The 141180-nt window shown below is 45.9% G+C and overlaps 5 protein-coding genes, 2 long non-coding RNA genes and 1 pseudogene across 15 annotated transcripts in view; 3 read left to right on the top strand and 5 right to left on the bottom strand.

Moving 5' to 3' along the window:
• The window catches only part of TDRD12 (tudor domain containing 12), a 71544-nt gene extending 24707 nt beyond the window's left edge, over positions 1-46837 (bottom strand). The window contains exons 1-21 of one of the 4 annotated variants that reach the window (XM_027044583.2): positions 46448-46836; positions 38633-38791; positions 36321-36457; positions 34557-34676; positions 31826-31881; positions 30532-30617; positions 25144-25333; positions 24270-24362; positions 15702-15799; positions 14822-14898; positions 12323-12403; positions 10505-10565; positions 10067-10174; positions 8209-8394; positions 6490-6646; positions 5901-6028; positions 4307-4498; positions 3929-4057; positions 2941-3058; positions 2158-2297; positions 1804-2024 (exon numbers count right to left, since the gene is read on the bottom strand). In XM_027044583.2, coding sequence (XP_026900384.1) covers positions 1804-2024; positions 2158-2297; positions 2941-3058; positions 3929-4057; positions 4307-4498; positions 5901-6028; positions 6490-6646; positions 8209-8394; positions 10067-10174; positions 10505-10565; positions 12323-12403; positions 14822-14898; positions 15702-15799; positions 24270-24362; positions 25144-25333; positions 30532-30617; positions 31826-31881; positions 34557-34676; positions 36321-36457; positions 38633-38791; positions 46448-46471 — 2561 coding nt within the window. In that variant the 5' untranslated portion in view covers positions 46472-46836. Of the gene's footprint in view, positions 1-1803; positions 2025-2157; positions 2298-2940; positions 3059-3928; positions 4058-4306; positions 4499-5900; positions 6029-6489; positions 6647-8208; positions 8395-10066; positions 10175-10504; positions 10566-12322; positions 12404-14821; positions 14899-15701; positions 15800-24269; positions 24363-25143; positions 25334-30531; positions 30618-31825; positions 31882-34556; positions 34677-36320; positions 36458-38632; positions 38792-46447 lie in introns of those variants that run through there. The other 3 variants (XM_027044581.2, XM_027044584.2, XM_053211394.1) reach the window with 3 other exon arrangements.
• On the top strand, positions 11317-32465 carry LOC128313333 (uncharacterized). The gene is made up of 3 exons (XR_008293914.1): positions 11317-11515; positions 25258-25377; positions 31880-32465. It is a non-coding gene; the product is annotated as an uncharacterized LOC128313333 (long non-coding RNA).
• Positions 46797-57696, top strand: LOC128313334 (uncharacterized). Its single transcript, XR_008293915.1, has 3 exons — positions 46797-47005; positions 47411-47529; positions 56306-57696. It is a non-coding gene; the product is annotated as an uncharacterized LOC128313334 (long non-coding RNA).
• LOC113595380 (uncharacterized) lies at positions 53822-53920 on the bottom strand (annotated as a pseudogene).
• A 950-nt stretch (positions 57697-58646) lies between the features above and the next one.
• Positions 58647-67517, bottom strand: NUDT19 (nudix hydrolase 19). 2 transcript variants are annotated; one of them, XM_027044599.2, is made up of 3 exons: positions 66603-67502; positions 60699-60906; positions 58647-59941 (listed from the first exon to the last, which is right to left on the bottom strand). In XM_027044599.2, exons 1-3 carry the CDS (start codon positions 67419-67421, stop codon positions 59736-59738), a joined length of 1233 nt encoding a protein of 410 aa, XP_026900400.2. In that variant the 5' UTR covers positions 67422-67502; the 3' UTR covers positions 58647-59735. The 2 variants fall into 2 exon arrangements, with proteins under 2 accessions (XP_026900400.2, XP_026900401.1); XM_027044600.2 differs by lacking the exon at positions 58647-59941 and adding an exon at positions 66176-66230 and having other exon boundaries at positions 60736-60906; positions 66603-67517.
• Positions 67518-75605: 8088 nt separating this feature from the next.
• RGS9BP (regulator of G protein signaling 9 binding protein) lies at positions 75606-79604 on the bottom strand. Its single transcript, XM_027044914.2, has one exon. It carries the CDS (start codon positions 78803-78805, stop codon positions 78098-78100), a length of 708 nt encoding a protein of 235 aa, XP_026900715.1. The 5' UTR covers positions 78806-79604; the 3' UTR covers positions 75606-78097.
• A 234-nt stretch (positions 79605-79838) lies between these two features.
• Positions 79839-131060, top strand: ANKRD27 (ankyrin repeat domain 27). 5 transcript variants are annotated; one of them, XM_027044910.2, is made up of 29 exons: positions 79839-79991; positions 91040-91171; positions 97264-97374; positions 99243-99399; positions 100360-100514; positions 100944-101003; positions 101093-101146; positions 101250-101315; positions 101404-101480; positions 102150-102271; positions 103894-103972; positions 104469-104601; positions 108878-108970; positions 110070-110197; positions 110756-110838; positions 111202-111317; positions 111721-111813; positions 113396-113593; positions 115249-115308; positions 115405-115521; positions 116727-116771; positions 118451-118573; positions 123254-123448; positions 124952-125071; positions 125171-125332; positions 126579-126690; positions 128096-128174; positions 128362-128434; positions 129706-131060. In XM_027044910.2, exons 2-29 carry the CDS (start codon positions 91070-91072, stop codon positions 129940-129942), a joined length of 3150 nt encoding a protein of 1049 aa, XP_026900711.1. In that variant the 5' UTR covers positions 79839-79991; positions 91040-91069; the 3' UTR covers positions 129943-131060. The 5 variants fall into 5 exon arrangements, with proteins under 5 accessions (XP_026900711.1, XP_026900712.1, XP_026900714.1 ...); XM_027044911.2 differs by having other exon boundaries at positions 123251-123448; XM_027044913.2 differs by having other exon boundaries at positions 123251-123448; positions 129670-129913.
• Positions 131061-132193: 1133 nt separating this feature from the next.
• Positions 132194-139343, bottom strand: PDCD5 (programmed cell death 5). The gene is made up of 6 exons (XM_027044915.2): positions 139176-139343; positions 138269-138306; positions 135610-135671; positions 134703-134794; positions 133702-133773; positions 132194-133379 (listed from the first exon to the last, which is right to left on the bottom strand). The coding sequence occupies exons 1-6, from the start codon at positions 139239-139241 to the stop codon at positions 133332-133334; spliced, it is 378 nt and encodes a 125-aa protein (XP_026900716.1). The 5' UTR covers positions 139242-139343; the 3' UTR covers positions 132194-133331.
• Between the last annotated feature and the right edge of the window lie 1837 nt (positions 139344-141180).

Genomic DNA, 141180 nt, shown 5'->3' with positions numbered 1-141180 from the left:
CAGACAATGTTTCTGAAGAACTGACAAGCCTATTCCAAAATGTATGTGGAGATGGAGTGGACTTAAAAGTCAAGACAACCTTGATGAAGAGCAAAGTTGGAGAATTTGCATCCCAGCTTCCAAGGCTTGCTAAAGTATAAGCTACAGTACTTAAGAAAGTGTGGTACCGGTGTAAGAACAAAGAGACCAATGTAACACAGTCCACAAACGGACCACGTATGCTATCATCTGGTTTATGTCAAAGGCACCAACTGAGTGACAACACATTGATGTTTTAAATAAAGGCCACTGGAGCAAATGATTACCCACATGGAAAAAAGTAACCCTTGCCCCATACCTCACACTTGAAACAAAAATTCTCACTCTAGATTATATACCTAAGTGTGAAACCATCCATAAAGCTTCTAGAAGAAAATACAGAAGAATGTCTTCATGACCTAGAGACAGGCAAATATTTCTTACATAAGGACACTAAACAATAGTAACCATGAAATAGTTCATCAAAATTAAAAAGGTCTGCTCACCAAAAGACTTACAATGAAAAGGCGGGCACCTGAGTGGCTCAGTCGGTTAAATATCTGACTCTTGATTTTGGCTGAGGTCATCATCTCATGGTTAGGGAGTTCAAGCCCCACCTCTGGCTCTTGGGATTCTCTCTGTCCCTTGCTCTCTCTGCCCCTCCCTTGCTCTCATAATTAATTAATCAGTTAATTAATTAAAAGTAGTAAGTAAAAATTTAAAAGCACAGTGAAAAGGCAAGCCATGAACTGGGAGAAGATCTCAAGGCATATATCTGGCAAAGTAGTTATATGTCGAATAAATAAACTACTCCTACAAAGCAGTAAGAAAAAGAATAACACCCAATTTAAAAAATTGGCAAAAGAGGGGCGCTTGGGTGGCTCTAGCTGGCTAAGCCTCGGACTCTTGATTTCGGCTCAGGTCATGATCTCGTGATTTGAGGGATCAAGCCATGGGCTGGGCTCTGCACTGAGTGTGGAGCCTGCTTGGGATTCTCTCTTTCTCCCTCTCTCTCTCTGCCCATCTCACCCACCAAATAAATAAACACTTTTTTTTAATGGGCAAAAGAACTGAACAGACACTTCACAAGAAAAGGACGGTCAAATGTCCCAGAAGCATACGAAAAGACACTCCACATCATAAATTACTAGGGAAATACAAATGGAAACCACCACCCCCGCCAACACCGTGTTGTCGGTGAGGATATGGAGAAACTCTGCTCTCCCACACACTGCTGACGGGGTCATGAACCCGTCACACACCTTGGGAAGGTTAGACAGGCGCTCACCCCATGACCCAGCAATCCCAAAGTCTACACCCAAGAGAAATGGGTGCGTGTTTCCACAAAGGGACATGTGCAAGAGTGTTCAGGGGAGTTTCATACATAATAGCCAAAAGCTGGAAACAACTGCTCTCCCATCAACAGGAAAATGGATGTATACATTGTGATATATTCATACAATAGAGTATCGAGCCATTAAATCCACAGATAAATAAATCCACCCAATACACACAGGAACAGAGATGAATGTTGCAGACAGTAAGCTGAATGTACAATTCCATTTATATAAAGTTGGGAAACGAGCAAAATTAATCAATGTTGACAGATATTTAGGGGCAGTTACCTCCAGGGGAGGGCAGATTGGGAAGGAGCATGGGGAGAACCTCTAGGACTGGGTGGCGGTGTATACTGTGCGTACATATGTAAAGGTCTTCCAGCAGTAAAAGTATATCACTGTGCACTTTACTGTACATTTCAAGGTTTTAAACAAATGACTGGCTTACTTGCAAAAACCAAAAGACTTAAGATACGGACAAAGAGGCCTTCGGGCTTTCTTATCTTCTTTGGCTTCCAGAACCCCCGCAGTAAACTCATACAGCTCCACGGGAATCTTGGCATCAGCTCGCTCCAGGTAGCGCAGGACCCCCACCGCGTGGCACGCATTTCTCTCCGTCAGCAGCAAGACAGATTTGGTTTTCTTATCTCCCTGTTCTGCAGGAGAACCCTTAAAATCGGGGGCGAATAAAGGAAGCAGGTCGTCCATCCCAGTCTAACTGATAAAACCCCGCAGACTCTGCATTTCTCATTGCACAGAAAATGCCAGAGGAATATTTAGAGATAACGAAAATGAATCAAACCTGCTCGGTTGGACTCTGAAAATGGTCAGACATGCAATACAGACGCCCACCAAAAATCTTTGGTGAGGAAGGGAAGCTGAAGTGAATCACGCACGTGGCATCGGTGATGGTCAAGAGTGGTATGCAGTCGTCAGTTAAGGCTGGAGACAAGGATCCGACAACCACAGATGAGGCGTAGCTCCCTGCACTGACGCTACACAGCAATTCTGTAACCGTACCTCAACACGTGTCTCTACCGCACTTCACTGTGTAGGTGCCAACAAACTCCTTCCCCGACTGCCCCCCCCCCCAAAATGTCACAGCCCCGCGATCACACTCCAGAGAAAAGTCGTCTCCCTAACTTTAGCTTGGAAAATGCCCCTTTCTATACAAATCTAGGCTGCCCATCTATTTTTCACTTATCTTACAGTTTGACTTTCAGATCTCTAACGTCATTGTTCACAACCATCTGTGACAGATTTCGTCAGAGGCGTGCGTGCGCAGACACACACACACACACACACAAACGAGATGGTGGCCCTCAACCTGCAGCCCCAGGGACAACGTCTGCGCTAAGGGCTGCTGTCTTCTGCCACGAGTGCTCCGGGGGCCCCCGCATTTGCCTCAACACCAAAATCTTAGTGGAGTTTAACTTTCATTTTGAGATTGACGTTACTAATAAATTCTCAGGAGATCTGCGAAGTGATGAGAAATTTGGAGACGAGATATTCAAATAAGCTGAAGACATGATTCCCATTGGCTCAGCAGCCTTCTCTAAACATAAGTAGAAATTAAAACACTTACCTAATACAACGTGAGAGCCAGAACTTAACTTCTTCTTCCACTGTTCTAAAACACTTTTTAAATTAAAAACCGTTTCTTTATGCATTTTCAAGCAAAATATTGAACTGCTTTCTACTACCTAAAGATAAAACCAAATAAGCCAGTTCACAGTCAGGAACATAAGCTTAAAGTTAACTGTTCCATCAATAATTACCAGTATAAAACATTTAAAATTATCTGTGAGGGTATTATCTCATCGATCCACTAATTGTAAGAACAAGATGATTGTAAGTTTAAATAAATGTATTTCTAAAATTCTACAGTTTGTATCTAAAAGCTTGCTCAACTGAAACAAACATTATTTTGCTAAAACCATTTTCCTTCCTTTTAAGTAATGCGCGCATATATAGATGTATTTATACACGTGGATATACATGTATACACACACACAGACACCAAATTTATGTGCCAACACACATCACATCTTTTCACAAGACCTCCAGTTCATCATTGCTGAAAGGTGGATATACTGATTCTTGTATTTTAATTTGTATTTGGCTTCATTTACACATTTTAGTATTAACTTATGTAGAATTAGATTAATTACATAAATCTGTAGACAATTTATTTGGTTTTTCTAGCCATATGATGCTATCTCTTGGTGTTATTGTCTCTGGTTTTTTAAACAGAGGCTACAGAAGACGCTGGCATTTCTTCGTGAATGGGATCCTTTTAAGGACAAAGCACAAAGCACCCTCCTTGGGGAATGTCTGCTTCCATGGAAAGGATGGTCCCACCTACTTAGCTCCTCCCTCCAGGCCCCCCCAGCACCCCCCAACCCCCACTGTCCTTTCTCACTGCTGCCTATTCTCTGCAGCACCAGCCACCTCCTCCTCTGACTGATAAACTTGTACAGTTTTATTCCCCTGGCAAATATTTAACTACCTGGTAATTCTCTGATGATTTTGAGATTCAATCATGGTTTAAACAAAAAATATAGAAGGCTCACCTTACACACGATTTCTGTTTCAGCTACAGAACCGGTGAAGATCAAGGTCTTTTGTGCTTGACTTGGAATGAAATCTAGAGTCTGGAGTAAAGTAGAGGTTTTTTCACATTCCAGGCAAAGGTGCACTACCTGGTAACGAAAGACAGAAACAGTGTGGTTTTAAACACATTCCAGGTGCCCCAGCTTCACTTTTCATCGCTAAGTTAGGATTTTAACAGAAAACAACGTATAGAACGACAGTATAAATCTAAATACACGATTATAGACTCGTGTAGATGAAAGCTGCAAAATTTTACTTTATTAAGCCATGAAATGGAGGCTACCTGCTTGTGTTCCTCAGCCCTTGACCGCCCTCACCCCACGCCCACGAGCCCGCACCTGCTGGACGCTGCCATAGAGAGCAGCCTCTTCCATGGCCGTGACCACAACGTAGGGGTCATTCATGAACTCTTTCATCAACTGTTCTATATGTCTGCTCCAATGAACTCCAACGGCAACAATCTGATGTGGTGCAGATTCCCTTTCTTCAACGTCAATGTTTTTTTTAAAGTTATCTAATATAGCGAACATCTAAAAAAGTGAGTATAATTGATTTCATTTTTATTTCAAAAGGGAATAATAGTTGGTTGACAGGAACATAAGTGGTAAAGAACTGCACACTTTCTGTTCTTGGAGTGGAGAAGGCCTTTCCAAAGAAAAGAAGAAAACTACAAAGGAGAGAATGCTAAGTATAAACAAAATCAAAACACAAACGGTATCTGGGTAAAATGCGTGTGACATATGCAACCAAGAATTAATATCCTTACATAAAAAGTTCTACAAATGGACTAGAAAAAGGTGATCCTGCCAACAGGAAATAAGCAGAGAAAATGAACAAGCAGTTCACACAAGAACAGTAGGAGTGGCCGGTATACAAGTCAGCCAGGAAGTACAGATTACACTCACGAGACACCATATGTAACGAGGAGACTGGAAATGAAAGCTGGACCAAGCCGGACCAGTGCCGGGGGCCCCAGGGCATGTGGTGTGGTGGCGCATTGTCCATGGGAGCGTAAATCGGTCTCTGCTTTCAGAAAGGCAACTATATGATGCAGTATTCTGGATATTAGTTTTGCAAATAAGAACTGAGGCTTTAGAGGCATTCAGAAACCCTGCACAGGCCATACAGTCAGCAAGTAACAAAGCCCAGACTTGAACCTGGGGGTGTCCTTGCTCCCAAATGAAATGCCTGTGGTCATCGTGTTATGCTGTGCCCAAGAAATGCCTTCTTATAAGAATTCAGAGTCTTTGATCCATTAATCCCCTTCCTAGGAATTTATCCTAAGGGAAACATGCAAGAAAGATGTATGTTCTTTAGACACACACACACACACACACACACACACACACACACACACACACACTGCTAAGTGTCCAAAAATAAGACCATTTAAAAAATTATGTTACACCCACAGGACTCCCTATGTCCAGTGAACAATCGTGCGGTAGAATAATTACTAATAATACTCATGATGCGGCTTACTGGAAAATGCAAGTTATAAACTAGCCATAAAATAAGGCCTGATGTTGTTAGTTGTAGGTACTGACACAGGAATTACCCCAAAACAGTAAGAGTGATTGCTCTGAGTGTCCGACTACGGACGCTGGGGTTTTTCAAGTACTCTTCTCTGTATCCCCAATTTTCTAAAATAACACCTATTGCTTCCATAATCGCAAAAATATCGGTATTGTAGAAAACCTCTCTGGAAAAGAATTTTTGCTCTTCAAAGAGAACTTTAAAATTTGGGAAGACAATTTCAGACAAATTTTCTTTCTTCACAATGATCAAAGTTCTAAAGGGAAAACTTTTTTAGATGAACTGGCTTCCTCCCCAACTAGACGCTTTTCCAGATTCCTAAAAGCAGGTGAGACTTTCATCATATATATATCTATTTCCAAGTGATAATGACATCTCAATGGACACCATACTTACTTCTTCGTTAGCTTCAAAGAATAATACTTCCACCTCATCCAAAATGAGGTGACAGAGTCTGAGAAATAACAAGCTCTGATACTGGAGAAGTCTCAGGAGGCTGTGCGGTGTCGTCACAATTATGTCACCTACGTTTAAGAAAAATTAACACTTCAGATTTTTCACAGGTTTTTCCAACATTTCCTTTGCTAAGATGCCACACACTTTGTAGAACTGCCGTCTAAGGACACAAAACCTTGGGTTTTCTTGCTCACGTGGGTGCGGCCCGCCCGTCCAGGCTAACACCTGTCTGTATCTGGTTAAATACCTGGGCACCCACCAGGTTTCGTGCTCCTCGAGGGCAGGGGGTGGGAGTTTAGTCAACATCTGACAGGAGATAGTCGATAAACAGTTGATAAGTGAATGAAATCATGTCGTTTTTCAGTGAAACGGCTGTAAGCCAAGAGCGCCTTCACCCACCAGCCCCACCCGTAACCCACAGTGCCGTCTGGACCGGTGATGACTGTGGCTGCATCATCACACATGCCTGCCTGGCAGGGCTCCACTGTGCTCTGCAGGGAAAACCAAACAGCTTGAGGAGGATGCTTACAAGCCCTTGGAAGCTTCATGTTTTTGGCTTCATCTTTGTGGAGTCCGATTGTTAACAGCACTGGGTGAAGAGGCCTGGGGGACATGCCATAGTCCCCCAGTAATTCAAAAATAAACTGGGCCTTTTTCCACCCAGGGCACACGATGACTGCCAGAGGCTGCGAAGACAAACAAATTCACATAATCTTGGACAAAAGTTAGGAATTGAACAGAGTATATGCACAGCATGCAGAACATCTCTTTCTACAGAGTAAGCAATACATAAATTTTTTTTCTGTCTCCATTGTCATGTAGGTCAGAAAAGATATGATTAAAACAGATTTAGACACATTGACCCAGGTTTTCCTAGGGCTTATACTAAGCATGTCACAAGTATTTCGTTTTTTCTTTAAAACACTCTTTCAGGGTAGGACCTACTATTACCTCATTTCTCAGGAGTCTGAGGCACAGAGAGGTAAAGTTAGTTGTCCAAGGCTGCACAGCTAATACGTGGTAGCAATGGGATCTGAACCCAGGCGGTCTGGCCCCAGAGCTCCTGCTCCTAAGTACCAGGGGAAATAACTGCCCCCTGAATGGGGCCTTGAAAAGATTAACATCTCTTCCTTAGGAGATTAAGTTTGCTACAGCAGCATGTGACCCCTGACCTCCACCATCCCATAGTTCTCTCCTGAAGGTGCACCGCCTGCCCAACACCCTCCTGGACATACGGCGTCAATTTGCCGAAGACAAGAACGATTCTCCCCTTTCCTTTACGTAGATCCAGTGGGGGCCAGCTTCCGGGCGGCAGGTGTGAAAGCAGGCTGGCCATGGAGACGTGGAGAAAGCAGAAGGAATGAGAGGCAAGACCCGGACATAATTTCTGACCAGCCAGGGTTCTATTTGAGAACAATCAACATCTCGTCCATAGGGGTCAACCACTAACTGAGGGGTGTAGATGTTTAAACCAACACATAATAACTTAGTACAGAAAAGGAAATCATTAAAATGACACGACGTGGCAGAATCAGAAAAATGAGCATCTCTTCTAAGCACGACTGGTCCTTTCTTACTGCCAGTTTTCACCATTCTGCTGAGTAACGGAACCATCCATAGCACAGCCTCTGAGACAGGTCTGAGACAGAGGTGCTCCGTGCCAGAGTCCCCCTGACCACCCAGACCCCGAGAGCAGGTGTCACTACCCCACCATCCCCTATGCCCACACCCCATTTCTCTCCTTTCCACCACCCGCAGATTCCTGCATACAGGAAAACAAAAGATTACACAACAGTGGGGGGTGTTCGGAAATAATTAAAAGAATATGGGACGAGATGACAGGAAAACCTAAACTCTAATCCCATTTCTTGTCAACTTCTCAGCTGTTCAGCATCTGTACCAGTAACTTTTCATGAGGCTAATTTTCTCATCCATGAAGTGGTGAAAACCATACATGGCCCATCTCACACAGTTACCATGACAGCTAGAGGAATTTAATCAGTGAAGTAAGTTTATAAGCTATACATCCATCCCTAAAAGCCAGAAATCTCTTGGCAGCCAATGGCCATCATGGGACTTCAAGGTGAGACTCACTGTCGGAGTCAATGACTCTGATAAGTTCCTGTCCTCTCATGGAAATCAAATGAGTAATGTAATGCAAACTTCACCAAAGGTTAGGTTAAACTTAAAACCTTAAAAATAAATTTTTAAGCCATTTTACCGTGAAACAAAATCGTCTCCAACTTACTCCGTTTCTGCTCGGCAAAGACTTGTAGCAGCCCCCCGTTTGCAGAATCGTAAGGAGTGGCGGAAGGTACAGCAGAGGGTCATTTCCGCAGTGAGAAATGACCACCACGTCACAGCCCCTCGCTATGGGAGGCCAAGAGTAGGATTCAGTGTGGCTAGGTCCCGGAAACTTGTTTCTTTGGAGAGCCTACAAAACACCAACAACCGAAACCCCACAAATAAAGCACAGACCACAAAAACTCCCATCTCTTTGCTCACTTCATCCCCAACAGCCACTATACGTTTGCTCAATCTGGTATTTTCTAACGCCTAACTTGACAAGTCCCCCTGAATCTTTTCTCAGCACCAAACTCCTGCCATGAGGCACTTGCTTTCCTGGGCTCCAAATCAAAAGGTTCGAACAGGCATTCCATGGACTAATCAGGTGCCTGGAGCTTGTCAGAGCAAGGACATGGCTTCTCCTCCTCCTCCTAATAATCTTGAGTATACCACCTTCACTTACAAAGTTTGTTTTAAATTTTTTAATGTTTCTGTATTTTTTAGAGAGAGACAGAGCGCAAGCGAGGGAGGGGCAGAGAGAGATAGGGAGACACAGAATCGGAAACAGGCTCCAAGCTCTGAGCTGTCAGCACAGAGCCCAACGCGGGGCTCGAACTCACGGACCACGAGATCATGACCTTAGCCGAAGTCAGACACTTAACAGACTGAACCACCCAGGCACCCCGTAACATTTTCTTGACTGCCTACAGTTTGTTTCCTTCAGAATTCCTTTTGGTCTTTTCAAAAAAAGCATTTTGTTTTTAGGCGGGAGCTTTCTTCAAATGCCCACGGATCCCGGATGTGTGTTTGCACGGAGTAGGAGCACTAAAAGCTGACTGAAGACACATGGGCTGGGCAGAGCTCGCTCCCAGGAGCATCACAGCCCTGCAGGAAGCCAGGGCAGTAAGAAGGCAGTTTTACTGGAAGAATTCCAAACAGCATCATCTGAAGGGCACTTCTAGATCGTCCAAGTTCCCTGCTGAGAGGCTGGCTGGGGATTCTCAGGAAGCAGAAGAGGGAAGTTCAGTACCCCCCACTTTGCTCCTTCCTCTGTTAGTCAGCCACACTCCGCTTCCCGTTCTCCATCTTCTGGAAGCCTGTGGAAATCCCTAGGCCACTAAAGGCTTCACTCCTATTTTAATTCCTCCTCCTGGTTTTAGTTTTTCCTTCTTCTTTTTTTTTTTTTTTTGAATCCAGAAGAAAATAGATAAACACATACAATTGATGGCAGGTCTCTACAACAGTTCTGAAAAGAACACTTGGAAGTAATCTTGTAACTGCCCTGGCAACTTGCCCTTCTAAGCACCTTTGCAGAGACACATTTAAAAACTTATTTCAGAAAAGCAGTAAGAGTTATACAGTGGTTTCTCCACAAAAGAATTCTTCACTTATAAGACGATAACCTGAACTTCAGGATAACTGAGGGGTGCCTGGGTGGCTCAGTCGGTTGAGCATCCGACTTCGGCTCAGGTCATGATCTCACAGTTCGTGAGTTTGAGCCCCGTGTCGGGCTCTGTGCTGACAGCTCAGAGCCTGGAGGCTGCTTCAGATTCTGTGTCTCCTTCTCTCTCTGCCCTGCCCCTGCTCGCGCTCTGGCTCTGTCTCTCAAAAATAAATACACGTAAAAAAAAAAAAAAAAAAAAAAAAAAAAAAAAAAAAAGAATAAATGAGACATCAGTAATAAAAAAGAAAAGCTGAAGAGAGAATTTCAAAAGCAAAGGAATTATTCAAGTGCAGCCTTGGAACTGTTTATTAAAAATCATCCTGTGTTAGAACAGGTCAGTATTCCTTTGTGAGTGCAGATTCGGGAGCATTTTTACCTTTTTCATGTCAGCCGAAAGTGGCGACGTGTCAACCGACAAGCAAGGCTCGATCTTGTTCCGGAGCACAGCAAACAGCTGCGGGGACCCGGACTGAAGCTTCTGCAGCTAAGACAGCAGCCCATTAGATGCCCCACCCCCGGCACACAAGGTCAACCACTTTACGGGAAGGAGGGAGATGCCAGGGTCTGACTGCAATGTCAAAGTCTAGGTACATGTGCTTATCAAAACCCAAAATTAAAATTAAATTAAAATGAAAAAAGGAACAATTCTTCTAAAACAGTAACTCACTGGAGAATTTCTAAAGGGATGTTTTCAGGTAGAGTCCCCCACCTAAAGAGGTTTCTCTTCTAGTCTCAAATCCAGATGAGGAAGGAGAGGGATTTAAAGAGTAAACAGTTGGTTTTGATTTTTAATTTTTTTTTAGGGTTGTAATACCTTCTGAAGATCAGAGATTCCATCAGTTCTCAAAGGATCAGGATTTAAAAACTGCAGTAATCTATAAAATAGTTAAAAGGACAATTTGAAGAAAAAAAGTTTTATTTATATTTCCTCAACTGACTTATTTATATTTACTTATATTTATTATTTCCTCGACTGACTTATAATTTTAAATCTTCCTTGACAGAAGTAAAATGAAATATATAGTTGGCCCCCAAGCAACCTGGGTTTGAACTGTGCACATCCTCTTCTACGTGGACTATTTACAGTACATTAATGAGAATGCATTTTCTCTGATGATTTTAACATTTTTTCTCTAGCTTTATGTTACTGTAAGAATACAGTATATAACACAGATAACCTACAAATAAATACGTGTTAACTGGCTGTGTTATTAGTAAGGCTTCTGGTCAACAGGAGGCTATGTGGAGTTGAGTTCGGGGGAGTCAAAAGTTATACACAGACTTTGAACTGTGTGGCTGGTTGACACTCCTAACCCCATGTCTGTTCAAGGGTCACTTGTATATCCCAAGGCATAGCTGTGAAATTACTGCTTTATCCTGTTTTTCCCTGTTTATTGTGATACGAAGGCCACAGAGGTCATGCCGGTACCGTGCTTGCCCCCGAACTCCGACCCCCAGACTACGGACAGTGTCGCCAATCCCAGGGGCACTTATTCTGAACAAGGAGAAAGACTGCATGATCACTAGGTCACCTCCTGTTGCTGCTGCCTCCTCCCTTCTTTGCTGTGATCTTAAACCACTTTAAGTTTCCCTGGAACACGGAGGAACTGTTGGAATAACTGACAGGTCTAATCAATGAGTTCTAAGTAAAGGGCATTTAGCCCAAGAGAAGATACAACCCTCCAATACAAAAATAAAAGGCAACAGAGTATCTCAGGGTTAATTTATTAACTATAATTTAATGTAATCAAAGGAATGAGCAGCACGGATAATTCAAGGTCTCCTGTTCCAGGGAAAACCACCACGTGCGACCCACGGCTTGCAGGTATCAGGGTGGAGGGATGCCCATGGCTTTCGGGACATCAACACAGGGGCACTAACAGCCACCCCCACATCTGTGGGCCCCAGGGCAGCCTTTGGAGCCCCCGGGCCCAGAGCTGTGTGGGGCGCTCCTGCTGGGTGAGAGGGTGTTACGGGGCCCAAGGGTGGGCTCTGGGAGGCGGGCACAGTCAACACCCTCTCCCCAGGCATCCCAGGCCAATCAGTGGATACAGTGCGCCTGACCCACTTCTGAACGGTCGTAAATTCCTTGTCACTCTGGTGGCTTCAGAGCAGCCAGTTACTTGGAGTATAAGGGTGTTTTCAGGCTGGGGTGGTGAGAAATCGTAAAAATGGGTAGGAAAACGTTTTGTGGAGTAAATAAGTATAAAATGAAGTCACAACTCTATTATTAACTTGTTGGTGAATACTCTGTGAATCTGGCAAGACAAAAAACCCCACAAAAGCTCAGTTCCATGCTGCAAAAGAGTAGCTTCTCCGGCAGGTGGAAGGCCTCTTTACCACAGAGAAGTGGGAAGAAAGCAAACATTAATCCATATAAAATCGACGGCCCCAAAGATCAACCGTATCTGATTTGTTTCTTAAAACAGTTTACTTCATCAAGAGGACGAGGAAGGGGAGGCAAAAAAAAAACAAAAAACCTTCAAAGTTAGTTACACATGCAAACAGTGCGTGTATATTTTCTAAGTGGGATCACAGGTTTGAATAATAAAATTATACGTAAATTCCTCCTGCTTATAATTGCATTACAATTACTTCGATAAAAAGTGCAGACCAAGGAAAAAACTCATACTTCACACAGCCATTCTTCTCATTGTGTTCTTTCTTCTCGGCCAACCTGAGTGGCTTCTTACTTGGCTTCTGACATAAAGTGCTAGAAACCAAAAAACATTCATTAGAATCTCTGAGCCCATTAACTCCAATCCTGAAAATGCCTTTCTTTTCGGGGAGAAAACTCACCAAGGAGCACTGAGGAGTTGCTCCACATACATAGATTTATTTCTGTGCAAACTGCTGCTTAGCCCTAAGCATCGTCTAAGGATGAAGGCCCCACTGGCGCACAGCCTGTGTCTCCACAGGCCAGGAACTCCGCAGGAAGTACAGAATCATAGGGGAGAGAAGTCAAAACGTGCAAACCACCAAAATCATGGAGAGCTCCCTGGGCTTTTACCTTCCCATCTCCTGGCGCTGGCCCGAGGCTGGCCTGAGATGCGGAATTGCACAGTGGATGCCAACACCAAACACTGAGAGAAACCTTCTATTTCAAGCCAGAGAAGGAGCCATTCGCCAGACAGGGTAATCACGACTGATTTTCTCTTGTCCCTTTTTCTCTCCCAACCCTGTCCCAAGGCCGGTTCCAATCAGGCAGCTGCAGTGGCAGAGGCAGCACCAGTACCCCAAACCCCGGGGGGAAACCCCCTCCCACTTCCTCTAGAGGATCTGGGAAACGGGACCTGTAGTCCAAAGATGCAGGGGAAACCTTCATCTTTTTCCTCTCCTGTTTCTGCTGCTGTTTTGCCCCATGAGTGGCCTTAAACACACAGAACTGCATGGCCATTTCTCCACGAAAAGCAATCTACCTGGACAGAGGCCCGGGGACAGGGCCTCTAGAGCATCTAGAAAATGGTGAATGTGAGGAAAATCCCGGAAAAAAGAGAGAGTGTACCAGAGGGAGGGCATTCCCCATTTCTACTTATGACCCAACACGAGCTGGGCTTGCCCCAAGTTGAGCATATTCAGAACAGATGGAAAACAGAGTAGCAGTCACCACCCACAGAAACGGAGACAGAATCTGTGGCCTGAACAAAGGAAGTTGCTGACTTCCTGCTAAAATAAACAACAAAAACAACAAGGTCAACATTCTCCAGAGGATTTAAAAGAAATCAGTCTCACACTATAATATTCAAAATATCCAGAACAGAGTACACAACACACAAAGAATCAGGAAAACCAAATCAATTGTCAAGGGAAAAGATTATCAGTAGGTATGACCCCCAAGATGACTCAGAAATGGGAATTGTCATATACTATTATAACCATGGTCCATAAGAGAAGGAGGGGTGAGCACTCCTAAGTGGAATGATAAAAGTTATCAGCAAAGACTTTTAAAAATATGTTTTAAAAAGGCAGGTGGGGGGGGTGCCTGGGTGGCTCAGTCAGTTAAGCATCTGACTTTGGCTCAGGTCATGATCTCACTGTCTATGAGTTCAAATCCCACGTAGGGGTCTGTGCTGACAGCTCTGAGCCTGGAGCCTGCTTCGAATTCTGTGTCTCCCTCTCTCTCTGCCCCTCCCCTGCTCGCATTCTGTCTCTGTCTCTCTCAAAAATAAATAAGCATTATTAAAATCTTTTTAAGTTCTCAGCAAAGAAATATAAACTATAAAAAAATTTCAAGTGAAAATTTTAGAACTGAAAAATACATCAAATTTAAAAGTTCACCAGATGGTGAAATTCAGCAGGATGGAGATAAAACAAGACTGAATTAAGTTAAAGATAGATCAGAAGAATTATTAATCTGAAGAACAGCAAGAAAAAAAGGTTGAAAAAAAATGAGCACAGTCTCAGGGACCTTTTGGACAGTATCAAAAAGTGTGACATTTGTCTCATCAGGGTCTCAAAAGGAGAGGAGAAAGAGACGGGTGGGTGCAGAAAAACTATCTGTGCAATAGCAGCCGCACACGCTCCAAATCTGATGAAAGACAGAAACTTACAAATGAAAAACCATAATGAGCCCCGAACATGAGAAACAGGAGGGAAACTACACCCATACACATCATAATTAAATTGCTCAAACCAGAAACAGAGAAAATCTCAAAAGCAGTCAAAGGAAAAAGACGTGTTGCAAACAGAGGAACAACGAAAAAGGTGACAGGAGGATTTGCAATGGGAACGATGCGGCAAGCAGAGAGTACAGCAGTATCTTTAAAACACAGGTGGGGGGAATTCATCAGCCTAGAATCTATACCTAGCAAAAATACTTTTTTTCAAAACCAAAGCTGAAATAATTTTTCCAGACATACAAACGCTGAGAAGAATTCATTATCAGCAGACTCACAATGCAAGATAATAGTGAAGGAAGTCCTTCAGGGAAAAGGCAAATGATGCCAGATGGAAATCTGGATCCACACAAAGAGTGAAAAGCACTGATAGTAACTACGAAGGTAAATCAAAACTTCCAGGGCCAGTCTTTATTGAAATTGGCTCCTTTCCTATCATCAATCTTACAGAACACTGTGTAAGACAGTATTACATTTATGTATCTATCCAATTACACTGAATTTTCAAATCATACCTTGCTGCCGGTGTATCTGGCTCAGCGTATATGGTTATTCCCTTCTTCGTTGGCCAGTACGCTGAAGATTCAGCACACTGTAAAAAAAAGAATATGTATGCAAGCAAGATATATATTCTTTTTTTTTAAACAATTTTTAAATTATTTTTTAACGTTTATTTATTTTCGAGACAGAGAGAGACAGAGCATGAACAGGGGAGGGTCAGAGAGAGAGGGACACACAGCATCCGAAACAGGCTCCAGGCTCTGAGCTGTCAGCACGGAGCCCGATGCAGGGCTCGAACTCACAGACTGTGAGCCGAAGTCGGACGCTCAACCGACTGAGCCACCCAGGCGCCCCAAGATATATATTCTTAAGGAACCAAAATTCCATGGGAACTACTCTCACAACAACCATCCCAGATAATTTTCAGGCAACACAGACACAGAGAGACAAAGAACTGGAAAACTGGGGGGATTATGCCATTGCTATAACCACTAAAGTGTCCAAGTAGCAAGCAGCTGGCACTTCAGATACTCAGTATTTCAAATGTCCTGTAATTATTTCACTTGTCTTCTCAAAGGAACTGGAAGGACGGGTTAGACTTACTTAACTATTAGAATGTCCCGTAATCTCAGGTTTTCACACCCTTGCTAAATGAGCATAAACACCCAATTCTGTACAGAAGCCACGAGGCCAGGAACAAGAAGGAAGCTGCAGTTATCTTGTTCTTTAGAAACAGAGCAAATTCACAAACCGTATTTTTTCCTGAAAAAATCACTATCATAGCCAAGGATTTCTTACTAGAAAATATATTTTTGGTTCCTAGATTTCAAAGGAGACTATTCTAAAATTAACATTATATGAACTTTGTATCTAATGAGTATTTAAAAACACAACCTTATTTATATCTTTCAAAGAGATGCGCTGTTGTTTCATTTCAGATTTTTTTTTAGGTGAACCTCTCAATGAATCCATATTACATTTTACACTTTTATCTGCAAAATAAAAAGTGATAAAAGAGCTTAGAAAGTACTATTAATAGAAAATAGGACACAAAGGAGTAGAATTTTTACCATACTATTTTAAAATCTTAATACATGAAATTATTATAGAATAGGGTTTTACACTGAACCTTGAGGGTATTAAATTTTTAAAATCTTGTTTCAACCCTTATCACATAAAAAAAAAGTTTAAATAATTCTTCTACTGGCTTACTAACAATTGAATATAATTTACTTTCCCCACTTGGTGGACTATATTTTTCAAAGAGGGCCACAACATGTCCCCCAACACATTTGCTCTTCTTAGAGTGTGACGCTAACACCTGTCCCATTGACAGATGGGCTCTGAAGTATTCCCTTCTCATGAGCCTGGGGGGTGGGGAGCTGTAAACGACACAGAAGTGGTGTTATGAGACTTCTAAAGCTAGACGGCGAAAACGCCACATACTAATGACCACTTCTCCTAGATGCTTTTTTTTTTTTAATATGAAATTTATTGTCAAATTGGTTTCCATACAACACCCAGTGCTCATCCCAACAGGTGCCCTCCTCAAAACCATCACCCACCCTCCCTTCCCTCCCACCCCCATCAACCCTCAGTTTGTTCTCAGTTTTTAAGTCTCTTATATTTCGGCTCCGTCCTTCTCTAGCCTTTTTTTTTTTCCTTCCCCTCCCCCACAGTCTTCTGTTAAGTTTCTCAGGATCCACATAATAATGAAAACATATGCTATCTGTCTTTCTCTGTATGACTTATTTCACTTAGCGTTAACACTCTCCAGTTCTATCCACGTTGCTACAAAGGGGCATATTTCATTCTTTCTCATTGCCACGTAGTACTCCATTGTGTATATAAACCACAATTTCTTTATCCATTCATCAGTTGATGGACATTTAGGCTCTTTCCATAATTTGGCTACTGCTGAAAGTGCTGCTATAAACATTGGGGTACAAGTGCCCCTATGCATCAGCACTCTTGTATCCCTTGGGTAAATTCCTAGCAGTGCTATTGCTGGGTCATAGGGTAGGTCTATTTTTAATTTTTTGAGGAAGCTCCACACTGTTTTCCAGAGCAGCTGTACCAGTTTGCATTCCCACCAACAGTGCAAGAGGGTTCCCGTTTCTCCACATCCTCGCCAGCATCTATAGTCTCCTGATTTGTTCATTTTAGCCACTCTGGCGTGAGGTGGTATCTGAGTGTGGTTTTGATTTGTATTTCCCTGATGAGGAGCGACACTGAGCATCTTTTCACGTGCTTGTTGGCCATCTGGATGTCTTCTTTAGAGAAGTGTCTATTCACATTTCCTGCCCATTTCTTCACTGGATTGTTTTTTGGGTGTGGAGTTTGGTGAGCTCTCTATAGATTTTGGATACTAGCCTTTTGTCTGATATGTCATTTCCAAATATCTTTTCCCATTCCATTGGTTGCCTTTTAGTTTTGTTGATTGTTTCCTTTGCAGTGCAGAAGCTTTTTATCTTCATGAGGTCCCAGTAGTTCATTTTTGCTTTTAATTCCCTTGCCTTTGGGGATATGTCAAGTAAAAAATTGCTGCGGCTGAGGTCAGAGAAGTTTTTTCCTGCTTTCTCCTCTAGGGCTTTGATGGTTTCCTGTCTCACATTCAGGTCCTTTATCCATTTTGAGTTTGTTTTTGTGAATGGTGTGAGAAAGTGGTCTAGTTTCAACCTTCTGCATGTTGCTGTCCAGTTCTCCCAGCACCATTTGTTAAAGAGACTGTCTTTTTTCCGTTGGATATTCTTTCCTGCTTTGTCAAAGATTAGTTGGCCATACTTTTGTGGTCTAGTTCTGGGGTTTCTATTCTATTCCATTGGTCTATGTGTCTGTTCTTGTGCCAATACCATGCTGTCCTGATGATTACAGCTTTGTAGTAGAGGCTAAAGTCTGGGATTGTGGTGCCTCCCACTTTGGTCTTCTTCAAAATTACTTTGGCTATTCAGGGTCTTTTGTGGTTCCATACAAATTTTAGGATTGCTTGTTCTAGCTTCGAGAAGAATGCTGGTTCAATTTTTATTGGGATTGTACTGAATGTGTAGATAGCTTTGGGTAGTATTGACATTTTAACATTTATTCTTCCAATCCATGAGCACGGCATGTTTTTCCATTTCTTTATATCTTCTTCAATTTCCTTCATAAGCTTTCTATAGTTTTCAGCATACAGATATTTTACATCTTTGGTGAGGTTTATTCCTAGGTATTTTATGCTTCTTGGTGCAACTGTGAATGGGATCAGTTTCTTGATTTGTCTTTCTCTCGCTTCATTATTAGTGTATAAGAATGCAATTGATTTCTGTACATTGATTTTGTATGCTGAGATTTTGCTGAATTCATGTATGAGTTCTAGCAGACTTTTGGTGGAGTCTATCGCATTTTCCATGTATATCATGTCATCTGCAAAAAGTGAAAGCTTAACTTCATCTTTGCCAATTTTGATGCCTTTGATTTCCTTTTGTTGTCTGATTGTTGATGCTAGAACTTCCAACACTATGTTAAACAACAGCAGTGAGTGTGGACATCCCTGTTGTGTTCCTGATCTCAGGGAGAAAGCTCTCAGTTTTTCCCCATTGAGGATGCTATTAGCTGTGGGCTTTTCATAAATGGCTTTTATGATGTTTAAGTACGTTCCTTCTATCCCGACTTTCTCGAGGGTTTTTATTAAGAAAGGATGTGAGTTTTGTCAAATGCTTTTTCTGCACCAATTGACAGGATCATATGGTTCTTATCTTTTCTTTTATTAATGTGATGTATCACGTTGATTGATTTGCAAATATTGAACCAGCCCTGCAGCCCAGGAATGAATCCCACTTGATCATGGTGAATAATTCTTTTTAGATGCTGTTGGATTCGATTTGCTAGTATCTTATTGAGAATTTTTGCATCCATATTCATCAGGGATATATATTGGCCTGTAGTTCTCTTTTTTTGCTGGGTCTCTGTCTGGTTTAGGAATCAAAGTAATGCTGGCTTCACAGAATGAGTCTGGAAGTTTTCCTTCCCTTTCTATTTTTTGGAACAGCTTGAGAAGGATAGGTATTATCTCTGCTTTAAATGTCTGGTAGAATTCCCCTTGGAAGCCATCTGGTCCTGGACTCTTACTTGTAGGAGATTTTTGGTAACTGATTCAATTTCTTCGCTGGTTCTGGGTCTGTTCAAGTTTTCTATTTCTTCCTGTTTGAGTTTTGGAAGTGTGTGGGTGCTCAGGAATTTGTCCATTTCTTCCAGGTTGTCCAGTTTGTTGGCATATAGTTTTTCATAGTCTTCCCTGATAATTGCTTGTTATTTCTGAGGGATTGATTGTAATAATTCCATTTTCATTCATGATTTTATCTATTTGGGTCATCTCCCTTTTCTTTTTGAGAAGCCTGGCTAGAGGTTTAACCATTTTGTTTATTTTTTCAAAAAACCAACTCTTGGTTTCGTTGATCTGCTCTACAGTTTTTTTTAGATTCTATATTGTTTATTTCTGCTCTAATCTTTATTATTTCTCTTCTTCTGCTGGGTTTGGGGTGTCTTTGGTATTCTGCTTCTATTTCTTTTAGGTGTGCTGTTAGATTTTGTATTTGGGATTTTTCTTGTTTCTTGAGATAGGCCTGGATTTCAATGTAATTTCCTCTCAGGACTGCCTTCGCTGCATCCCAAAGCGTTTGGATTCTTGTATTCTCATTTTCATTTGTTTCCATATATTTTTTCATTTCTTCTCTAATTGCCTGGTTGCCCCGTTCATTCTTTAGTAGGGCGTTCTTTAACCTCCATGCTTTTGGAGGTTTTCCAGACTTTTTCCTGTGGTTCATTTCAAGCTTCATAGCATTGTGGTTTGAAAGTGTGCATGGTATGATCTCAATTCTTTTATACTTACAAAGGGCTGTTTTGTGACCCAGTATGTGATCTATCTGGGAGAATGTTCCATGTGCACTTGAGAAAAAAGTATATTCTGTTGCTTAAATATATCTGTCAAGTCCATCTGATCCAATGTATCATTCAGGGCCCTTGTTTCTTTATTGATCCTAAGTCTAGATGATCTATTACTCTAAGTGGAGTATTAAAATCCCCTGCAATTACCACATTCTTATCAGTAAGATTGCTTATGTTTGTGATTGTTTTATATATTTGGGGGCTCCTGTATTCGGCACATAGACATTTATAATTGTTAGCTCTTCCTGATGGATAGACCCTGTGATTATTATATAATGCCCTTCTTCCTCTCTTGTTACAGCCTTTAATTTAAAATCTAGTTTGTCTGATATAAATATGGCTACTCCAGCTTTCTTCTGACTTCCAGTAGCATGATAATAGTTCTCCATCCCCTCACTTTCAATCTGAAGGTGTCCTCAGGTCTAAAATGAGTCTCTTGTAGACAGCAAATAAATAGGTCTTTTTTTTTTATCCATTCTGATACCCTAGGTCTTTTGGTTGGAGCATTTAGTCCATTTACATTCAGTGTTAGTACAGAAAGATACGGGTTTAGAGTCCTTGTGATGTCTGTAGGTTTCATGCTTGTAGCGATGTCTCTGGTACTTTGTGGTCTTTGCAACATTTCACTCACAGAATCCCCCTTAGGATCTCTTGTAGGGCTGGTTTAGTGGTGATGTATTCCTTCAGTTTTTGTTTGTTTGGGAAGACCTTTATCTCTCCTTCTATTCTGAATGACAGACTTGCTGGATAAAGGATTCTCGGTTGCATAATTTTTCTGCTCATCACATTGAAGATTTCCTGCCATTCCTTTCTGGCCTACCAAGTTTCAGTAGATAGGTCTGTCACTAGTCTTACCATTCTCCCTTTATATGTTTATCCTTAGCTGCTTTCAGAATTTTCTCTTTATCTTTGTATTTTGCCAGTTTCACTATGGTATGTCGTGCAGAAGATCGATTCAAGTTACGTCTGAAGGGAGTTCTCTGTGCCTCTTGGATTTCAATGCCTTTTTCCTTCCCCAGATCAGGGAAGTTCTCAGCTATGATTTGTTCAAGTATACCTTCAGCCCCATTCTCTCTCTCTCTTCCTCTTCTGGAATTCCTATTATACGGATATTGTTGCATTTGATTGCATCACTTAGTTCTCTAATTTTCCCCTCATCCTCCTGGATTTTTTTATCTTTTTCTCAGTTTCCTCTTTTTCCATAATTTTATATTCTAATTCACCTATTCTCTCCTGTGCCTCTTCAATCCGAGCTGTGGTCACCTCCATTTTACCTTGCACCTCATTTATAGCATTTTTTAGCTCCTCATGACTATTTCTTAGTCCCTTGATCTCTGTAGCAATAGATTCTCTGCTGTCCTGTATACTTTTTTCAAGCCCAGCGATTAATTTTATCACTGTTATTCTAAATTATGGTTCTGTTATATTGCTTAAATCGTTTTTGATCAATTCGTTAGCTGTCGCTACTTCCTGGAGTTCCTTTTGAGGAGAATTCTTCCGTTTCATCACTTTTGATAGTCCCTGGGGTGGCACGGAACTGCAGGGCACATATATAAAATACACATATAAAATACACATATAAAATACAGATGTAAACATACATAGGCACATGTACACATACTCCTCAGCTCCGTCCATGGAAGGGCCTGGGCGCAGTAACACCCCAACAGAAATGAACACCCCTAGCTCCCAGATCTTGGTTTCACAATGCCACTCTCCATGAAAAAAAGCCAGGGCAACTTGGAGAAATGGTGGATTCCAGGGTTTAGAATAGGAATCGACACTAACATGAATTAATGAATAAAAAGGAATGATATACTTATGCTTCATGATAGCTGCCTACAAAGTATTTACATGGTGAAGAGTAGCTTTCAGTGGAGAAGCTTGGCAGACGCTACCTTAATTAAGCAATCAAAGGATACAATTCATCAGTCATGGGACAAATCAAAGTTTTTGTCACCTGGTAAGATGGGATAAGCTGAACACAGCATCCTCTTTTGAGGTATCCGTGACACAGGTGCATCAGCTGAATCTTATGACAAAAACACCCACTACAATTGAGAGACAGTCTACAAAACGACTGGTCTATAGTCTTCAAAGGTGTCAAGGTCATGAGAGTCAAGGGAAGACTTGAGAAACTTCCAGGCTGAAGGAGAAGGAGACGTAATCGCCCAAGCACAATAAAGAATGGCGAGCCACACCCTCTGCCATAAAGAAATGGCAGGACGAGTGGCCAAACCTGAATGGTGCCTGAGGCTTACATGATCATGATATGTCAATGTTAATTTTCTGATTTTTCTGGCTGTATTGTGAATATCTTTGAGAATACCTTTGTTTCTAGGAAAAACACACTCAAGTACTGGGGAGCGATCCAGTCAGCAACTTAATTCTCACGTGCTTTTGAAAGAGACTTCTCTGTCAAGCTCTCTAACTTTTCTGTAAGTCTTTGATTATCCTAAAATAAAAATCTCACTGAGAAAATGGATGTAAGCCCCATGAAAACAGAGACCGGTTTCCTTCCCTGAGTCCCTAGAATAGTCCTGACACCTAAGTGGTAATGACCATCTGATGAATAAATACACATGGATCAGGGGTGTGAGCTAGTCTGTCACCGAAGTCAAGACAGTCTGTCTAGAACTGATAAGCCTAGAAATAGTAAATTAATCATAACTCTTTCAAAATTTGGAGATAAGTGCCAAAATAAATAGCTAAGGGGTAAGATAAAGGCTTGCCTCTAATGAATAGCCTAGGGTGAGGAGAGGTTGGAAAGAGAAAATTACTTTCCATTACTCCTGTACTATTTGACTGTTTAAGCAAGTATTAACAAAGTATTGTACTTTCATTTAAAAAATGTAAGGCAACTTCAAGGAGAAGTACCTAAAATTAATTAAAATACAATTGAGGGACGTCTGGGTGGTTCAGTTGGTTAAACTTCTGACTTTGGCTCAGGTCACGATCTCATGGTTCATGAGTTCGAGCCCTGTGTTATGCTCTGCGCTGACAGCTCAGAGCCTCAAGCCTGCTTCAGATTCTGTCTCCCTCTCTCTCTGCCTCTCCCCTGCTCATACTCTCTCTCAAATAAACAAACAAACAAACTTAAAAAAAAAATACAGTTGAAATACCACCTCACTATGATCACAGGGAAAAGGAAATCTTTGCTTGGACAAGTAATATCTAATAATTTTGTTTTTCACATGACAACCAGTGACATCTCACATTAGCATTTCTTTAGTTTACCATCAATCTTTTCCTTTTCAAAGACATGCATAGTCCATTACAACACTGACTACAATAAGGAAAAAATGGGAAACTGTTATTGTCCGGCAATCCAGGGCTACTTAAAACAACAATGATCTATCCATATGACGGAAAGCTGTGCAGTGATTAAGCATAACGTCAAATGTCTGGTATTTTCCTACTCTGGTAGAAATGGGCACATATTTTTACTTCCATTTGTATTTCTTCCATCAGTAAAAGGGGCTCCTTTCAGCAGGAATTCTCATCTGGGACCCCAGCAGGAAGCACATCACAACACGGGGTGGGGGCCACGTGTGCCCGAGTCTGCCACAGGCCAGGCGCTGGGCCACATACGCTCTGTATGGGAGTAATGGATGGGAACCGTGCCTCTCCATGACACATAGGAGGGAGGGCCACTGATAACCCTCTCAGGTCACAGCTCATACCTTTAACCCACATGATCCTGGACACATCTGACCTAGAAAGAAGTTCACCCATATGTTAACCAAAACAGTACACGGAAGTTATGTGTAGTAGAATCCCATTTCTGTAAGATAAAAATGGTATACACAATCTCACAACTGGACACTCTGGAAAGAAAGACTCTGGAAACTCCTTAGTAAGTGGCTATTAAAGATGGCAGGTTTTTAAAACTCTGCATATCTGGATTTCTCTATGATAAACAACATTACTGAAGTAATTAAAAATAACGCTAAATGTAGGGAATCACTTCATTGGCCACAGCTTTAACTTAGTTGAGGTTTACAATGTACGTGCATGAAACAACACTCCCATAGGTGTACATGTGCCTGACGTAAGAGGGAGTAAGTGGTGGAGGCATTGCCACAGGGGGTGAGCCAAGAATCAAAGAAGCTGGCAGATTCCGCTCTTGTCCAACATTTCCAACCCATTATGTACCTTGGAGACAGGGAATTAAAGACCGGGTATTTTCACCCTCACAAATGCCACTCATTTTTAGGTGAGCTGCTGCTTAAAAATTGCTCATAAACCCATATGTATACTCAGAGAACAAATAATAATCACTGGTGTGGGGCTGGGCTTGAAAAAATCAGTTTTACGCATAACGCCTCTTATACATGCTCTTTACATTACAATAAAATCCTCTAAGTAGGGACTGCACGGCAAATGATCTCTGCCAGCTTCTACATCATACACGGGTTCCATGAAATTAAGAGAAAGAGAGAAAATTACCATAGCCCTTCTATACAACCCTTAATACTCTTTAGATAGTTGAGTGTTCTTTTACGCTGCCTATGAAATGCCACAAGCAAGTAAACTTACCCAGGATCACAGCAGTTGGCCCAAGGTCACCAACAACACCCTTGGGCCATGGATGCTGAAGAGACTGAGCCAGAAAAGTTAAACCATGTGAATCTGATGGAAAGAACACAATTCAGGATTAAAGCATGAAATAAACCCAAACTGCAAATGCAAATTCACTGGCCTACTATTTCAGCTCTCGCTTTTGCTGGAAGGTTAGGGGGGACCTAACTTGGGGCAGGAAAGCAGAGTGAAGGAGCTAAGGAAAACGGAATTGAGAGAGAAACATTTAAAATTATTTCCACTGTCCATCACAGACTCTTCTCAGATTTCCCTGCTAATAAATAGCTCTTTTAAAATGTGTCTAAAATGGGGCGCCTGGGTGGCTCAGCACGTTGAGCATCCGACTTCAGCTCATGTCATGATCTCACAGTTCGTGGGTTTGAGCCCTGCATCAGGCTCTGTGCTGACAGCTCAGAGCCTGGAACCTGTTTCAGATTCTGTGTCTCCTTCTCTCTCTGCCCCTCCCCTGCTCACGCTTTGTCTAAGATAAACATAAAAAAAAAATTAAAAGTGTCTAAAATGGTAGGCATATGACCTTGTTTTAATAATATCTTTAAATTATGAATTTATGGACTTCTGAAAATGTACTTCCATGTTAATAAGAAATGGAGAACAGTTTTTCCTGGTCTCATAAAAACAAACATCCTGTTGATAGGACCTCAAAACGTGCCACAAAATCACTAGGATTAAAGTTAAAATATTAAATTCAGAGTCCGAGTCTCTGCCTCCGTATAGGGAAAGTATGCACAGCTTACATCAGTTCAGTAAGATTCATACAAATAAGACAATTAAAAAAAAAAAAAAAAACCCGTATCGATGAGGATGCACTCACTTTCCATTCCCTGAGAATCTTTTCCTTGCAAAAACATTGGCCAAAGAGTAAGCGCTGGATTGAGTTTACTGGAAAAGGATGCAGACTTTCTATTCAATCGTGGTTTCTCTACAGAATGAAGGTTTTTATTCTCCTTGGGTGATATGTAACGAGCAAAGTTCTTCGCAACCAGATCATCATTAACACAGACCTGCACAATTTTGGACGTTTCATGAATGAGACAAATAGAGTCAAGTAAGTGACTGTTCAGAAAATATCCCCAACTTGACCCCAAATTTCAACCTTCAGAAAAAATTATTTTATAGGACATAATTTGATAGAAACCAATTTCTTGAGTTTTGCCCTGATGATGGTGAACTAGGTATTTCTGACCAGCCCACCTGATAAGGAAAACAGTAAGAATCTGCACAAAATATAAGAAGTATCTTCTTGAAAGCACTGGAGAGCTAACATGACTTTGCCAAGCAGAGATCTGGGGGGTTGGCAAGACAAAGCACAAATCATCAAAGGAAAAACTGACAGAAGCGCCTGTGTGGGTCAGTTAGTCATGATCTCACGGTCCGTGGGAGTCCGGCTCTGTGCTGACAGTGTGGAGCCTGCTTGGGATTCTGTCTCTGCCCATCCCCTGCTTGTGCACACAGACACGCACACATTCTCTCTCTCTAAAAATAAAGAAACTTTAAAATAAACTTTAAGAAGGAGAAACTGATAAGTAAGACTTCATCAAAATTTAAATTTTATGCTTCTCAAAAGATACTGTTAACAGATAAAGAGCAGGGGCGCCTGGGCGGCTCAGTTGGTTAAGTGTCCGACTCTTAATTGCGGCTCAGGTCATGATCTCATGGTTCCTGGGATCAGGCCCCCTGCATCGGGCTCTGTGCTGACAGCCTGGAGCCTGCTTGAGATTCTCTCTCTCCCTCTTTCTCTGCCTCTTCCCCACTCGTGCTCTCATAAATAAATAAACAAACAAACAAACAAAATTTTTAAAAAAGAGAGATGAGCAATCTACAGATAGGGAGAAAAAAAATTTTTTTTAATGTTTACTTACTATTGAGAGAAAAAGAGCACAAGCAAGGGAGGGACAGAGAGAGGGAGACACCGAGTCTAAAGCAGGTTCCAGGCTCTAAGCTGTCAGCCCAGAGCCCAATGTGGGGCTTGAACTCATGAACTGTGAGATCATGACCTGAGCCGAAGTTGGAAGCAAAAGTGACCAAGCCACCCAGGCACCCCAAGGAAATATTTTTAAAATTTTCTATCTGGATGGACATGTATCCAGAATATATAAAGAACTCTCAAAACTTAGTAAAAAGATGACAAATAACCCATTTTAAAAATGGGTAAAACACAATGGAATATTACTCAGCCATAAAAAAGGATGAGATTTTTGCTATTCGCAACACCACAGATGGACCTAGAGGATATTATGCTAAGTGAAATAAGCCAGAAGACAAACACTGTATGATTTCACTTATGTGTCGAATGTAAAAAGCAACAATAAACAAACAGCAGAAACAGAACCATAAATACAGAGACCTGACGGTTGCCAGAGGAGATGGGGGAAGGGGAAGGTACAACATGGGTGAAGGGGAGTAGGAGATACAGGCTTCCAGTTATGGAATGAAACAGTCACAAGGAAAAAAGGTTCACAGGGAATATAGTCAATGGTATTGTAATAGTGTTGCATGTGACCAATGGGAGCCACACTTGTGGTGAGCATAGCATGGTACAGGCTCATTAAATCACTATGTTGTACATCTCAAACTGACGTAATGTTATGTATCAAATATATTTCCATTTAAAAAGTCATCAAAAATGGGCAAAATACCCAAATGCTTCATCAAAGAAGATACATGGATTGCAACAGCATATGAAAAGATATGTAACATCATGAGTCGTTAGGGAAAATGCACAGTTAAACCACAATGAGATACCACCACACACCCGTCAAAGTGACCAGACAAGTGTTGGAGAGGAAGTGGAGGAACCAGCATCACATGTTGTTCATGGAATTGTAAAATAGTTGATCCCTTTGGAAAACAACAGGCCATCTCTTAATACCTACACTACCACCCAGAAATTTGACTCCCACGTATTTATTTTCCCAAGAGAAATGAATGCATGGGTTCACAGGAAGAACTGTACGTGAATAGTCATAGCAGTTTTTTTAACAGTCCCCAACGGTTCCCAAATTCAAATGTCCACCAAGAAGTGAACAGATAAACACACTATAATATATCCAGACAACGGCAGAGTATTTGACAATTAAAGGGATAAGGTGGACATACACTAAAATCATTCTGCTGAGTAAAAGAAGCCAGGTAAAAAAGAAAACACCCTTCCTTAGAGAGCCAGAAAAGGGATGGTGGGTCCTGTTTTTCTTTTCCCAACAATTACGACCTCATGCACCCACTGTGAGTTCTCTCTGCTAGTAAGCGTGCCTTCTGCACTCCCCGACCTTGAAGTAACAACAACTTATCGTCTGCACACAACCACACAGAAGAAAAGAGACCTACTGGAAAAGCAAAAAGAAAGAAGTCAGTAAAGAACTTGTTCAAAGATGTTTTACAAGACTCGTCCAAGAGCCAACATTTTGTTACTTTTACCAAAGTGAAAAGTAAGCAGTGAAATGTAAAAATAAGCAATGTGAAATTGACAAGGATGTGGGGGAACCCCAAAATGCACCACCAAGAGTAACAAGGGAACCTTACTGCAAATGAATAACATCATCACCAGGAAGAGGGCTGGGCAAGAAAACAGCCCACCTAAGTAACTTTGGAATACAGTGTTTCGGCTGCACCTGTAAGGCTAAAAACAAACTTCTTTTTCATAGGAATGTGGGTGAGCAATTCCAGAATTACTCCATGCGAATACTAGCATTAATCAAACAAGTATGTGGTAGCTAACAAAAGGTTTCCCCGCTGATGGGAACAGGTGTCACGATAAGGAACGGGGAGGGCCAGAAAGAAACCTGCGATGCCGGACTAGAATGAGAGATGTGGAGTTGTGTGTGCATGGACGAGCGAGCACACGTGCACATACTTCCTAACTATCTGCAGAGACGGCCTACAATCACCAGCCCCCGGGAGCCACAGAGCACACCTTGTGCCCTCGTCTTGCTATCTGAATACCATTCTTGTGCAAGAAGCAGCTGATTCCAGAGCTGGGCTGGAAGATGACAAAATTGGCCTAGAGCACCTCATGGTACCAAAATGTAGAAAGTTTTCAACAATGATGGGGTACACTGAAAGGACACGTAGGCCACTTTGAAGAAGCTGCTAATGGCCAAATCGGTGACGATTAGAGCAAGAAAATAAGGACAGCAATGGATTATATCCCTTAGAGTAAAACAAACAGCCAAGAGTCCATACTAAGATAAATTACTGAATCAATTTAATAAGTGGGGGGAGAAGGGCCAGTTCTTCTTTACACAATTCCAATTAAAGAATGTAGAAGGCTTGGGGTGCCCGTGTGGCTCAGTTGGTTAAGTGTCCAGCTTCAGCTCAGGCCACGATCTTGAGGTCCGTGAGTTTGAGCCCCGCATCGGGCTCCGTGCTGAAAGCTCAGAGCCTGGAGCCTGCTTCGGATTCTGTGCTGCCCTCTCTCTCTCTGCCCCTGCCCCAATCGTGCTCTGTCTCTGTCTCTCAAAAATGAATAAATGTTAAAACAAATTTTTTTCAAAATGTAGAAGGCCTGACGCAAAAGGGGCAAGCACCACGGGAATAAGCACTGCAGGCAAGAATCACTGAGGCGTATCTGCACAGCCCCAGGATATCTCCCTGTAAGATACTTCACAATTTGAAAAGGAAAAAGCAGTAACTGCACAGGGCACACCCGGCAGACACCACCTTAACCAGGTGATGGAGGTGAGCCCGACGTCAACATCAGAAACCCCCTGCGAGGATGCAGACAAGGGCACAAAGGTCACTTCTGTAACATTCTTGCCCCAAATGTACCACCTCAGTCTAATCACATCAGGCAAACCCAAGTTGAGCAACATTCTACAAAATAACTGGACAATACTCCAGAAGTGTCAAGGTCTTGGAAGATGAGGAAAGACCGAGGAACTACCACCGACAGGAGGAGACTAAGGAGACAGCATGAGATCCCGGATCAGGTCCTAGAGCAGAGAAAGCAATTTAGTGGGAAAATGGGAAAAACTCAAACTAGGTCCATGGACTTGCCGAAACAGCATTTTAGGGGCATCTGGGTGGTTCCAGTCAGTTAAGCATTTGACTCTCGATTTGAGCTTAGGTCACGATCTCACGGTTCGTGGGTTTCAAGCCCTGTGTCAGCCTCTGGGCTTCTAGCGCCAAGCATCCTTACAATTCTCTCTCCCTCTCTCTCTGCCCCTCGCCCCCACTCGGCATGTGCATTTGCACTCTGTCTAAAAATAAAAATGTTTTAAATGTTTATTTATTTTTGAGAAAGACCGAACACGAGCAGGAGAGGGGCAGAGAGAAAGGAAGACACAGAATCCAAAGCAGGTTCCAGGCTCTGAGTTGTCAGCACAGAGCCCAACACGAGGCTTGAACTCACCAAATGTGAGATCATGACCTGAGCTGAAGGTGGGACACCTAACCGAGACAACCAGGCGCCCCAAAAATAAAATAAATCCACAGTTAAGATGCCTCCTGTTGCTCCATCTTTTTGCCCTGTGCCACCCTCCATAAGGGGGGGCAGCCACCCTAATGGTAATGGCTGATAACGGGGGGTAGGGAGTTCACGTTATGCCCACCTCCTCCCTACTTAGGTTATCTCAATTTTCTATGATGAGCACATATTACACATAGCGAGAAAATTATGGGTGGAAAAAAAGCAACAAACTCAAAGCCATACAAATATGTGTATTTATAAAAACTACGTCCTGGAGGGCACGTGGGTGGCTCAGTCAGTTAAGCATCCGATTCTTGATTTTGGCTCAGATCTCACGGTTCATGAAATGGAGCCCCAAGCTGGTCTCTGTGCTGACAGCAGGGAGCCTGATGCGGGGCTTGCGCTCATGAACCACGTGATCATAACCTGAGCCGAAGTCAGACGCTCAACAGACTGAGCCACCCAGGCACCCCAACTTTTTTATTTTCTTGAAGTTTATTTATTTATTTTGAGAGAGAGCAAGAGCGTGCATGCGTGTGGGGGGGAGGGGCAGAGGCAGAAGAAGAGAGAGAATTCCAAGCAGGCTCCACGCTGGGCACGGTGCCTGATGTGGGGCCCCATCCCATGATCTGAGATCATGACCTGAGCCGAGATCAAGTTGGACACTTAACCGACTGGACCACCCCCGGGGCCCCTAGGTGTGAATGACACTCTTTTCCTTAGTGTTTACTCTTTATTAAAATAAAACATTTAAGTAATGACAAAACATTCTTCAAATGCAATTCTTTCACTTACTTTCTCATTTTTTATGGTTACGTAAAGGTAGACCTCAAAAGTATCTTCTTCCACGGCGCACAATTTGGCTTCCACCTGGGTAGTTGCTAAATAGCATGAATGAACAAACATAAAAGAGCTGATATTAAAAGTGTACTTGGAACAATCGTATTCCACCCATCAATCTGTACTCACCACTTAGCATCACCCAGAGCCACCAGGGCTGCTGGCTTCCCCCCCAGGGGCGGTGGGTGAGCGGAGACCAAGGTTCTCCCCGCATGGAATCAGCCACGCTGCCCCTGCCTGCGAACACCCTGAGCAGCTCTTGGCCCTCTTTCCTTCCGGTGCCTCCCAAATCCACTTCCTGCTCAGTCTCCCGCCTGAGTCACTCCCCACTGCCGACGCCCCGTCAAACAGAGCTCCCGGCGCCTCTCTGAGACCCAAGAAGCCACGCTGCAGTTCCAGGCTTGGGCACCTTCAGGCCCCACGCGAGTCTGTCACAAACGCGTTTCATTTCACAACTGTCACCGTCATTTCCAGGTGAGGAGACTGGGCTCAGAGAAGTCTGCAGGGCAGGATTCAATCCCAGGAGCTCTGCTCCCTCCACACCTGTATCTCCTAGTGTTCCCCCCCCCCCCGACCCCCCGTGGGCTCGCAAGGGCCCAAACTCCACAGCCGGAGACCTTCCCAACCTCTCCTGTCTCCCAGGCCCCAGCACCTGGCTCTCCCTTCGCCCAGACAGTGGGGCGGCACAGGGGAGGGGCCGGGACCCCAGCAGGCACCAGGCAGCAGCCCAGGCATTTCACCCCCACTTTTCCTCAGAACAGCTCTGGGAGGCAGGCATAGGCATTTGGCTCTTGACTGCCAGGGGTCAGGACAGACATCACACGAGACTGTACTTTACGGTCGACAATACAAAGAGAGCACACTGTATAGCTTCTCTGAGACTGCCTATGCATCTTAAATAGGCAACAATGATCATTACACATCACTGAAAAAAGAGAGGCTTTCCATCAATTGCAGGTTTAGTGAAATGCACGGACATTTATTTTGTAGTGCACAGCTTCCATGCAAACCAAGGGGCAGGACTATTGTTGGGGAAGGGTCCCTCACTCGAACAGCCCCTTTCTCATTCTCCATGACTGACATCCACACCCACTCCCAAAATTTCAGGGGTGCAGAGTCACTGTGACACAGGGTGGACGGGGTTCCAGGTAACAGATGAACACGCACATCTCAAACCCCCTCACCAACGGCAAGATAAACCCCGAGTGTCAGTTCAAAGCAGGCTGCGGTGATGATGCACCTGCCTTACCTTTCAGGATGTTCTGAAAGTACTGAATAGCTGCACTGTCCCACTTCTTGGCAGGTCTGGAACAGGAAACAGATGCCACCTTATCAAACACAAATCTGAGGCTAGGACACCAACATCATTTTGTAAGCCACAAGCTGGACGTTTCTGACACTGCGTGGTGAACATATGACACGGATGCTGGGGAGCTCGGCCCTGGCTCTGGCTTTGGGGGTGACCATCCCAGCCACGCCCTGCAGGGGGCCCTCTTGCCACTGCCGCCTGCACCCAGTGCAGAACCTCACAGAGAACAGGCCCATCTTGGGGCTTCCAGAGTGGCCGGTGCATCGCCTTCCCAACACCAGTGTCCCCAGTGACCTGGGACATATCTGTCTCCCCAGCCAGAACACAAGCTCCCTGGGGCAGGGACGCTGCGTGTGCAGCACTCCACATGTGACTGGTTAGACCAATATGGTAAGAGCGGCTGGGGGAAAGCTGGCCATCGGTGCCTCAGAGCCTCTGTCTCCCGCTTTCTACCTATCACCTTGCCCTTTCCTGTGCTTGCTTTGGAAAGAAAATCTAAGAAGAGCTGTAGGCGGTGGAAGACAAGGAGAAACCAGTATTTGGAAGCAAGGAACAAAAATAATGGAAGTAAAGGTAGAGTGACCAGTTTTCTGTCTCCGCTGGTTTGATTCCCCAGAGATGCCACCACCACGCTCCAGGGGCTGTTTTAAGGATCAAACGAGGTAACATACACAAAGCACCCAGCCCCATGCCTGGGCTAAGATGTCGTTTTTACTAAAATAGATATTAAGCACATTACTTCAAGAAAATCACAAAGGGTTTCTAAAAGGAGGCAAAAAAAAAAAATTTAAGACAGTGGTTCTAAAACCTTGCTACACACAAAAAATTACCTAGTAAGTTTTTAAGAATGAAAGAAAATGGCCCAAAAGAAAAATCAATCTAAGCTTTCACAGGTAAACCAATCATACAGTCTGTCTCTTTCTCTCACGCAAAAAATAACCACATGAAGAGATATCCAACTTTATAAGTTGGAAAAATACAAATTAAAAACAAAATACCATTTTCACCCAGGAAACAAGCAAAAATTTAAAAAGCCTGGTGATAATTAACGTTGTACAGGAAAAGAGCACTCTATACCCCAGTGACGCGAGTATAAATTGCTAGGCCTCCTGGAGGACCATGTGACAAAATCTACAGAAACCGTAAAACACATACTGTCACAGACGCTCTAGGTGAAGTGCAAACACAAAGGTACCATGTGTGCCTGCACGGAGGGTGCGTCCAAGGCTGGGAAAGCTCCCTGAGGAGCACCACAGTGCTGGGAAGGTGGTGACCAGACGGGGAAGAACGAGATACAGTCTGCCTCTGAGGGACAGCTGGGAGTGGACAGACCCGCACCAAAGTCAGCCCTGGAGGGGAAGGAGCTCGCTGCTCTGGAAGTGGGACCGGGAGGAGGCAGGGGCTGCTGCTGCCTGTGGGACCCACTCTTCCATGGTCTCTGAGGCCAGAGCGGCGTGGGCTGGCCGCAGGGAGCCTGGCGGGGCATCGGCAGGGACAAGATGGCTCAGCATCTATAGTGCAGCTTCTGAGGCCAGCCACAGGGCGATGCACTCACCCTCTCAAGGAAACTGTAGGTGCTGGGGGTGCAGGGAGTGGGAATGGAGGGTCTCCACAGATCCCATGAAAGCATCCACAAGAAGAGTGGCTTCCAAGTTCAGAGAACACTATGCAACATCACCAGGACGTGTAAGTTAAGCCGGAACTGTGCTGGGTGTTACACTTTTTCTTCCCACAATGCCACAGTCCAGGGTGGGGGGAGTACCAGGTGGAAGGGCAGGGCTGCCTCAGGACCTCAGGTAGCACTTGGTCAAGACAGCAGAGACCGCAGCCATACCCCTGCCACAGTACTGCCCAGTGCAGGGACCCATCCTGCACAAATATTGGCAATGCGGCCCAACACTAGGAAAATGAGGCAGAGACGGGGGGTGGGGTGGGGTGGGTGATATGTGCACACGTACTGCCTGCGTGTACACATCTCCATACCCCTATGTTGCATACGCACATATCCGCATTCTCACAGCAATGTTCAGCGCACAGTGCTCCGGGAACACTCTAGCTGGCTCTCAAGACGGGAGTGGTTACATACAGCAAACAGCCAGTTATGTTCACCACAGAAAGGCCAACAGTAGAAGGTAGTACGTTGTATTAGCAAAGAGCTTCAGCACACATTCTTAGGTTAAATTTGCAAATAAGGCAGTATGTTCTATTTTCATGAAAGGCTCCGTGCAAATGAACACATAGGAAGTGCTGAATGAGCTCTGCAAATTCAGAGCCTAGACAGGTCGCAGAGGCCTGGGTGGAGAGAGGGGCTGGAGAAAAATACAATGGGCAGTTTTTTTTTTTAAATACTCCATGAGCCTATACTTGGCAATGTTTCTCTTCACACTTAATTTCCTACTTTTTGTAACTTAAAAAAAAAAAATCACAGAGCCTGGAGCTCAGGCTCACCTATAAGCCCCTCAACTGCAGCCTCTGGAGACGCCCAGGGAATTCGGCCGCACGGCCATGTGCCAGGTTCCACACATACCAACTCAGAAGATGCCTCCTGAGGAACAAAGAAGCCTCTAGAATCACTGAGCGCTACTCAAGGGGAAGAGACGCACTGTAACATCATCCACTTGATTTCGTGACTTTTACCCACGATTCAGCATCTGTTACAGGCGGTACTTACACAATTTCAGCGCTATCTTCGCAGAAGTCAATGTGTAACGTAACAGGTTTCGTGCAGTACAGTCTGAATTTTTTCGCACGGTAGGGAAGCTGCATAAAAGTTTCTACTGCAACTCGGATGCTTAAGAGCAAAACAGAAACAGTTCCATTACAAAGAAAACTTACATATAAAGTATTTCTTTAAAGTACACCAATGCAATTAACATACCTAAAATACACAAAAACCAATTCTTTGTTTCTAATAGAGCCCCCAACAGCAGGAAGTGACTGGCAGACATCTGCTCAAGTCAGGGGGAGGGAACTGGTTCTCAAGGTGGGGGTAAAGCACAGATCCGTGACTAGCGTGTAGGTGGATATTCAGTGTATCTGTCGTTAAAACTTCATGGTGTGGGGGCGGGAGGTACCAGAAAAATTATGTCTAACATGCCTCCTCACACTAGGAAATAATGCACAATCCTGTGAAATCAATTCAACTTAAGATTTTTAAACATTAATTTCAACAGACAACCAGGATTATCTTAAAGTTTCTGTAAATGAGCAGAAACTCATTGGGTTTTTTGAGGTGTTTTTATAATTAATGTTCATCAACGCTGCACAAAAGAGGGACTCAGATTTGATGAACACGTTGTTCAGCAGTTTCATTTCCATTCTTCAGGCAAACGACAGTCCACATGCATCACCATTTCGACAGAAGCCGGTTCTCGATGCCCTGTATGGGCAGCCTCACCACGTCTTGTCTCAACCGTTCACAAAAAGGTGGCCGTCCTAACTGCCCCTCCAGGTCTCCCTGTGCTCTGTTTAATCACAGGGCTCTCTTGCCCGAAACAAGCAAAACTGAAAACTCCAAACACTAAAAATCTTTCCAAAGAATTCAACACAACATTTGATTTTGTAACAATTCTGATTACTTATAAAGGTGCGGAATCACAAGCTAGAAAGGCATCTTTTTCTTAAATGCCTGCCAATTCCCAATGTCCGATAAGTCCTTTAGCCATGAAATTCTTCCGCTCAAGATAAACCTCTCACTGCAACTAAAGTCTTTTGGAAGAAGGGTCCTCAAGTTAATTATCAAACCAATATCCTCTCACTCGGAGGCAGGAAACTATAAAAAAAAAAATTGCCACAAAGCCTCCTTGTTGATAGTGTTTTCTAACGAACTCTTAGTGGGTGGTCCTAGAGTCAATGAGGGCTCCTTCTCAACTGTTTCCCCACCTAATGTGACTGATGGTCACGCCCCCGCTCTGCTAAGTAAAATGACCAGGAATACTCAGACAGGTGCTCTAATCCCCCACAACCGGAGGCCGCACCACCACAGGCCCCCTCTGTGGGGACAAGATGACTCTCCGCCTCCCTGAGGACCCACCCCATCACCTGACCACACTGAGAGGGGAGGCCAGGAAGGAAGGTGGAAGAAGGGCCCAGCTACCTGATGAATCCTCACTCTGCCCACTTGCGCTTACAGTGACTGCACGTAGAACTGGAACCTGCAAGCCTTCCCTAGGGAAGCTAAAAAAAACCCCAGTTTTGTGACCGGTATCCCCTTACTTTATTGACACTCTCCTTTAAAACTAATAATGGTCTCCTTAAAAAGCGTAAGGCAAAATAAATACGTAGGTACTTTTTTGAGAGAGAGAGGGCGCAAGTGAGCAAGGAGCAGAGAGAGACAGAGAGAGAGAAGCGGGACTCGAACTCACGAACCATGAGATCATGACTCGAGCTGAAGCCAGATGCTTAAAGACTGAACCACCCAGGGGCCCATACGTACTTTTTAGATTTCACTGGGATGTACTTGGCAAAGTCCACCAGGAAGCACTCCGCCAGGTGATGGTCCGCCAAAGACACCAGCGACTTAATGACAGCCCTGCACCAGCACTTCAGTTCCTGGCAGTAAACCACACACACCTGCGAAGTAACCACTGCAGTGTGAAGACCTCGAGCGACGGAAAGGTACTCCCGCACCATCGCCACCTACACCTTCCCTCACAGGAGGAAGGCATGTGTGGAGGCGGGGGCTGCCCACGCTAACCGCTGCTGGGCGGGGAAACAAGAACACAGGACACCCGAGTCCCTTTTCCTTGCTTCTCTTAACTACGTTTTGACGCCTTAACCGAGGACAATTTTTTGAAAGGAAAGTGCATCGCTTTGCCTCCTCAAATCAGAAACAAAGCTTACAAATAATTGTCAATGACACGGCTACGCCCCTGTGACACCGCGCCCCAGGCTCATCTTCCCCATCCTGCTTCCTGGGGCTTTTCCTGCTCTCCAACATTGGTTCACTCTGTCACAACTGAACGTTGGCTCCAGGACGATGCGGACGTCTGTTTTCTGTACTGTCAGGTTTCCAGCACCTAGAACGGTGCCTGCCATGCGTTAAGTCTTCAAAAACCACCTAAACGCCTGCAGCCTGTTTTTAGGGAAACCGCCCTGCAGGAGTGATAGCCCCCTGGCACCCCGAAGGTCCCACAGGACTGCCGGGCCAGAGCAGACTCGACTGCAACCCAGACAGGCAAACCAGATGCTGAGCACAGGCTCACAAAGGGCCCAACAGGGAAGACGTGATTGCTGCCCTCGGGAACTGAAGCTGGACACTAGGTGCAGCCATGTTGCAAGGGCTGGGTTCCTGGGAGCCTCACAGAATTCCAAAGTCAAAAGACTGCAGAGAAATCTTGCAAAAGGACGGAGAATATTTCTGTTTAACGCTGAGTTCAAAGCAACTTGTAGGAATGGTGGGAACACTTAACAGTTCACACAGCCGGTCGGCTTTGAACTGGTGACTTACAGGGCTTCTGCTAGCCCAAAGTGGGGTAACTTAAGCATCAAGAACAGAGATTACTACTGATGAATACGTTAAAAGCCAAGAGTTCAATACAGTACTTAAAAAATGAAAAAAAAGAAGGGAAAAACAACATAAACCTCCGGACACCGCTGTAAACAACTGGGCACATCACGAGGTGGAACACTGGTAAGGGAAAGAAACAAGCAACTTTTCTACCTATCCAGTGTGATCGGTACTATTTCCGGGTAGCCAAACCCTGTTAATAGGGGAGGGAAAGTTCTCTGCAGATGAATTCAGACTCATGAATACAGAAGGAATGTGAAAACGACCTTTTTGCAAGCTTAACCAGAAGGATGGATTCGGGCCGTGCTGGTCACTGCACGGTGCTGCCACTCAAGGAAGAGCTGAGGGCAGCCCCCCACCCCGAGGGGGGGGCTCAGGCTGTCACCATCTGAATCTGCTGGTCTTCACCCAAAGTGATATTCGTTCCAAATTTAACACAGGATGAAGCTCTCAGCCCCAATCATTCTGAGGGGGGTCATAGGGAGTGACCCTAAATCCAATCAAAGCTTTATCTTTAACTAACAGTCCACATAAAACAGAGGGGATAGAGGGAAAGTTCACCACCACCACAAACAAGGAGGCACTTGGGCAATCCAAAATGTGGAATATTTTAAAAGGGCAATTGACTGGGTTTTGTTCCTTCAACAAGTCGATGGTATGGAGAAAAACAATAAATGTTATTACTGATGATTTCTTTGGAAGTGGGAAGGAATTCAAATTATTTCTAATAATCTTCTCTTGTCATACTATTAGAAAAATTCAAACTCTCCTGAAACATGACTGACGTGTAAAGAGAATCAGACAATAGGCCTGGGAGCCAAAGTGGCAAGAAAGGAAGGAGGGGCCATGACACTAAGTAAGGAAAATAAACAGGCGTGAGTTGGTCAAAGTCATGAGCAACAAAAGGGAGTCATAGGCCCTAGACTGAAAACCCCATGCCCTCTCGCCTGAGGCCCCCACACCTGTGACGGAACTGGAATAACCCTCCAGTTCCCCGCCCCAGGAGGACCACCCAAAGCCTCAATTTTCGATGACATTTCATCTCCTGATGCCTCACATGAACCTTCTACAACGTCTGCTTTCCAGGACCAGCCTGAATCCTGTGCAGCCAGAAGAACCTAACACAAGGCAACGATAATAAGCAATTAAAATACTCTAAAAGCTTTTTATCGCCAAAACAGCAGACATTTCAAGTAGTATTTCAAGACTCAGTGCTTAAAGCAAATTGAGATACATACCTGCCCCTCTTCCAACATTAACGGCTTTGTTTCTATATCTTGACACATGCTATTATAGAAGTCATTCATGGCACTATTTAGTTTTTGATAATCAACTTCATGATCTAAAAAGGGACTACATCCTTTTATAATAACCCAGAAGCATCCCGGATCTTCAATCTGTAAAAATTTTAAAAAACAAAACAATGCATGATTTAAAAGTAGAACCATAAAATAATAAACCTTAGAGGCAGGATAACTGTTATGAACTTAAGTGATCTACCAAATTCTTGATGAGTACCTCTGTCTTAAATAGTCACACGAAAGGTAAAAGATAAAAGACAAAAAAGATATAGATCAACTCATCACACTGTATACCTCAAACTTACACAATGTTATACGTCAATTATATTTCAATAAAGCTGGAAAAAAAGGTAGAAGATGCAAAGATATAATTCTAAAACACATAAAAAAGAAAAATAAAAAAACACATAACCAATAATATGTAATTTTGAATTATGTGAGTCGAGTCAAAAAGTAAACTGAGATCAAAGCCCTCGAACTCCTATATTTAAGTATTTGTAATAAAATACAAAAGCAAGGTCCCAAATAATGTTCTCGATATTGTCTTTTGTAAGAAAGAGAAGGAAATATGAATACACGTATATTCTGCTCATATTAAAAGGAAGACAACAGATAAACCAGAACGAACACAAGTTATTACCTACAGGAAGCCAGCTTGTTATGTATCAGTGTTCTTGAAAACTAGGATTTTCATTGTTAGAAGACACAAATGTAAAATGAAAAGTTAACTTTGAATTGAAAGTATCAATAGGAACCCATGACTTTTTTTTTTTTTTCAACGTTTTATTCATTTTTGGGACAGAGAAAGACAGAGCATGAACGGGGGAGGGGCAGAGAGAGAGGGAGACACAGAATCGGAAACAGGCTCCAGGCTCTGAGCCATCAGCCCAGAGCCTGACGCGGGGCTCGAACTCACGGACCGCGAGATCGTGACCTGGCTGACGTCGGACACTTAACCGACTGCGCCACCCAGGCGCCCCAACCCATGACTTTTTAAATGCACTTATTTCCTAAGTCTGCCTACTGAAAGGGCCTAAAAGCAATGCCATCCCAAGACTCTGGCTCCTAGGTAGCAGGTGGCAGAAGTACCGGTGTTCACTTTAAGTATTCTCTTTTTCTAAATGTTTGACTATTTTAATAGGAAATAGTTGGGAAAAAGAAAAGCGGGCCATTCTGGCTCCCGTTCATGGCAGACTAATTTCCATGGACTAACCCCCCTGTAAGCAACAATGATAAACCCTGGGAAAAGAAACACAAAATAACAATTTAAAGGCCCTGAACAGACTAGAAACAGAGGGACGGGATGCTTGCAAAGCAGGGAGCCTTGGGTGGGTCTGGGTACAGCTTTCCAGCCCAGGCTGAGGGGCTGCAACACGGGCAGAAAGACAGTGTGGCTTGAGGAACCAGAGAAGGGAGTTTGCGGCTATGGGAGTAGCTGTTAAGTTTAGGGAGAAATTCTGAAAGAGCCACGCTGGGCAGAGCCAAGTCCTTGGCAAGCCTGCATCGCCCAGCTAAGACCCCTGCAGTCCAGAGAATAGCAATCATTACAGGGTGGACAGAAGCTACACCGTTTTAGCTGCTGCCCGTGAGAACTGCAAACTCTCGCATGCGCATGCGACAGCCCCGGACCTCTGCACCTGGAGGCCGTGTCCTGAGGATGACCCCAGCCCCTCTACGACGCCTGGCCTGGGGAAGGAAGCTCAAGGCTGCCAGGAGAACTCACTGTCTGTTCCGGCCAGCTTCTCAGAGCCCCTCGGCCTCCCTTCCTGTGAGCATTCCCTGAAGAGGGCTTTCAGGTGCCAGCGCTTCCTGTCCCCATGAGATGTGCGTGCGTCTCCCGCTACTCAGGAGTCTCTCTCGAGGACACGAAAGCCATTCCTGCGACACGGTATATCACCCGGGAGGCAGGGACAGAAGCCGCCTTTCTCGGCTAGCAGCCACGCTGGCCTACTCACAGGACGCTGACCAGCCCTGCTGGTTTTCACCAGAGCCCCTCCCCTCCTCTTCCTCTGCCTTCCTTTACCATGCTCGGCCACCTCTGCCCTTCTGAGCTCCTTCGCTGCCAGCAGCCAAGGCTTTAACTACTGTCGGCCTTTGTTTGTCCCTGGCACCCATCACAGGAAAACAGTCTGCGGCACCAGTCCTGCCAAATTAAGGAGGCTTAGGATGCACCGCAGGCCCTCCACAGAAACTCCCAGGTGCCAGGCCTGAGAATACAAGACCACACTACCGGGCAAAGGAAATGTGCCCTACCGGCTTGCCCCAGGCCCACAGGTGCTTGAAAAGCGTAAACCAAGCCTCCCAGAGGCCAGATGTAGCAAGTGACTAAGGCACAGGTCAGCACTCTTTGCCATAACCACAATATCCAGGGTAGCAATTACTAGACATGTGAAGACATGAACAGGTGGTTATGTGGCTAAGGAAAATAACAGTAAGAAGAAAGTGAACCCAAGGCTGCCCAGGTGTTGACATGACCTGGCAAGGACTTAAAAGCAGCTGTTACAAATATGCAGAACAACTTAAGGATAAGCGGTTATACTCAGTTTGTTTTCCCAAGAGGAGAATCTCGTGTAAAAAAATGGAAACTTTAAAGAAAAACCCTTTGGAAAAGGTGAATTCCAGAACTAAAAAGTAAAACCTACAAAAAAAAAAAAGTACTAGCGGTATATGGTCTCAACAACTATTCAACATCGTATAATAAGATAAGAAAAAGGTTGTCAGGAAGATTGGAAATGAAGAAAGAAAACGGTCTCTATTCACAGACGAGAACATCTACATAGAAAATCCTAAGTAATCTACCAAAAATAATGTCAGAACTAGTTAAGTGGCTATACCAAGGCTCCAGGGTACAAGGTCAAATATTGAATTCAACTGTATGTACATCATACTCCAGCAATGAAAACTGGAAATTTAACTTAAAGAAAAATAGTGCTATTTTCAACAGCACCAAAAGACAGGAATTACTCAGAAATGAATCTAACAAAATAACTACAAATGTGTGTGGTGAAAGGTATACAAACTAATGAACTAGATCAAGGAAGACCTCTAATGCAGATATGTGGTGTTCACGGATTGTTAAAATGTCGATTTTCCCCTCGATGATCTATAAATACAACTCCATTCCATCAGGAATTGAGAAATCGATGAACTCACTATGAAATTCTTATTGGAAAGGCAAAGGAACTAGAATGGCCCAAATAATTCTGGAAAATACCAACAGTGTTGGAAAACTCATAACATCTGATTTCCAGACTTACCATAAAGCTACAGTCATCAGAAAAGTGTGACACTGGAGAAAGCACAGACACAGCAACAGAACAGAAATACACTCACACATATATGATCAAATAATTTCCAACAATGGCACAAAAGCAATTTGCTGGAGAAAGGACAGTTTTCTAACAAATGATACTAGAACAATTAGTTATCCATATGCACAAAAACGAACTTTGATCCATTCTTCATATCAGATACAAAAATGAGCTCAGATGGATCATATATCTACATGTAAAATATAAAACTATAAAGTTTCTCAAAGAACACATGGGGGAAGGGCACCTGGGTGGTTCAATCGGTTAAGCGTCCAACTCTTGGTTTCAGCTCAGGTCATGATCTTGAGTTTCGTAGGCTTGAGCCCTGCATTGGGCTCCGTGCTGACAATATGGAGCCTGCTTGGGATTCTCTGTCTCCCTCCCTCTCTGCCCCTCCCATGCCCTCTGTCTCTCTCAAAATGAATAAACTTTAAAAAAATTGGGGGGGGGGGTGCATGGGTGGCTCAGTCGGTTAAGCATCCAACTTCGGCCTAGGTCACGATCTCATGGTCTTGAGTTTGAGCCCCACATTGGGCTCTGGGCTGACAGCTCAGAGCCTGGAGCCTGCTTCAGATTCTGTGTCTCCCTCTCTCTGCTCCTCCCCGGCTCACGTTCTGCCTCTCTCTCTTCCAAAAATAAACATGAAAAAAAAATTTTTTTTTTTTTATTTAAAAGAATACATGGGGGAAATTGTGTGAAATACATGGGGGCTGCCTAAAATCTTAGGCAAAGATTTCTTAGATATAACACCAAAAGTATAATTTGTATGAACCAAAATTGATAAAGTGGACTTAATCCAAATTAAAAACTAATGTTTTAAAAAAAAAATTTTTTTAACGTTTATTCATTTTTTGACAGACAGAGAGAGACTGAGCATGAGCAAGGAGGGGCAGAGAGAGACACACAGAATCTGAAGCAGGCTCCAAGCTCTGAGCTGTCAGCACAGAGCCTGACGTGGGGCTCAAACTCATGAGCGGTGAGATCACGATCTGAGCTGAAGTCGGACACTCAACCGACTAAGCCACCCAGGCGCCCCACTAATGCTTTTTTTAACTTTTTATTTATTTATTTTGAGAGAAAGAGAGTGTACACAAGCAAGGAAGGGGCAGAGACAGACAGACAGGGACCCAAGCCAGCTCCTCCCTGTCACCACAGAGCCCAACACAAGGCTCAATCTCACAAACTGTGAGATATGTCCTGAGCCAAAATCAAGAGTTGGAAACTGAACCAAGCCCCCCAGGGACCCCTATAACTTCTGTTCTTTGAAAGATATTGTTTAAGACAAAGAAAAGCCATAAAATGGGAGAAAATATTTGCAAATCACATCCAAAAAAGAACTTCATCCACCATATATAAACTCTAAAACTCAATAAGAAAACAACCAGTTAGAAAAATGGACAGATATGAACAGACACTTGACCCAAATAGATGGAAGGATGGCAAACAAGCACCTGAAAAGACGATTAACATACCATTTGTCATTAGAAAATGCACGTTAAAACCACAAAAAGATATCACTACACACTAAACATTACCAGGATGGCTGAAATTTATAAATAAAACTGATCATCTCACGTGCTGGTGAGGATGCAGAGCAACTAGAACTCTTTTTTTTTTCCCAAGATTTTATTTTTAAGTAATTTCTACATCCAACGTGGGGCTCAAACTCACAAACCCAAGATCAAGAGTCCCACGATCCACCAACTGAGCCAGCCAGACGCCACACAACTAGAAATCTTGTACGTTGTTCATGGGAATGTAAGATGATCCAGTTACTGTAGAAAATTTTCTCATGAAGTTAAACAGACAAGTAATCCCAGCCTATTTGCCCATGAAATGAAACCCGTGTTCACACAAAAAGTTACATGTAAAGGTTACACCAGCTTTATTTATAATCTCCCCAAACTGGAAACAACTCAAGCAACGCCTTCAACTGGTGATGATACAAACTGTTGCATATCCATACAATGGACAACTACTCAGCAGTAAAAAGGTTAGACATTATGATTCATGCAACAACCCAGGGCAGGTCTCAAAGGCATTAGACTAAGTCAGAGAAGCCAGACTCAGAGGCTACATCCTACTGCATGATTCCATGTGCACGTTTCCATTTTTACAACATTTTGGAAAAGGTGAAACAGGGAAGAAAAAGATCGGTGGCTGCAAAGGATTAGGAGTTCGGCAAAGAAATGACTACAAAGGAACATAAGGTAATGGGGGGGTCGGGGGACTGCTGTCTATTGTGATTGTAGCAATTACAGGACTGTCTGCATTTTTCAAAATGTCACGGAATTCTAACCAGACTTCAAAATAAAACTTGAAAAAAAATGTCACGACTTCTACAGGAAAAATAATGTATTTTACTACATCTAAAATCATACCTCAATTTAAAATAGTTTATGGGGGGGGCACCTGGGTGGCTCAGTCGGTTGAGTGTCCTACTTCAGCTCAGGACATAATCTCGAGGTCTGTGGGTTCAAGCCCTGCGTCGGGCTTGTGCCAGGCTCACGTCGGGCTCTTTGCTGACAGCTCAAAGCTTGGAGCCTGCTTCCCATTCTGTCTCCCTCTCTCTCTGCCCCTCCCCCGCTCATGCTCTCTGTGTCAAAAATGAATAAACGTTTAAAAAAATTTTTTTAAAATAGTTTATGGGTTAAAAAAAAAGATGTGAAGCAAGTATGGCAAAATGTTAAAAGATCTGAGAAAGCTCAGTGGTGGATGTCCAGGTGTTTGTGACTTTTTTTAATACTTCTTTGTATGTCCAGAATATTCCCTAATAAAAAGTTAGACTTTTAAACTACTTTTCACCACAAGTAATGATTTTAAGTTTCTTGTCCTCTGATGTAAGATCAGCTCTACAGTATTTTTTACTAAAAATGCCCAAACAGAATCCTGAGGAAACAGACAAATCCGAATTGAAAGATATTTTACAAAGAAACTGCCCTTATTCTTCCTAAGTTTCAAGGACATCAAAGACACAAAAAAGCCAGGGAACTGACCTCAATGAGGCTAAGTTAAGACCATGACAATTAAATGCAATGAACAATTTTTGATTGGATCCTAAAGCAGAGAAAACAAATGCTAGAAGACATTATTGGGACAACTGGAGAAATCCGAACATTGACTGTATTTTATAGTATTATATCAATATTACACTTCTCCAGTGAAATAATAAAATGATTACGTAAGAGAAACTCTTTTGTTCGTAGAAAACATGTGTAAGTATTCAGAGTTCTCAACTAATTCTCAAATGGTTCAGCAAAAAAGTTTCATACATACATATTTATTTTTTTAGTATTTATTTTTGAGAAAGAGAGAGAGAGTGGGAGAGGGGCAGAGTGAGGAGGAGACACAGAATCGGAAGCAGGCTCTAGGCTCTGAACTGTCAGCACAGAGCCCAACTCGGGGCTTGAACCCACGAACTGCGAGATCATGACCTGAGCCGAAGCCAGACACTTAACCGACTGAGCCACCCAGGCGCCCCTATACATACATATTTATAAAGAAATATACAAATGCAATAAAATGTTATTAGTTATTGAGTCCAGGTGTAGGGCATATGGTTATTCTCAACATAGTTTTTGTAACTTATTTTTATATTTGAACATCTTCAAAAGATCACCTTCAGGAAATGTGCTTGGAAAAAAATTAAGGCAGGGCACCTAGATGGCTCAATCTGTTAAGCGTCCAACTTCGGCTCAGGTCATCATCTCACGGTTCATGGGTTCGAGCCCATGTCCGGCTCTGGGCTGACAGCTCAGAGCCCGGAGCCCGTTTCAGATTCTGTGTCTCCCTCTGTCTGCCCCTCCGCTGCTTGCACTCTGTCTCTCGCATTGTCTCAAAAATAAACAAACATTTAAAAAAAAATTATAAACTCCTCCCTCCAAGTAACCTTGTGAACACGCCATGCCTTCACAGTCTCCTGCATCCCCAGCCAGCACTCACCTGAAATAGGAAATTGCAGCTGTCTGCAGGCCCGACCTCCCTTCAGCCCCCGCTCGGAGAACTGAGGATCGGAGCCCCGGGACGCACGCGTGGGGAAGGGGCCGCCAGAGTCCCGTGGCGCGAGCGGAACGGGTTTCTGCGTGGAGGGTGGTTGCCACGAGGGGGCCCCAAGGTGGGGATCCGGCGGAAAGGACCCGTGTGGGAGGAGGGAACAGGCTGAGGGTCCACGTGGGAGAAGGGGTTACGGTCCGTCCCTCCCCCTAAGGTTCCAGATTTGGCAAATACAGGACGCCCAGTAAAATCCGAATTCCGGACAACTTTTTGCTCTGTGTCCCTAACAATGCAAGGGCACACTTGAACCGAAATCCCGTGCTATGTATCCGCAATCAGGGGTCCGGGATGCCATCCGGCAAGCCCACCCGAGGGTCCGAAGCCCCGGGCGGCCCCTCCGCGTGGAGAGGAAGGAAGGCCGGCCGGCAGGGGCTGGGCGCTCGCTCACCTTCAGCACCAGCACCTCGAGCATCTTCCCCGCGCCGCGGGCTGCCGGGGGACCGGCCCTGGGGAGACAAGCACCGTCGCGGCCGCGCCCTTTCCCGGATCTTCCCGTCACCACTCACAAGGAGGGCACGTTGGGGGCAAAACCCGAGGTAGGGGCAGCCTCCGCCCTCCGTGGGGAACACGGACCGGCAGGCCCGTGCGCAGCGCACCACCTGAGACGCTCCGCGCCCTCCCAGCCCACGCCGCCACGGGCGCGCTCCGTCCTCCGACACCGCGCCCCGAATCCCCGGCCGCGCAAGCCTCGAGGCTTCCAGAAAGCCGCGCTGCGCCAACGGCCGGGACAACGGACGGCCGCCAGGCGCACGGCGCCCAGAGCGGCGGGGCGGGGCGGGGCGGGGCTGGGCCGCAGGGAAGAGTCGCGCAGGGGGCGCTCCGCGGGCCGGGCCCCTGGTCACGTGGTTCACCCCTCCCCACCCCGGCGTCCCACCCATCCCGAAACAGTTCGTGATTGTCTACCTGAAGGTGCCCCTGGACCCGCCTCCACCTCTAGGCCTTGAGGGTGAGGAAGAGGCTTGGCCCATCACTGATTAGGGGAGGGGAGGGAGGGCGCTCCTGGCAACATCCCCTCCCCAGATCCCCTTCCCCCACTTCACCTCCTGCTTCGGGTTCCAGCTTTTCTCCCACCTGGCCCTTAACTGGCAGGGCTCCCCCAGACAGTCTCGCTGGCCATTCTAGTCACCACCAAAGACTGCAAACTGCAGCCTCCTCTGGCCGGGTTCTCTTCCCCGCCCCCCACGTGTATTCGTTGTTAAGGCACCAAAGGGTTCTGTAAATTTTGAACACCTGGAGGCCTTGGTTTTCTCACCTGAAAATTGAGACTCAAAAGTAGATGAGGTCACACTATGTGAAATAAAGGGACACCCAAGAAGCACTCAGGGAGGATTGGGTTTTATTACTATCTCAGGAATCCCTCTCTAACACTTGAATAAGCCAATAAACAAGAAGCAAAAAGAAGACCTTGAAAATCAAAGGAGCCACAGCTAAAACAAAAATTTTAAATGCCAGGCCTATGTGGTTTTCCAGGTAAATTCTTTAATATCTTGATTGTGAAGAAACAAATTTTAAGCGGTGTCAAAAAGCATTAATTTGGTAGTAAGGGGAACCAACAAGATGGCAAAAAGATTGCACCAGTTTAGAGAGAGCGTGGCAGTTGTGGGGCTGTGTTTTGGGGAAACAGAATGCTCACAAAAGCGTCCGGTTTTAAAAGTTTGTTAAATTTCACAAGGTCAAACAAGTTCATCTGCTGAAAGTGGGGCAGGTGGAGAGTCAGGAGAAAGACACAGCTGCAAAGTGCACGAAGTTCAGCTGTTGCTGAACTGGGCTAACCAGGCCTCACCCGGAGTGGAGGTAACGGGCAGGACCAGTTCCCCTGAAAGCTCCAGGCTTTGTCGAAAAGAGGTGTGAAGGCACAGTTCCCAGCCCCCAAAGATACGGAGTACAGCTTTTTCCCAGTTCTTAGTGGGGAGTCAACATTTTTTTTTTTTTTTTGGACTAGAAGCCATGCTACCACACAGTGTTTCCCAAACTTTTTCGCAACACAGCTTACAAAAAATGGAAGTATTTGTCCATCACACTGGGACCAAGAGTCAAGATTGGTCTCACTGCCAATGAGAGCTCACTGCCCTGGGGCTGAGCCACCTGGTTCCCTTGAGGCTAAAAGGAATCAGTATCTGTACCTGTAGCCTATCTCCCCCCTCATCCCCACCAGCTAGTGAGAAGTACTGTTTCAGAAATTACTCCAAGGGGCGCCTGGGTGGCTCAGTCGGTTGGGCGGCCGACTTCGGCTCAGGTCATGATCTCGCGGTCCGTGAGTTCGAGCCCCGCGTCAGGCTCTGTGCTGACAGCTCGGAGCCTGGAGCCTGTTTCAGATTCTGTGTCTCCCTCTCTCTGACCCTCCCCCATTCATGCTCTGTCTCTCACTCTATCTCAAAAATAAACGTTAAAAAAAAATAAAAAAAAAAAAAAGAAATTACTCCAAAATAGGGGCACCTGGGTGGCTCAGTTGGTTGCGCGGCCGACTTTGGCTCAGGTCATGATCTCGAGGTCCATGAGTTCAAGCCCCGCGTCAGGCTCTGTGCTGACAGCTCGGAGCCTGGAGCCTGTTTCGGATTCTGTGTCTCCCTCTCTCTAACCCTCCCCTGTTCATGCTCTGTCTCTCCTTGTCTCAAAAATAAATAAAACGTTAAAAAAAATTAAAAAAAGAAGAAACTACTCCAAAATAAATAAGTCATGGGTATGTAATGTACTGTATGGTGATTAGAGTTAATAATACTGTATTTCATATTTGAAAGTCGAGAGGCACCTGGGTGGCTCAGTCGATAAAGCATCTGTTAAGCTCAGGTTATGTTCTCACAGTTTGAGTTCAAGCCTCATCACGTTGGGCTCTCTGCTGTTAGCACAGAGCCTGCTTCAGATCTTTTGTACTCCTCTCTCTCTGACCCTCTCTCTCTGTCTCTCAAAAATAAATATTAAAAAAAAATTGTCTTTTAACCTGACAAAGATAACACAAAGAACTACAGACTAATTTCACTTATCAACATAAATACTGAAATCCCAAATAAAATGCTGCTAAGTCTGCACTTCCTTAGTTTTAAAATATTCTTGGGGCACCTGGATGGCTCAGTCGGTCAAGCATCTGACTCTTGATCTTGGCACCGGTCATGATCTCATGGTTTGTGTGTTCAAGTCCCACGTTGGGGTCTGCCCTGACAGAGCAGAGCCTGCTTGGGATTCTCTCTCTTTCCCTCTCTCTGTCCCTCTCCACCCTCGAAATAAATAAATAAACTCTAAAAATAAAAGATTCCCATCTTTTTTACAAAAAGCAATGAAAAACAAGTTCAGCCCAAAAGCTGCCTTAATCATTTGTCAGTTGATTTTTTTTTTAGAAAAGTACTTTTTTGGTTTTATTTCTTAGACATCTTGAATCAATTGAGAGAGAGTGGACATTATGATTATGGCATTCAACCCAAAGGTAGAAGCCTGATGCTTGCCCAGCATTTTCCCCAGACACCTGTTACCTCTCACGGACTTGGTCAGAGAATGTCTTGTTCGTGGTTCCCACTAGTGTTATGTATTTATAAGATTATCCTTATTTCTTATGTATTTTTTTAATTTTTAAAAAAAATTTTTAATGTTCATTTTTGACAGAGAGAGAGAGAGAGAGAGACAGAGCATGAGCAGGGGAGGGGCAGAGAGAGAGGGAGACACAGAATCCGAAGCAGGCTCCAGGCTCTGTCAGCACAGAGCCTGACATGGGGCTCGAACCCACAAACTGCGAGATCATGAGCTGAGCCGAAGTCGGACACTTAACCAACTGAGCCACCCAGGAGCCCCTCATGTATTTTTTAATAGCTCAGTGTTGTTATTCACTGCAAGGGCATTCTCATATCTCCACTTTGAACTGTACACTATCAAACTAAATTAACCTTTGTCCCACTTAGCTTTGTATGTTGAATTCTACTTCATCTGATTAATACGCTGTAAGCTTTTCTTGTTTTCTCTTTTCACCTTTAGCCCTCCTGCAGAATTGTTTTAAACAACTCATAATCAGGTTTCATTTTTTTAGTTTTGTTAAGATCCAGTTGACGTATAATATTGTATAAGTCTAAAGTGTGTAACATAGTGATTTGACATATATGTATATATACATATATGTATATATATGTATATACACATATATATACATGTACATATATATATGTATACACATATGTATATATTACAAAATAATCACCACACTAAGTTTAGTTAATATACATCATCTCACATAGTTACAATTTTTTTTCCTGGTGATGAGAACTTTTAAGATCTACTCTTTTAGCAACTTTCAAATACACAATATAGTTCACTGTACTCATCACATTGTATATTACATCCCTAGAACTTATTTATCTTATAACTGGAAGTTTGTACCACCTTCACTAATTCTTCCATCACCCACCACTCACCTTTGGCAACCAAAAATGGGATCTCTGTGTCTATGAGGGTTTTGTTGTTGTTGTTGTTGTTGTTGTTTATATTCTAAAAGTGAGATCATACAATATTTGTCTTTCTCTGTCTGATTTATTTCATTTAGCATAATGCCCTCAAGGTCCATCCATGTTTCACAAGTGGTAGGATTTCCTTCTTTTTTTTATGGCTGAATAATATTCCACTATATATTTAACACTTAATGTAATTAAATATTTAACATGACATGTCAATATATATTAGAACATAGACATTTACATATGAATATATGTGACTATAATCGTGCTCCACGTTTTCTTTGTTTTTTTTTTTTTTTCACGTTTTCTTTGTTCTATGGACACTTAGGTTGTTTCCGTCTTAGCTGTCTTAAGTAATGCTGCAATAAACATTCTGGTACAGATATCTTTTTGCGATAGTGATTTCATTTCCTTTTTTTAAATTAATTCCTTAATGACCTGAGCTGACATCGAGAGTCAGACGCTTAACCAACTGAGCCACCCTGGCAACCCTCATTTCCCTTGTATATATACCTGGAAGTGGGATTTCTGTACCATACAGTTCTATTTTTAAGTTTTCAGGGATCTCCATACTGTTTTCCTTAATGACTGTGCCAATTTACATTCCCACCAGTAGTGCACAGGGATTCTCTTTTCCCCACATCTTCACCGACACTTGTTATCTCTTGGGTTTTTTTATTTTTGTTTTTGCTTTTATAATGACCATTTCAACAGGTGTGAGGTGGTGTCTCATTGTGGTTTTGATTTGTGCTTTCCTAATAATTACTGACATTGAGCATTTTTTCATATGTGTATTGACCATCTGAATACAGTGTATCTTATTTGGAAAAATGTCTATCCAGATCCTTTGTCCATGTTTCAACTGTATTTTTTATTGGCTGAGTTATAAGAGTTCCTTATGTATTTGGGATATTAACATTACCAGATATGTGGTTTGCCTTTTCATTCTGTTTCTTTTGCTGTGCAGAAGATTTTTAGTTTGATGTAGTCCCTCTCGTCATTTATGTTGTTGCTTGTGCTCTGGGTGTCATACCCAAAAAATCATTGCCAAGACCCACGTCCGTAAGCTTTTTCTTTATGTTTTCTTTTAGGAATTTTACGGTTTCAGGTCTCACGCTAAAGTTTTTAATCCATTTTTAGTTAATTTTTGTGAGTGATGTAAGACAGAGGTCCAGTTTCATGCATTTCATGCATTTGAGTATCCAATTTTCCCAACACCATTTATTGAAGCAATTATGTTTTCTCCATTGACCATTCTTGACTCTCTTGTCAAATATTAGTTGACTATATATTCATGGGTTTGTTTCTGAGCTCTTGATTTTATTCCGTTGGTCTGATACATCTGTTTACATGCCAGTAAAATACCGTGTTGATAGCTTTGCAACATAGTTTGAAGTCGGGAAGTGTAATGCCTCCCCTTTTTTCTTTCTCAGGACTGCTTTTGCTATTTTGAGGTCTTTTGTATTTCCGCATGAATTTTAAGATTGTTTTTTTCTATTTCTCTAAAAAAATGTTATTGAAATTTTTATAGGGAGTGATTGAAGCTACAGATGGTTTGGAGTTATATGGACATTTTAACAATATTAATCCTTCCAATCCATGAACACAGGCTCTCTTTCCATTTCCATCTTCTTCAGTTTTCTTCATCAATGTCTTACAGTTTCCAGCGTAGAGATCTGTCTCCTCAGTGGTTAAATTTTTTCCTAAGTACTTCATTGTTTTTGATGCTATTGTAAATGAAACTGTTGTATTTCTTTTTCAAATAATTTGCTTTAGTGTACAGAAATGCTACTGATTTTTGTATGTTCACTTTTAAATACTACAACTTTAGTGAATTCATCTATTATATCCAAGTTTTTCAGTGGAATATTTAGGATTTTTTACATATACCTATATTTTCTATGTATATAAAATTACGTCCCCTGCAAATTAGAGATAATTTTACTTTGTCCTTTCCAATTCTAATGCCTTTTACTTCTTTTTCTTGCCTGATTGCTCTGGTTAGGACTTCAAGTACTATGTTGAATGGAAGTGGTGAAAGTGGGCACCCTTGTTTTGTCCTGATCTTAGAGGAAGATGTTTCAACCTTTCACCACTGAGTACGATGTTGGCTGTGGGCTTGTCATCTGTGGCTTTTATTATGTTGAGGTACATTCATTCTGTACCTAATTTATTGAGTTTTTATCATGAATGGATACTGAATTTTGTCAAGTGCTTTTCTCCATCTATTGTAATAATCATGTGGTTTTTTACTTTTTATTCTATTAGTATGATGCATTATATTTATTGATTTGCATATATGTTGAACCATTCTTGCCTCCCAGGGTTGAATCCCACTTGATCATGGTGTATGATCCTTTTAATGTGCTGCTGAAGTCCATTTGCTAGAATTTTATTTAGAATTTTTGTATCTACTGTATATCTATCAGGGATATTATCCTGTAGTCTTTTCTTGTAGTGTCCTTATATGGCTTTGATATCAGGGCAGTGCTAGCCTTATGACCTTGGGAGTATCCCCCCCTTCTTCAATTTTTGTAAGTATTTGAGAATTAGTGTTAATTCTTTAAATGTTTTGTAAAACTCACTAGTGAGGCCATCTGGTCCTGGGCTTTTCTTTTTGGGGAGGTTTTTGATTACTGATTCAATTTATCCCTTATTGGTCTGTTCAGATTGTCTATTTCTTCCTGATTCAGTTTTTGTAGAGTGTATGTTTCTAGAAATGTTATCCAGTTCGTTATTTCCCTTGTTCTGCTAACTTTGGGCTTAGTTGGTTCTTTTCCTAATTAGGTTTTAATACACTTAATCTCAGTTTTTCCCTCTGAATAAAATTAACCCATTTTTGTGTATTGCCATGGTTGACCTTCATTCCTATTTGAATTGTTTTACTCTAAGCCTTTGGGTTTTGTTTCATTGCCACTCACACTGATTTCTGTCTTTTGTATTAGGGGTTATGCTTTGTTTTTGACTGATCTGAAAAGTGACTATTCTATTTTTAACTCTACTAGCTGCTTTTGCATTTAAAAACACACAAGTATTTTTTTCAGTTTTTATTATTATTATTATTATTATTATTATTATTATTATTTTTCGAGAGAGAGCACGAGTGCACAAGCAGGGAAGGGGGCAGAGGGAGAGAGAGAAAGAGAAAGAATCCCAAGCAAGCTCTACACTCAGTGCAGAGCCCCATGCGGGGCTTGATCCCATGACACTGGAATCACCACCTGAGCCAAAATCAAGAGTTGGACACTCAACTGAGAGCAACCCAGCCACCCCTGTAAGTTTTTATTTTAATCACCTTGTGCTCATCACAAGCGCACTCCTTAATCCACAAAAATATGGAACCCTTCATGAATTTGTGTGTAATCTTGCACAGGGGCCACTTGTCTGTATCGTTCCAAGTTGAGTACCAATGCTGCTGAAGCGAGCACCTACGCAGGTGTTTGTCACAAAGCTGCGGCTGTTGATTTCATCCTCTCCTGTTTTTTTCTCATTCCTCCCATAGCCACTTCCTGTTTCAGATAACATAATCTGGGATTATTTAACCAAATTATTTTTATGAAAAAGACATGTTTTTTGTTTCTTTTTTTTTTTTTTAAACTTTTTTTTCAATGTTTATTTATTTTTGGGACAGAGAGAGACAAAGCATGAACGGGGGAGGGGCAGAGAGAGAGGGAGACACAGAATCTGAAGCAGGCTCCAGGCTCTGAGCCATCAGCCCAGAGCCTGACGCGGGGCTCGAACTCACGGACCGCGAGATCGTGACCTGGCTGAAGTCGGATGCTTAACCGACTGTGCCACCCAGGCGCCCCTTTTGTTTCTAAAATAGGTTAAAATATGAATTATTTTTAACGCAGTATTTTACAGACATATTATTCACACTTATCTCCTATATTTAATTGATTTTCACACTCACCATTTAGACTTCTACCACATCCTTCTACTTTAAAAGTTTTTATTTTGATTAATCTCTCACTCAGCCATAGTGTTTCTATCAAGTGAGTTTCTTCAGAACAGATGGAATTTTCAGAGCCCAGATGTAAATGAAAATTTATCTGTGGCTTTCATGCAATAGAATTATTGAGACATACATCCTTGTCCCCTACTCAGTATATCCTGTTATTCTGTGACACACACTCAGAAGCCTGATTCTCTGCCTTTGTGAGCAACCTTCTGTTTTTCTTCCTGAAAATCTGTGCATTATCTTTGAAATTCAATACTCATCCAGATACTGGACAATTTCTGTTAATTTTCCTTTGGCTGCAGCAGGACCTTTTTATCTGAAGATCAACATTTTTCTTCAGCTCAAGGAAACTTTATTCTCTTCTCTAAATAAGGCTCTCCTAGGGGCACCTGGGTGGCTCAGTCGGTTGAGTGTCTGACTTCGGCTCAGGTCATGATCTCATGGTTTGAGTTCCGGCCCCGCATTGGGCTCTGTGCTGACAGCTCAGAGCCTGGACCCTGCTTCGGTCCTGTGTCTCCCTCTCTCTCTGCTCCTCCCCCACTCAGGCTCTCTCTCTCTCTCTCAAATATAAATAAAAACATTAAATAAATAAAAAAATAAGGCTTTTCTTCCCTTTGTCCTGGAATTTTCTTTTATTCATGCCAGTAATCCACATGTTGGGCGCCCATCTTCATCTGTTTTCCTGAGGTGGTAGTAACAGAGATACCCAAGAACAAACATAGTTCAGAGATCCAGGTTTGCTTCAAGGCAACATGTGCAAAGATCCTGAGGTGGGGAAGAACTTTGAGTAAGTAAAGAAGACCTTCTGACGGGAGTGTAGAAGGAGACGGGTGTATGAGATCAGAGAGAAAGGTGGGATCTTGCAGGCCACAGTGAATTTAGGTTTTAAGTGTGAAGAAAAGCCACTGAAGGGTTTTGATGAAGGCGGTGACAGGACATGACTTAAATTTCTATGCAAGAGCACTTTTCCAGTTCAATAGGAGAGAATGCATCATGAGGTTAAGAATGAAAATGGAGGGGGGGCATCCGAGTGGCTCGGTCGGTTAAGTGTCTGACTCTCGATTTTGGCTCAGGTCATGGTCTCACAGTTTATAAGTTCGAGCCCCGCATCAGACTCCATGCTGAGTGTGGAGCCTGCTTAGGATTCTCTCTCTTCCTCTCTCTTTCTGCCCTTTCCCTGCTTGCACACACTCTCTCTGAAAATAAATAAAAAAGAACACAATAAATCTCTAAAAAAAAAAAATGAAAATGGAGAGACTGGCCCTTACATTCGTTGCAGGGCTACTGTGGCTCAACTAAGGTGATGACAGTGCAGAGCACAGACGATGGGAATTCCAAGACAATTGGGGGCAATCGAATCAACAGGACTTGCTACTCACCTGGATATAGGAATAAAGGAGAAGGAGGACTTTTAGGAATATAGGATATAAGAGTAAAGGAAAAAAACGACTAATATTTTTGGCCTAAATAACTGGTAGGTTTCTGGTATAGGGAAGACTGCTGAGGGAACCTCCTTAAAAGGGAAAATTATAGGGGCGCCTGGGTGGCTCAGTCGGTTAAGCGTCCGACTTCGGCTCAGGTCATGATCTCGAGGTCCGTGAGTTCAAGCCCCGCGTCGGGCTCTGGGCTGACCGCTCAGAGCCTGGAGCCTGTTTCCGATTCTGTGTTTCCCTCTCTCTCTGACCCTCCCCCATTCATGTTCTGTCTCTCTCTGTCTCAAAAATAAATAAATGTTAAAAACAAAATTTAAATTAAAAAAAAAAGGAAAATTATATAGGTTAGGAAACAAGCTTAATGGTTTTCACAGAGGGACCCCCAGATTAATGACTTATATTTTCTTTCATGTAACAAGCAAGAGGTGAGCAGTCCAAGCCTGGCAGGCAGTTATGCCCTACCGTCTGGCTTCTGTTTCTGGGTCCCAGGGAACTGCTTCAGTGGCCACAATGTCCAGCCAATGAGAAGGAACAAGAGAAAGTACAGGGCAAGCAATTTCCTTTTCAAAGGACAGCACCTGGAGGTTGTGACCTTGGGTGCTTAACCTCACCCAAGGACAGTAGAGAGTTTGAGAACAAGTCCTGAGAGGCTTTAACAGCTAAAGGTCAGTTAGAGGAGAAGAAGTTAAAGAGAAAAGACGAGTGGCTAAAGAGCGAGGAGGAAGTGGAAAACGCCAAAGTTGCAGACAAGTTAAAAACAAAATAGGGGTTTGAGAAGAAACAATAAAATAGCTACGTATGCCCAAATATGAGGGCCCTTCCCCCACAATTATCCCTCAGAAGCCCCCTTATATCTGGTATGTCTCCCACAGTACAGCACACTCTTACAAACAAAGAACCATGAGGACAAGCCATGTTAACCTGAAATACTGACGCCAGCCCAGTTTGGGATTCCCATGGAAGTTGTTCAAAGGAATCAGAAAAAAGATGTAGGTAGTGAAAATGAATACTGATTTAGTATTAATTCCTGAGTTTGTCCCTTCAGTTTCAAGAAACTGTATAGTATCGTAGAAAATGGGTTTTCCTGGCTGTGTCCCAAACAAGATGGCAGGCAGTAGGGATACGAGCATGGGCAGGAAGGGGACTTGAAGGAGGAGCCGTGGGGACAAGTGGTCAGCTTTCTGTTTCTGCATCTGAGGCCCAGGTAGCTTGAATACAGGAAGTAAGAGAGAGCATATGGTAAATGCCACAAGCACTCACGAGCTAGGCTCTAAAACAACACTTTTTTTCAGTTCAGGAGGGTGGCCCTATTTTGTGCCGGGGCACTAGGGTATTGTGACAGCTGGAAGTCATGTGACAGTCTCCCAAAAGGCATTCTTGGAAAGGAGACAAAGGTTTCATTCAGATGAAAACGACAACAAAAATACATCCTTATGCAGAAAAGTTAAGTCACGTTACTTGTCACATCTCCCCCAAATCACCCACTGAACCATGTAACTCCAGCAAAAAGGGTGCAGGACTAGAAAGGTTGGGAAAGGCAGTATCATGCAGTCTTTTGACCCTCCCCCTGCTGCCTAAGTATGGGCCTTGAACCTGGAAGGCTTCCCTACTGAGGAAAGAGTCCTCACAGCCCGTGCTGGCCTCATCACCTTTGTGTGGGAATGTCTTTCCCTGTTTCAGACTCAACGTGTACTCCTTTGCTCTGCACAAGCGTGTGTATAAGATGACACCTGGCCAACCCCATATTATATGTGTCCACTGCAGCGAGATGGGGTCCTTCTGTAGCACAAGAGGCGTGCGTGCAGGTCACTTGCCCTGTGTTGGCTACAGGGAGAACACCTGTGGGCCATGGGGGACTGACGCACAGTACTGGAGCTGATTTTACTCTGCTTCTTCTCTATGTAAATAGGGCATTATTCCATCCAATGCTTGGCTGTGTTGTGGTGTCCTCGGCGACTGGAATCCCCAGACGCAGTGGGCAGAACTGTTAGCTCTTCTGCTTTTGGCGATAGGTAATAGATGTCACTTGCTTAACAGAGAATCAGGTGCCACTCAGCTGCGGCGCTAATCAGCTGTGTGGATCTGTCCTCAGTTTTCTAACTGGCAAAATAATGGTGTTCACGGAGTTCTCTTCCAGCTACATTCTGGTTCCTGTGAGAGTGAAAGAATATGATGCCCAAAGCCAAAGTCAGTAAGGAGGACTTTTGTAGGTGCAGGAGCCGGGGGAATGCTAACAGTATATGGTTCTCACAGTTTACATGTTGGAACCATTCACTGAAGAAAGACTTTCCTTTAGATCAGAGATTCTCAACCTTGGCCAGATGATTGCTGTGGACAGCTGTCCTATTTATGGTAGGATATTTAGCCGCATCCCTGGCCTCTTCCCACTAGATGGTAGTAGCATCTCACTCTCAGTTGTGACCACCAAAAATGTTTCCAGATATGGCCAAATGTCTCCTGAAGGGCAAAAGTGGCCTCCCTGGATGGAGAACCACTTATCTAGATGGTTTCCTCTAGTCAAGGTTAAGTAATACAGGGGCACCTGGGTGGCTCAGTTGGTTAAGTGTCTGGGTTTGACTCAGGTCATGATCTCTAAGTCTGTGAGTTTGAGCCCCGCATCGGGCTCTGTGCTGACAGCTCAGAGCCTGGAGCCTGCTTCCGATTCTGTGTCTCCCTCTTTCTCTCTCTCTGCCCCTCCCCAGCATCATGCTCTGTTTCTCTCTCTCTCAAAAATAAATAAAATGTTAAAAAAAAAAAAGATTAAGTAATGTACATATACCTTATTGATCAATACCACTATTTTATAGGTAGGAAAAATAAGACATTTCATGACAAATAAAGTCCATCATATGATACATAATATAGTCAAAGATCTGAAACAGAATTAGTGTCTTAACTATTTCACATCTTTAATCAATAAACATTATTCCTCTTAAGAGGAGGTGAAAAAATGACCCATATTAAAAACCATTGAAAATAAGCATCATTAATAAAACACCATTAAATGATGACTAGTTCTACATCTCTTTAATCTCTTTGTATTTATTAGCTACTGCTCCCCAGAGTAAAAATAAATATGGTTTTTGTTGTGGCTTCATACTTCTTTAAAATGGGAACTAAATGGTTTCCAATTTGGTAGGCCTAATCACTAATGCCTTTTGTATCAAACAGATTTGTGTGTTAATCATCAAGCTAAAGACATAACAAGAAAATAACGTCATCTGAGTGTCATCTCAGTGTGCTATTCACATGTAATCACACACCCTTCAACTAATCTCACGGGCAAGTCTAAGGAATTCATGGCTGCATCTCCTCAGCACGTCAAGGAAAGCGCTAATGCAGCGGACAGTTAAAAGACAACGGCAGTAGAACATCTTATTTAAACTTTTGATAATAAAATAATACAGAAGTGGATGGGTGCCTGGGTGGTTCAGTTGGTTAAGTAGCTTGATTTCGGTTTGTGAGTTCAAGCCCCATGTCAGGCTCTGCGATGACAGCACGGAGCCTGCTTGGGATTCTCTCTCTCCGCTCCTCCCCTGTTGACTCTCTCTCAAAAGTAAGTAAATAAAATAATAATTCAGAAGTGGAAGCCCTTGTGAGGTTTTCTTCCCCCCTCATTCCGGGAACAGGATCATTAATAATTAATTACATTTGTGTGATACCATGAGGTTTAAAGGATGAAATAAGCAAGAGAGCACTATATTACGCTTGAAATGTGTATTATACTATATCAGATTAGACTATTGGTACTAGATTGTACAAAGGTCCTTATGCTCCAAGCAAGTCCAGTCGACCTCCGGTATTCAGCAGAACAACTTCAAGCAAGCCAGCTTACAAACAAGCAGTCCTCTATAGATGGCTCTGACTTACTATGTAGGTCTTAGGATAAACATGTTTATGCTTTGACTGGACAGTCACGTGGACACTGTACACATGGCGGCTGTGTAACACCATTCGGTGAAATGTCTTGCCTTCCTTCATGATTTCTCCAGTCTTTTTTTCCGTGGACATAACATTCTCTACAAAGTCTGAATCTTCTAAGTACAGTTCATCTCCTGAAAAATAACATTTTGAGTCCACAAAGTGTTATTTTATAAAACATTCCAATATATTAGTGACATGCACATCGATATCGATCTATGTCATGTGTTTGGAACGGAGATAGGTGTTAAGTAACTCCAATTTTATGAGCCTACCTCAATGTCTTTCTTGTGTTTTTAATACCCACACCCCCCAACTCCCCATTCCCCAGCCAAAAAGTTTCTTTGGGCACATAAGTATTTATGACTTGGTATTTTTTATCACGAATTATAACTTTTAGGCTAACCCATGACTCTTTATCCTAGTTGGTATTAATATTGGCCTTGATATCCATACATTTTTGGGTTTCAATGTGAGCTGTTCTAATAATTTTAAGGTTAAATTACACAAATTATCATTTACACATCAAAACTGCTAAACCGTACTACTGTAGGATGAGTAACAAGTATTGTCGCTATTGTGAGAACTGAGCCAAGCAGCCATGAGCAGGTCACAAAGCCCCACCCATAAAACCATGGCGCCTGGGTGGCTCAGTCAGTTAAGTGTCCGACTTTGGCTCGGGTCATGATCTCACCATTCATGGGTTCAAGTCCTGTGTTGGGCTCTGTGCTGACAGTGCAGGGCCTGGAGCCTGCTTCGGATTCTGTGTCTCCCTTTCTCTCTACCCTCCCCTGCTCATGCTCTGCCTCTCTCTCTCTCTCTCAAAAATAAACAAACTTAAAAAAAAAAAAGAATTAGAAGAAGAAGGAGCACTGTGCTTCACTGACTTACCTGGTAAAAGCTGGAGCATTGCATCAGCAGTTAAAAATGTGATCGGCAGCCATCTTTCCATCTCTTCCAATGCACCATCCAAACAAAATTTGTGCAAGTCAGAGAGAGAGGCAAAGTTTCCAAGCCTTCTTATTTCGTAGAACTGTGGGGGTGCTAACCACATTTTTTTCGATATGAAACTCTCAGTTGTCTCTGATGGAGATGACCACTGTGGAAGACAATGGCCAGGGTTTTAAGGTTTATTCCAGAGGCAATGGAAGATTTGAAATCATTAGATCAGTACCCAAATCTAACTGACGTCGTACAATTAATGTATTAATGTGCCTTGCTAGAATCCTCTAAGACAACATGAAAAGATTTGGTTAATGAAAGGTGGGCTGACCCTCCACCCTCACAAGAGGTTGGTTAATGGGACGCTGATCCTAAGGACCAATAAATCAACTAGGATAGATCACCAAGCGTTGACCTGGGGGGGGGAGTTGCTCAGCAGAGAAGGCAGAAGATGCAAGAAGGCAAGCTGGCTCTGGTCACTCCCAGGGGAAAAAGAAGCCTGTCCGGTGTTAACTCATGAAAGCAGATTGAGAATTCAGTGCCCATTCATTCCACCCACAAACGGGTACCTTGGGTAGGCCCTGGGGAGGTGGTGAACAAGACAAATCTCTCTCAAGCTCTATGGGGCCTTCAGCAATCAGAAAGTAGCATGACAAGTTCACATGTTACAATGGGGTAAAGAGGAGCAAAAGGAGCTTTCAGGAAGGTCAGGAGGCATGACTCAGCCTATCGTTCCAGGAATGTAATAACAGCAGAGTATCAGGGCACCTGGGTGGCTCAGTCAGTTGAGCATCTGACTCTTGATTTCTGCTCAGGTCTTGATTTCATAGTCAGTGGGACTGCGCCCCATGTTGGGCTCTGTGCTGAGAGCGCGGAGCCTGCTTGAGATTCTCGCTCTCCCTCTCAAAATAAATAAACTTAAAAACTAATAATAACAGCACAGTACCAACCAGACAGCATTTGCCCATTTAACTTAAGTGACCTGACTGCTGTGACCTTTCCTCCTTCCCAAGCCTTACTTCCATACACATTTAGATAAAAGGAGTTGATTCAGCGAATATGAAATAACCCCAAAGGGGTCTTTCTTTAACGGACTGACTAAATATCCATTTACACTGATGGAAACTGATTCTCATGCCCAATCTAGGAAGTTGAAATTGATTTCTGCCATGGATAACTATAGGCCAAAGGTGTAAAAGCTTGTACGTACCTAAACTTCCCCCTGAGAATGCATATGGTTAATCTATGGGACCAAACAATCTATTTATAAGATCACCTCGGGTTATTCTCAACTTGCCAAGGCTGCATTTTGGAAAACAATGCTCGGGCCTCAAAGGACCACCCACTCTGTAAGTTATTTACATAGAACTCTCTTTTATCAATTCCACATGAGTTCAGTGATAACAATCAAGATGAAGGGCTAAACAATAGGTACAACCCATTTAATTCAACCTATTCAGGTTAGTCCAGACCATAGGTTAAGAGAGCTTATCATTTATTGGTTACTTGTTACTTGTAATGCACTGCTCACAAAACCTTTGACACTTTAGGCCAGATAATTACTTGTTGTGGGTGACTGTCTTGTACCCTAAAGGATGGTCAGAAGCATCCTTGAGCTCTACCCAGTAGAAGCCAGTAGAACTACCCAAATTAGGAAAATCAAACACATCTCCAGAAATTGCCAAATGTATCTAGGGGTGGGTGGGTGAATCATCCCCTGTTGAGAATCACCAGCCTTGACTAGGTTAAGAACTGCTGCTTATTGAAATCTTTCCAGGGGCACCTGGGTGGTTCAGTCGATTGAGCATCTGACTCTTGATTTTAGTTCAGGTCATGATCGCAGCAGGGTCATGCGATCGAGCTCTGCATCAGGTTCTGCACTGAGCATAGAGACAGCTTAAGATTCTCTCTTTCCCTCTACCCTTCTCCCCAACTCATGTACTCACTCTTTCTTTCTGTCCCTCTAAAATAAAAAAAAATAAAAAATCTCCTCTTCCAGCCATCAGTGCTAGAATTACCTTTCTCCAACATGATATAAACAATAGAGAAGTGGACAAAATCTATGAATCGATCATTTTCAGACATTGAAAAAGGCAGAATTGTAATTTGTGAGAAAAGAAAAACAAATGAGGTGAACTCTACCATTGCCAAGATTTTCTGCCTAAAGGTAATCGTCAGACCACAGCAAAAGGAAAGAGAACCTAACCTATACCATTCTCACTGACTTACTGAGGAGACAGAGAACAGAGTTTGGAAAGGCCCATACAGGCTAGAATATGGAAGACATGGTACCTGAGAGGAGGGATCTATATAGAGTAGAGCTCCTAAAATCTGTACAGGATGCCCTTAGTCTTTGCAAAACACTAATCTATGCCAGCATAAGATGAAACCACATGACATTGGAAAACATGCTTTCTAAGAAAAGAACAGTTACTTGGGAGCTTTAAGACTAATACTTTCTAGGACTCACCTAGGGCCAGGAAAAATTTCCTCCAACCACAGTGGAGAGACCTTGTTGAATATAAGGGGCATTCAGCAGAAGGGTCTCATTAGAAGTGCAGCTGATAGAATAAAGGCTATCCTAGAACTACTCTAAAACCACTTTTAAAAAATAAGAGGTGCCTGGGTGGCTTAGTTGGTTAAGCGTCCAACTCTTGATTTCGGCTCAGGTCATGATCTCATGGTTCATGAGTTCGAGCCCCACATGGAGCTCTGCCCACTGACAGCACAGAGCCTGTCTGGGATTCTCTCTCTGTCCGCCTCTCTCTCCAAACAGAAACTTAAAAAAAAAAAAATCTCAAGAAGATCAAGTTAATTTGCAATAACTTAACTTCCTGCCAGGAAAAGTTCAACAATCTTTAAAGGAACATAACAAAATCCAGTACTCATAAAAATCACAATATCCAACATCCAATAAAAAATTGCAAGACCCATGACAGGAAAGCAGGAAAATGTGACCCCTAACTAGAAGACAAATTTGTCCATGAACACTACAGAGATGATGGAATTAGTAGAAAGGGGCATTAAAACCACTGTTGTAAGTATGTTCCATTGACTCAAAGACATAAAGGAAAATATGAACAGGATAAGAGAAATAGAAAATATTTTTAAACTAAATGGAACTTCTAAAAATGAAAAGTATCTGAAATGTAAAACACACAGGATGCTATTTACAGCAAGTTTGATGCTACATAAGAAAAGAGAAAAAGAACTTGAAAACGTAGCAGTAGAATCTATTCAAGATAAAGCACAGAGATAAAATACTTGAAACAAAATGAACAAGTTATCAGTTACATTCTCAAGTAGTCCAACATAAATGTAATTGGAGTCCCAGAAAAGAGTGGGAGGTGAAAAATATCTGAAGAAACAAATAACAAAAAGAAAACCATGCACATTGTAATCAAATTGATGAACACCAGTGACTAAGAGGAAATATTTAAAGTAGCCACAAACACAAAACAAACACATTAGGCACAGAGGACCAAAGAGTTAAAAGCAGATTTCTCATCATATATACAAACCAGAAAATACCAAAGCAACATCTTTAAGCACTGAAACAAACAAACAAATATGTTAACTTGGAATTCTATACCCAGCCAAAATATCTTTCAAACAAATGGAGGCAAAATAAAGTATTTTTCAGGTAAACAAAATTTTCAAGATTCATTGTCAGAAGACCTGGAATACAACACATATTAGAGGATGTTCTTTGGGCCAAAAGAAACCAGTTGTAGATTTTAATCTGCACAAAGGTATGAAGAGCAGTAATAATGGTAAATATGCAGGTAAACATAAAAGACATTTTCTACTCATTGTTGCAGTCTTTCAAAGATTGACTGTTTAGGGCAAATTAATCAATGCACTATAGAGTTCATAATAACAATAAAAGTCAAATGTATGACAACAATAGCTATTGGACATGAGGGGAGAAATACAGGTATACTGTTGTCAGGTTCCAACATGATACATGATGAAAGCTATGTATTGCAAACCCTAGAGTAACCACAAAGAAGATTAATTAATAAGTCAATAATGGAGGTAAAACAGAGTCCTTAAAATACTCAAATAATAGAAAAGGAGTCAGGAAACGAAAAACACGCAAAGAATAGATAGGACAGATAACAAACTAAAAGATGGTAGATTTGAATTAAATATAAATATTTAAATATATAAACATATATAAATATAAATGATCTAAACACTCCAGCTAAAAGGCAGAAATTATACTACTGATAAGAAAAGGAAGACTATGTGCTGTCTACAAGAAACATACTTTATTTTTATTCAAAAAAATTTTTTAATGTTTACTTATTTTTGAGAGAGAGAGAGAGTGTGTGAGCAGGGGAGGGGCAGACACACACACACGCACACACACACGCACACACACACACACAGAATCTGAAGCAGGCTCCAGGCTCTGAGCTGTCAGCACAGAGCCCAATGCAGGGCTCGAACTCACGAACCATGAGGTCAAGACCTGAGCCTAAGTCAGATGCCTAACTGCCAGATGCCCCAAAGGGTATTTCATAATAACCAAAGGGTCAATCCACCAAGCTTTAACAGTCCTATATGTTTCGGCAGCACCTTACAAGGAAGCTTCAAAATACCTGAAGCAAAACCTGATAGAGAAAAAGACAGATTCACAATTACTCATTAAAAATGTCAGCATTCCTGGGATGCACCTGGCTGGCTCAGTCTGTAGGGCATGCGACTCTTGGTCTCAAGGTTGTGAGTACAAGCACCCTGTTGGGTATGAAGATTACTTAAAAGAAAACAAATCTGAAAAAAAATGTCAGCATTGCTGTCAGTATCTGATGCAACAAGAAAACACTATGGAAAAGCTGAGAGACACTACCAACAAATTTAACTTAATTGCCATTTTTCCAAACTCTCCAGCAAGCACAGAACATATTATTCTTTTTAGGTGCAAAAGGAACAATCACCAAGATAGACCATATTTGTGGCCATAGAAAAAGTCTCAATAAATTTAAGACTGAAATCATATAAAGTATGTTCTCTGAGGACATAATTATACTGCATGGAATGGAGTGGGCATGAAATGAGTTAATGCAGGGAACATGCTCAGGAAGGAGCCTGGCACCTAGACAGCACTGCACAACTCCTGGGATCTCCCCAAGGGCTCTCTTGGGGGGAAGCACCTGAGAGGCAGAGTCAAGGCCTCTTGAAGAAGCAGAGGAGTGCTTCACCAAGGTCCTGGCTTTGGCCTGCAGGGTTGAGAGTGGGGCTACCTGGTTGCCTTGCTCGCTCAGTCACTTATCGGCTGTATGGCTCTGAGGAAGCTACAGACAGTCCCGACTCTGGTTCTACTTACAATTTTGCAATTCTAGGATGCTGCAAAAACCATACACATTCAAGCAGCAAAGTTACTTTTGAATTTTGATGTCTTCCCGCAGCTAGGTACTCACCACCGGTAGTGCCGGGCAGCAGCAATGAGCAAGCTCCCAAGTGAGTCGTGTGATCCTGAAGGTAAACAATTGATGATACCCTTGCGCTCATTCTGTACCATTACCACCTTTGTTGCCCACTTTCAGCATTCAATAAATTACATGAGATATTCAACACTTTGTTATGAAATAGGCTTTATGTTAGTTGATTCTGCCCAATTGTAGGCTAATGTTAGTGTTCTGAGCACGTTTAAGGTAGGTCAGGCTAAGAGGTTAGGTAGGTTAGGTCCCCGGGCTGTAACCCCATCACAGATGAGGGGGAAGACCTGTAATTAGCCTCCGTGCTGGGCTTATAGGGAGGTTCCAGATAGGCCTGGGCTGCTGGCGGGAGGGGGGAGCCTGATTCTCAAGTTCCGGTGGGTCCCCACGCCGGCGCCGCAGGCCCTACCTGGCAGCTCACCACCTCGGTCAAGTCCGGGTAGACGGGCGGCGGCTCCCGCAGGCAGCACAGGAAAAAGGCGGTGTTGAAGCGGCGGCCGCCCGAGCGCGTGAACGGCGTGAGCCAGCCGCCCCAGTCGTGCAGCGCCCAGATGTCGGGCGTGCAGTCGAGGTGCGCACACAGGCTCAGGAAGTGGCGCGGGTCGCGGCGGACGCGGTCGCGCCAGGCGTCCAGGCCCGGCGGCGGCGCGAGGGCGCGTGCCGGCTCGGCCGCGGTGGGCAGGGCGTCCCGCGGCCGCAGCAGCAGCACGCCCGCCTCCTCGAAGGCCTCGCGGATGGCACAGATGCGGGAGGCTACGTCATTCGGCAGCGCCGCGCCGTCCTCGTCGGCGGGGTCGGGCAGCCCCGGGAAGGAGGCTGGCCGCGACAGTGGGGGGCCCAGGCCGAAACGCGGCGGCCCGTGGTGCGGCGCGAAGAGGCGCAGCCAGTCGGCCGAGTGGTCGGCCTTGTCCAGCACGCCCCCCGGGAAGACGTGCGCCCCGGGCAAGAAGCCTTGGCTCTCGGAGCGCTGCAGCAGCAGCAGCCGAAAGCCCTCGGCGGGCGGCGGGGGCGGCGACGGGGCGGCGGGGCCCGGGCGCGCCCAGCCAGCGGCCAGCACCATGGTGGCTGCCCGTCGCCAGCTGCTGGCGCCCGGCCGCAGGGAGCCGTTCATGGCGGGCGGCGGCGTGAGGCTTCCGGGCTCCGGGTTCTGGCGCGGCGGCAGCTCCTGGGCGCCGGTCCTACCGCCCCCAGCGGTCTTCCTGGGCTTGGGGACCCAGGCCCGTGTCATATAGGACGACCTCGAGGCGGGGCGCGCGCAGTGGGCGCCGGGTGAACTCTGGCTGTTAGGCCTACACCCGCGCCGGCCTGGGGGAGGAGCGTTGGCGCCGGGGAGGGCTTGCACACGCCTGGAGTGCCTTAGTTCCCAGCCGGGTCACTGGCAGGACTAGGACTGTCACTGTCCCCGGCGAGGGATTGTTCACAGCCGCCTGACAGGAGGGCCTGCCTGCCTCATCGTCCCCACCCAGGACACTCGGACCGAGAGCAGAAATGCCTAGGGGCATACATGACCTGCCACGTTAAAATGTGATGCAGTATTTTCACCAGGCCAGGTGACACCTAGCCCACCAAACCCGGAGAACTAGGACTTATCCTTAAACCACCGGTCGACACGGAAGTATGTTGTCTTTGACAGCGAAGGGGACCTAAAGGGTAGATCTCTGAGCTTTGCAGGCTCACATGACTCCACCAATGAGAAACTGATGGATGAACCAGATGCCAAATTATGGGTTCCCCACCGCACATCCTGGACGTGAAAGGCACTCTTGCCTCCGGGTACTTTGTCTTGTGTTCTGGACGCCTTTTATTGTCAGGGCACCTGGGACCACCTTAAGCCCTTTAGGTCATTGGATGATTTCCACTTTCATGAGAGATGCTTAATCCAGGCCTAGGGATAGGAATTTCTCTCCACTTCATTTTCTTAGTGGCTGTAATACTCCCATGTCCAAGAGAAACATTCCTGTTTCTTAGAGCCTGTTTAAATCTGAATCTTCTCTTTTCGATTCCTTGTCACGTGCCAACAGCTTCTCCCACGATTGCTATTACACCTGATCACACATTTGTTACATTTGGGGATGAAACAGAGACTGTTCTTTTGGTGGGCCTCATTTAAGAACTGTCATTTTAATGTGGGTTATTTTGTGGGGGAGGATCCAGACATGGCACTGTCGGTTTTTAGGTTTTTTTTTTTTTTAATTAAAAAATATAGGTTTTTTTTTTTTGTTTTTTGTGTGTTTTTGTTTTTTATTGGAAGTATGCTCCACGCCCAACATGGGGCTTGAACTCATGACCCTGAGATCAAGAGTAGCATGCTCTACTGATGGAGCCAGCCAAACACTCCTAGGATGGTTTTTCTTAGCATCGTTTTCTAAAGGTATGACTCCCTGTGTACTGACTGCATCCTAGAAACAAACAAAACAAAAATGGGACCACACACGGAGAAAAGTACAGGTGGAAGCCAAAGAAGGACACATGTGCTACTTGGAGGGCCAACCAACTTTCATCTACCTTGAGTCTGCAGAATCCACAATTGGGGAACCCTTTCCTGAACTGCTTCGCAAATGCATGTGGCTCTCTGCACTGGGACAATCACTTCAGAACCTGTTGTAGAGTCTGGAGTGGTACCTGGGAGCCTGTATTTTAACAGTCCCTGACGCTGCAGGTGGTTCTAGTGCTGTGAGCCATAGGAAGCTCTGAAAGGTGGTGACATGATCAAGTTCATATCTTCAAGTTTGTGACACCAGCATGGTGACTCAATTGGATGGAGCTGAACTGGAGACCCATGGGGTGTGCTAGGCAAGAAATTATGAAGGCCTAAACTAGGAGAGTGGCTGTGGAGAGAGGGTAAGGATGGAGAAGGGAATGATTTACAGAGTGTTGAGGGGGTAGACTTGATGTAATATGGTAATTGGTTGAATGCAGAGCAGGGGACAGGAAGGAGTTAAGGTCTAGCTTGGGAGATTGAAGTAATAGTTATTCAACCCCAGAGGCAGTAATTAATAGTGATATTATTAAGCACCTACTGTGTGTGAGGCTCTGGGAATTTTGTAAGTATTCGCTGCGTAATCCTCACAAAACCTTCTAAGGTGGAAATAGCCATTGCCATTTCACAGAAGAGAAACTATTCATGGAGGGGTTAAGTCTCTTAAGAAAGGACATGCTATTCTCTTCGCGGTAAAATAACACCATTGTTTTGTAGATAAAAATGTTAATTTGGGGGGCACCTGGGTGACTCAATCGGTTGAGCGTCTGACTCTTGATTTTGGCTCAGGTCATGGTCTCACGGTTTGTGGGATCGAGCCCCACATCAGGCTCTGTGCTGACAGTGCAGAGCCTGCTTGGGATTTGGGATTCTCTCTCTCTCTCTCTCTCTCTCTCTTTGCCCCTCCCCAGCTTGCTCATGCTTGCTTGAGCTCTTTCTCTCTCAAAATAAATAAGTAAACTTTTAAAAAATGTTTATTTTAAGATCAGCTTGTTTTCCCAAAGGCTGCTTACTCCTAAGTGAGATGATCAAGTTCTACAGTACATAGCAAAGTGGCATCCTTGGGTTGGATCTTAACCAATGCAGAGCAGTCTCCAGAACTGCATGCTGCCATTTTGGTCTTATTCAGGAGGCTCTGTGACAATGCAATACCAGTTTATGTGTGTATCCACAGATCACATCCTATAACCTATTATCTGCACTGTTCTAATGTTCTCTGCTCAGAGGAAAAATTACAGATCTATTAATCTACTGCTATTAACAAACTCCTCTGAAACTTTGTGGCTTAAAACGATAAACATTACCTCACAGTTTCTGTGGATCAGGAGTTTGAGAACATTTTAGCTGGGTGGTTCTGACTCAGTATCTCCCATGAGATTGTGGTCAGCCTATCAGCCAGGGCTTGACTGGGCCTGAGCGATCCATTTCCACAATGGCCCACTCATATCGCTATTGGCAGGAAGCTTCAGTTCCTCACCACACTGGTTTCTCCATTGAGCCACTTGAATGTCTTTGAAACTGGGCAGTTAACTTTCCCCAGAGAGAGTGACTGACCCAAGAGAGAAGAAGGAGGAAGCCATGAATGCCTTTTATGATTTAGCCTCAGAAGTCACACTCCATTTCCAAGGTATCCTATTTTTACACTGGTCTGCTCTATTCAATGTGGGAGGGGACTACACAAAAATACCAGGAGGTTGGAGATCATTGTGGGTCATCCTGGAGGCTGTAGTAACAGTGGACAAAAAATGAAACCATCTAAGCGTTGGAAGAAAACAGGTAAATTCCTCTATAATCTTTGGGTCAAAATCTAGAAGCAGTAAGGGAAAAGATTGGTAACTTGACATATGCTTCTCTCCATATTTATAACTTTATTATGACCAAAAACACTGTAAGAAAGTCTAAGATGGGGTGCCTGGGTAGCACAGTTGGTTAAGCATCTGAGTTCAGCTCAGGTCATGATCTCACAGTAAGTTCGAGCCCCACGTAGGGCTCTGTGCTGACAGCTCAGAGCCTGGTGCCTGCTTCGGATTCTGTGTCTCCCTCTCTCTCTGCCCCTCCCCTGCTCACACTCTATTTCTCTCTCTCTCTCTCTCTCTCAAAAATAAACAAACATTAAAAAAATTAAAAATGTCATTAAAAAAAGAAAGTCTAAGACATAATAAAATGGAAAAATTACCTGTAATGCCTGTCACAAAGGATTAAGAGTTAGGAAAAAATGGAGAAGAAAAAACCTCTAATTATATAGAAAAATGGGCAAGAAAAAACAGTTTGGAGTAATTTAAGGTCACACATCCAGCAAGTGTTGGAAACCGTCTCCAAACCTATTGGCATGTTCTCAGAGTGTCCTGCCCAGCCCTGTCCTGCCAGGGGCATAATGCCAGCTGCTCCAGGCCTAACAGTAAGTGCACACGGTCATTCCCTAGTAGCACCAGCAGTTACAATGGGCCACTTGGTCACGAGAGAGCGAGTCACTTTGTTTATGAGTCAGTTGCTTACTTCACAGTTCAGGACAGTTGACTCTTCATTCTGATGTTCTTCCGGTCCTCCCCAGCTTTACTTACAATGAAAAAATCCCTCATTGGATTTATTAGAACATGTGAAACCTTGAAGATAAATAAAAACTTTCCAGACATGTCCTGCCTCTTACCTATAGCTCCGTGTAGTCTTTTAGTTCACTATCAAGTCCAGCAAGCCCCAATTCGCTTGAGTCATCCACTATTTATCAGGTTTTTCCGTTAAAAAGGGAAGCAAGGAAGAGAACTTTGGGGCTAGCCACGGAGAGAGAATTTCAACTTGGATGGTCAACGGTAGCAGGAAAGCACATTCAGCCTTCCTAGAAGTCAAGGCACGTCACCAAGTTTAAACAAAACCCACCTGTGATTGACCGGTAACATCCTGTGCGCCACGAATCGCCAGATAAAAATTATTTCTCAAACTTTTTTTTTTTTTTTTGAGAAGGATTTTAAAAAGGTTCACAGCATTGTTTTCTCAAACATGAATGGATTCCGGGGCACCTGGGTGGCTCAGTGGGTTACGCGCTTGACTTCATCTCAGGTCATGATCTCACAGTCTGTGAGTTTGAGCCCCGCGTCGGACTCTATGCTGTCAATTCAGAGCCTGGAGCCTGCTTCGGATTCCATCTCTCTCTCTCTCTGCCCCTCCCCCACTCACACTCTGTCTCTCAAAATATGAACAAACGTTAAAAAAATGAATGGATTCCATTTATGTGACATTCTGGAAAAGGCAAAACTGAAGGGACAGAAGTGAGATCAGTGGTTGCCAGAGCCTGGGCTGAAGGAAAGGACTGACTAGTAAGGCACAGTGGGGGGGGGGGGGGCGGGGCATGAAGACTGCCATCTTGCTGCTTGTGGTGGTGGTTACATGATTGCACAGCTTTGTCAAAACCCAAAACTCATCTGTGAAGGGTGAATGTGACCATATTTAACTTGTACCTCAAAAAGTTTGGCTTTAAAAATTCATAGATTCCAACTTCCAGAGAAACCATCTGTACTTGACCTTTTTGTTACATACCTTTTCTCATTTTGACAAGTAGATCTAAATTTGACCTTCAGATGGGTTTTTAGATTTTACCTGAGTTACAGAAAGTTAAATGTTTTCATATAGTTTGTTTTCATATAGTTTCTTTCCCCCAATTATCCAATTTCAGGACTTCTAAAGTAGTTTGATAAATAATAACAGCAGTGGCAGCCAACATTTATTGAGTCTTGTGCCCAGAAAAAGTCTTATCTTCATATCCTTATGAAGTATATATGCCTTATTATTACTCCCATTGCAAAGATTAAGTAAATTGAGGTCAGAGAGATTTAAGAACTTCAATGAGATCTGATCTGGACTCAGGTGTACTTTTTTCCATTGTTGGTACTCTTTTTTTTTTTTTAACATTTATTTTTGAGAGACAGAGACAGACAGGGCATGAGTGGGGGAGAGACAGAAAGAGGGGGAGACACAGAATCGGAAGCAGGCTCCATGCTCTGAGCTGTCCGCACAGAGCCCAACGCGGGACTCGAACTCACAAACCGTGAGATCATCACCTGAGCCAAAGTTGGACGCTCGATGAACTGAGCCACCCAGGCGGCCCCCATTGTTGGTACTCTTAACCTCAACGCTATAGTGTCTTGACACAGCATTTCAAAACATGCTTCTGATTCCCTGGGGTAGGATTCCAAAAGAGTTTTGCTTTGTTTTTAGGGGGGGAGGTTCTGAAATTGTTTCTCATTGTAGTTTGAGACCCTAACTGTTAAGATTTATATTTTAATAACAACAATATGTTCCAGAAGATAAGAGCATTCAAAATTTTATTGTAAAAACAATATAACATTATTGAAAAAAACACCATTCATAATCCCAACACCTTCACGAATAGTTTCATTTTTATTTCCTTGCAGATTTTCTCTGTATGCCTCACACATATGCCTAACACATCCATACGGGCAGGGGACACTCACTTTGCTTTCTGGCAAGAGCAAATGGACTCTTCAAAATCATTTCGACCAACGGGGGCTTTCATTTGGCTTCTTTACCTTTGTCACATAAGCCTAGGTTATAAACCTAAACGCCAACCAACAAGGATGGTCAAGAGCTCAGAGGAGTGTCGTGAAAACACCCAGAATCGTCTATGGAATGAGATGAAAATAAGTAAAAGAAGGGGAGAGAGCCATCTTGTCCTCACAGACAGAGGGCAGCAGCATGCGGCCACTTCCTGCACCTTTGGTCAGTTCTTAAGAGCCAAAGAACTAGTATTTGAATGACTTTATCTGTGTTGGCCGCAGCAAAGGTCATTCAGGCAGAGATCTTATTCTTCCCAGATTCCCTTCTGCATTATAGGATGAGTATAATCATACTGTACAGAAGCAGTTGGAAATTTATAATTGTGGAGTATTTCCGCACATCTCTTTATATGTAATGAAATCTGTGAAGGGTAAGAATGTTGATCAGGACATTCACTTCAAATGTGCATAAAAAAGATTAAGAATATATATATATATTTAAAATCATGAAAGTTGATAGCTGAATCATTTGAGGGTGCCTATTTTTTTAAATACTCTTCTTGACGTTTATTCACCTTTTGAGAGGTGGAGACAGTGTGAGCAGGGCAGGGGCAGAGAGAGAGGGAGACACAGGATCGGAAGCAGGCTCCAGGCTCTGAGCTGTCAGCACGGAGCCCGATGTGGGGCTTGAACTCACGAACCGTGAGATCGTGACCTGAGCCGAAGTCAGACGCTTAACTGACTGAGCCACCCAAGCACCCCTTGAAGGTTCCTTTAATGACTAAGTTATAAATGCTTCACATTACCTATTTTACTTAATTAACAATTTTCATTAGATCATCATTCAAACAGTTGACATGAAGCCTTTAATTCCACATGGATCTGATGCCTCGTACAAAGCAACCCGTGCTGTGCTCACATTTCACATCAGGTGGCCAATGCAGTTACAGTGCTGAGGGCACCAGGTTACTTACAGAACAGGATTTTCCCAGCCTCCCTGATAAGTGACAGGGTTTCACATCTGTCATGTCGCAGAATCAGGTTAGGTGGCCTGACCACTGGGTAAAACAAAGTGTTTAATACATAAATAACTAGGCTTTCTTGGACTCAGGCTTATAGTCGGAATTTAAATTCCGAATCTAATTTAAATAGTATACATAAGTAGCATTTACACCAATTTACTTTTAAGTCCATCCACTAATCCTGATATGTAGGAAAACAACAGTAAGCTCAGTTCATTCTGATTTTTAAAATGTCTAGGGAATTTTACCAACAGACTAATTTTAGAAAATAACCACCACACTGTGATATTTTGTTTCAATGTGTACTGAAACCAACAACAACCCCGAATCCCCAAACAAAGTAACGCTTTCTTGTTGAACTTCATTCTGTTAAATGTTTTAAACTCTGGGAGAGACCTTTGCGACAATCGGTCAGGACTCCCCCAATTTCTCCATTGAGGGAACTGAGGCACAGGGAGGTCAGCGACTTATCTGAGGTACTTGGAGAGAGAGGCAGAGCCCCTGCCCATCACAGCTGGTCTGGCCTTGAGGGAGGAGGCAGTCCCCAAAGGAAGACAGAGGCCAGTCCTTCAGTTCTTTACTTAGGCTGACATAGGGGCTCACACTTTGGGGCTCGCACCTTGAACAAGCATTCATTCCAGAAAGGACAGGTGCATCTGAAAAGCTAACAGCACAGCTAAAAATGTATCCATGTGCAGGTTGCAAAGGAAAATGCAGCATTACCAGGATCCTCACACAAACCCAAACTCTCTAACCAAAACTACTTGTCATTTGACATCATACATGTCTTACGTAGCTTACTGTAAACCTTGTAGGTAAACCTACTGTAAATTGTGCAGGTTATATTCTGAAATTTACTTGCCAAAAATATTTCCCTTGCAACATTTAAAAGCCTAAGTTCTTAGAATACATAAGAATTTTCCAGGCATGTTTTTTCTTTCCTACAAACATTCCTGTTTTTTTAAACTACTAACAATAGTTCAAAGTTTCTGTAAGGGCCATGACATTCCAATTGTCTTCTCAGTCAGATAAAACTGTACTGTTTTCCCAAAAGAGAAGTCAGTGATATTTTCTCTTTACAGGTATTTATCATAAACATTTAACTCTGGAAATAAAGATCTATCCTTTAAGTTGTACCTGTAATTTGGGAAATTAGCTGTTTTTTGCCATAGTTTCTAGCACTGACCTCATCATGCATACCCTATATTAAACATTTTGAATTTGGGGTTTTTTTTTTTCCCTACGCTTGTATCATGGTATGAAATACCAAATGTTTTTAGAAAATTAATGACTTTGATATCATACATCTAAATTGAATCAGGCTTCTATCAGAAAGCGATGTCTTGAATTATATACATAGAAACGAGAGCAGAGAGCTATAGTGAGAGCAGCCTATAAGTAGGCAATGTTTTAACTCCAAATAATACCAAATATTCCTAATGCTTAAAACTTCCAATCTCAGAATTGTTTAGGCTAACAGGTCCATTCAGCTTTTTTGTGTGTGCAGATGCAACATTTAATCACTGATTTCAGTGAGCAGAGGACTCTCAGAATTAGGTACACATCTGATTGCACATATAAATACCTAAGGATCTGCCAAGTGAAAGGCCCACAGACCATGGCAAGAACAAAGAAATGTGTCCTAGTTGCTTTCTATGGATTACACAACGTCTGATGGATTTTGTTCTCCAATAGGTTCTGCTGAACAATTTTTTTGTTGTTGTCATGAAGCAAAACAGTTTGGTAAGAACAGAAGAGTTACTGTATTAGAAACAGAAGAATATACTTAGGGCGTGGTTTTAAAGGATATTTTCCAACATTGGGTCACAGAATGCCCCAGCCTCCTCTTGTCTGGGAGAACTGAGAGTTTGGGGAAGGTAATAGAGATTCCATGCTGTCGTTGTGTATGGGAGGAGCGGGAGGGTACTTAGGAAACTTTTTGTGTTGTCTCTGAAGGTACCCTGAACCTTCAGATGCAAAAGAATTTGAGCTGGCCCCTATTCAGATGAGGCAGAAGGTGTTCCTTTTATTAGTTAAGGTCATAAAACTTTTAATCGGCTTAAGACCTTGTGGGTGTCTTAAAACCATTATCACAGACACGCGCACAAACAGATCCCATACTTTCACTGTGAGGTACTGGAATCTGTGTGCTCAGGAAGGGTGGGAGGAAGTTGGGCTGGGAGGGTGGCCCTTAGGACCGCCAAGGCTGTAATACTTATATCTGCCCCTACTCCTTGGGCCTCCAAGCTGTCCTTGTGAGACTGTCAATTCCCTTCTCTGGTCCCCTTTCCCACCTTTAGGGTACAAAAGAAAAAAAAAATCCTTGTCAGTTTTCAGCCAAACCAAAGTCTTGGGTTTTATTCCAAATTACCCTTGGAGAGTTAAATGCGTGCATTTTCTCAGCCTTATTTCCCCAACGATGTTCTCTCTGCACCACAGGCAGAGGTGGTGGCACTGCTCAGGTAAATTCCAGCCTGGGTCCCAGGGTTTTCCACATTCTTTATTGAGCGAAAGAAGCAGGGACCACTCAGCTTCTGTTACCCACACCGTGGTTCCGGTAGTTTATGCTATAACCTGCCTTCGAGAAGGTCTATTTTAGTAATAGATGTAGATTTACTAACTTAAGCATGTAAGTAAAGACCACGATGTTTTGACTCATTGGCACGTATGGATTCGTGGCCAATGTCCTTTACCAAAAAACCCAGCTTTGATAAGACAGAACAAATGTTATATGGTTTTTCTTTCAAATGGTTATTGTTTTTAAAAAGCTGCTGAAATTCTGAGCCGAAGCTTTTGCATTCTAACCCAGTCTCAGGGCTAACTGGCTCAAACTGACATGAGACAGTGAGGTTTCCCCTCTCAGGGTCAGTGTGAGGGTCAGGGAGCTATGCAGCTTCCTCCAGAGCCAGCTCTCCTACTGGCTAGCAGGCAAATTCCAAGGGATAGATAGGATTAAGGGCTCCAAAGAGGATTCTGCAGCCCTCCCCCAAAGGAGGATCAAACGCTGGTCTAGTTTTGGAACAAAAAATAAACCCCAGCAAAGGAGAAAGTGCCTCTTTAAACAGCATGTGTCCCTTACCAAAGCTCGTGCCCCTTCCAGGCTGGCTGGGGAGAGCCCTTTTTAATAGGCAAGTGTGTGCAATAGATCCAAGCATGTGAGGGCAGGCTCCACATGCCTTCTCTGGTTTCCTAAGTAGGGTCATAACTTGGGGGGAGGTCAGCATCCCAAACTTCTTCCCGCTGCTTTTGGTAACTAATGGATAAACTCTGCCAAGAAGCTATATCGTGCACCACAGAGATAGCACTTTGCATGAATGTCTCTGCACACTCTCCTAAGCTTAGGCCCCAAAGGATTAAGGTAATAAAACCTGCTTACATCTTCTTACAGTTTTGTCCAGGAAACAAAGTCACCACCCACACAGAGCAAAACAACCCCACCCCCACTCATTTCACCTCACCCCCCCCTTTCAAACTGCCCCCCTGTGCGCGGACAGTGGGAATCGCTGGTAGAGGTGGGGTAATCCGACTCAGACTCCGTTGTAAACGCGCCCCAGCTGCACAAGCGGTAACCCATTAATTTGGAATCTAGGGTCACTGTGGACGGTTTTCTATTAATAGGGGATAAAGCTGCTGCATACATTAGCGGTAATGCCCTGGCCGCCCGCGCAAAATTAACTCCTCACAGGCCAGTACCAGGCAACCATGTTCTGCCCAGGCAGATGTGTGTACACACACACACACACACACACACACACACACACACAGCTTTAGAACCCCTTCCCTTAAACATGCCAGATCCCACTCCCATCCAGAGTGCAGGCAGTGGCAGTCGTTCCTGAAGGCTGTCTTCGGGGAGGGAGCAGCGGCGGCGGCGGCGGGTAGAGTCTTCTGTCGGTCAGCTCAGCTTCGCCACGCAGATGGCCAGGGCCACGGCCGCCAGCAGCACGGCGCTGAAAACGGTGGCGGCCAGGGCCTTGCTCACGTCGCAAGGCCCGGTGCGCTCCTGTACAGACACGACGCCCACCGAAGAGGCGCCGACGCTGGACAGGAGCTCAGCGCCTGCCGTTTGGCGGGCCTGCACGGTCCAGCGGGGCACGTTGACCTTCATCTCCATGTCGTTGACCATCTCGCTCACCTGAAGGATCTCCCGCTCCAGCTCGCGCAGGTCATCCACGTCGAAGTCGCGCTCCGCCTCGTGCCGCAGGCTGCGGGCGCTCAGGGCGCGCGCCGCTACGCCCGCGGAGCCGCCCGCTACGCCGGTGCGCACCAGCGGCCGCCGCGGCGCGTGCAGCGGGAACGCGGTGCCCAGGGCCAGCGCACGCCGCATGTCGGCTTCCAGCAGGTCCAGGCAGCCAGAGAAAGCCACCCAGAGGCGCTCGAACTCCGCGCGCTCCTCGGCGCCCAGGCCCCGGTCGCGTAGCGCGGCCGTCAGCTGGGCGCGGATGGCCACCGCCAGCTCCTGCGCCTTCTGGCGCGTCTTCTGCAACTCCTCACGCAGGTTCTGCGAGTCTGCCGAGCCGCCGACGGTCAGCACCAGGTGGTGGTAGCATGCGGTCGTCTTGTTGAGAGCGTCCAGCAGAGCCTTGCACTCCTCCCTTGCCATGGCGGTGCGCTCGGGCGCACCCCGGCCGCCCACACCCCTCTTCGCCCCCAAGCTTTCAGCGCGGCAGGACGCGGCCGACCACGAGGGCAGCCTGGGGCCGGGCGGTCCGCGCGCTTCTCATGGCCCGAGACAAGCTCGGCGCTGCCGCTGTAGACAGAACCTCTCCAGCCCCACGACGTGCGCCTCCGCGGACCGGACGCAGAGACAGAGCCCCGTTAGCTATCTCTCATCCCCTCGTCCATCATTTCCTGATGCACTCCAAGTCACACGTCGAGTCTCTGCACCGTCCTCGCCTCCACGATGGTCCTCTGCGAAGCCCGGGTTGCGGTCCCCATCCTTCTCCCGTGCTGTCGCCAGCGCTAGCGGCCGCCGAGCCGCGCGCGGCGCCTTAGCCACAGCCAAGGGCTGCGGGGTCGGGTTTCTTAGGATCCGCCCACCCCCGCCCGTCCTCGCGGAGCGCTTGCAACTCTTGGATCTGGGATAGGCGGGGCCCCGCGCGGGGAGGTCACGTGTAGGTCCCCCATCTCCCCCTCCTCTGCACCCCATTACAGATTTGGGAGACTAGCCCTCGGCAGTTCCAACCCTCCAGTATCGTAAAGATGGGGAAACCGAGGCACAGGTAAAAGGGAGCCTAGATCACGCGACGTCCGTACAAGTGGGGGAACCAGAACCCAAGGACCCTAACTCCTAGATCCCTTCATTGACATAGTGGTGTCCCTTGTAGGACAGGAGGACTTCGTCCTCCGAAGCTAGCAGTAAAGGGCGATCCACAGGGCGGGACGACTCCCTGATGCTCCCTATCCAGATCCCTCCCGCTTTCTAGGGACCAAGCTTGGACCCCACCTCTAGTGTCAGATCAGCTTTCGGCCCCGCCCCCTCCCGTTCCGGGCACGCGCAGTCCGCGGCTCCAGGCTGGTCCCGCCTGAGTAGGAAGCGCTGCGCGCCGCCTGAGCCCCACCCCGGCTGGGCGGGCTCAGTGATTGCTCTGTGCACACGTCACTCTGAGTAAGGGCTGTCGCTCATTGGCCTGACCAGGTGCGGCTCCGCCCAACGGCGGAGTAAAGGGGTGGGCGGTGGAGCTGAACTGCTGCGCTGGGGTGGTGGGCACCGAGGTCCGAGTCGAGGGCCCGGGAGGTGTCGCCGCCGCTCCTGGAAGGGCAGGGAGTGAAACTATGTAGCCTTTTAAGTAAGTGTCCTCCCTCCTGTCTCCTTCCGCGCCTCCCTTCCTCCGGGACGGCTGCGCCTCGGGGCCTAGTGGCCGGGCGGGGCCCCAGAGCTGGAAGGGGGAGGGGCTCTTTTCTCACCGCCGCGGGAGCCCCGCGGCGCCCCAAGCTGGGCTGGCTGCCCCTGGACGGCCACCCCAAGACCCCAGTCCCTCGCTAGCTGGGCCGCTCGCCCGCGCTCTCCGGGTCCGATCGGCAGCCGGGCTCTCTCTGCCCTTCGTGTGCGGAGTGGGGGATGGCGAAGAATGCGCCCTCTGATCCCCATGACTACGGGACGGGTCAGCGGGTGCGGGGGCGGTGAGCTCGGACTTGGGGGCAGTGGGCGGGGCCGTCGCCCCAGCGCTGAGTGGCCTCGGTGGTTTGCTGACTGCCTGACCCGGCGGCTGGAGGGGGAGGATGTGGGTGGGGGTCCGGAGCCTCTGGCCTTGTGGTCCCGGGGGAGTGTGGGGGGGGGGGGTGGTGAAGGGGCAGGGAAGGAGGAGGGAATCCCTGTCAGTCAGTCGTCTTTCGTCCTGCTGGGTAAAATTTACTCCAGGAAAACTTAAGCACCAAGAGATGTTCCAGATTCTGGGTCTGTTCAGTTCTTTTCGTTGAACATAGACTACTGTGGGCTCTTGAGCCAGGCATGGCCCCTGGAGATGTTGGGGACTTGGGCACTGGAAACCGAAGCCTGTGCTGGGCCATCACGGAGCAAGTGACCCGTCTTCCTTGAGAATTTAGGACATACAGGGAGGGAGGAGCTGGCGAGACTGGAGGGACTACTAGTTTGCATGCGAACTGGCGTTTTCCAAGTTTATGGGTTTCGTGGGGGAGAGTACCCTATTTTGATTAGCGCAAGCCTCCCGCCAGCCCCAGAGAAGAGCAGGGAATCTTGGTGAGATATTAGCGTTTGAGTCTGCCTCCCCCAGCATGGTATTGAGGCAGTCCAGAGGATCCAGAGCGCTTCACCCCAGGGTTCCCTCTCACTGAGCTCTCTGTCCTTTTATCTATTGATTTGGGGCCATTTGGGGCCAGGGCTTGGATGATCCAGGCCATGGCCATTCTCTGCTGTGTGGCTCTTAGCCGCCCACTGGCCACATGGGGCCATGGCAAGGGAAGAGTAGTTTTCAAGACAAAATGGACAGGAGGGAGAACCCATCACTTTGGGGAGCTTTGGGGACAGTGGAGGGAGGTGAGGCTACTGAGATCGGTGGAAGGCCAGAATGAGAGGTCCTTAATGCCAGGTGGAGAAATTGAGAGTTCGTCTAGTAGGGAGTTCAAGTACGTAAGTCCTTGAAGAATATAGTAGCCCTCTTTAATCTGTGGGGGATGTTTTCCAAGACCCTTACTGGATGCCAGAAACTTTGGATAGTACCAAATCCTATACCTACATACCTATGATGGGTTTAATATATAAATTAGGCACAGTAAGAGATTAACAAAAATAACTAATAAAAAAGAACACTTATTCATGAGGCACTGTGATAAAAGTTATGTAAATGTGGTCTGTCTCAAAATATCTTACGGTACCGTACTCATTCTTCCTGTGATGATGTGAGATGATAAAATGCCCACGTGATGAAATGAAGTGAGGGGACCCGATACGGGTTATTATGATACTGTGTTAGCTACTGTTGACTTTCTGACCGTATGTCAGAAGGAGGATCTTCTGTTTCCGGACTCCAGTTGACCATGGGGAACCAAAACTGGAAGATGAAACTGAGGGTAAGGGGGACTACTATACCATACAGACCTCAGTGTTGCAAAGCTCACTTTGTTCTCTTTTCATGTGGACCAGTATGAGCAAGATCAGGAGGCAAAAGCCCCTGAGGGAGAAGTGCAGGATGGGAGCAGGGACAGACACTTGTGACTAGCCCCAGCGACAGGAAAGCAGTCGGGGCTCTGAAGTGGAGAAGCTACTGGGGTGAGCTCTCTTGACTTTGGCTTGCCATCTGAAATCATCCTGCCTGGCAGCATTGCCGGGAGAGCAAGCAGTAGTGTCTGCAGTCAAGGTCTTCTTGATTGTGTCTCCTTGTGGCTCTTGGACTGCATGGCCCTCGTGAGGGCAACCGCTGGGTCTGTGCACCGTTAGTGTTTCTGTGGGGGCTCTCCCTCCATTTGTGAATTGTCAGAATTAGATTGGTGGCCAGTAACTTAATCCTCTCCTAGAGGAGCAGAGGAATGTGGCCATGTGACGATAGATACCAGACCTCGAAAGGATTCAGACCCAAATCCAGACCCTCTACGTCTGCGAGACACCGAGACGCGGCCCTCGGAACTCCCGCCTTTCTGCTCAGGATTCTGGCAGGAGTTGGGTGCTGGTGCCTCCTCCGGTGACTTCCGGAGCGGGGTGATGGAGTGGTGTTCTGAGGGGCGGTTGTGCTCCTCCGAACTCTCCTGCTTAGTGGTCACACCCCTCTTCCAGCTCTGAGGCCTTCTCTCCCTGTGTGGCCCTCCACATTCCAGCTGTCACTGCGTATGGCCAGCTCTGAGCACAGTTTGTTTCTGGCTTTTTGCCAGTGCCTGCATAGCTGCCTGGGGCAGCTCGTCACCCTCCCCTGGATATGGGCAGTGGATTTTCAGCTCCTATGAGAGATGACACCTCCCGGGGAGCTTGAGCTTCCTCTAACACCCCGCTATCATTTTGTTCAAGTGGACGACACAGATACAGCATGCCTACGGAGAGCCAGCTGGCCATATACAGGCTGGAAGCTTTGAAGGAGAGCTTTGAGAAAAGTATAGATAGGATCCACAGATGTTACAGGCCGGAAGGACATAAGTGACTGTAATGCCATACGTTACACCATCCAGCTGCTTCCATTTGCTATTAAATATAGATGAATTAGAAAGTTTTGCCCTTTTGCCTTTCCCTTCTGAATCACAGATGAAACTAGTTGGAGAATGTTGCTCATCATTTGGAAAATATGCCTGATCAAGACCTTTGGTGAGGGCCCTGTAAGGGTGGGAGCAGCCAGAGCAGTGACATTTCAGCTGGGAGTTTATCTCTGGGAGGCACAGACATTACCGTGTTGGATTGTGCTGAGCGAAGCTGCACGCTGTCATCAGATGGTCCCTGACCACCCAGCCTCATCTAGGCTGATGGGACGGTTGAAGACCACAAAACCACAAGTGTGCACACCACATCTTGAAATGTCCGGTGCTAGTTTGAGACTTTGCCTGGCTCTCCTGTTCATAGGGTCACCTTGGATAACTCATGTTCAGGGGTATTTGTTACCTGTGACTAATTTCACATTGGAGTTGCTGTAAATCATCCCATCATTTGAGCTTCGTCAGGGGTGGAATTTTTTTCTTAAAGGAGTTTTATAAGAGGATTTACTTGTCTTTCCAGTTTTATGAGGAAGAATCCATTTACTTTGCATGTTATTTTAAAATCTAAAGCTAATTCTTGCAAGTAAACTTGTTCAGGGTGTTAACCTACTTTAAGTATTTACCTCTGTATGAGAATTCCATTCTGGCATTAAGCACCAGACTGCATCAGATTATTATATGTTTTTAACACTGGGAGGAAAAGGTGGACAACAGTTCTGGACAGAGCTCTTGGAATCCTTACTCCTGGACAGAGGGTTCAGTCCTTGGCAACCAGGAGGAATGATGTCCAAGAGAAAACAGATGACTTGGGACTGAAACACAGCAAGCTCTGTCCCATTCACCAGCAATGCTTGCTCAGTCTTGTGTGTTTCATGCATTTGAATGGAATGTTTTTCTTTCTATAAATGTTTTTTCCATTTTATTTCTTTTTAGAGAGAGAGAACACACAAGTGGGAGAGAGGGGCGGGGTGGGGAGATAGAGAGAGAGACAGAGACAGAGACAGAGACAGAGAGAGAGAATCTCAAGTAGGCTCGATGCTCAGCACAGAGCCCAACGTGGGGCTCGATCCTACGATGTTGGGATCATGACCTAAGCCGAAATCAAAGTTGGACGCTTAACTGACTGAGCCACCCAGGTGCCCCTGAATGGAATGTTTTGATGTGGCCTTCAGGGGCCTTCCTTTACCTTGCTGCCCCTCTCTGACTGGCACTATTTGGATTCTTGTATTTCCCTGGACTCACTCATCTGTCAAGAGAAGTTTACTCTTGGGTTTCTGTTCCTGCTTCCCAAACCCTTGTCTTACTCTGGTCCTTGCCAGGGAGGCCTTCTCTGCTCCCCACCCCACCCCCTTTTCTTGCTTCTCCCTTCTCTTGTCTGGTCCTTACCTGCCGCAGCGCTGCTCTGGGTTGGTTTTACTGTGCTGATACACATTCCTTGCCTCCCAGCCAGGTTGTCACTTCCTCCATCAGAGTTTGCCCTTGTCGCCTCCATCTTGGGCATAGAGGTGTGGACGCTGAGCCAGCACCTTGTCTGAGAAGCAGAAGGAGTGTCCCTTCCCAGCTTCATTCTGCCTGTATCTCATCCTGTCTCTCATGCGGTTTCTGTCCAAGGGGTGTTTACTTTTGCACTCTGCTGTATAGAACCAATTGTGTCAGAAACCAGGAAGAATTTTTGTTTTCTTGTGATTCTGTCCCAGCAAAGTCACATTATCCAGTCGTTCTGGTAGGGACTTGGTAGGGACTTGTAAAAGGATTATTTGGACTCCGGTAATAATTCAACAATTCAGATACCTGAATTGTTCAGGTACCTGAATTGTTGCAGAGCCGTCTCTGGGGTCCAGGAAGGGATTATATGTAGCCTTTTTCATGCTAGGCTCTTCCCCTAAGAGGATTTGCAGGGAACTCAGGCAGTCCCCAGCGTGGGGCTGTCCCCTGAGGCAGTCCCCAGGAGGGCCTGTAGCAGAGACAGTTCTGGCTGGACCAGATCGGGGGAGTTCAGTGTAGGGCCTGTGTGGCTGTCTGTCATGGTGACTTTTCCTTTGGGGGAATCTGTGCATCTGTGACTCATGAAATAACCCTTAATCCAGGCTTACTTATTTTACACTTATTATGAGTGTAGTTGTTGAAGGGGTGCATGTTGGAATAAATTCTGACATGTGTGTAACCTCGAATGGGCCAAATATGCCTCAATGTCTTCATCTGCAGCATATGGGGGCTAATGATACCAACAGTTGTTTTGAGCATTAATTATAGTTAGTTACCTATAGTTATGAACATTAAAATGGGATGAAGATACATAGACGTTATCACAGTGCCTGAACGAAAGATGCTTTCAAATAGTTGCTGTTTTTGTTTTTTAATGTTTGTTTATTTTTGAGAACGTGCAGGCAGGGGAGGGACAGAGAGAAGGAGACAGAGGATCTGAAGTGGGCTCTGTGCTGACAGCAGAGAGCCCGATGTGGGGCTCACACTCATGAACTGCGAGATCATGCCCTGAGCCAAAGTCACTCAACCTACAGAGCCCCGCAGGTGCCCCATCAAATAGTTGCTATTTTTATCATTAGCTGAAACTGATAGAATTCATAATGTATGTACTTATGTCTACTGTCCTGGTATTTTCCCAAGAAGGCATTTTGGAATATAGTAAGAAAGTAATTCAGTTTTTCATTCCTATTTCATTCATCTTATTGTATCAGGGATAAGTTACTTGATGTTCTTTGATAGTTGCTAATTTTCCCTTTTCAGTGAAGGGGTCTCAGGCTCGGGTTCAGAGTGTTTGGCAGGTAGTGGTATTTAGCAAGGTTTTAACGTCAATTGTTTTTATAATTTTTAAGATTACGTATTTTATAGGAGTGATACTGTTTTTATATTTAAAGTTGTAATAAGGGTTTTTTTAAAAATAAATTTTAGAGGCGCGTAGGTGGCTCATTTAAGCGTCCAAGTCTTGATTTTGCTCGGGTCGTGATCTCACTGTTAGTGGGATCGAGCCCCACATCGGGCTGTATGCCAACAGCAAGGAGCCTGCTCTGGATTCTCTCACCTCTCTCTGCCCCTCCCCTGCTTGTGCTTTTCTCTTTCTCTTTCTCTCTCAAAATAAATAAATAAACTTAATAAAAATAAATAAAATAAAAACAATTTTTTAAACGTTTATTTATTATTAAGAGACAGAGAGAGACAGAACATCAGCATCGGAGAGAGGAGGAGACACAGAATCCAAAGCAGACTCCAGGCTCTGAGCTGTCAGCACAGAGCCCGACACGGGGCTCAAACTCACAAACCGCGAGATCATGACCTGAGCTGAAGTCAGACGCTCAACCGACTGAGCCACCCAGGAGCCCCTAAATAAAATAAAATTGAAAAGACAGTAGGTGTTTAAAGGAATATGTCAAACATTAGCAGTAGAGTCATTGTGTATAATTATGCAGATTATTTACTACACAGGTGCCCTGCCTAGGGGAGGGAGATATTGGCAAACTGGGGCTGATAAATAGCCTGTGAGCTACTTACCAAGCCATGTGCCCTGGCATAGGACTGTATCCACTGGGAGGATGGGGTCCCTTTTTCTGATTCTCACAAAGACACCATATGGGCCAGCAGTAGGTGGTGGTATACTGGTATGCAGTATGGCAAAAATACTGAAAGCGGCATGTAAATGGGAATCCTGCAAGACAGGTGTTTATATTCTTCATTGCACTGCCTGAGATGGAGGCTCAGATTCTTTTTCTGTGCCCATTTTTCATATTCCTCTTTGATAGCTCAGGGACACCACACGGATGTATGGTAAATGGAGCAGACAGGGGCAATGGAAGCTCCATTCACAACAGGAGAAAATCTATACAGAATATACAAATAATGTTTAATAAAAGTTGTATATAATCTATGATTTTTATGGAGAAAATTTAATTGGAGGACATAGAAGAAGACATACAGGGAAAGACATCCAATGTCCATGGATGATGAGATTCATTATCATAAAGATGTTGACTTTCCAGTCCATAAATTTAGTGCATTTCTAATAAAAATCCCAAGAGGATTTTTCATGGAATTGATGAACTGACTTTAATTTATGTGATATTGCAAAAAGTTAAGAAGAACCAGACAATTTTGGAGAACAAGGAGGGAGGCCTTTATGAGACAGCAAGGCTTATTATGAAGCTATAGTCATGTAAAACAATGTGGTATAGCCCTACTCTGTCCAGTATAATAGCCACTAGCCATATGTGGCTATGGAGCACTTGAATGTGGCTAATATGAATTGAAAAGTGAATGTAAAGTACACACCAAATTTTGAAGATTTAGTAAGAGTAAAAAAGAATGTAAAATGTGTCATTAATAGTTTTAAAAATTGATCACATGTTGAAAATATAATATTTTGGATATATTAGGATAAATATATTAAAATTAATTTCACTTTATATTAAAAAAAATTCTAATGTTTATTTTTGAGAGAGGGAGAGAGAGAGTGAAAGCAGGGGAAGAGCAGAGAGAGAGACACAGAATCCAAAACAGACAACAGGCTCTGGGCTGTCAGCACAGAGCCCGATGTGGGGCTTGAACCCATGAACCGCGAGATCATGACCTGAGCCAAAGTTGGATGCTTAACTGACTAAGCCACCCAGGTGCCCCTCATCTGTTTCTTTAAAAAACAATTAAAAACAACTTTTTTAATGTTTATTTTTGAGAGAGAGCAAGCAGGGGAGGGGCAGAGAGAGAGGGAGACACAGAATCCAAAGCAGGCTCCAGGCTCTGAGCTGTGAACATGGAGCCCAGTGTGGGGCCTGAATTCATGAACCGTGAGATCATGACAAGAACAAAAGTCAGATGCTTAACCCACTGAGCCACCTAGGCGCCCTGAAAAAGTAAATTTTTTTAATGTTTATTTATTTTAGAGAGAGAGAGAGAGAGAGAGAGAGAGAGACAGAATGCGAGAGGGGGAGGGCAGAGAGGGAGACACAGAATTGGAAGCAGGCTTCAGGCTCTGAGCTGTCAGCACAGAGCCTGATGCGGGGATCAAACTCACGAGCTATGAGATCATGACCTGAGCCGAAGTCAGATGCTCAACCAACTGAGCCACGCAGGCGCCCTGTTTCTTTTTTTTTTTTTTATTTAAAAAAATTTTTTTTCAACGTTTTTTATTTATTTTTGGGACAGAGAGAGACAGAGCATGAACGGGGGAGGGGCAGAGAGAGAGGAAGACACAGAATCGGAAACAGGCTCCAGGCTCCGAGCCATCAGCCCAGAGCCTGACGCGGGGCTCGAACTCACGGACCGCGAGATCGTGACCTGGCTGAAGCCGGACGCTTAATCGACTGCGCCACCCAGGCGCCCCCACCCCTGTTTCTTTTTTAATGTGACTACCAGAAAATTTTAAGTTATACGTGTTTATGCATAGTGTGTATGTAATTACATTTCTCAAGTGTTGGATGGCACTGGTTAGACTGTTGAAATAGCGTAGAGCTCAGAAACCAGCTAAACATATATAGGGACTTGGAATATAGCAAAGGTAGCATCATTGGCCAGTGTGAAAGTGATCGACTATTCAAAAAAGCATGATGGGACAGTTGGCTTATGCTATGGACTGAATTTTTGTGCCCCCACCCCGCCATTCATATGTTGAAATCCTAATCCTTAATGTAATGGTATTTGGGGGTCAGGCGTTGAGATTCATAGGGGTTAGATTAGGTCAGGGGCCCTCGTGATGGAATGAACAGTCTTGTAAAAAGACGAAAAGACAGGAGAACTCTTGCCATGTGAGGACCCAGCGAGGTGGTGGTAGTCTACAAACTAGGAAGTGGGTCATCAAAAACCAAATCTGCCAGGACCTTGTTCTTGGGCTTCCAGCCTCCAGAACTATGAGAAGTAAATTTAAGCCGCCCAGTCTGTACTTTTTGTGTTAGTAGCCCAAACAGCCCAAGATAGCTTACCATATAGGAAAGAAATTAAATTAGATGCCTAATTTATAGTATATATAAAAACGAAGATTCTTAGGAATTATAGTGATTATGGTTTTGGAGTTGAAAGGATATGATTTCAAGTAGTCTGTGTTGCATAGTAAACCAGCCCAAAACTTAGTGGCTTAAAACTGCCACGACTTATTGTTTCCTACTATTCATGGGCTGGCAGACTGGTTCTTCTGCTAGTCTCACCTGGACTCACATGGCTGCATTCAGCTGGTGGGTGGGCTGGCTGGCTGTACTCACTGGACCACATGGGCCTCTCTTCCCCTCATGGTCCTTCATCCCATGGGCTTCTTCTTCTTCTTCTTTTTTTTTAATTTTTAAAATGTTTTTATTTATTTTTGAGAGAGGCAGAGCATGAATGGGAGACGGGCAGAGAGAGAGAAGGAGACACAGAATCTGAAGCAGACTTCAGGCTCCAAGCTGTCTGCACAGACCCTGACACAGGGCTCGAACCCACAAACTGTGAGATCATGATCTTAGCCAAAGTCAGATGTTTAACCGACTGAGCCACCCAGGCGCCCCTCACAGGCTTCTTCATAGTGTGGTGGTCTTAGGGTGCCAAGAGAAAGGGTGTGGAATCTGCAGTCTCTTGAGGCTGACACTCTAAAATCCCAGAGCATCACTTCTGTCTGTTGGTTGGCTAACGCAGTCACAGGGCTGGCTCAGATTCACAGGGGTGGGGAGGTAGACTCCACCTTCTGAAAGGGAGAATGATGAAGTCACTTTGCAGAAAGGTACTCCAGATGATAGGATTTCCTAAGATCCACAAAGCACTGACCATTAAGGCAAGGGTTGACAGGTTCAGCCACATTAAAATCAAATACTTCTATTTCTGAAAATATCCATTTGAAAAAATGAGGAGACAGGTCACAGATCGGGAGAAGATATTTGCAAGACCTTTTAGTATCCAGATGCATAAAGAACTATAAATGGTAAGAAAAAGGCCAACAACCCATGTAAAAAGTGGGTGAAAGACGTGATAAGGCAATTTATAGAACATAAGGAAATGACGTTCAATTTGTTTTTCTTTTTCTTTTTTTGTTTAAGTGTATTTAGAGAGACAGCGTGGGCAGGGAAGGGGCAGAGAGAGAGGGAGAGAGAGAATCCCGAGCAGGCGCTGCACTGTCAGCGCAGAGCCCAATGTGGGGCTTGAGCCCATGAACGGCGAGGTCATGACCTGAGCCAAAACCAAGAGTCAGACACTCAACCAACTGAGCCGCTCAGGAGTCCCGATGTTCAATTTCATTAGAGAAATGAAAATTAAAAACAGCAAAATACTATTTTATACTCCCAGACTGGCAGAAATGAGATAATTGGACAATACTAAAAAGGGTTGGCTAGGATGTGGTGTGAGGGAGGGGTGCACCCATGCTCTTTTCATGGAGGTAGAAAGCAGGTGGGTGTACCCTAGACTGCCTCTCCTAGGGACGTTCCCACATATGTGCTCAGGCTTTACACATAAGGGCATAAGCGAGTTCATTCCAGCATTGTTTGTAATCCTGAAAATGTGGATGCAATATAGGATATCAGATAAATAAATTGTGTCATGTTCCCTTAAAAGAATACTAGACATCAGAAGTTAGTGAAGGAACGTCTGATCTGTATGGATCAGCATAGCTAGGATTTGAAAACTTGTTGATTGGAAGAGGCGTGTTCCAGGATACTTGCAGCGTGAAGCCAAGTATGGAAATTCTGAAGCTCCTAAAAGAATATTTTATATTATTTATGAATGCACGCATATTAAAGGAATAGAAACGCGAACAAGAATAGTGGTTGGTTCCGAAAGAGGAGGAGGGAATAGGATCAGAGGGGCATAGGGGGATTCCAGTCTATTCTGATAGACTTCTTAAAAGAAACTCTGAAGCAAATAACGCAAAGTGTTAAATTTGGTAATCCGGGGTGGCAGGTTTCCATTGTTCCTGTAGGTTTAAAGTATTTCATTCAGAATACACACATATATTTAAAATGTCATAATTTTGGTCACAGAGGATGTTCTAAAAATAGCCATTTTTATTTTTTGCAATGATTTGGAGCTTAAGATTTTCAGGATGTAATGTATACAGTTAGCCAGTAAAACAACTCATCTTGGTGGGTTATCTTTGGTATTTCCTGATGGGGTGTTAAGTCTGTAGAGTAGAATAATACATGTCAGAGATGCTTTTTAGAAGTTGCCAGAACAGGACTTTTCTGTGTTATATAAATCTGAAAGTGGTCATTTACTGCTTTTTCTTTCCTTGTCCCAGGTGACGGTCTCTGCCCCATCTGAAGTCCATATGGCTCTATATGACGAAGATCTCCTGAAAAATCCTTTCTATCTGGCTCTTCAGAAGTGGCGTCCTGACTTATGCAACAAGGTGGCCCAAATCCATGGCATTGTAAGTGCCTCAAGCCTGAGGGTCATCCTTCTCCATTAGGTGTGGACCAGGCAGTGCCGACGAGGCCAGACATACTGTCGAATTTGGTTAAGCATAGAGGGAGTCAGTTACAAACTTGCTCAGTATAACAAGCCCCTGGCCACGCTCAGTATGTGAACAATAGAGAGGGACCACCACGAGCTGCCCCCTCCAGGAAGCCTCCTGGTGTTGCACCAACCTCGGGTGTAATCCTTTCTCTGATGACATTATTGACAGCCCCTGATGACGTTGATCTCATGATATTCACCTCTGTTTCTCTTGTCTCCATGTTGACCATGAGGGCCTCTGGGGGCAGACGTCATATTTCCCTCAGGGCCTCAGGCTCCTTGTCTGTGAGGTGTGTGCTCACTTGCATGGAATAAGGGAGCTATAAACGCATTCGTACGTTGCTGTGGAAGGCATTTCCTAAAGGGGAGGACCTGGTGGAATAATCGAGGCATCCAGATTGCAGGAGGAGGGAAGCGCATAAGAGAAACCACGGTTTGTCGCTGGGGCACCTGCTGCCTGCAGGGAGGCAGGCCCCGCAGCGCAGACCTTTCCAGTGCTTGGGTGGTGACGGCCGCCTCTTGTGTACACAGCCTTGCGCCACACAGAATGCTCGGTGCCTTCGGGCTGCTGCCTGCTCGTTTTCTTGCCTTTGTGCTTCTTCGTGTGTGTTGTCCTCTTCTCAGACCGGGTTCCTGCTTTGCGGCCAAGGATTTGAGCTGGAGGAGAAGGCAGCTTACTCGGGTTCACTGCACGTTCATTGTTGGCTGCCTTGTCTGGGAAATGGGAGCTGACTTTCACCTTCCCCTTTCTGTCCTGCGGCCTCTGCAGCCTGCTTTCCCCAAGTTCCTCCCCGGTTTTAGGGTCCACTTTGTGATTCATAGATTTGTCCCAGAGTTACTTTACTTCGGTTTGAAGAAGTCACAAAGTTCATTATGTACAACGTATACATGTGTGTGTGTCTATATATGTATGTTCGCGCGTGCGCACACACACAACACACACACACACACACACACACACACAAAAGCAACTGAAGACTATAGCTGTGTCCAAGAAGAAAATAAGGAGCTTCTAAAGTTCACCAGAGACACTATCATCTGTTCGTTTCACGGCAGTTATTAAATGCTACTCTGAACAAGGTACCATGTTTAATGCTGAGAGTTCAACAATAAATAGGATTATATAGGAATAAGTTTTCGCTGTCTTTACCCTTATGGAGCTTAAATTCTAGTGGGGGAGATGGCAAATACGTATTAATTACAGCTGTGGTTCATGTCACAGGGAAGAAGTACAGGACACAAAGCAGTCACGTTAACTGACCGAATATGGGATGTATGTCCTCCCCATCTCTGTCCTATATTTGAAAATACTGTCTAGATAAGAGCATACTACGTGTAACTTTCTCTTGCTCTTTAAGAACGCCATGCTGTGAATACCCTGTGGGACCCATCTGTCTTGCCAGATTGTGTTGCCAGCACGTAGCACGGTTCCTGTCCCCAGGTAGATGCTTTTCCGGCTGCAAGAAGTGGACTCCCACTCGAGCTCACTTCAGCGAAAGGGAAATCCTGAATGTGAACTCCGGCATCTTGGTCACCTTCCTTCTGGCTACCCAAGGAACGGGAGATTCTTCATAAACTGTGTCATCCCGAGCTCCCGGTGGCCCCCAGGTCCTCACTCCAGCCGCTCCTGAGATCTGCAGGGTCCGGCAGCAGCTGTCTGGGGCCCACATTTCGCAGCACTGACTTTCTGGCTTTCAGTAGATGGGAGAGAATCAGTGAGGCCAGCTTGGCAGCAGAAGTCACAGCGGGAAGGAGCTAACTGCCGCTGTCTGCCTCAGACCGGTCCCATCTTGATGGCTCGCTCCTGCCCCTCTCAGCTGTGTGATGGGCTAACCCATAGTAGTGTTCTGTCCACCTCTGTTGGTGGAATGAAAAAAGAATATTCCAGTAGCCTCTGGAAGAGTACTTAATTGTTTCTGCCACCGCTCAGGGATCCCTGCCGCCCCAGCGGGTGAAAGCTGAATTTTTTCCCATGGGGTTTGGCCATCGGGCCAAGTTTGGCTGCCCCTGAATCAGCCGTGGGCATCGGAGTTGTTTATTGGGCTCTAAAAAACTGTGATCATCACTTTTGAACATGTGTTCCCCCCACCCAGGTTTACCTGCCCCTCACACTCCTTTCTAAAGCACAGCTGGTTGGCCGCCTCATCCTCCTGTGACAGTGTGTGGCAGCTGAGGGTGCACCTGACTGCCCCCCTCCCCTGCCCCCTCCCTCCTTGAGTTTGACTCCTTTCAAAACCTTCCCATGATTCAGATGCCTGCATCCAGGCAGGCGCCTCCTGCCATCACCTGCTCTCTGACTGGACAGGAAGCTCTTACTCCCCGTGTTTCCCAGATTCCAACCCCAGAGGCCTGTGACACCCCCACACTGCTTCTATTTAATTAGCACCCAGCTAATTATATACTGTGGATTCTTCAGAGTGGGCTGGGCAGGCCCGCTGCTTCCCTGGGGCTCTTGTCCGTGGGGTATCAAGGATTCCCAGGTGGATTAGGGGTGGGGCCATTTGCCTACAGGAAAAACACAAATTTCAAAGGGAGATTAAATTTGTTCCTCTCCTTGCAGTTTTTGAATTATGGGGTACGTAGGCTTTTGAGGGCCTGCCTGGGAACCTGTTAGCATGTCTTCCGAGTTCCAAAGAACTGACTTCCAAGTAAAATACCTAGACAGGCCAGCTGAGGGCACTGAGGTCTGTATTCCAGTTCTCAGCTCTTGTTTAGCGTAGATCCAGCCAACAAACGTTTATTGAGCACCCACTGCGTGCCAGCCCAGCACTGTGCTGGGTTTCCAGGATCACACAGGTGGGTGGGGAGCACGGCACGCCTTCAGGGAATTCCAGAAGCAGGCCGTTGGTAGCTCAGAGGAATGAGTGTCAGGACAGAGGTCATCCTGGGCGCCCGTGGAGTGCCTAACGTGGCCTGGAGAAGAGTCCGGAGCGTACCCAGGAGTAGCAGCATGCTAATGCTGGTTCTTGCTTTTATTCTACTGTCCTTTATTTATTTACTGTTGTATAAAAATTCTTTATAAAGGGGCTAGAGTAAAAACTTTTATTGTTAATCTTTGAAATAAGCAGGTCCCCAACCTAGGGTCTACTCAGAGACTCTAAACTTTGTGGCCTCCACGTAGGCCGTAATCTCCATGAGGTCTGCTCCAGAAGTCTCAAGCTCTGGCTTGGGAGGGCCCCTGAGGCGCTTGCACTTGACCCCGCGTCCTGTGGGCAGCTTCACTACTGCTCCTCGTCTCTGCCCTCCAGGGGCTGGCTTCCTTACCCCCCTCTCGGCCAGGGAGCCCGGCTCCTGCCTGTAATGAAATGCTCCAGGCAGCATCATCTACCTGCAACTGGGGGGCCCTTGATGTTAGAGGACCCCTGCTCACTCAACCAACATTCATCGGGTGCCTACTGTATTGTCGAACAGTGAGCAGGAATGGGGATCCAGTACAGCAGGAGCCGGTCGCGCTTTATTCAAATCAGGGAGGCAGAGAAGGCGCACGTAAACAGGTAAATAGAATGGAATCACAGTTGGGGTGAGGTTCTCCGAGGCACCTCAGAAGTCCCTGGTCTCTCACGTGGGACTCTGGGACTCCTTCATCCATGGAGCGGGCATGGGACCATCTCTGGGCCTCCCTGAGTTTGGGCAATCAACAGTCCCCCTCCTGGTTCATGGTGTTCTCTTGCCTGTGCCAGCTCTCAGGTCCCCAGGCTCTTCTTTCTGTGCTCCCTGCGACCATGAGGTTGTTTCTCAATTCATGCTTCTATCTGATGGCCTCCCTTTTCTTTCTTTAAGTTTTACTTGTATTAAAATTTAAAATTATATGTGTTTTAAAAATATCTTTTGTTAAGTAATCTCAGTGCCCAACGTGGGGCTCAAACTCATGACCCTGAGATCAAGAGTCACATGCTCTATGGGGTGCCTGGGTGGCTCAGTCGTTTGAGCGTCTGACTGTGGCTCAGGTCGTGATCTTGTGGTTTGTGAGATCGAGCCCCGCGTTGGGTTCTTGCTGACAGCTAAGAGCCTGGAGCCTGCTTCAGATTCTGACGCTACCTCTCTCTGCCCCTTCCCCACTCATGCTCTGTCTCTCTCTCTCTCTGTCAAAAATAATAAACATTAAAAAAAAGCCACATGCTCTACCAACTAAGCTTAATATCAAACATTTGATGGGAGAAGAAAGAGTGATATAAAGAGCCCCATGCATCTGTCACCCAGCTTCAGGAGTGATCAGTTCAGTGGCTGGTCACATGTCATTTCTGCTCCCTCCTGCCCTCCGCTCTCAGCTACTGGATTCTTTTGAAGCAAATCCCAGAAAAATTGTGTCAGGTTGTCATGTGGTTTTGTCTGCAGATATTTAGGGATGTGTTTTTAAATGATAAGGACTCTTAAAAAATGTAACCACAATGCCATTATCACAGCTAAAAAATTTCCTTAATGATTCTGCAGTGTTGTCAACTATCTAGTCAAATTTCCCAAACCATCTCGTAATTGTTTGTCTGTTTGTCTGTTTTGCAGTGGGTTTGTTCAGATCAGGATCCAGAGGAGGTCCACAAGTTATGTTGGATTGAGGAGTCTTTAAGTCTGTCTTTTCTCCTCACTGCTGAGCTAAACTGGAGCACGCAGAGCCACACATACTGCGTGTGTGAGATGCGGTCAGTTTTGACATTTGTGTAGCCTTCTGAAACCATCACCACAGCTTTGTGTGTCTTTTTAGTTTTATCTTCCCCTTTCTTGTTTTCTTTCTCTTCCTTCCTTCCTTCTTTCTTGCCTTCCTTCCCCTTTCCTTTCCTTTCCTGTCCTGTCCTGTCCTTCCTTTCCTTCCTTTCTTTCCTTTCTTTCTTTGAGATTCATTCCCCTGGGTCATTCACCCTGTAGTTTCCTGCATTTTGACTTTTGCCAGTTGCAGTCCCATGGTGGTGTTGACGGTGGTCCTCTGTTTCCTGCGTTTCCTGAAATTGGTAGTTAAATCTAGACGTTGATCTGATTCAGTCTTGATTTTTTTAGGAGGGGTGAGCCACTTCATCGACAGGGCTGTGTTCTTTTGTCAACAAGTGCCTCCTTTTTCTGCTGCGAGGAGTTGGCGTGTCCCCCATGGGGGGCGAGGCCATGCTGCTCTTTCTACCCTGCCTGAGGAAGCCCCCGATGACAGCCGCTCTTGACGGCTGCAGAGTTTTACGGTGTCTTTGCAGGGGGACGTCCAGCCAGCCCTGGGCTGAGCTCCCAGCACTGGCTCCAGGAAGTGGCAGGACTTTGAGTCATGGCACCGCCACTCACTGGCTGTGTGACCCTGGACAGTTTCCTCAGCTCCCTTGAGCCTCAGTTTCCTTGGGCATGTATGTATGATGGGGATATGTGCAGAAGCCGTTTGCTTTGTGCTGGGTTGCTTTAGGAGAGGGGGCTCTGAGGCACTAGGCCGTCATCTTCCTTCTGGGTACACTTGAGTTTGAGAGAGTCCCTGAGCCATGCAGACTCGCTTGTTGGTGCCCAGTCGGCGTGGTGGCCACGGTCGGGCCAAAGTTCACGTCTCATGTTGAGCCTGCCCCAAAGACAGAGTCTGGCACGCCAAGACACCTTGGTGACGGTGAGAGTCTACACAGGAAGTTGTGTTTCTGCGGCTCACATTACAAACTATGATCATGAGTAGGCTTAAAAAAAAAAAAAGGCAGGGAAAAAAGACAGGAAGGAAGCTGTCTTTGAGGTGCAGGTTTCTCGTTCAGGTGGTGGGACTACATGTGCCTTTTTAGTTTCACTTTCCCAAACTACCCCGTCTTCATCTGGAACCATCCCTGAGCCTGCTGAGAATACAGTGGGACGCCTGGCACTGGCCATGAGGCAGGACCCAGGGCGCCTGTGACCGCCTGCCCCTCTTCCCAGGTGGGGAGCGCAGCTTTGTCACCAGGACTTCATCACCCCCGTCACTCGGCTCCGTCAGCCAGTAGGTCCCCACAGCTGGATGCAGCCCGTCCTGCCAAAGCTGTACGTGGCCCATCTCTTAGCATTCACCCTCGTTGTTTTTTCCAGGTCCTGGTGCCCTGCAAGGGAAGCTTGTCAAGCAATGTTCAGTCTACATGTCAGTTTGAGTCCTATATTTTGGTACCAGTGGAAGAACACTTTCAGACCTTGAATGGAAAGGTATTCATCTCTTTTTGGGTTGCCCTGAGTCACTCTCTCAGTGCTTGGGAGGTGGGAGGGGGGGAGGAGGGCAGGGAGACCTGCTTCTCACCCTGTCCCATCTGTGTTAAGTGATGGCTCTGACACACACAGCAGCAGCCCCGTGGGGTGGGAGGAGATACTAGTCATGAGCAGGGCCTGCCTACACCTCTGCCTGGGACGGGCGGCGGGGCAGGAGGCGGGCATCTCTCCCTCGCGGGGGGGGGCGGGGGGGGCAGGGAGGGCGGGCATCTCTCCCTCAGCCCGTGGGCCTCTTGCTGATAAGTGCTCCTGAGAGCTCATTGGTTTCCGGACCACAAACTGGACACCAGGGATGAATTTTAAATCTTTAAAAAACACGGTTTTGAAATCATCTCAAACCTACAGGAAGTTTCAGTAAAGTACAAGGAACTCTCATATACCCTTCCCCCAGCTAGCTCAACTGTTAGTATTTTGGCCCCATTTGTTTCGTCTGTCCCTCTCTCCCATCCCCCACACACTATCATTACTTTTTCTGAACCTTTTTCAGAAAAAGTAAGTGTGAGTTACAGACACCACGTCCCTTTATTCTAAAACGTGGATTTCCTGCATCATTACAGCAGAGTGATCACGATCCAGAAATTTAATAATAGGATACTGTTCAATATTTACCATCAATAGGATACTGTCCTCATACAAACTGTGCTAATGATACAAATAGTTATTCCCTTTTATAGAAAAAACATTTTTTTTTCTTTTTAGATCCAGGATCATGCAATGCATTCAGTTGTTGGTCTTTTTAGTTTTCTTCGATTTGGAACAGTCCTCAGGCTGTCTTTGTCTTTCGTGACACTGACAGTTATGTTTTGCTTTGTAGACTGTTCCTCAGCATGGGGTTCTCAGAGGTTTCCTCATGGTGGGAAGGGTGTTTCATCTTTCTCAGTGTTGTCTGTCTCATTGTTGATGTTTAACTTTGGGGTCTATGTTTTCATTCATTATTTATTTTGAGAGAGAGAGATTGAAAGGCAGAGGGGGTGAGGGGATCCTAAGCAGGTTCCATCCTGTCAGTGCAGAGCCCGATGCGGGGTTCGACCCCACCAACCATGAGACACGACCTGGGCCGAAATCAAGAGTCGGATGCTAACCCAACTGAGCCACCCAAATGCCCTGCATTTTCTTATTTTTTAGGTTGAGATAGAAAGATTCTGAGACAGGGAGGTCCGTTCCTCGCCAGGCCTGGCGTGGGTCCAGGTGCACTGGTGTTGGTGCTGTGGCTTGGTCCCTCGGACCCGGCAGCCAGGGCTCCTCAGCCCTGTGGTGGGAGGGGAGGGATGGGACACAGGGTCACCGGTGCACCAGCCCGGGGTCAGCAGCCCTGTTAGCCCTGCTGGTCACTGTGAGTTTGTTCTCTTTGAGGAATCCAAATCCACACAGACAACATGGGAGTCAGGCTTATGGCTTGTCTGCCCGGGCACCCCGGCCACGGCCAGAGTGGTGAATGTGGGCAGGACTGCCGCATGCATGCTGGATCATTCTAGAAGAGCCTTCTTCCTTCCTCCTTTCCCAGAGGCACAGGTTTTCTTCTGCTCTGAGAGCAGCATGTTTCTCTGCCACAATATTTAAAAAGGATCAGAGTACTAAGGAGCCGCAGCTGCAGGGTGAGCAAAGGGGAAAGGAAACAGTTTTGTATCAAAAAGCAAAACAGAAGAGTCTTCATGCGTGCCACCCCCCCCCCCCCCCCCCCCCGGCCCCACTGTAGACCCACACTGGAGTGGAGGCGGGAAGGTTAGAAGTGTGCTGTAGGGGCCAGGCTGAGAGCGGATGGACAGGCACCACGGGCTGTGGGTGCAGGGACGCCTTTCTTGTTCCAGGATGTCTTTATACAAGGAAACAGGATCAAATTAGGAGCCGGCTTCGCCTGTCTTCTCTCAGTGCCCATTCTCTTTGAAGAAACTTTCTACAATGAGAAAGAAGAAAGTTTCAGCATACTGTGTATAGCCCACCCTTTGGAAAAGAGAGAGAGTTCAGGTATTCTGGGAGAAAACCCCTTTCTCCTGATTTGGAGAATTGTGTTTCTTGAACTTCCTCCTGACAAAGCTGTTATTAACATAAACTATTCAAGAGCCCACTGGAAACCTGCATAATGTTATAGTAACGCCCCCGGGACTTAATCAAAAAGTCATCCAGAGCCAAGACAATGTGGCTTGGGTCTGCCATGTATGGTTGCACAGGTTGGACATTACACAACTCTAGGAGGCAATATTGATGTAGATCTCTGTGTGAATGTTGCCCCCTGGAGTTGTGCAGAACGGGAGTCCTGGCTTTGACTGGCCCTCAGCTTTAGAGCTGCTCTTTACCGTTATTGCCCTCCAGCTTCACTATTGTGCCTCTCTGAGAGTCATTCAAAAAAATTTTTTTTTGAATGTTTATTTCTGAGACAGAGAGAAAAAGAGCATGAGTGGGGGAGGGGCAGAGAGAGAGCGAGACACAGAATCCGAAGCAGGCTCCAGGCTCTGAGCTGTCAGCACAGAGCCTGACGTGGGGCTTGAACTCACGGACCGTGAGATCATGACCTGAGCCGAAGTTGGTCGCTCAACGGACTGAGCCACCCAGGCGCCCCAAGAGAGCTAACTATTTTTAATAAATAATAATTCTTCAGTTGTTCCAGGAAATCGAGATAACAGTGTGCCAGATGTGCTCTGAGGCCTTTATTGTCAGGAGTCAGGGCTTCCTCACCAGAGCCTCGTGGGTCATGCCCATGGTCCCAAATTGTTTTGTCCAAGGAAAGGGCTTCAAGAGGACCGGGCTCTCTGGACCCTGAGCTGTCCTGTAACTGGGCTGCTCTTGGGTAGAATCTTGAAATAATTCCTATCCTCCTCTGGGAGATGGGGCTCCAGATCCTGGGGAAGCAGGGCAAAGGATGTGGTACTTGCCCCATTAGGAAACTGTGAAGGCTTCAGCCATTCTGACCCTCTGTTTCTTTTTCAGAAGAGCCTTCAACATCTTCAGATCCCTTTTCCCTGAAAACCATCGAAGATGTGAGAGAGTTTTTGGGAAGACACGCGGAGAGATTTGATAGGAGCATTGCCTCTTTCCAGCGAACATTCCGGGAATGTGAAAGAAAGAGCCTGCGTCATCACATAGTCAGTAGCTGTGTCTTGCTTGGCCAGACATGCTCTGTTTCAGGCCAGTTCAAGAGCACGGGGATCCCTCTCAGTTCACTGTGAAACTTTGCTGCCTCCGCTGTTGGAAGTTTTGTTTAAATGTTTCTCTCTAACTGTAAAAGTAGTACAAGCCACCGGAGAACGCTTGAACATGACAAATATAAAGATGAATATTATTATCACCTATGTTAACCCCAGAGGAAATTTTCTCCTGCCCTTCATGCATATACAGCTAAAAAAAAAAAAATTGAAAAAAAGTCACATAATTTATTTGATAAGCTTGTATTAGGACTTCAATACAGGAAATACATCTTGCGAGATGTTCTCACTCCGGGACACATTACACGTTCTGGGTTTTGTGTCGTGGCCTCGGACTGTGAGAGTGACCGGTTTCTCTGTGTTGCACAGGACTCGGTGAATGCTCTCTACACCAAATGCCTCCAGCAGCTTCTGAGGGACTCTCACCTGGTAAGCAGCAGGACCTCCGAGAGAGAGAACTACGGTTTGCCCACATGCCGATCTAAGCCCTTTAACGGTGGTACCTTCTTGTTCCGCAGAAAATGCTTGCCAAGCAGGAGGCCCAGATGAACCTGCTGAAGCAGGCGGTGGAGGTAAGAGGTCAGGGCGGCGAGGGGCGAGAAGGCAGCGGTGCCAGGGGGCGCTCCTTGTCACCTCTGCACACCCCAAACGGGGGTCTGTTCGTTGATTCCACAGATGTACGTCCAGCACGATATTTATGACCTGATCTTTAAATATGTGGGGACCATGGAGGCAAGCGAGGTAGGTTCTAAATCGCTGTCATCCCGGTTGGAAGCCGCCTTCGAAACTTTTTAAGAAATCTGAAGCCTCGTTAAAAATCTGTTGTTAGGATGCTGCCTTTAACAAAATCACAAGAAGCCTTCAGGATCTTCAGCAGAAGGATATTGGTGTGAAACCTGAGTGCAGGTAAGGGTATGTGCTGCAGGAACTCGGCGTCCTCAGCGGCGGGGGCCGCTTCTTCTGGAAGCAGGGCTCTCAGTGGCAGGGGCCGCACGCTGGTTTGACTTAATCCATACTGAGGAGCCGTGCGGGGTATTTGTGACCAGAGATAAAGGGCCGAGGTTGGCAGATGAGTGTTTTGTGGCTGTCACCCTCCTGCACCTGTCATGCCAGCTGGTTGGGAGCTCCAGGGTGGGATTTGGCACAGCTGGTCTCTTGGCAGGCCCACCGCTCGCCCAGGTGGGTCTGTGTGTGGGCGTCTCTCCTCACCTGCCTGTCTGAGGGAGGCCTGCCAGAGAGGCACTGGCTTTTGAGTTAATTTCCGTTCCATTAGGATACAAAACTATCTAAAGTGGTTATGTTTAAACTATTTTAACCCCTTGGAGCTATCTCACTCTGGGGCTAAGGACTTTTCTCTTCCCCCACCAATTTTCTGGTGCAGCTATAATATCATTTTGCATACTGAGTGGGACATTCAGAGGTGTTGAGTTTTGCCACTGACCTGAGTCAGATTGCTTGTGAGTTTCTGTGTGTGTTTTTCGTTACTTACAGTTTGTGGGAAGCAGTGTAATAGGCCAGGGAAGAAGGGCCCTTACACTGTGGTCTTAAGTTGTCACTTTCCAAATTTTTTCACAGCTTCAACATACCTCGTGCAAAGAGAGAGCTGGCTCAGCTGAACAAATGCACCTCTCCGCAGCAGAAGCTGGTTTGTTTGCGGAAGGTGGTACAGCTAATTACACAGTCTCCCAGCCAGAGAGGTTTGTGCTTGGGGCAGGGGGCCGGCCGGGGCGTAGATACATCCACATGCAGATCTGTCAAGGAGCAGTGTTCTCTTATTTGTTTTTAAATTTATTTTAATGTTTATTCATTTTTTGAGAGGGGGGTGGAGAGAGAATGCGCTGGGGATGGGCAGAGAGAGAGGGAGACACAGAATCCAAAGCAGGCTCCAGGCTCTGAGCTGTCAGCACAGGGCCCGATGCAGGGCTTGAACCCACGAACCATGAGATCATGACCTGAGCCGAAGTCAGCCACTTAACCGACTGAGCCACCCGGGTACCCCGGAGCAGTGTTATCTTAAAGGATCATACAGATGGGCTCACGTGCAGCAGACTGTTCCAGCATGAGCCCCCTGGAGTCTGCTCTGATGCGTGGGTGCCTAGTAATGGGGGTGAAGAGGTAGGTGAGGTATGATTTGGGTAAGAAAATGGTGGCAGAGAAGCAGCGGCCTCAAAAATGAGCCAGGCTGCCCCACACCTGCATGGACATCATGCAGCTGATATATAAATCAGAATCCAAGCTGCGTAGGTCCTTTGAGAACCTGACTTTGCGAAGTGAATGACACTGTCTGCTCGAGTCTGAACTTGCCTGGGTGCAGGAGCGTGTATGATTGACTTCAAACTTCCTATTGTGTGTTCTCTTGAACCTGTCACAGCACTGGGGCGGGGGGGGGGGGGCGGTGGTATTCGTTTGGTCCAGTGCCGAATTGTCCACTGGCCCCTTCTGCAGTTGTGTTCCAGTCTGACAATGTTTGGTTGATGACATTCCTTGGCTAAAATTAAACACCTTTAATCTTAAAGAAAAATGAGCCAAGCTGGTGATGGGGGTTTGACTGTTCATTAGACCGCTCTTCCTAATTTTGTGTATGCTTAAAATTTTCCATTATAAAAAGTCAAGCAAAATAAGCTAAGATGAAAAAAGTAAAGGGGAGTCATATCTGTGTGCCCAGATAGGGGATGCTTTTCAAAGCACGTCGAGTGAAATAAGTGGGAGTGTATATGGTGCACTTCTAACAGCATTCCAGAAAAAGGAGGCGGCTGTATGTGCACGACGGCGAGTTCCTAGACTGTCTCTGGAGAGGCAGGTGGGAAGCCACAGCAGTAGCGTCTGGGGGAAGAAGACTGCCTGGCAGGGATGGGAGAGACAGTCACAGACTGCTCTTTTGCGCTATTCGAGTTTTTAGAATGATTAGTGAATGGAGTCCTTAAAATTTCAAAGTGGAAAAAATGGAAACAGGCTAAATGTGAGCATTAGGATCTGCAGTACGTAAAACGGAAATAATCTCAGGAGGGAAGAGGCTTTTTGAGGTGGCTCTGGGCACACCTCTGCCCACCTTCACTGACTCTAACCGTCCTGGAAGGTGGTGAGGGGTAGTCTGCTGGGAACCCCCTTCTTTTGCACATGTTCTGAGAATGCTAGGCATTCCCCTCAAATGTGACGTCTATTTAGGACACTGTAAAGAAAATCATAGAGTTGAACCGCTCCCTGAGGCGTAGCCTTACTGGATTGTGGTTTTGTGGGCTGGATGATGGTGGGGAGTTGATATGCTTGTTGGTCTGTTTGAATCTCATGCTGGCTTCGACCATGTGTTTCCTTCCTGCAGTTAACTTGGAGACCATGTGTGCTGATGATCTGCTATCAGTCCTGTTATATTTGCTTGTGAAAACGGAGATCCCTAATTGGTAATATTTTCTGTTGAAATACTTTTTGAAAATGGCAAAATGGTTTTAGTCTAACTGCAGGAGATTGAGCGCCCCTTGTGAGTCCGTTGCTGTGCCTGCCCTACACCCGTTCCGGGGGGTGGCTATCATTCCACTTCCAGATGGGGAAACTGAGGCCCACAGAGCTTATGTTTCTTGTTCTGGAAGACACAGCTAGTCAGTGATGGAACAGGAAGCTGGCTTCAGTTCCGACTCCAAAGCCCATCCTCTTCCGATGGGAACCCCTGGTTCGCTTTACAGTAATCAGCTTTTTAAAAACTAGCATACTCCAGGAAAGGACCAGGTGGTTTTACTTATTTTCCTAATTGCACATGCGCTAGAGGTTAAGGGGGTAGCAGTCATAGGTCGCCGGAGCTAACGGACTTCAGTCACTCACGCCAGCTTGAGTGACTGCATTGTTTGTGGAGAGGTGTGAATGGGATATACAACAATGAAACTTTTTTCTTCCTTTTGATAGGATGGCAAACCTGAGTTATATCAAAAACTTCAGATTTAGCAGCTCAGCAAAAGATGAATTGGGATACTGCCTGACCTCCATTGAGGCTGCGATCGAATATATTCGGCAAGGAAGCCTCTCCGTCAAGCCGCCTGTAAGATCCCTCCTGCCTGGCCTTTCTTTGTGGGTGTCAGGGCATGTTTGATAGGGTTCTGAGGTTGGGGGTGAGGAAGGGGATTCTTAAATGTCCCCCAAGAACGAGGCCTCTGTTGTCTAAGGGCTGTGAGACTTGACAGTCACCTAGCAGACTGAAGTGCTAAAATTGGTTGTGAAAGTGGCAGATTACGACTGGGATTCACGTGGTTAAAATCCTGCTTCGTTAATCGTCACCATCCTCAAAAGCGTAGGCAGGAGGGGGAAGCTAGAAACCATGAGTTTGGGTATGTAGGCAAGAGATGAGGTTATTAATAAATGCAATTTTAGGACTCAGTGGTCTTATTATTTTCTTGGCGAGCTTTGCTTAGGGGAAGTGATTATATTTCTACGTGAAATATGAGAATCTTAAACCAGGGTTGCATTGCTGGCCTGTTTTCACCAGCCAGCAAAATGTGACCATACCCCCAGAAATCACAAAGTTGAAATTGGTAAAGTGAAGAGATTCCTGTATTACACATGAGGAGTCCTGAGGATTGAACACTCCCTTGATCTTAATTTTCTGCTGATGTCAGAATCTCCCAAAGTAATGATAAGTTAATATATCTGGAAAATACCCATAGGCCTGCCCAGACAGGTGCACTTGGGTAAAAACAGTTCCCCTGACTTCAGTCATTGTTAACATGTGTATGTGCTTTCCTGTCTTCCCATCCGTGTATACTTCACATAATTTATATCATATATGGCATTTTACACTGTTTTTCCCCAAAACAGTGGTCGTATTTTTTTCTGATGAGAAAACCAATACTTGCTTACAAACAATATTTGCAATATACAGTTGACCCTTGAACAACGCAGGGATTAGAGTTGCTGACCCCTCGCATGGTTGGAAATTGGTGTATAACTTACGACTCCTCAAAAACTTAACTACGAGTAGTCTACTGTTGACCAGAAGCCTTACCAATAATATAAACGGTCAATTAAGACATATTTGGGGGACACCTGGGTGGCTCAGTCAGTTAAGAGTCCGACTTCGGCTCAGGTCATGATCTCAGGGTTCACGAGTTCAAGCCCCACGTCCAGCTCTGTGCTGACAGCTCGGAGCCTGGAGCCTGCTTTGGATTCTGTGTCTCCCATTCTCTCTGCCCCTCCCCTGCTCGTGCGCGCGCACGTGCTCTCTCTCTCTCTCTCTCTCTCTCTCTCTCAAAAATAAATAAATAATTAAAAACCTAAAAAAAAAAAAAAGAAAGAAAAAAACACCCTAAAAAAAAAAAAAGACATATTTTGTATGTTGTACACATTCTATACCATATCCTTAAAGTAAGCTGGAGAAGAGAAAGCATTATTAAGAAAAACACAAGGCCGAGAAAATTCATTTAGAGTACTGTGCTGTGTCTGTCGTCATATAAGTGGACCCATACACTTCGAACCTGTGTTGTTCAAGGGCCAGGCCAGCTGTATAAAGTTGCAGTGAAGGGAATAAATACCTCTCATAAACTCACTAGCTGGAGATGACTTACTAACCTTTTGGTACGTATCTTTTTTCTGTGCCTATGCAATTATATTTTTAAGGAAAATTTGAGATTATGCTCCTCTTGTTGGCACGTAGGCTGACGGTAGGAATTGCCTGACGTCCCTCGTGGGGTCAGGGGTGCTCCTGGTCACCTGGAGGGAGGTGCCCACCTCCTAAGGGTGCAGCTTTCCCCTTGCCGTCCCCATCCTGCACCATGGCCACCCTGATTGCTTACTTTCTGTGGTGTGTAGGCAGGAAGTGCAGCACTTGAAGCCTTTGACCAGAGCGTAAGGAGGTGGCTGACCACAGAGCAGCAGTCAGCTTCCCACATCCACTTTGACTTCATATCATGTCCCAACTGGGATCGGGAGAGGTTTTTGTTTGTTTGTTTTTTTGATTTTTATTTATTTAAGATTTTATTTTTAAGTAATCTCTACACCCAACACAGGGCTTGAACTCACAACCCCGAGATCCAGAGTCGCATGCTCCACCGACAGAGCCAGCCTGGTGCCCCTGGACTGGGGGGCGTGTTGAGGGGTGGCCCTTCTTGCGCTGGTGTTGGCTTGAGCCTGATCACTTGTGTTAGCCCTGGGCAAGGCTGTCTAAGTTTATGTCCACTTCTTGTCTACACTGAAGACGATGCTGTATGTTTGACCTCTTGCTGGGAGTTTACGAGAAACAAATAGGGTATTTGAAAGTGCCTTTGTGAAGCAGAAGATGATCCTGGTGCCCTTGACTTGCTCTTCCAACACCCCTGCATCTGGGCATCTCTGTTTCCTGGTCCTCTGGTGCATCCTGCATGGATGGCCCCAAGGAAGGCCATTAGTTTGGGTGGGCGAGGTAGGGACACAGCCCAGTGTGCCCCTCTTGTCCGGGGTGTCTGACCCTGGTCCTGCCTTCTTGGGTGGGGGGTGGTTGGTCCTGTCAGATGTCGGGACCAGGTGTGCATCATCCTTACAGCCGGCCGTGAAGCCAGTCCCTTGAGTCTTGAGTGGGTCAGGCCTGAGAGATCCTTACCTTTATTGACAGAGCAGGTAGTGTGGCTTCCTTGTCTTTTGTGACGCCGGCACTGAGATTCTCCCGGGGGCGTTGCCTCGGCCTTAGTGCAGTTCCATCTTGGAATGTGGGAGGCCACTGCCCTGTGTTGGTGTCCTTTCCTGGGGAAGGAGCTTAAGTGTATCTGCACACGGCGGGTGAGGTTTCTGAAGAGCATTAAGGACTAAGTATTAGTAAATCAAATTATGTTTCACTATTCCTTCTTTATATAACACCATGTTGTTTCACAGAAAGTTTACCCCCCAAGATATCATTGTACTTGAGGTGACCTTATATATATTCTTTAAGCATAAAGACTTAAAAGTCTCGTAAATAAAGACTAGCTTCTTGCAAATGAGCATTACCGAGATGACTCTAGTTTAACCTGTGTAGACCGGAAAACGGGGAGCACTCTGTTCCAGCTCGGTGGGCTTCTGGTCTTTGTCTCTTTACTGACCTTCTAATAAATAGTATTTACCCCTTTCCCAAATAGATCTGAGCGGATATGTGGTCTCTTCTGGTAGCTCATTTCTCCTTGAAGATTCAGGACCTCAGGGCTTGCCCCTCTTCATCACTGCCATTCATGTAGTTACCCAGAGTCAAGGAAGGGACCCCAGATTTACCTGAGCAACAATGTCTTTGACATTTCTCTGACATTAAGCTGCGTGGCCTATAAATCACTGAATAAAAACAGGTTGTTAGAGCCTTATATCGCTGATGGTAGGTGGGAGCAAAATGGCTCTCACCCTGAGGGGTTGGTGTGTGTTTGCCGGGTTAACCCTTTCAGGGCAGCTGGTGTGAGGGACCCTGTCTGACAGAGGACCCCAGAAATGGGCCATCCCTTGAGGTGCTGTTGGCTCTGTCTTCAGCTGGATCTCTAAAGTCAGAACTTATAGGGCCATCAAGGGCCTTCTCCCATAATTTTGTCAGGGTTTGGGGAGTTCTTCTAGCAGCAACTGGCTGGGGAAGACATCTCCCTTTACTTCCCACTGAAACTTCTGAGGAAGTTAATTTGTCATTAGTCAATTTGCAGGAGCTCCGGTGAGCATTGAAGTGTCTTGCTAGGGATTATGTCATAAAGTAAGGATGCAGTTTTAGGTTTTTGTAGCTAGGTAGATATTACCTGCAATACGAAGACCTGAGTTTATTATTTGGGGTGGACCCCGGTATGTTATAGGATTTGGGAACAGTGGCCGTATTGTCTGCTATTTGCCGAAGTATGTCAGAAAGGCAAGACCCCTCTCTCTCCTGCTGGTTGACACTGGGAAGCGCAGAACAGCCTGTCAAATGGGTTTCTCGTCTGTATGCCCAGATAAAGTGGCAGGGGACAGGGCCAGGCAGGCGTTAGGACAGCAGTTTGAGAGGAGGCGGAGGAGGACAGGACAATCCAGGAATCCAGGCTTCGATCTGGAGGGTGATGGTGTGTGCACGCTACATTCCACACTTGGTGATGACACATTCCACACACGGGTGCGCGTCGGCAGCGTGCCGCCCCTCGCCCCCATCCCCACCGGGAAGGGACCATCACAGCTGCCGCTTCCTGTGGGGACAGACGGGAAGCGCTTTTCCCAGCCGGATGCGGATCTGCTGTCTGGCTCAGGGAGAGAGGCATTGTCGATCCTGTTCTGTGCAAAGTAGCAAGGACTGCTCCCGGGCTCTCCATTTTGAAGGATCTGCACTGACATCTTGTGACAAGTTGATAAAACAGATTGTTGGGTTTTTCCTGCAGGAGTCTGAAGGATTCGGTGACAGGCTGTTCCTGAAGCAGAGAATGAGCTTACTGTCTCAGATGACTTCAACTCCCATTGATTGTCTGTTTAAGGTAAGACACCCAAGACGTCCTTGTGGGCGCAGGTGTGTGAGGAACGTTTCATCTTTCTGCATCTCTGGGGTCTCTGCAGAATCCGTCAGGGCGGTCTGCTTGGTGAAACACCACGGTTCCTTTTGTGCTCCGGGTGGGTGGCCGGAATACTGAGCTTTTATGTCTGTCTACCTCCCCCCAGGTGTGCTGTGCCACAGCCGGGAGGGGCCAGCACACCAAGGGCACTGGGCCTCGCCAACAGCCCTCTGCCCGGCTGTCCTCTCTCCCCTCGGCAAAATACGACTTGTTCTCCGTGATCTGCTCTGTGGAGCCTCACTGGTGGCCCCTGCGGAGCTGACACCTCTCCTGGGCTCCAGGAGCCCCGTGTCACCAGTGTTTGTGGGAGCTCGCCCCAGGCTGGGAGCTCAGCGCCCGGTGGTGGTTTCATCACTCATGCATTGAGCCCCGGGAGGCTGACAAGGTGCCCTGCTGGGTAGTTGGCGAGGGCTGAGTGAAGGCACACCTCCGGGAGCCTGTGGGTGCTTCTGGCTACCCAGAACCACACTGTGTTGGTGGAGCACCCCTGAGCCTCCCCGGGGGCAACGTGCTCCCAAGAACATCTCATCTCCTGAGAGGGGCGCATCCAGGAATCGCAGGGGTGAGCCCTGTAGGCCTGTTGGTTGATGGATCTCTTGCTAACTGCAGCCGTTCCCTTTCCCCCCAGACCAAGGCTCTGTTAGAATACAAGGGGACAGCACTGAGGGGTGTGCTAGTGAGGAGTCAGCGTCCACACTGAGGTTCAGGAGGTGTGGTCCTCCCCCACCGTTGGTTTGGGAATTTTGTCACGTCGTTGTTGTTTTCAATTACAGAAGATTTGTAACATTTCCAAAAGTGAACAGAGTATAAATGCACACCCACGGGGCTATCTTCGTCTTTTTTTGTCTCCACCCCCACCCGCTTGCCCTGTCCGCCAGGTTATTTTGAAACACATCCCAAAGAGCAAGTCGTGTCATTTATCTGTACAGAGATCCTGGCTTCTTGTAAGGAAGCTCCAAAAATTCACGCCTTAAAAAGCAAGTAATTCCTTAAGATTGACATTATTTTTGATGTCACTTTTTAGCACATTGCCTCAGGTAACCAGAAAGAAGTGGAAAGACTTCTGAGCCAAGGTGACCAAGATAAAGATGCCGTCCAAAGGATGTGTCATCCTCTGTGCTTCTGCGATGACTGTGAGAAACTGGTCTCCGGGTAAGAAGGTCCCTGGGGAGGCCAGCAAGTGGCAGGGCAGGGCTTTCACACTAGTTGTGCAGTTTTGAATAAAGACCTTCCCCTCGCTGCACTCCGCTTCTGCTGCTGTAAAGTGGAGACAAAAACACCCGCCTCTTTGGAGAATCAGATGGGATAAAGTTCGTAAAAATACTTGGCACTCTGCTGGGCGGGATGCCAGAGTAGGCAGGCACAGAGCCTGCCAAGCCTCAGAAAGTAGATCTTAGGATGGGAGGGATGTCACTTTCTCCCAGTAACCCTTTGGGTTTCTCTTCCCTTCGTCAGGCTGTTTCCAGGCTGTGTCGCTGGATGTCATGGCCTAGAGGGGGTGGGTGGGGGGAGGGAGTCTACCAGCACCTCACCCTGCAGGAGGTCAGGCAGGAACTGGATGATCTCTGGGAAGCTCTTAAAGAGACCCAGCTTGGCTCACACCCCTGAGATCTGTCTGCTAGCCCCAGGACCCTGGCATGTCCAGCATGGTAGGGAGAGGCTTTGCCCTTCTGTTCCAAGGATATATTTTTCTGTATCTTCCTCTTTTAGGAGGCTGAACGATCCCTCCATTGTCACTCCATTTTCCAGAGACGACAGGGGTCATACACCACTCCATGTGGCCGCCCTCTGTGGTATGTGGTTTTGCGTTGGCCTTTGGTTGGGCTTTTAAGGCAGAGGGATGGAGTGGGGGGTGGTTCAGCAGAGGCCTGATGGACAGGGCGGTGGAGTTGGGGGTGGAAGGGGCCGTGCCATGGGCCACTTCACCACCTTCTGTTGCTGAGGGGTGGACTGGAGCCGAGCCCCCTCCAGATACCCTACAGTGTCCTGAATCTGTAGAGTCTGACTTGATGTTAGCTCTGGTTCCTCTCGAGTAGAAAAACACTTCCTGGCATGTCTCCTGCCAGAGAAGAGAGTAAAATAACGGGGCTTCACATTTAGGGTTTGGAGAGCCTCTGCTCTTTCCTTCTCTGTGGTGCAATCCTTCTGTTCCCCAGGGCAGGCATCCCTCATTGACCTCCTGGTTTCCAAAGGCGCGGTGGTAAACGCCACGGACTATCACGGGTCTGCCCCGCTTCATCTCGCGTGCCAGAAGGGCTATCAGAGCGTGACGGTGAGCAGGGGAGCCACCCCCGGCTCAGCGTGCTGACCTCGTGGTCATGCGTCTGTGTCGCATCCTGGGTCTGCTGCAGCCTCAGGGAAAGGCTGTGCGTCTGAGCCTCAGGGGTCTCCCTGTGGGTCCATGGGACAAGACCCTTCGGTGTAGACCTGACACAACAGGATGGCTTCAGGGAAGGAGGGTGGGGCTCTAGGCCTTTTCCTTGAATGGCTCAGCGCTTCGCAGGGAAGGCTGGGAGTGATGGGTCATTTTAACTGTAGTGTAGGGAGATGTGGTTGCAGTTGGAAACAGGCCACTTCCCCGTGGGGCTCCAGGCTACGCCTCCCACGGGAAGCGTGCACCTGCGGTGGCTGGGGGGCGGGGCCGGGGCTCACCGATCTCTCCTCTCCTTTGGAAGCTGCTGCTGTTGCACTACAAAGCCAGCCCCGAGGTGCAAGACAACAACGGCAACACGCCTCTCCACCTGGCCTGCACCTACGGCCACGAAGACGTAAGTGGCGCTTCCTGCTCCCAGAGTAGCTGTTCTTTCCCTTTCTCGCTCCTGGAGAGAGGTGCACTTCCGATTGGTTTAACATCGTTAGTTTATGTCGATCGTTATTGGAACATTTGGCGTGCAATTTCTTTTTAATTAAAAACATCTTAAATTTATTGCAGATGTTCTACTGAAATAACAGAAATCTAAACTTTAATTGCCCGTTAGCTTATCCTGAAATTAAATCATTGTCACTCATCCCCACGGCCATCTGGTTCTTACCTTTGTTCGTATTCAGTTTTTATGTTTTGGGGTTTGGAACAATAGCAAAAATTCTATCATTTCTGTCTCCACTTAACATTTAACTGTGTGTGTGTTATTTTGCCATAGCCACTCTGTCTCCGTCTTCTCTGTGTGGTAACACAGGGGTGGGTTTATACAGGTTGAGGCCGGATTAGGTGGTTGATGTGCAAAAACAAGATCATACCCTACACGTCTTTATGCAACTTTTTCTTTTTTAAGTTTGTTTATTTTGAGAGAGGGCAGGGGGAGGGGGGAAAAAAGAGAGGGAGAGAGAGAATCCAAGCGGGCTCTGCACTGACGGTGCGGAGCCCGACGCGGGACTCGAACTCACGAACCATGAGATCGCGACCTGAGCCGAAATCAAGAGTCAGATGCTTAACCAACTGAGCCACCCAGGTGCCCCTATGCAACTTACTTCATTACCAGTGCATCATGGAAATCCTGTAGGTCAGTAAATGTAGATCCAGCCCGTTCTTTAATCACTACCCAGTGATCTGTTACATGTGTGGTGTCTGTGTCCCCAAGACCACCCCTTGGTTCAGTACTTTGCTAGGACGACTGAGAGGACTCAGCATATGGTCATATTGCTATGATTGATTATAGCAAAAGGACACAAAGCAGAGTCACCACAGGGAAATGTGAGTGGGTGAAGTCTGGAGGACCCCAGGTGCAAGCTTCAAAGCGTCCTGTCTCCTGGGAGACACGCAGGACATACTTGGTTCATCCAGCCGTGAGTTACAACAGCAAATATGAAGTGCTATCTACCAGGAAAGCTCATTAGGGACTCTAGGCCCAAGGTTTTATTGGAAGCCAGTCAAGTGAATACCCTCTGCCTGGCACATACCTGAATTCCAGACTCCTGGAAGGAAAGCAGGTGTTCAGCATAAACCACATTGTTGCACGATTTAGACGCAGTGAGCCACTCTTAACGCATTAGGGGACTGGGAACACTCCCCAAATCCAAGCCCTCCAGGAACGTTGCAAGTCAAGGGCCAACGTTGCAAGCATTCAAGGGATAGTGGTCTCATGCCTGCTGTGGTCACTCCTCTCTGCACATGGACACATCACAATTTATTCAGCCTTTTCGTACTGATTGGCAGTTGGGTTCTTTAGAAAAAATGATGTGTCCTGATGAGGTAACCTGGAAGGAACCTTTGAGGTCTGTCTGTTCCCGCACACTTGCTTGGTGAGCGGAGCCCAGATTCCCCTGGGATGTGGACTGAGGCTGTGGAATCCACAGATGTCGCCCGAGTCTCAGCGTGTGACTTAATGGTGGCATTTCCCGCTTTCTTTGCAGTGTGTGAAGGCTCTGGTCTACTATGACGTGCAGTCATGCAGACTGGATATTGGTAACGAGAAAGGAGACACCCCACTCCACATAGCTGCACGTTGGGGCTACCAAGGCATCATAGAGACATTGCTACAAAATGGAGCATCCACAGAGATCCAGAACAGACTGAAAGAAACACCCCTCAAGTGTGCCCTAAACTCAAAGGTAGCTTTTTTTCATCTCCGAGCATCAATATGACTTTAAAACAAAAAAAAAATCAATGTCCAGAGATCAGCTCTTGGCCGCGCTGGACAAACTGCACGCTAGTGCCTGAGAACAGAGCTTGGCCTGCACCCTCTCTGCTGCATTTGGGGCCTGGTGGCTAATGGGTCTTACTTATTTATATTGTTTTGAGCGTCATTCGCATATTTTGTCCATGTTGTTCCAAGAGCTGCTCGCTGCAGAGTCTGCTCCGACCCCGAGTGCTGTGGGTTTATGAGCAGACAGAGCGGGGGGAATAGGACAATGGCTCTAGCCGTGAGAAGCAGGGATGGGGGGCCCGGGGCATGGAGGCAGTGAGCGTCGGAGCTCTGTCTTCCTGTTACTTCATCCTAACAGCTTTATTCTCTTTTGGCCAATTTTGAACATCGTCGGGTATGGTTTCTTTCCTCAATGGCTCACGAATGAGCGAATCCTTTCCTGTTAGTAATTTCTGGGAACACGGAGTGTCGTCAGAGTGCTCAGCTCGTGGGCAGGTGGGGAACGAGGGATGTACAGAGGCCGGCTCTCTGTGCCTCTCCTCTCGCAGCCGCTCTGGCTGAAGAGACACCTTCAGAGAAACACGGTTGGCCCGCTGGCCAGGGCAGCGGAAGGCCGAGGCCGTCATACTGCACCCAGAACATCACGGATTTGCAGTCACGTCAGCGATTCTGTGTTAATACGGGTCTCCAGCCGCTTCCCTTTGCCCAGGCTCTGCTCTCTGCCCCTTAACGTTTCCCTGGCTTCTTACACAATTGCCATCTGTCTTCCAGGGCGTTCTCTCAGTGTTCCAGTCTTTTTCTAGGGGAGCGGTTTTTGTTTTTCAGCCACTTTATTGAGGTACAATTGACATACAAAAAGCGGAACTTCTTTAATATGTACAATTCAGTGGGGTACACACCTGTGTGGAGACCGGCTCTGTAACCCATGCCATGGACGTACTCATCACCTCCGGATCTTTCCTCCCGCCCTCTTTATTTGTCGTTACTATTGTCATTATTTTGTGTGTGTCATAAAAACACAACGTAAGATCAGGAGCAGTTTTTGAAGGTTTAAATCCCCACTTCTCACCCCAGAAGGCCTCAGCCATGCTTCCCGTGCACTCACGGGGTCTCGGGCTCTGTGGCGGCCAGAGCTGATGGGATGGGCGATGCCACCCTTGGCCTGAGGTGTCCGTGAGCAGCAGAGAGCTCTCCCGCCGCTGTACTCCCTTCTAGAAGGATATGTGTAGAGAGAAGGGCAGACCGCCTTCTTGGCTCAGCTGTGATCGGTTCCTGCCCGAGACCCGGGGGTGCCAGTGGGAAGGTCACACTTTGTGTCTGTGGACAAACAGCCCAGGGGCCCCTTCTGTTCCTGGGCTTCTCTTGTCCTCTGAGCCCATTCATGGAAAGCCCCAGCTGGTAGACAGCAGGAACAGAGGGGTGGCAGCAGGAAGCCCATGCTTAGTCAGTGTGATCTTGAGTGAGCTCCTGCCCGTTGAGGCTGTGGTTTCTCTGTCCCTCCAAGGGTGTCGTTGGGCCGCATGACCTTCCGAGGGGATGGGCAGGCAGCAGGGCATATGGGGGATGATGCTCTGGCAGCCTTCCTCGTTCAGTATCTTCCATATCCCCTTCTCCTCCTAGATTCTGTCGATAATGGAAGCCCGTCATTTGTCCTTCGAGAAGAGGAGGAAGTCTTCCGAGGTGAGTGGACAGGGCTGGGCTTGGTGGCCCTCTCTGAGCCCAGGGCCTGCTCTGGCCCTCACGAGGCCCTTCTCCTGTTGGTCCTTCTGGCTGCAGGTCCCAGTGCAGCCTGCTCAGCGCCCTGTGGATTCCATCAGCCAGGCCTCCTCTACCTCCAGCTTCTCCTCTGTGTTGGCACGCTCCGTACAGGAGCCCAAGAAGGACTACAGAGAGGTGAGGCTCCCAGACGGGAGGGCGGACGGGATGGTGGCCCTTTGTCACGGCTGCTACTTAAAGAGCCACGGCGTGATGAGAGCTGCCTAGCGGGCCACCACCGGCACTACTGGGCCAACTTGTCTGCCGTGGCCTGGAGGGAGCCCAGCCAATTGGCAAAGGGAGAGAAGAAGGAGCCTTCTAGGAAAAGTCCCAAGTTAAGTCCCCTGTCGGTCCACAGATTTAAGACCATTTTACAAACTAAATTCTCTCCCCTTACGACCCACTCCATAAGCATCCTCCTCAACCTGATGCGTCATTTCTGACTTCTTGCGAACACATTGTGTTCTGTAAAAGGTGGTTTATAGCCTGTTTTTTTTTCTTCTCCACTTAATCTACCCGAGAGCTTGTCCAGCGTCAGCCACCAGAGCAGACCATCCCATGCATGTGCCACGACTCCTTTCCCTCTTCCCCTGTGGATGGGAACCTCACTGTGTCCACCCAGGGCATCTGTCCCCTGCCGCCCCCATGCTGTGATCTGCTCTTGGAAGGCCTGATAAGCTTAGCTCGAGTCGATAGCACAGCAGCACAAGCCAAGAGACACATTCCAAAGTCTAACGGAGACCTGAAGTTGTTCCTGGGAGGGGTGTGCCCCCTGGTGTCCCCTCAGCTGTCAGATGCTGAGGGCTGAATACGTGTGGTTCTAGAAGGTGGCTGGGCTCCTAGGAAGCACCATCATGTCACTTGGCCATGTCACTAGCAGAGACCTTTCAGAGAGCTTGAGTGGTAGTGGCTCTGGTGCATGCTGGCGCCCTCCCGGACATCCTACTGGGGCAGTCTCAGGGACGTTTGAAAGAAACTGAATGAAATGTTAAAACTCCAATAGACCAACAGACCAACCAGAACTACTAGGTTTTCAGACTTGGTTACTATTTTTTTTTTTAAAATTTTTTTTTAACATTTATTTATTGTTGAGAGACAGAGACAGAGCATGAGCAGGGAAGGAGCAGAGAAAGACGCAGACACAGAATCAGAAGCAGGCTCCAGGCTCTGAGCCGTCAGCCACAGAGCCCGATGCAGGGCTCAAACTCAAACCACGAGACCACGACCTGAGCCGAAGTCAGACGTTTAACCGACTGAGCCACCCAGGCGCCCACCCAGGCGTTATTTCTTTTATTGCTTTATTATTGAAATCATTTTCTAACACTCTTTTTCCTTTAATTAAGGTAGACAAACTTTTAAGAGCGGTTGCTGATGGAGATCTAGAAATGGTGAGTTTTGAGAAGCACATCTGAAAAAGCTTGCTCTCGGTTGAAAAGAGCTGTATGGGTGTTTCTTGTCTGTGGTTCCTCCAGGAGCCGAGTTCTGTTCACTTTCACTCAGAAGGGCTGCGTTCAATGACTATGTGGTAATGGAGATGTTAGCAGTTTCCCTTCACGTGACAAGCAGGTGGATGTAAAGTCGCATAGCGAGCCTTTTAGATATTCACGTTCCCGGAGGCTGATGAGGTGTTGGCCAGCCCTCCCGTGTGCAGGAGCTCAGAGTGTGGACTCAGAGCCTGGCCCGCTATCGGGGAACAGGATGTGTGGGCAGGGCTGGCAGAGAGGAGGGTGGAGGATGGAGGGGTAGAGGATGGAGGGGTGGAGGATGGAGGGCCGGAGCCCAGAGGTGCCGGTGTGGCCCTGTGGAAGTTGTGGGTGGCTCTGGCTCCTGGGCAGGAGGCTGAGGTCTGAGGCTTGAGTGGTCTGAGACCACTGCTAATCCATCAGACTGGCACACGGTTCCTCTGGGGGGCAGGACATGGTGTCTGTATCTCTGTCTGTCCTCTTGTGAGACTGGCCCCGGGAGAACCCAGCATTCTTTGGAGGAAGCAAAGTAGGACTTCTTCAGGCACCCTGGGAGCCATGGTGTGAGCCGGTGACATAGTCTTTGTGGAGAAGAGAGGATGGCCGTCCCTGCATCATGATACACCCACTCCTCTTCCTCCTGTGGGTAGGTGACGGGGCTGAGGCCGTTCGTGAAGGAGGTGAGCAGAGGCAGACTGGCCAGTGTCTTGGGGTCAGCACCCAAACTAATCTACACGCGTGACAGCCTCTGACCCCCTGCCCAAGGCACCTGCCCCTCCACTCCCCCCCGTTCTTGTCACCGGCCCTCATCTGTCTCTGTTAGGGGGCCTGTTAGGTGTGGCCCCTGAGTCGACACCTTTGGTGTTTCCGCCCTGTGGAGTATCTGCTGTCAGGATGTGGAAGGGACCTGAAGGAAAGACGTTTGGGCTGGAAGGGGGTCTTGGAACCCTTGTCACTCCCTGCATGCATGAGCTTAGAGTGCTCAGAACTAGGCCTAGAAATGTACTTCCGTTGTTTCCGTTTTTCAGATTTAATATCCTAGACACCAGTTTTTACTGGAGCATAAATTTGACCTCTTGGTGGTCTGCAGTACTTTCACCTACGGGCTGGCGCGTGGTCATGGAAGGGACGCTGGCGTGGAGTCAAGGAGCCTGTGTGTAGGTTCTGACCACCACTTCCTAGTTGTGTGGCCTTGGACAGGTTGTTCCCTCTCTGAGTTTTCTCCCAGCTTAGAAGGGACGGCTGGGTGTTGAGAGTGTGCAATTAGGTGACACCAGGCAAGGTGCTCAGCGGCACCATTCTTCCCTTTCTAAGATGAATGAATGCCTGACACAAGCTGGAGAAATGGTAGCGTAAGATCTCTGGTTCGCTGGAAAAAGGACTGAGAAAGGTTTGCGTGCTGTGAACCCAGTCGTGTGTCGGTCACGGTGGTGGTTGAGGACGTGTTGGCCCTGATTTGGGAGCAGCTGTGTGTGTGTGTGTGTGTGTGTGTGTGTGTGTGTGTACGTGTACGTGGGACAGAAGGAGGGAGGGGGAGATACCGTAGCTTGTAAAGGAACCAAGGATGAGTCTTAAGTCCTGTTCTCCTTCCTGCCCAACACCAGGTGCGTTACCTTTTGGAGTGGACAGAGGAGGACCTGGACGAGGTGGAGGACACCGTCAGTGCAGAAGATGTTGACTTTTGTCACCCCTTGTGCCAGTGCCCGAAGTGTGCTCCGGCTCAAAAGGTTTGGCCTTGCTTCTCTTGGTAGCGGTGAGGGTGGGGAGGCAGATTCTTCTCTTTCCCCTTAGGAAAGTTGTCTGCTTCTCAGCCAGCTAGTTACTGAGTGGCTGGAGGTTGGTATCCCTGAGATGTGGTGGCGATTCGTTGTTTAGTTCTGGGAGGAGAAAAGCCAACACCAGGGTGGATCTGGCTTGGGCGGCCTGCCTTCTGAATGAGCAGGGCAGTGAGCAGGGACATGCACACGTGCTCAAATGTTTCAACTGCTCTCTGGGCCCCCGAGTCACAAGGCAAGAGTTCATGAACAGACGCGCCTGAGGGTGTCTGTCCACCTGGCTGCCAGTCCCCTGAGGAAGCTGCATTCGAGATCCATGGCCCGCTGTCTTTGCTCAAGTTGGTACCCCCTGTGGGAGGATCCTCCCTCCAAGTACAGAGGATTCCCTGTGCCCTTTACCCAAGTCTCCCCCAGTGCTAACAGCTTGCAGAGCCATAGAACAGTATCCCAACCAGGATATAGACGTAGAAACCATCCCCACATCTTATCCACATTTCTCCGATTTTGCTTGTACCCACATGTGCACACGTGTTCACTTTGATCACATGCGTAGCTTTGTGCATCCACAGTGAAGGTACTAACCAGCTCCCTTGCCACAGGAAGAGCCACCCGTGCTGCCCTTTCCCACACCCTCCTGTTTCCCTGCCATCCCATAACCCCTGAGCTAATTTTTTACAAGGTGTGAGATTTAGGTTGAGGTTCCCTTTTTTGTCTATGGATGTCCACCCGTTCCACACCCCTTGTTGAAAAGACCATCCCTTCTCCAAAGACTTGCTGTTCTACCTCAGATAATATATGCTGTGGGTCTATCTCTGGACTCTGTGTTCTGTTCCGTGGATCTGTGTGTCTGTCCCTTCATCAGTTCCACACTGTCTTGATTACTGTAGCTATAGGAAGCCTCAGTATTGGGTAGAGTGATTCTCCCTAACTTACTCTTCTTTGCCAGGATCATTTTAGCTATTCTGTGGCCTATGCCTTTCTGTATATATTTTAGAATAAGTTTGTTTATGACTACCAAAAATCTTATTAGGATTTTGGTAGGAAATGCATTAAAACTGTAGATCAAGTTGGGAAGAAACGACATCTTTACTGTGTTGTGTTTTCATGAACATGGTATATCTCTCCAAATACTTAGTCCTTCTTCGATTTCTTCATCATTTTGTGATTTTTAGCATAGAGATCCTGTCCATATTTTCTTAAGTGTACACTTAAATATTTCATCTTCTTTTGAGCAATTGTAGATGGTATTGTGCATCTAGTGTGCACTTGTGTGCTAGTTATTTAACTTGATTGTGTATGTCCCATACTGAGAAAATTAATCTGACTCTACAAAACATGTATAGTGGTGTTGTCCTTTGTATTATAAGATAATGTTGCCTTATTTAAAAAGGCTTCACTGTGGGTTATTTTTTTTTTAATTTTTCTTTTTTAATGTTTATTTATTTTCGAGAGAGAGAGAGAGACAGAGTGCGAGTGGGGGAGGGGCAGAGAGAGAAGGAGACACAGAATCTGAAGCAGGCTCCAGGCTCTGAGCTGTCAGCCCAGAGCCTGATGCGGGGCTCGAACTGACGAACCGTGAGATCGTGACCTGAGCCACAGTCAGATACCTAAGCACTGAGCCCCCCAGGTGCCCCTTCAGTGTGGGTTATTTTAACCCAATGATATTGAAAAGATTAAACTTTCATTCACGTGTAGCTTTTCATCTAGCTGCAGGGTCATGTGCACATTGGGAATGTGCAGCTTCTGTCCTGTCCCCATGCTGCTGGATATATACAGCCCAGAGAATGATTCCCCCTCTAGAGACTGCTATGAAAATAAAGAAGGCGGACGGTGTTTCAGAGAATACGAATGTGAGGTGACAGTACTTCAGGCCCGGTCAGTGACTGCGTGTGGCTAGAGGCAGTCTCTGCATCCGTCCCTGTTCTTGCCATTTTCCTACGCTCTCTTCTTCCCCGCCTCATGGTTCGCTGGTTGTAACAAGAAACTGAATGACACATTAAAATAACTGCTGGATTTATCGAATAAAATCTTACTTTCTCTGCTTTTTGAAAGCCTCTTACCTTTTTCTCATTTTGAAATGTCTCAAAAAGACGCAGAAGACATAAGAAATACATTTATATGGGAGTTGCTCCCCGTCTGTGATTTAGTTAACCACCCCTGGACCCCACCATCTTCTAGCCCACTGGTGTGTTTAGGGAGTTTGTTTAAAAAACCTTTATTGAGGGGCACCTGGGTGGCTCAGTCGGTTAAGCATCTGACTTCGGCGCAGGTCATGATCTCACGGGTCATGAGTTTGAGCCCCACATCAGCCTCTCTGCTGTCAGCTCACAGCCCGCTTCAGATCCTCTGAACCCACCTCCCCCTCTCTCTCTCTCTCTCTCTCTCAAAAATAAATAAACATTAAAAAAACCCTAAAAACCTTTACTACAGCAAGATACAGAACATGACCATCACTTCTGAGGGTTTTCTTGGGCTGCTTTGAAACTCTTGCTTTCCCCCTTCCTCCCCTGTCCCAGGCACCACCGGTCTGCTGTCCATCGTGACAGGCTCATTGGCATTTTCTAGAATTTAGTGTGAATGGAACCAGACAGTACACACTCTTTTGAGCCTGGCTTCCTTCACTCAGCAGAATGTTTTGAGATCCACGTTGGATCGGCGGTTCATTTCATTTTATTGCTGGGTAGTGTGTTGTTGACTAGACGACACTTTATCTAATCACCCCTTGATGAACATTTGAGTAGTTCCCTGCTCTGGGCTTTGTGAAGCAAGCTGGTGTAAACATTTGTGAGCAAGTCTTTGTATAAATATGCATTTACTTGGGTATATGCCTCGGGTTATAATTGCTGGCTCTTGTAGTAAGTGCATGTGTAACTTCATAAGAAACTGCCATTTTTCCAGAGTGATTATGGCACTTTGCACTCTTGCCACCGGTGTGTGAGAGTTCTGGTTGCTCCATGTCCTTGTGACTTTTTAACTGTAGTCGCTCCTGTAGGTGTGCAGTGGTATTTCATTGCGTTTTTTTCTCCCTGTTCCTTCATTTGTTTGTTTTTTAGTTTTGAGGTACAATTTACATGCAGCAAAATTCACCCCTCTAACTTTGCATGCAGTTTTTCTGAGAGAGAACCGTCTTAATCAGCAAAAAGTGAACTGGATAACCAGTTTTAATTCTTGGCCAGTCATGTAAAACGCTGACATAATGATTTTACTATCAAAATGTATGATTTGATATCTTAATTTAATGTTTGTTTTCGGTTACATGGTTTATAAATGTCCCTTTTTTTTTAATGTTTATTTATTTTGAGAGAGAGAGAGAGAGAGAGAGAGAGAGAGAGAGAGAGAGAGACGGAGCATGAGCAGGGGGAGGGGCTGAGAGAGAGAGGGAGACACAGAATGGGAAGCAGGCTCCAGGCTCTGAGCTGTCAGCACAGAGCCCGACATGGGGCTGGCTCAAACTCATGAACCCCGAGATCATGACCTGAGCTGAAGTTGGACGCTCAACCAACTGAACCACTCAGGCGCCCCTTGTTTGTCCTTCTAATTATTGATTGAGGGGCTCCTGGGTGGCTGAATCAGTCAAGTGTCCAACTCTTGATTTTGGCTCAGGTCATGGTCTCACGGTTCGTGGGACGGAGCCCTACATCAGTCTCTACACTGACAACACGGAGCCTGCTTGGGATCCTCTCTCTCCCTCCTTATCTGTCCCTCCCCTGCTTGTGTGCATGCACGCGCTCTCTCTCTCAAGAAGAAATTACTAGTTGATTGTCCTTACATTGGCATGATTGATTTTAAAACCGTTGCGACTCGTAAGGTAGTTTCGTGATAAAAATGACAAACGATGGAGCTAAGCAGCAAACAGCTCTATGAGGCTTGACAAACACGTGGTCGTGTAACCACCGGCACAGTGCACAGTATCTCCATGATACAAATACAGATTTTTCTCCCCCCAGATCTTTTGCCTATTTTTTTCTTAACGTCGGATTGTCCAATTGCGTTGTAAGAACCTGTTGTTTTAAAATTCTGGTGGGGTGCACCTCTTTCATCAGACCTACATAACGCAGATATTTTCTCCCACTCTGTGACTTGCCTCTTCATTTTCTTAATTGTGTCTTTCCAAGAAGAACCATTGAAAACCAGCTTGTCAAACTCTTCCTTTATGGTTTTTGCTTTTTGTGTCTTCCCTAAGAGATCTTTGCTCATCCCAGTGTTGCAAGGATTTCCTCGTGCATTCACTCCAGGAAAGTGAAGTACGACACAGTCGTGGCTCTCACATCTAGGTCCATGAGGCGTTTATAGTTCTTGTGTGGTGGAGTAAGGGCTGATGTGCACTTTCTCCGTATGTGGGGATCCAGTAGTTCGGCGCCGTTTGTTGCACAGACTTTCTGTTTCCCGTTGAACTGCCTTGGCATAAATAAGGTATCATTTCAGGGGGTTGGTCTCTTGAAAATAGAAGTTACTCCTTTGGGATATCTTACCTTTCTCCAGTTGTAGGGATTCACCTGTGGGCCACCTGATTCTGGATCCCACCATGACCCCAAATTTTGCACAGGGATGGTGGGGGGGCGCCTGGCTTCAATTCCCAGTTTCTTAAATACTGATGACATCTCTGACTCCATCCTCCGCTTTTACTAGAAGCTGGCAAAGATCCCCGCCAGTGGGCTCGGTGTGAATGTGACCAACCAGGACGGCTTCTCCCCACTGCACGTGGCTGCCCTGCACGGTCGGGCGGACCTCGTCCCCCTCCTGTTGAAGCATGGTGCCAACGCAGGTGCCAGAAATGTGAACCAAGCCGTCCCGCTCCACCTGGCCTGCCAGAAGGGCCACTTTCAGGTACGGGTTCTGGCTCCTGGGCACAGGCTGCTGCGGGAATGCTGCAGGGGGCAGGTTTGGGGGCCGGCCTGGAGGACAGACACGTTTCCTTCCTCCCTGCTCTGGGATCCTGAGAAGCACATGGCAGGATGGCTCAGCAACAGAACACAGAGCTCTGGTGCTTCTGGGTGAGGACCCTCTCCCTTCCCCCGTCCCTTCTCCCCGCCACACCGCTGGCATTCACATCCCTGTGGCACGGAGGCCCACGTTCTGATTCCGACCCCACCAGGAGCTGGCTCTGGTGTGTGGGTGTGGGCCATTGAGGGCTCTGCCTGCGATTAGCACCTTTCACCCCCACAGCCCGTGGTCTGTGTCAGCAGCTTAGTACTTTACAGAGAATGGCCCTATGGAGGAGGTGCAGGAGACCATTGTGAATTGCTTGACTTTTTCAAAGTCCTGTATTTCTTTTTGAGAATTATCTATTTAAAAACAAAAAAAAGTCTCCCTGTGAACTCTACTCTAAGATTTTAATTTTTTAATTTTTTAAAAAAAGTTCATTTATTTATTTTGAGAGAGAGAGAGAGTACGCAAGCGGGGAAGGGGCAGAGAGAGGGAGAGAATCCCAAGCAGGCTCCACACTGTCAGCACAGGGCCTGTTGTGGGGCTCAATCTCATGGACTGTGAGATCACTCACCCAAGTGAGCCACCCCGGGACCCTAGCTCCACTTAAATAAAATAAGCTTTTATTTTTTTAATTATTATTTTTTTAATCATTATTTTCGAGAGAGACAGAGAGCATGAGAAGGGGAAAGGCAGAGAGAGAGGGACACACAGAACCCAAAGCAGGCTCCAGGCTCTGCGCTGTCAGCACAGAGCCTGACGCGGGGCTTGAACCCATGAACTGTGAGATCACGACCTGATCCTGCGTCAGGCGCTTAACTGACTGAGCCACCCAGGCGCCCCTGTAAGCTTTTAAAGGCCAGGAATCAGGAGCACCTGGCTGGCTCATTCAGGGCTGTGAGTTCAAGCCCCATATTGGGTATAGAGCTTACTTAAAAAGATAACAAAAAATAAATAGGGGTGCCTGCCTGGCTCAGTCAGTGGCACTTCCGACTCTTGATCCCGGGGTTGTGAGTTCAAGCTCCATGTTGGGCGTGGAGCCTACTTAAAAAAAAAAAAAAGCGTAAAAATAAAGAATAAAAGACAGGAACCACCTCAGGCCTTCCATGTCTCTCGTAGCACCTAGCATAGCACTCCAAACATCAGTTTCCTAATCTCTTAAGACTGGGGTAATAATTCGGCTCTCCATAGGGTGGGTCTAACCATGAAGTGGGAAAAATCGCGCCTAGCACATTGCCGGGCAGAGGAGACCCCACTTCCGTTGGTCTGTCCCCTCCCAAGAGTCAGACACGTGTGGGAAGAGCCTTCTAAATACACTTAGAGAAAAGTCCAAAGGATATCAAGTTACAGGATCTCTCTCCACAAATTTAATTACGGTTGAAAAATTTGCCTTCTCTGGGCTAGGTGGTGAAGTATCTCTTGGATTCTAACGCAAAACCCAATAAAAAGGACATAAGTGGAAACACACCGCTCATTTACGCCTGTTCCAACGGCCACCACGAAGTCGCGGCGCTGCTGTTACAGGTGAGCTGCCGATCCCGGTCCGGGGCGGGCTTCGCGTCGCCTGGAGTCTGCGTCACTGTGGTCTGCCCTTCCTTTCGACCGCACCGTCTCTCCTTCCAGCACGGGGCCTCCATTAACGTCTGTAACAACAAGGGCAACACGGCGCTGCACGAGGCTGTGATCGAAAAGCACGTCTTCGTGGTGGAGCTGCTTCTCCTTCACGGGGCATCGGTTCAGGTCTTGAACAAGAGGCAGTGCACAGCTCTAGACTGTGCTGAACAGGTGAGCGGGGGGGGCCCCCTCGCAGCTCCCTCTGGATCCCCTGTGGTTACACCGCACCTGAAATAGCTATAGCTGACCTTGGAATCGCCGTGCTGGGCTGGGTGGCTGTGCCAGAAGATGGCCAGTGTGGTCAGATGTCCGGTCCTTGGTCCCCTGGTCAGGTGTCCGGTCCTGCTTGGGGAGCTGGGAGTCAGTCCTTCAGGGCTCGCTTTCCATGGGCTGAGTAGAGGTGCTCCCCCAGCAACTGCGGGTGTCGGTGCCCTGGGGTGGCCCGGGGACAAGCCATCACGTGCTCACAGGGAAGTTTGGGCTCACCCTGCCTGCGGTGGTCTTCACGGCACCATGGAGAAAGTTTGGTCAACTGGCGGTTCTAAGACTCTTTGAGTGGTGCGAGGGGAACTGTGGGGACCACTTCACCCCTCCTTCCAGTGCCGTGGGTGTTGGCACGGGGCAGTGGCGAGGAAAAGGCTTCTTCTCCTCTCCTAGGAGAAGCAAGCTGTCTATTCCTGTTTTCCTGTTGAATCTTTTCATTTTTGACTCTGGGTAGACAGCCAGTAGGCTGTTAAATGAATCTGGTGTCGCATAAAAGTCACTACAAACCCAACGTACTCATGGGCTTATCGTATTAATTTTCAGTGGCATTTCTTAACAGAATTGAAACATTTTATTTTATTTATTATTTATTATTTATTTTTATTTTAGAGAGAGAGACAGAGAGCGAGAGTGAGCAAGCAGGGGAGGGAGGCAGAGGGAGAGAGAGCCTCCCCAATAGGCTCCACACTCAGTGCGGAGTCTGATGTGGGGTTCAGTCCCACAACCCTGGGATCATGACCTGAGCCAAAATCAAAATTTGGCCACTCAGCCAACTGAGCCACCCAGGCACCCCTGGAATTGAAATATTTTAAACCTTCAGTTAGCACTTTCTCCGATGACGATAAGGATGAGTGTTTTTTGTCTCGTAGTCACTATGTGCTGGGCCGTCCATGACCTCATGATAACTGTGCAATAACAGAGCCCGTTATGGGCAACCCAGCGCACGGAGCAGCAGTACCTGGGAGAGGAGGAGCCGGGCTCCGAGCGCTGGGCTGCCCGGAAGCACGAGGCTCCGTGGCGTCACAGTCCCCGTCTGTGGCTGCTCCTTGCTTCTCTGTCCGGCCGCACCAATATGGACAGTTACATCAAAAACGAGCAAGAACCTGCTAAGAATGAAAACTGTTCCTGTAACCTTTTCCCTTTCAAATTATAGAATTCAAAAATAATGGAATTACTTCAGGTGGTACCGAGCTGTGTGGCCACGTCAGGCGATGCTGGCGAGACGGACCACAAGGAGTACGTTACTGTTAAGATCCGGAAAAAATGTGAGAACTTAACATTCTCTCTGTAATTCTCAGCATGGGCCTCTTTGGGAATCCATGAGTAGTTGCTGGTGTTCGTTTACTTTTAAATGTAGAGTGTCATCATACTGGTGACTGGGGCAGGGATATGGGCACCAAAGAAATGGACGATACAGCCTAACTCGTTGGCTTGTTTTGCTACTGATTTTCTGGCTGATCGGGATGATGCTTCCTCCGGAAGTGAGGTGGCCTCTCTCAGCCTCACCTTGAAGGCTCGGGCCTCCCCTCCGCCAGCTGGAGAGGAGGAGCAGCCGCTGGGAGATTCTTTCCTGCCGCCTGTCCCCAATCCAGGCCTTTTTTTTTTTTTTTTAACGTTTATTTATTTTTGAGACAGAGAGAGACAGAGCATGAAGGGGGGAGGGGCAGAGAGAGAGGGAGACACAGAATCGGAAGCAGGCTCCAGGCTCTGAGCCATCAGCCCAGAGCCCGACGCGGGGCTCGAACTCACGGACCGCGAGATCGTGACCTGAGTTGAAGTCGGACGCTCAACCGACTGAGCCACCCAGGCGCCCCAATCCAGGCCTTTTAAAAAGCGTTTCCTGGACCTCTGGAGCTGTGTTTCCTGCTAACTTTAAAGGTTTTTTGTTTGTTTGTTTTAATTTGCACGTATACAGAATTTATTGGTAATTAGAACAATAGTTGCCGATCATGGGTGGGGCTGAAGTAATTTTTTTACAGTTGTTTTGGTCTAGGTAGGTCCCATGTTCTACTCTTTACTTTTATTTTTTTAAAGATTTTATTTTATTATTTTTTTTAATGTTTATTTTTGAGAGAGACAGAGACAGAGCATGAGTGGGGGAGGGGCAGGGAGAGAGGGAGACACAGAATCCAAAGCAGGCTCCAGGCTCTGAGCTGTCAGCACAGAGCCTGATGTGGGACTTAAACCCACAAACTGTGAAATCATGACCTGAGACGAAGTCAGATGCTCAACTGACTGAGCCACCCACGTGCCTCAGATTTTATTGTTTTTAAAGTAATTTCTGTACCCAACATGGGGCTCAAAGTCACAGCCCTGAGATCACTCGCTGTACTAACTGAGCCAGCTAGGCGCCCCTCTATTCTTGTTTAAAATTACAGTATAGTTTGTAGTGTAATAATGTGAGTAAACCCATTTCCATGTCTGGATAATCCTGAGTCTGTCTCACAAAGTGTCCTGTGTGTTAATAAGGATGCATCTTTCTTCTTTTCCGTGGGGGCTTACCGGTAATAAACAGATAGCTACTAATATGTCTCTTTAAGCAAATGCAGTGTGTAATTTTCTCAATTTTGTTAAACTAAGAAAATTGAAAGGTTGCATCTGTGCTACAACTTTAAAAATCCTTAAAACTACTTCAGAAGTTCTCAAATGTTTATCCTTTTTTATCTACAGGGAACTCAAAAATGTATGATCTACCAGATGAACCTTTTACAAGACAGTTTTACTTTGTCCACTCAGGCGGTCAGTTTAAGTGAGTATAAAATTTGCGTTGATTTCTGGGCTGTGACCCGACTTTTACTTACAACTAAAGCCAGGTATGTGCCCCTTTGATGGGTTACAGAAAAATCCGCGCTCGTCAAATGCTGCCACCTTGTGGCCAACCAGAGTGTTCGACACCACTGTCCCAAACACTGATGTCACTTTGGTTTGGGTTTCAGGGGAAGGACTTCAAGGGAGATTATGGCGAGGGAGAGAAGTGTCCCTAATTTTACTGAAGACTGTTTGCATGAGGTGAGTCATGAAACGCTGGCTTATCATCATATTTCTTTTTTTGTTTTTAATTATTTTTGAGAGAGAGCTAGCAGGGGAGGCGCAGAGAGAGGGGGAGAGGGAGAATCTAAAGCAGGCTCCACACCATCAGTGCAGAGCCCGACAGGGGGCTCGATCCCACAAACTGTGAGATCATGACCTGAGCCGAGACCAAGAGTCGGACACTTAACCGACTGAGCCACCCAGGCGCCCCTCATCGTATTCTTAAAGCCTGGCTTTTCCAAAACGAACCCGTGGTGAACACGTTTCTCATGTCACGATCCCCTTCTTTTCAAGAGTCAGTAACAACTAAGATGGGTTCGTTAGCGGCACAGCCAAGGGCACAGACTTCGTTTACTGAGAAAGGAGAGTGAGGGGACAGTAGGAACAGGGGTGGGCGCAGAGAGCCCCTGCAGCTTGTGGCATGTGTGCTCAGTGAGATAGCTCGGGTTACGCCATCTAGGATTCACTAGCGTGTGAATCACCGATGTCAGGAAGCAACCAAGTTTGTGTCCAGATGGGTTCAACAAAAGCCTTCTCCGAATGCGGTCGGAAGCTGCTCACGTGGACAGATCCGCGTGTGGCCGCCTTCCGACAGCCTGTTCACTCACTCCGTTACAAAAGGGAGGCTGCTTTGGGTGCGGTGGTGCAATGGTGCCTCTTCCCAGAAACCTGACTTTCCTGCCTGCTCCTGGCAGTATGACTGCGGATGGGTACACTTGCCAGCACGTGCGGTGGCACGGGCTTGTCGAAGCACGTCTGCGCAGGCGCTAAGTCTTTGCTTTAGAGAACTGAAGTGATTTTTGTCAACCTGGCTGATTTCGGCCTCCGACGCAATCTTCCGTGACTTGCTGACGGACCGGACCGTCCCGCCGCTGTGTGGGAAACCCACAAACTGAAATCTGCTTGGGTTCGGTCGGGTGCCAGCTCTTACCCTGTGAGCGACGGGGACTTAGGCAGGTTGCTTCCACTTGCTGACCCTGTGCCTCAGCCGTGCACGGTGTAGCCATCAGGGCGTACTTGTTATAAAGATTAGTTGTGAGATCAGGTAGAGCCCTGACGTTGCGTCTGACACACAGAGAGTATCAGTGGCACCCATGCTGTCCCACAGGGATGTCAGAGCTGAAGTTATATGCCCAGAGAGTAGCGAGCACGTCGGGTGACACACAGAAGCACCCAAGGACGCCGTTCTTGTGTGGTTCTTGTTTTACACGCAGTGTGAACGAACTGCTTGAATTGTACCGTTTCTTCAGCCAGGGAGGCAAAAGGTTACACGGGAGCAGAACAACCCGCCAGACCGGGGCGGACCTGAGACTGCGGGCAGAGGAAGCAGCAGTCAGCCCGAGAGGCCCGGGCTGAAACAAAGCGTTCCTGCGAGCCGGCGGATGCTGCGCAGACACACCGTCGAGGACACGGTCGCAGCCAAGAGCCCCGGGACCGCCGGAGACCCAGCTGCTCCCCGAGAGGCTACTATTACTTCCCAGTCTTAACAGCGGTAAGCGGTTGTTAAGTCGGCTGCCAGGAGGTGAGTCCTCAACAAGAAGGTGCCGAGCAGGAACTCAGCTGAGAACTGACCTGTACTTTGCGTTTGGTTTGAGAGTAAAGCAGAAAGTTCCTGAAAGCTTTTCTGTGGCCGAGGGAAAGAATGCAACGAAGAAAACCACCACCATGTCTCTCCTGTTCGGAGCTCATGAATGCACTTTGGAAAGGGAATACACACAGTTTCCAGTGGTGTCCCGATCCCCGAGACCGGGTGTGGGCTTCTTCTGAAGCAGCAGGCCACCTGGCTGCAGAGATGGCTTTCATCACCGGGTTCCGTCCTCCCACTGCAAGGTGCTAACCTCTGCCGTGTGTACAGATTAGCAAACCACCGGCTAAAGAACCCTGCCCTCTGGGATAGGCTGCGGAGAAGCAGCGTGGGCTCCAGGGCACCGTGGAGGCCGGGCGGACGGGACGCGCTGGCCTGGAGAAAAGAGGGCCTGGAAAATATTCCTTTGCAAAGCAGCACTCGAGCCCAAAGATGTCCCCGTGCCAGTGTGGCGTTTAGTGAAAAGGACATTTATGACCTGTTCTGCACTATGTATGTGGGGACGGTTGGGTGTAATTTTTCTTCCAACAAAGTAAGTACAGGTGTTTGATCACCGCACATACGCACCCGTATCAGTGTCTCTCGAAACCTCCCCTCCCGTTAAAAACCTACCTTGGATGTCACACCTGCCGGATGGTTCCTGAGCTAGAGAGATTTGGCACATCTTTCCTTAGTCTTTTGATTCAGATTCAAAACTTACAGCACAAACCAGGTCAGAGTTACTTTCGGTTAGAATTTATTGCCATTTATTCCTTTTTACAAATTTCTATAGATTATACTTATTTTTTTATGTTACTAATTGGCCTACAGCTGCAAACATGGGTTTGTCCTGAGTACATTTTCAAATAACTTTGTAATAGGGACATGGTTTTGTGCATGTTCTTGGAAATACTTGTGTATGTATAGAAGGGAGGGACTGATTATTTTTCTACAAAGTAATTTATGATTTCTAATTTTCTAATGTGCCTTGGATCTGTGCCAAATGATGGGAAAGAAAACAGTAAACTCTATGATTCTTGAGCGTGCCATGGTATATTTCTTTAGTTGGTATTTTGCTCTGGAGAGATGTGTGTTTCTCTTCCTCTCTGCTATAAACGTGTGCTTTGTGTATGGAAAGATCTTCCCCCATTGGATGGATACACACTTCTCACTGAAATATGTAAACCGGTTCAGAGCAGACCCTCACCCATTCGCCTCCCTAGGACTGACTGAGGCTAGCAGGTGCAATGCCCAGGAAAAGGTTTTAATTTTTTAAAAAACCAGAACAGAAGTGAATGCAATATAGCTTTTTAGCCCAAACAGGAAATAAGCACTGTTGCTTTGCAAATTTCTTTATTCAGGTTTATTTTTCCTCCTTTTCCACAGTATTAAACAAAACGACCTCATTGACCTAAGTCACGGTGTGCTGCCCTCCTAATTAAGAAATCGTGTCCTGTGCAGTTTGTCAGCCAAGCTGCAAATACACGCATTTGATATCCCCTCATTTTTTGGGTGGTATGATAGAATTTTGAAAACTATTTAATTCTAACAGTCGCCCCGACTGGTAGAACTGTCAAATGTTGAAATAGGTTCAGAGAAAGAAGGGTGATTTGCTGGCACTATCAGATCTGGGGTCACGGCCTGCTTGGTGCTGTCATCTGAACTGGCAGTTTCCAGTGCGGTGTGTCTTCTGGAGATGTAAGTACCTTGAATGAGATGGTCGATTTTAGGGGAGAAGCTTCTTCCTGAGCTACTCTGCGATTAGCAGGGTGAGCTGTCTGAAGTGACTACCTCAATTATTTTTTAAAACTTGTTTTTCTCCAATTCTTTCCCACTTAAAACTTCATTTTACCACTCAGAAATTGGTAATGCCCAAATTTCTATACTGTGTGAGAATGCTTTGAATTCAAAGTATTGTCAATTAAATTAGAAAGCTTAGAATAACCACGCCCCATTTCCTAGGCTGCCTTGCATAACTTTTATCCTTGTGTACAGAACCACTTTCCATCTTCAAGTGTCCTTGGAGGACAGGATAGATGCCGTCAGGACAGTGGTTATTCTGTAGGAGGAAGCATGTAACAAAACGTGCAGAGAATCATCTAGTCTCCTTCCAGCATTTTTATGTAAATAAGACCTAAAGCAAAGTTTACCTATAACTGGGATGTGCTTCCCCCCCCCCCCAAAATCCCTGAGCAAAACTTGTATTTGACTCTAATTCTGTTCCTTTTAAAAATTTTTGATGTTAAAAGTTCTACTCATTAGTTTGTTTATTCAGGAATGCTAGATGCTCCAACGCGGACTTTCTTGGCCACAGTTCCAAATTTCAAGTCCCCAAATGAGTAACATCTCAAATACACAGTTTAGATATAGATCAGCAGTATGCTCATTAGAGAGACTGGGATTCTAAACCATTTTTCCTGTTACTTTCCTGTCACCAATCCTATTCCCTTCATATTAAATGTTCTGAACTTACTCCTGGGCTGAGGCCTCTAAAAGGTTACACCGAAGAGCTCACTTGAGAAGTAAATTTATGAGTAAAGGTTTCAAAATCTAGTGGGAGGAAAGCACAATAGATGACATGTGCTTTAAATTACCTGCAGTTTTATCGGTGAAGAACTCCAACAATTCTACCAAAATGTTTAACTACTAAAGTTAGAAGGCACTTACTTTGTTTCCAACATGTTGGTTATCGTTCCAGTATTACTATCAGTGTCTCCTAGTTATTTTGGTAATTTTCTGCAATGCAAGTACCACTGTCTTGGATTGGGGTAATATTTGTTAAGATAATATAGTCTCAGTGCCTCTGAAAAGTAGGTTATAAATGAAACCAAAGCAAGGAATTTCCTTACCTTAAACATACAGATTATGTTCAGGAAGAATAGTGTACCTGGTTTCAGAACCTAGATTTTGGAAATATTAGATGTTAAACATTAAAAGTTGATTCCTCTCAATCCATGGGTTTTAACTACCATGTTACTGGATGCTATTTCCTTCTTACTGAAGAGTAAGCCAGCGTCTATTTCTGCAAAGGCCACTTTCCTAACACTAATGTCACAGTTACAAAGAATATATTCATGCTGCTACACGTTTATAAACTTTTGGTATGAAAGAAAAAATTCCAAACGCAGATCTGTTCATTCGGCTATGGTACAAAAAAAACTTTGCCCAAATTGTTTTATTTTGCATAACAAGTTTATTTTTTTAAAAGGCATATAGACAATAAACAAAGTAAACAATCAGATCTTTACTTCCACCAAGTGTTATCTGTCCTAGAACTGTTCCATTAAGTTCCAGTCTCTAAACATCTTAAACTCAATAATCATCCTCTTCATCAGAGTCCATGACTTTTCTTCTGTTGAACTGGGGGGAAAGTAAAGGAGTGTCACTACAGGTTTAATAAAGCAGAACTCAGACTTTCTGACAAGAACAAGGTCTACTACTACAAGACATTAGACCTTTGAAACAACTTAGGGTTTTGTATCGATTGGGGGGGGGGGGAACAGAAGAGCCTTAATAATTAGACCCCTCAACAAGTGCAGCCTTTCTCCCCAAATTTTCACCTGTTACAAATGGAAAATGTTTATGGGCTGAAACATGGTTTGATACAGTAGATAAATACAGGATATTTAACACTTATCATTAAAATCTTTTTCTTTTGCCATGCGCATTTGGGGAAACTTACTTTAACTGTGGTTTTCTTTTCTGTTTGTTGGCTTACTTTTTCAAGGATTTCTATTAAACCTTGTTCTGATACCTAGGATAACCAGAAAGAAAAACAGTACTTTTTTTAAACAAAGAGTTTATACCTAGCAGATTGAACGGTTTTCATCTTTCTGGGGGCATGGGGGCAGAGGTCAAGAGGCAAGGAAGGAGAGGCAAGACAGGAGGTTCTAACTACTGGTTTAAGTTCCAAATCAATTTTGCTCTGCTAGCCTCATTTGAGGAGAGGGGAAGGTATCCATCGATTAGCTCTCTCAGGAAAATTCTACATTAAGAGTACTTAAGAACACCTTTAGCACCACTAACAGACAATGACAACCACCTACACCTGTGTTGGAGACACACAGCTTCTGCTCTTGAAGAGCTTAAATGAAGGAGAGACGTCACTCAAAATAGATGAACAGTCATTGTCTCTTCCGCACACGCTCTTAGTGTAAGGGGTTCAAGCGCAGGCCTGATCCCCGCAGGCTATGGAGGCAACAGCCAGCTTCCAGTGCAGGTGGGGCTCATCTTGAAGGAAGGATCTTGAAGGAAGGTCAGGCTCACCAGAGCTCATCAGGGCATCACAGCCACGCACATAATAACCAGGAATTTCAGCACCTCCTCCTTTGCAAAACACGCTCAACTTCTACGTACATGGGTAGTATTTTATTTGGTATCATTGACAAACCTGTTGCCAGCGTAGAAGCAATTAGATGCTGACCCTAATAGTCCCTGGGTCACACACACACATCAAGGTTCCATAGCAGCGTCATAAAGGAAAGCAGCAGAGGATTTTAGGAAAGGCAATTAGTTATCTTTTAGGATTTATGGTAGACACAAGTATTCTCTCCTTTATAAATTGCTTCACTGAAATAGTCAACAAGAACTTCTGAACCAGAAGATGAAACTGGCCTTTTGAAGATATGTTTTGATAAAGTCAGTATCAACAGGTAAAATGGCCTCAAGACAGTCCAAGCTTACCTTCCCACTTAGTTGCCCGTATCTTGCCATCTGTATGAGGTAATTCTCTACTGCTTTAGTTTTTTCAGGCTTTACAAGCGCTAAGTTACTTACTAAAAAGAAAAAGAAGGAGTCAAAACTAAATGCACACTTAGAGAACTTAAAACTATTCACCAACATTTCCAAAGCACTTCACAGACCTGTGTTTTGAGACTAGCCAAGTAGGCAGGTAGGGCAGATTGTACAACAGCCCGTCTTGAAAATGAGGAAACTCAAGTGCAGCCATGTCAATCTCAGTCAACACCACACAGAGGTAGTGGGAGAGCCAAGGTTCAACTTGGGTCCTCAGATTCTAAGCCTGGGGTCTTTTGTTTTGATTATTATTTTTTAATGATTTCCACTTAAAAGGAAAGCAATTTCTGTATGACCACACATATATAATTGTTGATCCATCTAAGAAACCTGCCTCTTCTAAGCCGGGCTTCAAGTTACAATACAAAAGATACTAGCTCATTTGGATTGGCTTATTAGTTTTTTCTATATGTTTTGGAATTTACTGTGAAAAATTATGAACATACACTAAAACAGAGACAATAAACCTCCCAAATCCCCATCACCCACATAAACTACCAGCAACATTTTGTGATGGACTCGATTAAAGAGTGGTTTCCTATAAATTTGACCTAAAATGCACTTGGAGATCATCTCTTTGATAAGCGAGAACTGAGCTGGTATTTTTAGCAACGGTTTAATTACATTTCTTTAGGTTTATTAACTTCACATTTCTTACAACTTTATCTGCATCACGTTTTTACGTTAAACAAATATTTAATCCAGAGACAGCAACGATATCCTAGATCCCTTGCCCTATTCCAGTAGCTCAGGTCCATTTTATGGAAATAAGTTAGAGGAAACTAAAGATGCTTACGGCGGGCCCGGGCTGACTGATCCAGGACTTGGGCTAAGATACTGTTTCTCATTTCTGCTTCCCTACGACACAAACAGATCAGCACAATTAGAACCATGCTGTCAGCATTCCTACTGAACACACAACTCCCGTGTTTCCCAAGATGGAAGCCTGCCGCGCACACAGACTGCGCTATGGCAGGCGCCTCGGGGGCAGCAGTTCCCATACCCAAGTAGGAGTCCAGGCCTGCCCTCAAAAGTTAGCTTTATTTTATGTGGGTACTAACCTACCAGGTTTAAAGGTAAAACTTTAGATTTTCATCATTCAGGGTGGAGTTTTAGTTCCGCCACTATTACCAACATACATAAAGTACCCAGTGTGTGAGAGGTTCTAGAAATTGGTAGTTAAGATTCCAGGCAATTAAAGGACCAAATGATTAATCTGTGATTTTTCTTAGAGATGAAGCTGAGACCTAGGAAGGCTATGTTATGGGGACACAGGTAAACCTGGCCAAGCTGGAACCAGACCCCATGGTTCAAGACTCTCAGTTCCACTTTTTGAGTGGGGAGGGGGAGTGAAATTATAACCTTGCAACCATCCTTGCATCTTTCTACCGATTCAAGTGGGAACTAGTTCTCAGGACAGTGGTTTCGAACTTTTATTTAAGCAGCAGCAAAAAAAAAAAAAAAAAGTTTTTCCCAAATGAAATCCTTTAGTGAACTTACTACACAACACAGACAAAAGCAGATCCTCCGGCTGAATCAGAAGGGGAGCTGGGGCTGGCTGTACCTACGGGCCACCCCCAGCTGAGGCTAAGTGCACGGTGGTGCACAGCCCACCTCCACAGGCCATTTCCTTATTGCCCCTGAGTACTTCAACCCTGTTATTTACTGTGACTAGATTTCACTGAATCAAAGAATGCCATCAATTGTAAGATGTGCCATAGTTTACGTACCTCTAAGAACAAAATGGGCGAGTCTAATAAGAGATCCCTACTCAAAGCCGGGTATCAAAGAGTAACACCCACAGTACAAGGTAAACAAAAAATAAACCCGCCATGCAGAAAGGGACAGAAAGGATGCATGCCATCAGCCTTGGTCCCGAGTGAAGGAAGAAAGAAGTTCCTGTCAGAGTCTGAACTTCAAGCTTTAGTCTTACAGGTTTTCTGTCTGAATTTACACTGCTTGGGGGTGAGTGAAATCTCAAGCACAGAATTTTTTTTAAGTTTATTTATTTATTTTGAGAGAGAGTAAAAGAGTAGGGGAGGGGCGGGGAGGGGCAGAAAAAGAGAATCCCAAGCAGGCTCCACACTGCTAGTGCGGAGCATGACAAGGGGCTCGAACCCTCAAACCACGAGATCATGACCTGAGAAAAATCAAGAGTCAGACGGTCAACTGACTGAGCCACCCAGATGCCCCTCAAGCACAGAATTTAATTTTAAAAGGTCTCAGGTTAGAAATGTACCCAAGTTATGGCAGAAGCAAAAATAAATCCTCTCTGGAAGAATCCAGGACAAGAATGATCCATTATGAGACAGATCTAATCTCTGTTAAATGTGAAAAAATACATGTCTTACAATCAATGACATTCACGTCGTAGTTTTATTTTCTTCTCAGCACCATTCTTCTCCCACTAATAAGCCCCAGAGGGAAGGAACCTTTTCTGCCTTGCCCATTTCTCTAGACCCAGCACAGTGCCTGATTCGGACCTGGTGCTCAATAACTACTTGCTGAATGAATGAATGAGTTAAATGGCAGCATGATGGGGAGAGGGGAAAATGCTGTTCAACAGGTACGGAGTTTCCATCTTGCAAGATGAAAAGCTTCTAGAGATCTGTTGCATAATAATAACACTACAGTAAACACGAATGAGCTGCACACTTAAAAATATTTATTATGGTAAATTTTATGTGTGTGTGTGTGTGTGTGTGTGTGTGTGTTTAAATCACCGTCAGGAAAAAAAGGTAGCATGGTGAGGTAATCTGCTATGTGTGAGGTGCCCAACCACGTGCTGGGATAAAATAAGAGGGTTTAACAGTTAATGTGCAGAGAAATTTACTAAATGTGAAGCACTGTACCTAGGTAATCCTTACAACATCCCCATGAGGTAGCCCTATTATTAGGCTCATTTTTAAGGTAATCACAGTTTAGCAGAGAAGCAACATCAACCAGCAATTACAAGGGAAGTATGCGGAGTTCCATACACCTTTCTTTAATTAGCAAATTAATAACGAAAATACCCTGATTATTTATGGGAAAATCTCTATGCCAGAAAAAACTTTAAGATGGACACATCTATTAAATAACTAAACTAGGGGTGCCTGGGCTGGCTCAGCTGGAAGAGCATGTGACTTTTTTTCTTTTAAACGTTTATTTTTGAGAAAGAGAACGGGAGCACAAATGGGGAAGGGGCAGAGAGAGAGAGGGCAACAGAAGATCTGAAGCGCGCTCCTGCTGACAGAACCCCGGAGTCCGGAGTCAAGTCAGATGCTCAGAGACTGAGCCACCCAGGCGCCCCAGGGCATGCAACTCTAGATCTCAGGTTTTGAGTGTGAGCCCCACCATGGGTATAGTGATTACTTAAAAAAAAAAATAATATAATAACTAAATTTTAAAAACCATTTGGTGGTTTTTTACCATTTTGAACCATCCTTCAAAAAGTTCAGAATTCCAGCCCATACCTGTGCTTTGCTTCCTGTTGTGCTGCATCGCCAGGATCCTGGGGGGGGGGGGGGGGGGGGGAGGGGGGGTAAAAATTGTATCTTTTAGTCAATTTCACTTAAGAAGAAAGTAGGAACTACTTTCTTGTTTCTGATACCTAATAGGCTCCAGCAGTGGTAAGAATCAAATTATCACCAAATAACTAAAAGCTGGGCCTCACAGAAATCAATAGGATAGTTTCCACTTACTACAATGTTTTGACAAGCTTCTAAAATCACAATCTAGTAGAATGTTTTAAATACAACCAACCATGAGGGAGGGGAGTCCCTGTCCTACGAAACCGGAGTTTAAGAGGTCATAATAATATTTGCTTCGGTATTGGGGACGCGGATTCAAAGGGCGCTTCCTTGGAGACCTTCCCGCTCCAGCCCTATCACGGTGGTCCCTTGGCAGTCTTTAACTTGAGCACTTTATCTACGGGATTAGTGTTGGGCGCGTGGCTCCTCCCCGGGACCCGCAACTCCGCCAGAGAGGATGTTCCCCACTGTACCCGCAGCACCTCGCACACAGCAGACCCTCAAACAATGTCGACTACTTGGGTCGGAACACCCTAATTTTAGGAAACAATTCGGCCAGAAAGCTAAGGGGACGGAGAGAACCGAGGAGCTGAGCACTTTGTCCTGGAGAGACGCCGGCCCGGCGAGGCCCAGCGCCTGCCCGCCCGGGGGCCGCACGCGGTCGGCCTCCGCGGCCCAGCGCCCACGCGCCCGGAGAGGGGCCCAGGCCGGCCTCGGGGGCCAGCGACGGGGTCCTGGGCCCGCGCGGGGCGAGCTCCAGCCGCGGTGCCTGAACCTCCGCCTGGGGCCGCGCCCTCCACCCCGGGCGAGGGCGGTGCCCGCCAGGAACGGGCCGGGCGGGGGCGCTCACCCCGTGCTTCGCCTGCAGCTCCGCCAGCCTCTGCTTCCTCAGCGCCTCCAGCTCCTCCTCCGCCATGGTGCGGCGGTTCTGAGTCCAGCAGCCGCAGCCAAGCTCCGAGGACTCTCCAGCGGCGCCCGGGCGCGAGGGCGACCCTCCCCACTGCGCAGGCGCCCGCAGCGCCCAGGCATCACCAATCCAGCCCGGAGCCGCGCCGCCAGCCGCAGCCAGGGCGCCGGGAGAGGCCCGATTGCTCGATCGCAGGCGGTAGGGTGCCCGGCGGCGTTTGGGCATAACCCCACGCAAGTCTTCGCGAATCCCACCTCCCCGCCCACGCTGGACGCGCTGCTCACGCGGGCGCGGCGTGCTGTGACCGCACTGCCAGAGGAAAAGGATAGTAGTCTACAAAACGGCAGTCATCAACAAGCATAATAATAGTATGTAAACTCTGCTGGTGGCCGATCCGTGCTAGGCTCATGTTATTTCCATTTACAGTTGAGAACGCAGGGGCTCAGAAAAGCCACGTGGGCTGCGGGAAAGTTCTAAAACTGGATTGCAGTGATGGTCGCACCACTCTTGCATTTGCTAAAAAGACCCTGAATTGTACACTTAAAATGAGTCGGGGGTCGGGGAGTTGGGGACAAAGTCCCTGCCACTGGGCCATTAAGAAGCCAAGTTAAAGCAAACTTGGACGACGAGACTCAGCCCACTTGGCCCAGACAGGCCTTTGCTCAGAGGTTGGAGCTGGGGTGTGGGGCGTGGTGTAAACTTCTAGACAACTACCCCTCACCCTACCCCAGCCTGGCCCGCATGGACACCACCCCAGCCCCCAAAGACCTCCCCACCTCACCCAGACACCCCCTCCTACTCCCCATAGACGCTCCCACCCACCCCCACTCCACAGGCACACAAGGGCCTGTGGGAGAACTTTCGGGGGCAGATATGCTGGGTGAACTCCCTGGCGGGTGGCCTTTAGAATAGAAGCGTTGTGTGTGGAGGGGGAGGCGGTGTAATGCTCAGTCCCTAACCCCCGGGTTATCCACCTGCTGTTTTTTTCAGTTGTGACAAACTATAACATTTACCATTTTAACCATTATTTGGTTCAATAATGTTAAATACATTAACATTGTTGTGCACCTAATCTCTAGAACTCCTTTCGTCTAGTAAAACTGAAACTATACCCATTCAATAACAACTCCCCAATTTCTACTTTTATCTTAAGATTTTGACTACCTTAGGTAAGTGGAATCTTACAGTATTTGTCTTTCCACTTCAGTTAGCATTCTGTGTTCAGGGTTCATCCATTTGTAGCCTGTGGTGTGTTGGAATTTCCTTACTTCTTAGGGCTGAAAAAAATTCCATTATACACACACACACACCATATTTTGTTCATCCACTCATCTGTCAGTGGACACTTGGGTTGTTTCCACTTTTGGGATATCGTGAATAATGCTGCTGTAAACATTATTAGCGTATAAATATTTCAATTTAGGTACAGAGAATCTGTCTTTTGAATTAGACATTTATTAGACATTTTGAATTTCAACATTAATGATCCTCTTCTCTAATATGTAAGCAAGCATGACTTAAGGGGGGAAAGGGGTGCCTGGCTGTCCCAGTCGGTGGAGTGTGGGGATTGTGAGTTTGAGCCCCACATTGGGTGTAGAGATAACTTAAATATAAAATCTTAAAAAAAAAGATTTGGGGCACCTGGGTGGCCTTGTTGGTTAAGCTTCTGACTCTTGATTTTGGCTCAGGTCATGATCTCATGGTTCTTGAGTTCGAGCCACTCTGTGCTGACAGTGCAGAGCCTGCTTGGGATTGTCTCTCCCTCTCTCTCTGCCCCTCCCCTAGTGCTCTCTTTCTCTCTCTCTCAAAATAAATAAATAAACTTTAAGAAAAAGGTGTAAGAGGGATAGTTTATAAACATGGTAGTCTGGAGTTTTGAGGGAGTCACAGTGGAGACCCTTTGTGGACCATCTGTGAGCTACTCACTTCTCAAGGCTAGAGAGGACGC

Source organism: Acinonyx jubatus, chromosome E2 (genome assembly GCF_027475565.1).
Source record: "Acinonyx jubatus isolate Ajub_Pintada_27869175 chromosome E2, VMU_Ajub_asm_v1.0, whole genome shotgun sequence".
In the NCBI taxonomy this organism is placed as follows: domain Eukaryota; kingdom Metazoa; phylum Chordata; class Mammalia; order Carnivora; family Felidae; genus Acinonyx; species Acinonyx jubatus.
Note: the sequence above shows the minus strand (reverse complement) of the source record. Positions and strands in the feature narration are given on the sequence as shown.

What these genes read in the sequence shown, in the direction of transcription:
- NUDT19 (XM_027044599.2), bottom strand. Translation starts at nt 67,421, where the DNA reads ATGACACGGGCCTGGGTCCCCAAGCCCAGGAAGACCGCTGGGGGCGGT. An exon ending in CCGAGGTGGTGAGCTGCCAG is followed by an intron (nt 60,907 to 66,602) that starts GTAGGGCCTGCG and finishes TGTCTTCCACAG; the next exon opens with TGGTCATCTCCATCAGAGAC. An exon ending in AATGCTCCAGCTTTTACCAG is followed by an intron (nt 59,942 to 60,698) that starts GTAAGTCAGTGA and finishes GTTATTTTTCAG; the next exon opens with GAGATGAACTGTACTTAGAA.
- RGS9BP (XM_027044914.2), bottom strand. Translation starts at nt 78,805, where the DNA reads ATGGCAAGGGAGGAGTGCAAGGCTCTGCTGGACGCTCTCAACAAGACG.
- ANKRD27 (XM_027044911.2), top strand. Translation starts at nt 91,070, where the DNA reads ATGGCTCTATATGACGAAGATCTCCTGAAAAATCCTTTCTATCTGGCT. An exon ending in AGTGTGCTCCGGCTCAAAAG is followed by an intron (nt 118,574 to 123,250) that starts GTTTGGCCTTGC and finishes CGCTTTTACTAG; the next exon opens with AAGCTGGCAAAGATCCCCGC. An exon ending in GCCAGAAGGGCCACTTTCAG is followed by an intron (nt 123,449 to 124,951) that starts GTACGGGTTCTG and finishes TCTCTGGGCTAG; the next exon opens with GTGGTGAAGTATCTCTTGGA.
- PDCD5 (XM_027044915.2), bottom strand. Translation starts at nt 139,241, where the DNA reads ATGGCGGAGGAGGAGCTGGAGGCGCTGAGGAAGCAGAGGCTGGCGGAG. An exon ending in AGCTGCAGGCGAAGCACGGG is followed by an intron (nt 138,307 to 139,175) that starts GTGAGCGCCCCC and finishes CCCCCCCCCCAG; the next exon opens with GATCCTGGCGATGCAGCACA. An exon ending in ACGGGCAACTAAGTGGGAAG is followed by an intron (nt 133,774 to 134,702) that starts GTAAGCTTGGAC and finishes TGGTTATCCTAG; the next exon opens with GTATCAGAACAAGGTTTAAT.